Source organism: Cupressus sempervirens, chromosome 8, assembly GCF_028749045.1.
Source record: "Cupressus sempervirens isolate cs-2001-9-10 chromosome 8, ASM2874904v1, whole genome shotgun sequence".
In the NCBI taxonomy this organism is placed as follows: domain Eukaryota; kingdom Viridiplantae; phylum Streptophyta; class Pinopsida; order Cupressales; family Cupressaceae; genus Cupressus; species Cupressus sempervirens.
The window spans coordinates 227,497,414-227,641,592 of record NC_143125.1 but is presented as its reverse complement, the minus strand read 5'-3'; positions in this window follow the sequence as shown (position 1 = coordinate 227,641,592).

Sequence of the window (144,179 nt, the reverse complement as noted above, 5' to 3'; positions counted from 1 at the left end):
GTTTAAGCATCAATAAGAGTAGAATTGAAAGTAAGTATAAGTAGCAGAGAAGAGTAGAGTGGAAGTGAAGGAAACTTCATTGTCGAGGTTTTATTGAGTGATTTGAGGTTCATGACCTAGTCTACAAGGTTTGATAGTGATTGGTTTGGTTGACAGAACAAAAGAAAGAGGAAGATAACAATAAATTATGTGTTTGAGTAGTGAGCTCTTCTTGTAGTTAAAATTTTATGTTTGGGAAGTGGGCTCATCTTGTACATTGTGTACCACAACTCCTAATAGGGTTGGAATCTCCTAACAAGGATTAAAAGTCTCCTAATAGGGACTCAATTTACTAAATGTTGTAATAGACTCCTAACAGGGTCCACCATCTTGTGGGCATCATTCCCAATGGGGTTTGCCCTCTAATAAAGGGTAGTTTCCATAATGACCTAAAATCAAGAGTAGTGCATATTTAATCTTCTAGGATTGCCTTTCTTGAGGTAGAGTGTTGATGTAGTGGAAATTTTGAAAGTGGAATAAACATTAGAATTTTATTTTTGGAGGGACAATCATCTTACATTGAGTAAAAATGTGTTTTTTATGGATTGATTTGTGTGAGTTAGTGTTGGATTTTTGTAGAGTAGATAGTATTAATAATTTTCTATTCATTACTTAAGTTCATTTGAGTTCATTAGAGTAGGTTTTGAAATTATTTTGTAAATAGTTTGGTTCCTAGGGTAGAAGTAGACTGTTTTTGGTTTTATGGCTTCCTCATAGTTCTCCACCATGTAAATCATTGCAGATTAGAGGAATATGTGAGGTAAGACATTGGTGGTTTTTTTTGTGAAAGGAGGAGCTTTGGGAGGCAAGTTAACTATTTTTAACATCATTCCCTATTAGAGATCAGTGGGTTTGATTGGATGCATAACAGTGCAAAATTAATGTGTAAATATGGGGAAATAGAGAGGGAAAGAAGTCAAGTATGTTTTTTGAATCTTAATAGTCCTATAGACACCTAGGAGTTATATTAGGCATTGGCCAATACATTTATGTAAATTTCCTAGAAGAAATCAGTGATCAATGTAAATTTAGCCCTATTAGCCCTAATAACCCAAAATTTTACGAATCCACTATATGGATGACTTTGGAACCAAATACCAAAAAATATTCAACCTATCTAAAAATGGTATCTAAATATCAATTATTTTTTTTGGGTTATTTGGAATTTTGGAGAAAGAATTGGGAAAGCTCCATTGACTAGGGCTAATTGGCTAATTAGGCCTATTAGGCCTAATCCATTAGAAATCTTGAAGTCGATAGGAAAACACAAGATTTTATATTAAAATGGAGTTACTTGGAAGTCAAGTAAAGGTTATAGTGATGGATACACCCCTTGTAGCACTGGTGAATGTGATTTGGTGAAGTTTTCCTTGGAGACTTGCAAGGAAAAGTGAAGGTTTGAAGCATTCTTAATGGTATTTATCCCTCAAGGTGAATCACAAAGGAAATCACTCATAGAGTTGAGTTAGGGAAGTCTTAAGGAAAGTTTTCCAAGACATGTAAGGCCCTAGCAGTCAACTTAGGGTCTAGAGAAGACTAGGTCTAGTATAACCTACATAGTAATTGTGCATGCACACCTTGGTGAGATCCTATCAGTGTTGTTATGTGATGAACTTTGGGTTAGTCTTCTTGAATCACATTCCCTCCTACACATGTAGATATAATGGATTAAATAACAACATGAGGACACCTAACGTAAGAAGAAACATCAATAATAGAACATGAAATGAGAATATGAATATAACATTTGTAGAAAGCATTAATAAGACATTTGTGAGAGAAGGATCTTTAATAAACATGAAAGCATGGAAGGAAAAGTCAAAGGAGAACATAGAGAATAAGTGGAAGAAATGTATAGCACTAAACCTTTTGCTTCATCTTGAATTTAAAACTTTTAGCTTTAACATGGGAATTCTCACCAGTACATCACTAGACCCCTAAATGATCAAAGTAAGTTCTACAAGATTAGGTATAGCATTATCAGGTATCATGAAATCTAAATCTAAGGTTATGGAATCTAATTTATGGAGGTATGGAAGGGTCACTAAATATTTAGAGGACTCTATAAATATTATCAACTTTTTGGCAATTCAATTGCACACATTTAATGTAGACTTGATTTGGAAAGGATCTAAGGTTAAAAATCAAACACATTCGTCACCATTTGAGAAAAGAGATCATGAAAGGAGGTAGTATAGAAATTTGAAGGTGTATTAGAGAATTTGGAAGCAATTTGGTTGATTATTAAATTGTGTGTCAATTGGGTTATTTTAATATTATCAAAATGGTATAAATATTTGAATTTGAGTTATTTGAAGGATTAATTATCATGGAAAAATGACAAGTATGCAATGTGAATGAGAAATTTGGGTACCAATTCAAGAACCATCCATTTATCCCAATGGGAGATGACCCTATGGGTGGTTTTCTCACAAATCCCTAAAGGAGAATTTTACATATAAGATATTAGAGTCTCCATAACCTACAAGTTCAAATCAATTAGGGATAGTGATATATATATATATATATATATATATATATATATATATATATATATATATATATATGCAGGCCTAGAAAAGGCTTATCATAATGATAGGTCATTTAAACCATGATTTGAACATCTACAAAACCTAAACACTCTATAATTCATGAGCTATGATGACTTTGATGAATATGAGTGGATTAGGATAGTTTTGAGTAGAGTGCAAGATAAAATGTTGAAATTGGAAGACAAGTCAGTAATGATAACCAATGATCTAATTCATAATGTGATTGGCCTAAGAAACATTGGTACTATATCAGTAGCCACTATACTTGTTATGAAAGAGGTAGAGAAGATGATATGAAAAAATTGGGATAGAAGAGGAATAAGTCTATCTAACATTAGGAAAATAGATTTGATACTTATTAGTAAAATCCTTGGATACAAGATAAACTACAATTCTAGGCACAATTAATTTACAATATTATTCATTCACACAACTTATAACATGGTTATTGAGAAAGAAAAATTAAATGCCTACAAGATTCTAAGACAATGCCTACTTGGAAATATTAAAAGTATTAAGCATGATAAGTACCATTCTTTCCAATTGGATCACTAATTATGTGCATATTCTTCGACATTCTACATAGGTTCTTATATGCCACATTCAACATAGGTAGCATACAAGTGCATATGGAATTGATCACTGATTACTACAATATGTAAACGAAGTCTATGATCACTGTAGATATCTTTGTCATGATTGCCATGCTTGACCACTACTTTGGTTTTCCTACATATTAGGACTTTGTTGTTATAAGTTCCTTTTAGATGTTATGTTTTTATTTTTGTAGAATTTGTTTATATTATTGTCCTTTGGAACACGAGACCTATGCTGTACTTATTTTCTGTTTAGAACTATTTTATTAGCATTGAAGGTTACTTAGGATTTTATGATTTGAAAATTGACATATATATATAATTGCATGTTGATTGGGTATCTATTATGTTTATTATGTTTCTAACTCATTGTAAACTGCATTCTATGTTTGTATGTGTAGGAAAGAAAGTTATATATTGTATGTTTAACTTGACATTGCAAATACATTTGTATGTTAATATGTTGTGTGTATTTGCAACTTGTCATTATTTTCTTATGTGTGACTGAGAAGGGATTGAATTAATGCATTGGATTTGTTTTCAATATAGCTTATAGGCATTTGATGTTAAGGGTTTAGATTCTTCTAAATACATATAACCCTAAGATGGTTTTGATTACATGACTTATATTAACTTGTTATTATAAACTGCAGTTGGCCTTGTATTTATACTTGTTATTGAAAGGGTCTAAACACCCTAAGTTGAGATTGGCATAAACATTTCTATTTTTTAAATTTTTTTAAAGGTTTAATTACCTCTTATGTAATATGTAACCCTAAATGGGTTTCGAATGCTATGTAAAAGGTAATATATTCATTGTTTTTGAAAGCCAAACATGTCGGTGGCATTGAGACTACCATATGCACGGCATTGTGAAGTGTCACAATTGAATTAATGCAAGTTAATGAGGGTATTATTGCATTTTGGTTTTGGTTGGCCATTTCTTTTCGTAAGTTGGTTTCTTGTTGAGATCGGGCCAAAAACTTGGCTGCATTGCTCTGTTTTGTTAAACACCTGTGATGCTTTTTGCTAAGGAATCGACATCATGGAGGAATTTTTTGAAAGAATATTCATTCTTATGAGGCCGAGCATTGTTGATTTTCTCACTACCAATCATTCTCTTGCATTGCATTCGATTTCTTCTGTTGAATACTTTATCCTTTGTTTCAAGCAAGTTTTTTTGTTTTGGCATTTTGGAAGTGTGGATTTGAGTTGGGTTTTTGGCTCTAACGGTGAGTTGCTGAAGTGTTTCATGCTAAGCATTTACCCTCTACTAATTTGAAGTAGGGGCAATTTCTTACCCTATTCTATCTCTCTCTCTATTTATATTTGCATTTGTATTTTGATATGCATGTATCAGTTTTAAATGACGAATATTTGACACTCAAGCATGGATATATGGAAAGTTGGGCACTATGTATGGCACAGGCCTGCACATATCCATACTTGAATGTGAAGTATGGTGAAATAATTTGGGATTTGTTGTATGCATATATTTTGGGCTTTGCCCCAAACATGTGGTTCCCATCGAGTTGAACCCGGTCAGAAACACATGCTTGCAATAGTAAGCATGCATGTGATTGTATACAACATATGGGTATTCAACTTCCTTAGAGCTGAGCTCTAAGAGAACCCATATCTCAGTGTCCATGGGTTTGCGTGGCTCGACCACAAGACATGAGCTCGCAGTGGATTGCAAAATCATGACTGATCAAGGGCACAGTCACTCTGTTAAACATTTCACATGACCAAGGGTTAAGTCATTATATTGAATAGTGCATTTGAAAACTAAGGCTCGGTCATTATATTAAAAACACTTTGTTGAAACCCAAGGATTCAGTTAAGGTACTAAATTGTTGTTAAATGAAGATGTAGAAAACATAGTGAATAATATATGACAACTAATGGTAATGATATTATGTCAAATAGTTAAGAGGGAGCTTGAAACAAGTAGAAATATCATTGCGATAGCATAAATTACTTAATATGTATGGAAATTTGTAGAAAGGTATCAAGTTATATTAGCTGATGTTTTATTGAATTGTGCATGTGAACTGGTTTCATTCACAATTGTATAAGTATTACGTGATTGTTGAAAAATTAGATAGTTGATGATTACTTAATATCAATATGGACATTATGTTGAACAGTTTGTTTGCAACATTAAACATAGTTGAATTTCCTTTTTGTCAACATAGTTTATTATAATTATCGACAGATTGAAAGATACCAGTGGAATAGCCGATAACCTGTGTGAACGAGTATTATGATTTGATTACATTTTGGAGTTTCGTATGTTGTTGAGATTTTAGTTATCTTATGCTATTTTGGCATTTGGAAATAAGATAAATGAATATTTAGCATTATTGATCAAGTTTTATTTGTATGAAAACATTTATAATGATTGAGTAGTTGTTCAATTGAATGCTATAGGAAACTATTATATGGTACAGTATGTGATATTTTAAATAGTGAATTATAGTTAGCAAAGGTTGAAATGAATACCATTATATACTGGAATTGAATGGGATTGAGATATCAATCATATGGAAATCATATGTATGTGAATTGGAATTATTTTTCTAATGATGTTTTTCTATCCATTATTGAATTGGAAATTTGTTTTCAATGGAAAAGATGGACTAATGATATATGTTTGATAAGAATTTTATATTGAACAAGAATATCATATTTAATTTAATTCTATTAGCTTAGTCATTTTGAAAGATTAATTTAGTTTATTACGACAACGGGGTTCAATGGTATAGTATTAAAATTGGTAAATATCATTAAAGTCATATGTCAGTTTAACTATATTATTGGAAATATCATTAAAGTGATATGTCAATTTAATTATATTTATGTGATTTTAATATTATAGTTTTGCTCTTGTCGTTATAGTAACCTAAGTTACTTTCAAAATTGGTAGCAGAAGATAAGTTGTAAATAGATGAAGAATGTAGTATCATGCTATATACTAATTTTATATTTGTTGCGTGTACATTCTTTTGTAAATTTGTTTGATGTGTATCTTGAGAATAACTACGATGAACATATATCGGGGTGGCTAAATTTGGTTAATCCTATTCAGTTATTTAATTCAGTGAAAATTTTAAAATGAACTAGGTGGGTTAATTACATACTAAAAGATAATTGGCTTTATCTATGACTTAAACCTAAAGAGTTAAGTACAGAGAACAAGGAAAACCTCTATTCTGTCATTGACAAGTATAATAGAGAATTCTCTTATGTGTTGACTATGAGCATACCATACATGGATGCAGAATCTTAGTGCCATAACGATGACACCTCAGTATATATATGATTCATTTACTGGATATTCTTAGTGTAAGTTTAATTTTGTATTGTTAAGTAAATGTATACTTCTTGCATATTAATTTTAGAATTGCACTATGTTAAGTGGATCAGATATCTACATTATGAATATGTGTATGTTTATTCTAACATGTATGCAGATGGATTACGCTTTTCAACTCAGTGTGTATTGAGCCCTCTTTGTGTTGTGTTGAATTTTTTGTGTGTTTTCAGGTGCTTCAAGTTGATTAACAAGTAGCTAAGGATGACTTTTGAAGTTACTTCCAGAAACAAAATTTGTTACTTGTAGGATCCATAGGTTGGACATAGGCATTTGAGAATGATATCATACTTCATTATTGTACTAAAATTAATATGTATTAGTATCTTAATGGAAATGTATTTGGATGATATCTTCTTTTATTTTGAGGTTTTCAGATTGAGAGTGGCTCAATCGTTGTACTTGTACTTGTATTAAGTTGTATAAAAAAAATATTATTACATTCATTGTACTTGTTCTTTGTTTCAAAATTATTGCTTATGCTTAGTGTAGCATTACAATGATAAAAGTATTTTAGGTGGAAATGAAGCAAAGGCTAAGGATATTGGCATAAATTCCTTTGGTTTATTTCTAGTATTCATTGGGAGATGATTGAGCACTTATTTTTTGCATTAATAACTTGGTTTGTCATTGATGTCAACATATATACTTTCTGGATTGTTTAGGCAGAGTTACAAAGATATTTTTTTCAACAAGGTTTGTGGATGGAGAGTTAAATTCTATGGGGTTAGTAGTATGTTTTTGGATTTCTATAGATGATATGTTTATGTTAGTAGGAAGAGTTATGTTTTTCATTAGTTACAAAAGATTTTCCAAACGATTGGTTGTAGGCCAGTGTATAGGAAATTGTATGATGTTGTTCATGTTGTATCTTTTTGGTGAAGTAAATTTTTTTTAGAGGGCTTGGCTTTTGGTCAAGGAAATGTTCATGATGCTATGTTCTAGATATTATAATTTATTTATTTTTAGTTTGTGAAGACTATTGAAAGATAACATGTGAGTTATTCCTTAGAGGTCAATTGTGTTATGTATTTTGAATAAATTTATTATAGCATGTGGAACTTGATTATAATATCTTATTATTGACCTATATTATTCATTTTACATTGGGAAAGCCTTAAGTATGAATCAATTAGTTATTAGGACTTGGTATAAAGGAAATTTTTTCCCTTGGTTGTAAAGATTATCATATGAGGTCATACATTTATGTAATGCAATGCTATTGTATAAGAAGTTGGATGTGAATTTTTCTAAGGTTAGAACACACATTGAAGCTGGTGATATTGTTGAACTTCAAAGGAAATATATTGGCTAGCTAAGTTTTTGTTTTAGTTAGCTCATTTTCTTGGATAGGTTATCCTAAATTTTTAGGTAAAAATAGTTCTAAAGCAATTTGGACACTGGGTTCAATTGACTTCTTATCAGCTCCTAATAGGATTGAAATCTTATGAAAGAGATTCAAAGTCTCATCATAGGGACTCATATGTATTAATTCTATTTATTTAACTTCTAATTTGGTCACATCCTTTCACAAGAAATTTTTATATTAGTACATCATCTTGTGGACAACATTATTTTTGAGGTTTTTCCTTTGATCAAGAGTTTCCCTAGTTAACATATCTTGTAACACTTTGCATGGTTTTCATATTATGGTTGTTTTATCTTTTGGTTACATGTTTTCAATTTTTTGAAGTTGATAAAAAAAATTTGTAACTAATCCCCCCTATTTATATTGGTAGATATTACTTTCTAGAAATTGGTATCAGAGCATTAGGTCCTTGAATAGAAAGTTTAATAGCTTAAGGAAATCCTTGGCTAAATTTAGGAAATAAATTTCAATGTTTGATGGAGTAAATTATGATAATGAGAAGGATAGGATGAAGACTCACTTGGTATGCATGGGAGTAGATTACTAGTTGGCTAGGGAAAGCAGTATAGAGATTAGGAGAAAGATTTAGAGAATCACACATAAGAGGAGAAATATCTATTCATGTATAATAGGTAGGCTAGAGAAACATTTATATCAACTCTTCTTAAATAAAGTATGTTGGGGTAAAGGGTCTATACCTTGTACATGAAATTTTGATTAAGTTACAAAATTTATTTCAAGGTTAAAAATTTGCAAAGAAATATAGGCTATAGAATTTGAAGAATATATTGGATAATGGTAAGATGAACCTATTAGAGAATAGTTTGGTAGAATATCTAAAATTTTTGCAAGACTATAGATTTGTGAAGGAACTATGAGAGAAGATGAAGCAGTATGGAAGATATTAAAATCTTTGACCTCTAAGTATGCATAGAAAGTTGATATCATTGAAGAAATTATTTTGTGATAATGAAATTTACCAAAGAAATACTACTTGGGAAGTTGCAAATCTTTGAATAAAGGTTGAAATAAAATCAAGGAACAACTATGATGAAGATCTCTTTCGGTACATAAGTGGAGATTATGCTAGAGATTGGATAGTCAAACAAGAAGAAAATAAGGATATTGATTAAGGACTTGGATTGCTTATGAAAAGGGAACCTAAAGTTAAGGAAAAAAAATGTCTTATTGGAATTGAAAAGAATTTTTTCATGTTTCATCTAATTATTCTAAAAGAGAAAGGAAGAATAAACCAAGGAAACCTTATAACTTAGAGTTTACACATGATTTCTTCTATGTTTATGAGAATGATGAATTCAATTTTAAAGTGATAAGTTTATTAAAAAGTGATGATCAATATGGGTTTGTTTCTATTAAAGAAGAAAGTCATAAAAAAGAAGAGAAAGAAGAAAAGTAGTAGAAGAGAAAGCCTTAGTATCACATTAGAAAAAAAGAGTCTAACTGGATTATAGATAGTGGATGCTCTCTATTAGAATGATTTAGATAACTCAAGCGGGGGGGGGGGGGGGGGGGAATGAATCAGTCATCCTCAGGTTTAGATGTACCAATTTACACTTTTAATCACTTCAAATACTTTAGATCTAAATATTTAGTAGCTTTGTCTTTGTAGAAAATAATCACCAACATAAACTTGTAGAATGTAAAGCATTAATAGTAAATCATCTTAGACAACATCAACACATGTATGACACTAGGATTTAATGTGGAAACCTAATTTGGGAAAAAACTACCAGTAATATGTTACCAATTTTTACTATTTTGAAGTGAGCTTTGTTAGGAGCCAACCCTATTAAAGGATACAAGACATATTGTCAATGTGACCGTGTTAAAGAATTTAATCAAAATGTTAGGAGTGGAAGTATTAGAGGAATTAAGAAAATTCCATTAGAATGTCACCTTGATTAAAGGATTTTAGTACTAATACAATGGTTAGAAAGTAAAAATGGGTTGATCTAAAAAATACAACTCACTTTGCAAATACACATCAAAATTTGGTCTAATAGATGACTCATTGACTATGTTCCATTAACATCTCCATCACTAATTTTCTTGGAAATCCTTTAACAACTACCTCTCCACCTCAATACTTCACTATTTAGCCTTCTACCTCTCTAATTAACATAATCAACATCTTCTCCAACCTTCTTAAGGTCTTCACCAACTCTACTAAACTCATTAAGTTTAGCCTATGTACCTCCTTAAATAGGTAATTCTTATCATTTTCTTCTTAAACATCATTGTATATCTAAGGTTTAGGTCATATTCATCAAATCCTTCCATCATTTCCACTCCTCTTTTCCTTTCTTGAAAATTATCTAAACTTCGCCTTCAATTCATGCGTAAAAATGATAAAACATAATTTCCATTGAATTAAATTCTCTAAGTCATCCATCCTTATCTTCAACGTGCTTTCCATATCTCAAGAATTCAATTATATCAAGTAAAAATCAAGATTTCCTCATAATATACCAAATGATGTTCCTCGACCAACACTAAATTCTGACACTCGATCATCATTGAATTACTCAACCGATACTAATTATTTTCTCTAGCATATTTTTTGATACTTGGTCAATATTGATGCTTGATCAACACTATATTTCTCTTGGATTATAGTATCACTTGGTCAACTCTAGCATCACTCAAAATTAACTTCCAGTTCCTTAATCTTATGCTCTTTTTCTTAGTGAAGGCTATGTGTTTGGTCTTTCTTTAATCACTTCTTCCAGGCTTCAGTATGACTATCTTCTCCACTTAGGTTATGATTAAACAATCATATTATCTTTTCAAGGTCTATCTAATCAAGTACCCATTGTTGTTCCTCATAACTCAACCTTTCCTCTAGTTCCTTTTGTTATGCCTTTCTTAAATCCTCTTCATCAATCATCTTGATATGGCACTCTAATCAAATTGAAATTGTCTTACCAATAAGGTTTGACATCAATGACAACATAACAATTGTTCCAATCATAGTTTCCAACAATCTCCCTCTTTGGCATTAATGGAAACACCTTTAGCTACCATGCAATCCAAAATATGTAATTTTTTCAAGAATCTCCCTCTATGTTTAGTATTAGACTTTCATTAATATCTTTAGTTTCATTTTGATTCTTATCTCGATGTCCAAAAAATCCCTTTTAGTTTCATCTAATTCTCATCCATGGAGCTCTAACATGTATCACATCAATTCCCTCTATCATATCAAATCATGAAGTCAATCAAGTTCCTCTTGTATTGCAACACTATAGTCTCCCTCCTTTCAACATCTCCTTTTGTTTACATCTTAAATTTTCATGAATATCTCCATCTTCATATGGTAACTATATATTATCTCTCTCTTCAACAATAATGACAAAGAAACTTCATCTTTCTCATAAATATGCATGTCAGTACTTCATTATTTGTCATTTGTTCTTATGACTGATACAACATTCTATTCTTCTCACTTCATTACTTTGGGAAACTCCTAAAGTATGACTTTCTACATCAACCTATAAGATATTCTGATCAACTCATTTGATGCAAAGCTCCATCTAAGAATAGTAGCCTTAGATATGGGAATCACCCCTAATTTACCTCATAGATACTCATGTGCATCATTAGCTAAAGCCTTAGTGAAAATATCATCTATTTTCTCCTTGGTGTTTTGCATATTCCAATGTCACTTCTTTATCTTGAACTAACTCTCTCAAGTAATGATACTTGATATCAATATGCTTGATCTTTGTGTGCATTACAAGGTTCTTTGATATATTCATAGCACTTGTATTATCACAATAGATAATAATAGGATCAGTGATCTCTTCCTTGATTATTTTCAACAATTGCTTGATCCATAAAATATTAAAACAATTCACTTTTGTTGCCACATATTCATCTTCTACTCTTGATTGTGAAATGTAGTTATGCTTCTTGCTTGTCCATGAAACTAATCTCTTTCCTAAAAAGAAAGCCCCCCCACTTGTAGTTTTTTTGTCACCAACATTGCCTACCCAATTCACATATGTGTACATTTTTAGTTCAAACTTTTCATTCTTCTTGTAGTATAGGCCATAGTCCTATGTTCCTTTTAGACATCCTAGTATTTTTTTTAATATTATCATATGATTCTCCTTAAGATATGCAAAAAAATATTGCAATAATTCCAACTACTAGTGTAATATTAGATATATTGTTAACAACATATTGTAGTTTTCCAATCATTTATCTATACAATGTCTAGTTCACATCAATAGAATCATTATTCTTAGATAACCTATGTTTAGTAGCCATAGGTGTGCAAACTTGTCTTGGGTCCTGCATCCCAAAAGTTTATAGTATCTCCTTGATATATTTTGATTGTGTAATGTAGATACCTTGCTTCATCTGATATACTTGTAAACCAACAAAGAATTTGATTTCCCCAAACATACACATTCCAAATTCCTTTTGCATCTCATCTAAAAATTATTTGCATAATGAATTTTGTCCTCCAAATATGATATCATCAAAAAATATTTCAGCTAATAGTATCCCTTTACCACCTTCATTTTTCAAGTATAGATTATTGTTATTGTTAGTTCTTACGAAACCAATCTTTACCAAATAATAGTGAAGTCTTTCACACAATGCTCTACCATCTTGTTTCAGTCTATATAATGCTTTGTGTAGTTTATATACCATATTCCTTTTGCTAGGATCAAAAAATCTACTAGTTTTTCAATGTAAACCTCTTGTTCTAGTATTACATTTGGAAATATAGATTTGACATCTATTTGATATACCTTAAATCCTTTGTAAGTAGAATATGCCAATAATGTTCTAACTCCTTCCAATATTGCAACTGGGGAAATTTTTTTCACATAGTCAATACTTTTTCTTGTGCATATCTTTTGCATACCAATCTAGATTTATTCCTTATGAATTCACCTTTATCATTCAATTTGTTTCTAAATACCCACTTGGTTCTAATAACATTCTTATCCTTTGGTCGAGGTACCAGTGAACAAGTTTTGTTCTTCTCTATTTGTAAAATTTCTTCATTCATTGCTTGGATTCAATCTTCATTGTCTAAAGAATATTTTATTGATTTAGGCTCATACTCACAAAGTAAACATGTATCACTTCAAAGAATGTTCTTTGTCAAAACTCCAAACTCTTTATTTCAAATGATTTGTTTAGGTGCATGGTATATTCTCACATACTTTACTAGTGTAGGTTATTTTATTCTTTCCTCTTGTTCAAGTTCATCTTGAAAATCAATTTGAAATTTTTTTCTTTTTTTTCTTCTAGGTTTGGTATCTTGACATTGGCATCCTAGTGTTTTCCATCTTCTTCATGTATCTTGACATCATTCTACTGATGCTAAGCACCAACAATCTATTGTTCGAAAGCCTACTACTATAGCTTGACATTCATAGTTTGTTGTTGCTTAGTAGTCTTGCTCTCTAGCTTAGGTAAGGTTCAGGGAGAACTTCCATTGACATGTATGAATTTATTGTAGTCTTTAGGTTTTTTATTGCATTCAACTTCATTCCTTTCTCCATATTCATCAACTTTCACATTTGCACTTTCCACAACTTTGTTAACATTTGAATTCAAACACTTGTAAGTTTTTCTCTTAGTGGAATATCCTAAGAATATGCCTTCATCATTTTTAGCATCAAGTTTTCCATTTCTATTGTCCTTTGGTATATAATATTTTCTTCCAAAGACTTATAAATATTTTTCATTAGGTGCATACCCATATCATAACTCAAAGGGGAAAATGTTTGTACCTTTCTTGACTTGTACTTGGTTCAAAGTATAGACCATTGTACTTACAGCTTATCTTTAGTATTTTTGTAACATGTTCTTCTCTATCATCAATGTTCTAGCACAATCTATGATTGATCTATTTCTTCTTTTAGCTATTCCATTTTTTAGAGGGGTCCTAGGTGCTAAAATTTTCCTTTTGATTTCTCTATTATTGTATAATATGTTGAATTCATTAGAGATAAAACCTCCTCTTCTATTAGATCTCAAACACTTTAGACTTTTACCTATTTCCTTTCAAACTCTTATCAAATACCACTTAAATAATTGAAAAGTCTCAAATTTTTCTTTTAGAAACATAACCATCATTCTAGAATGGTCATCAACAAATAGAATGAAATATGTATCTCCATAGTACCTTTTCACTCTAATAGGTCCATAAAGATCAATATGAACTAGTTCCAAATAATCATTAGATGAATGTGTCTTTCTCTTGAAACTAGACTTTGTCATTTTTCCCAATTGGCATTGTTTACACATAGTATTATTAGGTTTCTTCAATCTTGGTAATCCTCTTACTCTTTCCATTTTACTAATGGTTACCAAATTATCAAAATTCACATGAGATAACCACTTATACCATAACCATATATCATTATATTGTGAAAACAAGCATGTCTCATTAGATTATGTTATAAATGCTTTAGAATAACTAAGAGGTTGGGGGGGTGGGTGAATCAGTTATTCAAGGTCCAACATGTCCTATTGAAACTTTTTACCAAGTGTAGTGAGCTCATCAAACTATTCATTCATCCAAGCTTTAACTTCGGTATTCAGCAAGTTACTATAAATCAACAAGCAAGCATAACAAATAAAAGATCAACACATAACATAGTGATTTATGTGGAAACCCAATTTGGGAAAAACCACTAGTAACATGCAACTCAATTCTCACTCTTCTAAAGTCACACCTTGTGAAAGGCCTTCTATGTTAAAGGCTTACAATGCACTATTATATGTGACCTGGTTAAAGGATTTAACCACCCTATTAGAAGTGGGCATGATAAGAGGACTTTAGAACATTCACTTGGAATGCCACCCTATTAAAGGATCTATAAATGGCTATTAAACTGACCTAAGTCCATATGATTTCCTTCTATCCTAATTAATACAATTACTAGAGATTAACAATTAGGGGTTTTGACTTGATTATAGCATACAACTCAACTTGTAGACCTCATATCACTATTCAACTCTTTTCCATTTGTTTGGCTTTTAGTCTCTACAACTCTTGACAGCTTGCCCTCCTTTCAAGCTTAGTCTCCTTGAGTCTCCATGCTTAATGTACTAGTGTAATCATCTCTCTTTGCCCACTTGTCAAGGCAGACTCTCTATGCTCTATTCTTCCTTCTCCTAGATGTCTTCTCCTTGACACCCTTCGAACCACTTCACAATTTGGCACTCTAGTAGCTCATGCTTCTTGGTCTTGGACTCCTTAAATAGAAGTCTTAGAGTTCCTTTCCTACTCGATTCTTCCCTCCTTTAATTTCAATTCATATGGATTAGGTAGGATTCATTATATCTAACTCATATTTTGTTTCTTCTAGTAACATCATGACGAATCCACTTGAACTCACTCAAAAATGTTTTACATAAAATTCTGTGCCACCAGCTCATTATCCTCATCCTCCAATTAATTCCCAAAATTCAAGGTAACAACTTTGTTGGCTTAGATTTGGTGAATCTTTGACTTTTAAAATAATGCAATAGCTCGACACTATTGAAATCTTGATGTTCAACACATACTGTGTTACTTGACATCAACTTTGTTTTACTGATGCTCGAAACCTAAAGTTTACTCAACATCAACTAAGATTTTTTGATACTCAACACCTATTACTTTTCTTGACACTTGAACTTCACTTGGCACCTAAAGTTCACTCAACACACACTAGAATTTTCATTTGCTCCCCTCCAATTAAAAATTTGCTTGGCTTCAACTAGCTTGCTCGGCACCCACTAAAGAACTTATTTTAAGCTTTGTAGTCAACCTTGTTACAATTCATTCCTCAAATGTTTCTAAGTGTGGCCAACCTTTGTATCTTTGAGTATGTTATCAATACATCATTTGATCATTTTCTTAACTAATCCTTGCACTTCATTACAAAATCATAACTCAACCTTTCCCTTAAGTGGTCTTGTTACGTCGTGTTGATCAAACCCTCTTCATCAATCAACTAAGTGATAGTACTTGGATCTTATAAGTAATTGTCATTCCTACAAATACTAGGTTTGACATCAATGATAGAATAATGATTTAAAAAATTCTTTTAACAAAAATCTCCCTCTTTGACAATAAACCTTCTTCATCAATGATATTTTCAATGAGATTTTCAATAGATAAATCTAGATAGAATAAGTTACCTCTTTTTATTCTCCACTTATAATCAATTCACCAGTAGCATCATATATCTTATCCTTTCTATCATGAAATTCAACTCTATACCTTGATAAGTTCAACTTTGAAACACTCAAAAAATCATAGTTAAATCCTTCTAATCAATAAACATTGTCACACCTTATCTTAGCATCCAATTATATTGATCCTTTACCTTTCACAAGACATGGTGCATCATTACCAAACTTAACACAACTACCTTTTTATTTTTCTATGTTTTTAAAATTAATTTTATTACCAATCATGTGATGTGAGAAGCCACTATTAATTATCCATCTATCACCTTTACTCACTATGAAATTAATATAGTTTTCTCATCTTCATTAGAATCTTCTTTCATAGCAACATAGAAAACTTCTTCATCATTACTATCAAAATCATTGCAAATTTCTTGTTCAGTAATATAACAAGATTTCTTACCTTTGTCTTTGTAGTACTTGTTTCTTCTATTGTCTTTGTCATCTCTTCTACCCTTGTACTTGTTTTCCCTTCTCTCATCCTTATCTTCTCCATCAAGACATCTTACAGAAATATGAACAAATTTGTTACATGAAAAACATTTTATAGGAAGTTTACCTTTGTATTTTCCTTTGCCTCTTGAAAGTCTTCTAGCCATAAATGCCTCAATATCAACAAGGTCATCATCAAAGATATCACTTTCATTTTTCACACACTTTTCTTTTCTTTTCTTGTTAGGAACCACTTGAGATTTGATAGTAGATTTAGCACCACTAGGAGTAAAATTATCAAAGTTTTATAATTCAAAAGAAGTAATCCTATCTGCCAATCCTTCCAAAGTCATATTATTACCAGGTTTATATCCTAGTTCTTGTATTGTAAAGACTCTAATGGCATAAATAGGAAGTAGGGTTCTCAATACCTTATTGATCACAATTTCATTATTAATGTTTCCATTTGATACTCTTATAGAATTTACCACTTCTTTGACTCATCCATAGTATTGAGAAATGGTTTCACCTTCTATCATTCTCATCTCATCAAATTTTCCTCTCAAACTTTCTAATTTTTCTATCAAAACATTTGTGTCTCTTCCATAGATATTCTACAATGTATCCCACATTTTTTTAGTAGTAGTACAACCCTTTATGTCATCAAAATTGGTGTTGCTTAAGTTTGATGCAATCTCCAACATATCATGATTGTGTTCTTTCTTTTCTTTTATATGTTGAGTTGTCAAAGATATTGGTACCTCTACATATGCATTTTCCACATAATACACTACCCCTTCTCTAATTCCTTGTAGATACAACATCATCAAACTCTACCATGCAGGGAAGTTATCCTTGTTCAACCTTGTCACATCCTTTTTGTACATCTTGATCATTTGTTTCAAGTACCTTCAAACTTTTCTTTACAAGCACCAATGCTCTTATACAAATTGTTAAAATAATTTATAATAATCAAGAGATGGTGTGAATTAGTTATCCTCATGTCTAGATGTACCAATTTAAACTTGTACTAATTTCAAATACTTCAAATCTAAAAATTTAGTAGCTCGATCTCTATAGAAAATAATTAGAAACATAAACTTGTAGTCCACTATCCTAAGAGTTACAAACTTGAAGAATGTTTAAAACATTAACAGTAAATAATCTCAGACAACATCCACACAAGTATGACACCAGAATTTAACGTGCAAATCCAATTTGGAAAAAACCACCGCTATCATGCTACCAACTTTCACTCTTTTGAAGTGAGCTTTGTTAGAAGCCAACCCTATAAATGGTTACAACACACTATTAAATGTGACCTTATTAAAGGATTTAATCACTCTATTGGGGGTGGCCTTGCTAGAGGGCTTAAAAAAATTCTATTAGAATGTCATCTTGATTAAAGAATATACATATGACTATTAGGTCAACCTTGATTAAAGGTTTTGAGTACTAATACAATGGTTAGAAAGTAATAGTAGGTATATTTAACAAATATTATAAGGAAACTCAAGTGCAGAAACAACTTCTTGCACTAATCTCTTAAGGTAAGTATTGTGCAAATTCCTATAAAATCCTTACAATTTTAGATTTGATATTATGTAAACAATAATATTGTAGTCAACCATAAATTCAAAAAATAGATAGAGAAAGAAAACACATAAACAAATAGATATGTCAGTCGAGAAAAACTTTTCAGTAAAACAACCCCACCCCTTGAAAACCTACACAATGTATTATCTTCAACACAAAGGTTAGAATACACTTGCAATGCAAGTTCTTTCAGGACACAAAAGACTAATCTAGTAGCAACCAACAATACACTTTTCACTCTCTCCTATTTGCAACCCTAAAAATGCTTATATCATGCACTTTCCAACTTAGGGCAACTTCCAAAGAATAATTGTATTAGGGTTTTACCATTATCCCAAAAGATAGAGACTTGAGTGTACAATATGTTGGAAATATTCAAGATTAACAGTTTACTGAGAGGGGAGGGGTGAATCAGTAAACATAAAATCTTAAATCAATTCATATTAACCAGTAAAATATTTAATCACCTAATTCTGCAGTATGTAGACATTCATAACACATAAGCACAGAGATTTTGGTGACCCAGAAACCTTCCAAAATAGAAAGTAAAACTGGGGTGGGGATGAAACCCACAAATCTTCTTTACTGCAGTAGGAAGTTAGCCGGTTAAGGCATACAATGATCACTTCTGGTGATCTGCCCTGTTAGGAGCATAAAGGATTGTTATATCCACCTTGCTAAAGGATTTGAAACATACTTCATAAGTATGCACTCTGTTAGGAGATTTAGTACAAAGACTGTTAAGTCTACCCTGTTAAAGGATTTATAAAAACTGATTCACCTGTTAGAATGAAACAGTGGATCTGAATACAACTGATTGCTGATAAGATCCGCTACGCTCTGATTGTCCTTGATATGACAGATAAAACATTTCTGCTCCAATGCTGACCTTGCTGAAAACCTTCAAAATTCAGCTTACATGCTTTCGCACACATTCTTCACATACTTCATATCTTTCACATACATCTAGAATGATACAATACATTACATATATATACCATCCAAGTTAAAATTACATGCAATGGTCGGCTGAATAAAAGTAGACAAAATTTAACTGAGTCGGCCAAATAGCAAAACAAACTCGGTAGAACAAACTTCTTTGTTTACCGACTGAGCTCAGTTAACACTGAGTCCTATGTTAACCGACCGAAATCGGTTAATGCTGAGTTCTTAGTTAACCGACTGAACTCGGTTAATACTAAGTTCTATGTTAACCGACTGAAGTCGGTTAACACAGAGTTCTTCTTTACTCGATTAATACTGTGAGAAAAGTGTTGTCACTAATGGAAAATAACTTTATGCCAACAATCTCCCCCTTTGGCATTAGTGACAAAAACAATTATGTATCAAAGTTTATGTACAGAAATTGACATACATTTCAAAAAGTTTCCAAAATTGTAGATCTTATTAGATGTATGTGTCCCCCATACAATATGCACAGTATTTACAGATCAATACATATATCTTTGCACGGATAGCTCTGAAGTTCTGAAGTTCTGTCTCCCCCTTTTTGACAATAATGCCAAATAACATATATTTACACTGAGATTTCAAAATGAGAGAGAAATTCTGAATGTACCTTGAGAATAAGAGCCAAAGTCTTATCCCAATTTTCTTGCAAAATTTTGCTGGAGGAGAGTGCAATTTGAATTTCTGCAGAAAGTTCAATCATATGATCTGCAACTGAGAAATTGTTGTCATGAATCAATGTTCTGGAATGAGCAATATGCTTTTGCATTGAAGTCATGACAGGAAGAATCATATTCTGGATATCTATGAGAGTATTCCTGATTCTTGCTTCCTCTCTCAGCAATTCTGCCTATTTCTCCGACAAAAATCTTATTTTATGATGATGGGATGAACTTGTACTGAGGTCAGATTGCAGCACTTGGGCACTGACCTTCATATCCTCATTGAATTTGTTTACAGCCTCTTCCAACTGAATCAAAATGTGTTGAGTAGAATCTACTTCAACACCTATAGCCTCTGTTATAATATTTTTAGCACTCTCAATGATGCTATATTCCAGATCTCTTTCATGCCGTAGCTGTTTCTGCCTAGCCTTCTGCTCTAATAGCTGACTGAGCATTCTCATTTCATCAACTGATGTTGTATCAAGATCTATTTTAGGAAGGATAATGTCCTTATCCAAATCAATTTCCTCATCCAGTGTCTTCCTGGAAAACATGTATCTTTTTTCTTTTCCAGCAAAGACTTCGTCTTGACCCTTGTGAACTGAGACGATAGTTGATGAGGCAGGGTTGGCTGATAAGACTGGAATAGGACTATGTAAAGGAAGACTAAGAGATGTGCAAATGGTATCAAAAATTGATGTTGTTGTACAAGATGGAGTGGAAGAGCTAATAGTTGCCAAAATTTGATTAAGAGAAGTCAAAATTGTAGTATCTGTAGGTACACTTATTATACATTCTGCAGTAGAGGTTGATGTGCATGATGAACTTACTGCAGAGACTGATGGAGACTCGGTTAATGAAGGTGGCTGCAGCTCGGTTAATGAAGTGATTGGCACTTGCATAGATGGTATACGGAGCTGAGAGGACTTACCAGTAGAAGCTATTTCCATAGTTGATGTAACTATTTTGGATGGAGAGTGTGGAAGAGATGCAATGACTTCAGCTGCAATTTGTACTGGATCTTCTTCCACCTTTGCTTGTTCTTTCTCCTCCATTTCTTTTTCAGCTTCTTCTTCCTCTAATTCTTTCTTAGCCTCTTCTTCCACTTCTAACATGATTGAATGAAGATCCTCTGGAATATCTTCAATATCATCATCATCTTCATCATCATCACTGTTGTCAATGTCCTTTATTTCAACAGTATCATCACTGGATTTGTGTAGATGATAGATGTTTTTCCACATGTTTGTTGCATCATTTACCACATGCTCAATGTCTTTGACAATTATCAAACAGGTGTGGAATCTAATCATCATATTGCCTTCGTGATCTTTCAGTGATGCTTTCACTTCAGCATTAGTGAAACTTGGCAGGAGATTCTTCAGTGTCTACTCATAGATGTCTTTTACAGTCTTGGTTGCAGCTTCCCATCTGATTTGCAACCTCTCCAATAGTTCTTTGGAGATCTGGGAGGCTATCTGGTCCAGTGAGTATTTCCATTTACCCATCTTGTTCAGTACCAGTTCCTCAATCTACATCTTTTCTTGTTCTGTTCTGGTTTCAAACTTCAATGCTTTGAAGTTTGTGAAGCTAGCACCTGCTTCTAATTGCTTCAATCTATCCTCAAATGTGAGTGGAGGCTTAACAAGTACAGGTTCTTTCTTTCCTTGTCTTGTTCTTCTGGAGAAGACTGCAGAGGCTTGCCTTTTAGGTTTGGTGATGATCACCTTGCCTTTCTTTTGTTGAGGCTCCTTTTCCTTGTTTGACTCAGTTTCCTCTTCTTCTTCTTCGTCTTCTCCTTTGCCTTCTGTTATCATAAGAGAGCCAACTTCCATCTTCAGTTGGGTTATCCTTCTCTTTCCTTTGCTAATGACCTGAGGGATTTTAATTTGGAGCTCAATTCTGGCCTTAGCTTGATCATATGTTCCAAAAATTGGTTGCCTTGGGTCTACTGGTTCATTCACCAGTGCTTCTATGATATCCTTGGCTTCGTCAATTTTTACCTCATAGGGAAGAGGTTTCACCCATGCTACTCGAGGCCTGGCTGCCTGAATGTATACCTTGTCGCAATCTACCATGAAGCATATGTCTTCCTTGTATTCTTCAACCAGTTTGGGTGGAATTTGGAACCTATGATTCATTTTTTCCTTAAATTCTTCAAAATAGTTATCCAAAATACTATCAAAATTTTCACCTAGTTCTGCAATGAACTCGTTTATCTGATAAAGAATTGGTATATCTTTTCTCCATACTACTGATCCCTTTGATGGAAAAGATTTCTGAATATAGAAGAATAAACAAATCAAAAGCGAACCGAATTTGCAGGGATTGTTCTTGGAGGTTCTAATGCTTTCCATATTCTTATTGAATTGGGATAAAAGTAATTCTGATAAATCAAATTCTAAATTATTCTTCACTATTTTGTATGCCAGATCCATAGCTTCACAAGGTACACTGTTTGGACGGCTTGAACTATAGATTTTGTGAGCAATGACGTGAATGCCAAATCTCAATTCGACGTCAGCTACAGTATTCAGCTTAAGTCCCCTACCATCCCATTCTGCTTGGGTCAGTTTCTGCAATTCCTCCCGACCTAGGGTTTTGGTAGACTTGGCTTTGCTCAACATGGGGAGTCCAGTAATTTTGTTAATCATTTTCTTTGTGATGAGCACTGGTTGCTCTAACCACAATTGGCCATTGTGAACTCGACTGAGTACATACCTAACCCATTTAACTTGAAATTTCCTTGGCAAGTGTGAAATGTGGGTTAACCCTTTTGTTTCAAGATGCTTATGTTCGAGTTTTAGGTTTCCATCTATGCTCATTTCACCTAGGGCATTATCAATTTCTAGGTTTCCAATTTCTTGAATAGAGCATTTAAAATGAGATCTTATATCATTGACAAGAAGTACCTTTGAAGGAATTTGAGATTGAGCACCATTAGGGTCCAGTGATTCTGCAATAGCTAGTGCTAATTTTAAGTTCGGCGCCTTCCATTCCTCTCCTCTAACCAGCATTTCTGAGCCTTTCTTAGTCTTAGAGCTTCCACTTCCGGATGCCATTGTTACTTGATAGGTGTAGAAAAATTCTGAATTGATTCTTTTGCTCTTTTGAAAAATTCGCTCGAAAATGTCTTAAGCTCACTCTGAAATTGCAGAAAATACCTTAGCTCTTTGTTCGCAGTAAAAATTTAGATCAAATTTTGCCCCTTTTGATAACAAATTTGCCATAAATGTTTTGGTACGATGGCAGAAGAAATAACAGGTTGTCATCCACTAGCTCAGTAGATATTATCAACTCGGCGATCGAAAGAAAATATTGAAGTACCGACCTTACTCGGTTGGGTCACGAACCGACCTTGCTCGGTTGACACAACATGGTCAATGAAACTTAGTTGTGACCGACCGAACTCGGCAAAGTCTCTTACCGACTCAACTCAGTAACTGCTACTCGGTTAATGAAGCTTTGTTACATCCAACCAAACTTGGTAAAGTATTGAACCGTCCTGGAGTCAGAGTGTAGCTACAATACTAATTTGATCCATCTTCTTCCTTTGGAGCTGCATAGGATAAATCTTGGAAGATGCAGTTCCAATGTTTCTTATATGAATACTAATTGGAAATGGTAGAGTCACCCCCCTCTTGAGTGACACTCCTATCTGACTTATCTTGTTCGGTAGATTTTGGAATCCATTGCTGCTTCATTTGCTTTCGAATGTTATCTGCTTTGATTTTCTTTTCATCTTCAATTCTTTTGATATTCATGCAATTTTTGGCTATATGACCAAGTTCTGTACATGTATAGCACCTTACAGTTGTGTCCTTTTTCCTTAGGTGATGTCTGGCACAATTCATGCCAGTATGTCCATACTCTCCACAATAGTGACATCTGCACCAGGTGTTGTAGTCCCATCCGAATATGGCTTTGACAAGTTGTTTAGCTGGATTGAATGATTTGGATTTGCACTGGAATGCCTTGTGACCATGCTTTTTGCATTTGTAACAATTGCCTTCAAATTTTGGTTTTTCTTTACACTCATTTGCCTTGTGACCATGCTGATTGCAGTTGAAGCACTTACCATTGAATTTTGCTTTCCCATTGCTCCAGCATTTGTTTGATGTATGACCTATCTTGCCACAATGATTACAAGTGGATTTTTTATTCCTTTGTTCACCTTGCTTGGAGGATTCACCAGCTTCCTTGTATCCAAGACCAGCTTTGCTTGTTTGTTTTTGAAGATTCTGCTCATTCAATTGATTTACGTCTACCTGAGATTTCATCATCCTTTCATTGACTTGCCTTTCAGAGATTAGGTCATTTTCCAAGCTTTCATTGATTTGTCTTTCTGATCTCAAGTCATTCTGTAGACTTTCATTGATTTTCTTTTCAATGTTCAAATCATTCCTTATTCTTTCATTTTGTGCTCTGAGAATCCTGATTTCTTCATTTGCATTGGTGAGTTGGTCTATGAGATCTTCATACTGATGAGTTTGATTGCAGATTTCATGACTTCTATCTTCCAGTTCTTCTTGTGCTTTTTTTCTTTGATCCAAAGCTTCACATAGCCTGATTGACTGTATTTCTTGTTCTCTCTTAAGCTTTCTTACCTCTTCTTGCAGAGATCCATTCTTTTCTAGAAGTTCTTTGATTGCTAGGTCAGCTTCTTCTAAATTGCTTGATGGTAATAGGTCTTCAATCTTCACTTCAACATACTGATGATCATTCATTTGTTTTGTAAGATCCTTTCTTCTTTTTAGGGATTGAGAAAGATGTTCCTTTGCTTCTTTAAGTTGAACCATGGCCATTTCAAGATCCAACTTTTCATTTTCTATAACTTTCTCCAATCTGAATATCTCCATTGACTTTGATCTTTGCTCAAGCTGTCAAGCTTTGTCCTGAGAACCAAGTTAGCTCTGATACCAATTGTTGGAAATATTCAAGATATAATAGTTTACTGAGAGGGGAGGGGTGAATCAGTAAACATAAAATCTTAAATCAATTCATATTAACCAGTAAAATATTTAATCACCTAATTCTGTAGTATGTAGACATTCATAACACATAAGCACAGAGATTTTGGTGACCCAGAAACCTTCCAAAATAGAAAGTAAAATTGGGGTGGGGATGAAACCCACAAATCTTCTTTACTGCAGTAGGAAGTTAGCCGGTTAAGGCATACAATGATCACTTCTGGTGATCTGCCCTGTTAGGAGCATAAAGGATTGTTATATCCACCTTGTTAAAGGATTTGAAACATACTTCATAAGTATGCACTCTGTTAGGAGATTTAGTACAAAGACTGTTAAGTCTACCCTGTTAAAGGATTTATAAAAATTGATTCACCTGTTAGAATGAAACAGTGGATCTGAATACAACTGATTGCTGATAAGATCCACTACGCTCTGATTGTCCTTGATATGATAGATAAAACATTTCTGCTCCAATGCTGACCTTGCTGAAAACCTTCAAAATTCAGCTTACATGCTTTCGCACACATTCTTCACATACTTCATATCTTTCACATACATCTAGAATGATACAATACATTACATATATATACCATCCAAGTTAAAATTACATGCAATGGTCGGCTGAATAAAAGTAGACAAAATTTAACTGAGTCGGCCAAATAGCAAAACAAACTCGGTAGAACAAACTTCTTTGTTTACCGACTGAGCTCGGTTAACACTGAGTCCTATGTTAACCGACCGAACTCGGTTAACACTGCATCCGTCTTTACTCAGTTAATATTGAGTTCTTAATTAACCGACCGAACTCGGTTAATGCTGAGTTCTTAGTTAACCGACTGAACTCGGTTAATACTAAGTTCTATGTTAACCGACTGAACTCGGTTAACACTGAGTTCTTCTTTACTCGGTTAATACTGTGAGAAAAGTGTTGTCACTAATGGCAAATAACTTTATGCCAACACAATACTCAATGATCAATTGCCATATATCTTCACATCTTCATCCATCATCAAATCTTCTAGAGATAGCTCTTACATATCATTGGGATCTTTCATAACCATTTCATCCATGATCTCCTTACACATAATTCAAGATGCTAACACATACATGTGAAGTTACACATCAACATGCCAACTAAACATGTACACTCACACTTAATTACATTGTTTGAAAAAAATACATTTACAAAACAAATAATAAGAATAGGAATTATCCGAGGATGAGACACTTTATTCCTAAAAAATACAACTCACTTTGCAAATACAATTCATTATTTGGTCCAACATCAACTCATTGACTCTCCTCCATTGACATCTCTATCACTAATTTTCTTGGCAATCCTTTAAGAAATCACTCTTCACCTCAATACTTCGTTGTTCATCCTTCTGCTTAAATTTGCCAATCAACAAAATCAATAACTACTCTAGCCTTGTTAAGGTCTTCACTAGCTCTACTAACTTCTTTAATTTTAGTACTTGTACCTCCTTAAATAGGTAATTCTTATCTTTTTATGCTTAATCATCATCATAGATATTATTATTTGGTTAGATTCATCAAATCTTTCCATCATTTCATCTCATCCTTTCCTTTTTAGAAAAATCTCCAAACTTCTCATTGAATTTATTTATAGAAATGCTCAAACATGGTTTCCCTTGAATCAAATGCTCCAGGTCATCTTTGCTTCTCTTCAACACACTTTCCATATCCCAATATTTTAATTGTGTCAACTGGAAATCAAGATTTCCTCATAATCTATCAAATGTTGTCCATTGACCAAAATTGGGTTTTGACACTCAGTCATCATTGAATTACTCAGTTAATGCTAACTATTTTTTCTAGCATACTTTTTACTCATTTGATATTTATGATGGGTCAAAAATATATTTATCTTGGCTTATACTATTGCTCAATCAACTATAGTATCACTCAGCATAAACTTCTAGTTCCTTAATCTTTTTCTTTTTTTTCTCAGTCATGCCTATGTATTTAGCCTGTCTTTGATCACTTCTTTTAGGATTTAGTACAAAAATCTTCACCACTTAGGTTATGATTAAATAATCATATTATTTTGTCAGGTTCTAGCTAATCAAGTGGCCATTGTGGTTCCTCATAACTAAACTTTCCTCTAGGTCTTTTTGTTATGTCCTCAAATCCTCTACATCAATCATCTTGATATGGAACTCTACTCAGATAAAAAATATCTTACCAATAAGGTTTGACATTAATAATTTTTAAATTTTTTTTTTCCAATTGTAGTTTCCAAGAGCTCTTATCATATGAAAAGATATATGCATAAGATTTTTGAGTTTAATAGTTATGATGGAGTAGTTATAATTGGAAATAATAGAACTTGTCACATTAAAGTAAAAGTATCTATTACACTGGATGGAAAAACTAACACTAAGGATGTTTATTTCATTAATGGTTTAAAACAAAATCTTTTGAGTGTTGGATAACTTGTGGATAAGGGATATTTATTACAATTCACAAAGAAGGATTTTTTAATCTTGTATAAGGACAATAAGATGATTGGTAAAGATACAAGTACAAGAGGGAACATTTTTTAATTGAATCCTACTGAGATGACATGTTTGGTTGTAAGAATGAATGAAAGTTGGTTGTGACATAAGATATTTTGTCACATTAACTTTGATAGCATTTTGAAGATAAGTACTATACATGGACTTAGAGATTTTCCTAAGATTGTGAAAGCTTTTAACATAGTTTTTAAAGAATGTATGATGGTAAATAAGAAAAAGAAGAGTCCATTTACAAACAATATGGAGATTGTGAAGATAAGTGCTATATATTGAAGTTGGATATTGTGCATAAATATTTGAGTGGTCCTAAATGGACATGAATATTCCATGGTGAAAGGTACTTCATACGTTTTATTGAAAATTTTAAAAGGATAATGTGGATAGAATTTATAGAGTAGAGAATGGATCAAGATTGAAGAATTAGTATTTGAGGTCTAATAAAGGAGGAGAATTAATTTCAAATGAGTTTAACATCTTTTGTGATGATAATGGAATCTAGAGACACTTTTTAACCACTAAGATACTACACTAAATGAGATAGGAGAAAGGAGGAATGAATGAGTTGGAGAGGAATATAGAGAAATGATGTTTGAGGATAATTTTTTACATATCCTTTAGAGAGTAGTAGTAAATATCATACTATATGCAATATATAGAGTACATATTAGGCAAGGTACTCGTAAGACACCCTATGAAATTTGGTTTGAATATAAACATACTATGAAATACTTTAGAATATTTGGAAGTATGTTTTATATTAAAAGGGATGGTGATGTTGGGTAATTTGAATCTAGAAGTGATGAAGGAATGTTCCTTGGATATTCATTTAAGAGTAAGGCATATAGATGTTTTAGCGAAAGATTGAAAACTATAGTTGAGAGAACTAGTGTGAAAGTTGATGAAAAGTTCATAATTCAAGAAAGAATACTTGACTATGACTCTAATGAAAATAATAATAAGAGGCCTAACAATCAAAATCTTTAGAATGGATTATTTTATGAAACTTGCACTAATTTGTAGATTAAAACAGAAAGAGATGAACCAAGGGAAGAACCTAAATCAAAACCTAGAATAGAGAGAGGAACACCTAGATACATTTCCAGAAACTACTCTATAAATTATATTATTGGAAGTGAAAAATAAGGAACTTAATGAAAAGAGACAAGGTAAGTGAAGAATTATGTTTGATAACTCAAACCTAAGATTGTAAATGGATTTTACAAAGATGAATTTTGGATAAATGTTATGAAAGAGGAACTTGAGTAGATTGGAAAGAATAAGATATGGGAATTGGTCCCTAGAATGGGTATTTAGAAATAAGATGAATGAGAAAGGAGAAGTGGTAAGAAACAAATTGAGGTTAGTATGAAAATGTTATTCACAAAAAGAAGGAATTGGTTTTGAGAAAACTGTTGCTAGTAGACTTCAAGTAATAAGAATGTTTTTGGCATATGCAACAAACAAAAATTTAAAGGTTAATTAGATGGATGTTAAGTGAGAACATTTAATGGAGATCTTCAAGAATAATTTTACATTAAATAACCTTATGAATTTTCCGTGATATAAGATAGGGATATGTATTGTAGATTGAAGAAAGCATTGTATGGATTGAAGTAAGCACCTAGAGCTTGGTATGTAAGATTGAATAATAATTTATAGAGCTTTGGATTTAAGAAATGTAATGAAAAAAATAAAATTTAGTTAAGGAAGAATGAAGATGGTATACTAATTATTGTTGTATTTTTTGATGACATTATTTTTGGAGTAAATGATGAAGCTAGTAAGAATTTTTCAAAAGAAATGAAGAATGAATTTGAGATGAGTATGATCAGTGAGATGAAATATTTATTTGTATTACAAATAAATCAAAATGTGCATGATATTTTTATATAAAAAATATTATGGGTTTTTGACAAAGTTTGGTTTGGAGAATTGTAAACCAGTTGGAACACCTATGGTTATAGGATGAAAATTATTAGGTAAGGATGGGTCTCCTAGTACAAAACAAACAAGATACAAATCTATGATAGGAGGATTGTAGTATTTGACTCATACAAACCAAACATATCTAATGTAGTTGGGATTATGGCAAGATTCCTAGTAGATCCTAAAGAGACAAATTTTATAGTAGTAATGAAGATATTCAAATATGTGAAGGGCATTTCTAATTATGTCTTATTGTATGACACATCACATGACTTTATCTTATGTGCACATATAGATGCAGATTGGAAAAGAAATATAGATGATAGGAAAAGTAAAAGTGGTGGAGCATTCTTCTTGAGAGGACAATTGGTTTCATGGAAAAGTAAGAAACAAGATTGCATATCAAAATCTATAGAAAAGCCAGATTACTATGGATGAATCAAATGTTACATGACATTGGTATTAAATTTTTAGAACCTATTATCATTCATTGTGATAAAACAAGCACAATTACTATGTCAAATATTGTATTATTACATTTAAATACTAAGCACATTGTAATAAAGTATCATTTCTTGACAGAGAAGGTAGAAGACAAATAAATCCGATTAGAGTATGTTGGTACAAAGGAATAGATAAAAGATATTTTTACAAAACCTTTGGCTAAGGACACCTTTGAGTACTCAAGAGATGTTCTTGGGGTTATTCCCAACCTTTTTCAGTGTAGTTGATGTAGGTTTTCATTAGTCTAGCATATTCATAGCTTATTCTTGCATCTAGATTGTATGTTGGTGATGCTTGCTTGGAGGAGTAGTCACTTTTGGATAGGAAAACGTAGATACATTGCTAGAAACTACTCTATAAATTAGATTATTGGAAGTTAAAAATAAGGAACTTAATGAAAAGAGACAAGGTTAGTGAATAATTATGTTTGATATCTCAAACTTAAGATTGTAAATGAATCTTGTAAAAATGAATTTTTGATAAATTTTATAAAAGAGGGACTTGAGAAGATTGTAAAGAACAAGATATGGGAATTGGTCCCTAGACCTAAAGATAAGAATATTATTGGAACAAAATGGGTATTTAGAAACAAGATGAATGAGCAAGAAGGGGTAAGAAAAAAATCGAGGTCAATATGAAAATGTTATTCACAAAAAGAAGGAATTGATTTTGAGAAAACTTTCACTACTAGACTTCAAGTAATAAGAATGTTTTTGGCATATGCAACAAATACAATTTGTAAGGTTAATCAGATGGATGTTAAGTGAGAACATTTAATGGAGATCTTCAAGAAGAAGTTTACATTAAATAAGCTTATGAATTTACTATGATATAAGATAGGGATATGTATTGCAAATTGAAGAAAGCATTGTATGGATTGTAGTAAGCACCTAGAGCTTGGTATGCAAGATTGAATAATAATTTATAGAGTTTGGGATTTAAGAAATGTAATGAAGACAATACAATTTAGTTAAAGAAGAATGAAGATGGTTTATTGATTATTGTTGTATATTTTGATGACATTATTTTTGGAGTAAATGATGAAGCTAGTAAGAATTTTTCTAAAGAAATGAAGAATGAATTTGAGATGAGTATGATTGGTGAGTAGAAATATATATTTGTATTAAAAATAAATCAAAATGCAAATGATATTTTTATATCAAAAACATTAAGGATTTTTGACAAAGTTTAGTTTGGAGAATCGTAAACTAGTTGAAACACCTATGGTTATAGGATGAAAATTATTAGGTAAGGATGGGTCTCCTATTACAAAACAAACAAGATACAAATCTACGATAGGAGGATTGATGTATTTGACTCATACAAACCAAAAATATCTAATTTAGTTGGGATTGTGGCAAGATTTCAAGAAGATCCTAAAGAGAAATTTTTTATAGTAGTAAAGAAGATATTCAAATATGTGAAGAGCATGTCTGATTATGTCTTATTGTATGACATATCACATGACTTTATATTATGTATAGATATAGATGTAGATTGGAAAAGAAATATAGATGATAGGAAAAGTACAAGTGGTGGAGCATTCTTCTTCAGAGGAAGATTGGTTCCATGGCAATGTAAGAAACAAGATTACATATCAAAATCTATAGAAAAAAAAAAATTACTATGGATGAATCAAATTTTACATGACATTGGTATTGAATTTTTAGAGCCTAATATCATTCATTGTGATAACACAAGTATAATTATTATGTCAAAGATTGTATTATTACATTTGAATACTAAGCACATTGTAATAAAGTATCATTAATTCTTGATAGAGAAGGTAGAAGACAAATAAATTTCATTGTTGTATGTTGGTACAAAGGAATAGATAGAAGATATTTTTACAAAACCTTTGGCTAAGGACGCCTTTGAGTACTGAAGAGGTATTCTTGGGGTTATGCCCAACCTTCTTCAGAGTAGTTGATGCAGGTTTGTATTAGTCTAGTATATTCATAGCTTATTCTTACATCTAGATTGTATGTTGGTGATGCTTCCTTGGAGGAGTAGTCACTTTTGGATAGAGTTATTGAAAACTCTTGATCATTGATTTATAGTGTCTTTTGACAATTGGTGAGCTTTTTCAAATTGTATTGGAGATGATTGGGTGAGCTTTTTCAAACTGTATTGGAGGTGATTGAACTTCAAGAATTGGCATAATGACACCTTTATCATTGATATCAATGGGGGAGAGTAATTCATGAAAAAAACCTTTATATTTGATTGATGTCAATGGGATGTAATACTTTATTCATATATGGGACAGTATCATTTTTCCAAATTGACGTTCAATATTTTTGGTTGAGTAAGTAGATGAGGAAGAAATATATTTCATATTTTTGGAACTTTAATGTTTTTAATCATAGGTTGCTATCAATGCCAAATGAGGAGATTATTGGTATGAATTCCTTAGAAGGATTTATAGTATGCTTTGGGAGATGATTGATGTATTGTACTCATGAAATAGTTTTTCATTGATGTCAACATATGAACTTTTTGGATAGTTTAGGCTGAGTTGTAGAGATGATTTTGTTCGACAAGGTTTGTAGATCTAAAGTTACATTCTATAGGGTTAGGAGTATGTTATTGGATGTTTATAGATGTTATGTCTATTTTCACATAAAGAGTTATAGATTTTTGTGAGTTACAAGATATTTTTGGAGGACTAGTTGTAGGCCACTGTACATGAAACCACATGATCTTGTTCATGTTGTATCTTTTTGGTGGAATAAAATTTTATTCAATGGGATTGTTTTTTGGTCAAGGATATGTTCATAATTCTATGTTCAAGATAATGGAATTTGGTTTTCATTTTGTGAATACTTGTGAAGGATAACATGTGGGTTATTCCTTGGAGGTCAATTGTGTTATGTATTTGATGTAACTTGAATTGTAGTATGTGGAACCTAATTGTAATATCTTATGGTGGTCCTATATTATTCAATGTACATTACGAAATCCTTGAGGCTTACTCAATTAGTTATTAGGACTTGGCATAAATTAAATATGTTTCCTTAACTATACAAAATATCATATGCAGTCATATGTTTATGTAATGTAATGTGATTGCATGTGAAGTTGGATGCAAGTTTCACTAAGGTCAGAGCAAAGATTGAGGCTAGTGATTTTGTGGAACTTAAAAGGTGTAAGGATTTTCCTTAGGAAAAAAAATCACCCAAAACCAAGGAACTCAAACACAAGCACAAAATAGACCAGAGTATAATTAGAATAATTGTATAGTATTCAATTCAATGTGCAAATACACTAGGAGTGCTTGTATATAAAGGCCTCTAAGATGCATCTAGAATGCCTAGGAATCAACATCATGATAAGTCATACAACCAAGCATATGTCCACTAGATATGGGTTATCCTTCATTTACCACATAAGTAAGTGTGATGATGGAAGGATAAGCCTACAAGGGTGTAAAACACAAATTTATGTTGTAGACAACATGTGCTAAAAAGGGAGTGTGAATAACTGTGTTGTTTACATGACAACTCAGTTAATGATGCAAACTCAAATGTTGTAGACACCATGTGTTGAATTACATTTGTGTACTTCTATGTTGTCAACATGACAACTCTTGAAAGTACACAAAATCCTAAGTGTCTCACAAAATAAATAATATAATAATGCATTAACCTAAGTAAACTTAAGTAGAGTGTAAATAGTAAATACTTATTTACACCAAAACCCACCCTAAGTGCAACTTATGTGAACACACTTAAGCTTAGAAATGCATGATGGGTCCCGGATAGTAGGCCATGTTAGGTACCCATGTACAAAAGTAATGCTCTACATACAATGATACAATGCAATCTCTTATAAAGGGAGAAAGAGGGAAAACCTCATGGGAAAAACCCTCCTCCAAAAACAGAGATAAGTATAATAAAGAATATGAGAGAGAAGAAGACCTCAAATGAGGAAAAGATCCCTCCCAAAAGAAAGAAGAAAGAAATCAAAGGACTCCCCTTTCTGCAACATCTCGCACCACGAAGAGATCTTGCAAATGATTATACTTGACCTCAGTGAAGGGTTTGGTGAAGATATCAGTGACCTGCTCTGCTATAAGACAATACTATAGTGCAATGATCTACTCATGTACCAGATCTCTAATGTAGTGCATATGCACCTTGATGTGCTTGGTCCACTAATGTTGAATTGGATGATTAGAGATCTCAATAGCACTCTAATTGTCACAATGAATAATTGTAGATTTAGGTAGATAGAATCCAAACTCCTTCAGGATGTGTTATAACCAAAGAGCCTCTATAGCTGCATTGATAGTGCCTTGATACTCAGCCTCTATGGAAGAAAGATCAACATTATTTTGCTTCTTACTCTACCAAAAAATAGGGATAGAACCAAGGTGAAAGATATATCCTAAAGTAGACTTGCAAGAATCAAGGTGCCCTGCATAGTTTGAGTTAGTGTATCCACCCAACTAAAGTCTTGTACCTACTACATAATGTATCCCATTTGTATTTGTACCCTTTATGTAGTGCAAGATGGGCTTGGTAGCCTTCCAATGAAGCTCATGTGGTTCTTGCATGAAGTGAGAAACCATGCCAACTATAAAAGCAATATCAGGGCATGTATGTGTCAAGTAGATGAGACTCCCAACTAACTATTTTTATAATGTAGCATCAACAAGTGGAGTGGTGCACTTGGCCTCTAGCTTACCACCTAATAGAAAGGGAGTAGCAATAGGCTTTCAGTCACTCATGTGAAATCTAGAAAGAAAGTCAAGAGCATACTTGGGTTGAGAAAGTGTGATCCCTATTGAAGACTATGTGATCTCAATGCCAAGGAAGTAATGTAGCAAACCCAAGTCTATCATAGAAAATATATCATGTAGAGAAGTCTTGACACTGGCAATGATGGATAAAGTGCTCCCTATAATGATCAAGTAATCTACATAAACCACTAATCTCAAGTGTGAGTCATCCCTTTGAAGAATGTAGACATTCAAATCAGAATGACACCTGGTGATTCCTACTAAGAGTAAGAAGGAATCCATCTTGGCATACCAAACCTTAGGAGCCTACTTAAGACCATAAATAGACTTCTTCAAACTACAAACCATAGTAGAATCCTATATGAACCCCTATGGCTACTCCATATAAATTTCCTCATGAAGATCACTATTCAAAAAAGCACTCTTTAGATCCATCTGGTGTACAACCCAACCATGAGTTGTAGCAATAGCTAGTGTTAGGTGAATGGAGTTCATCTTGGTGATTGGTGCAAAAGTCTCTATATAGTCAATACCTAAAACTTGTGAGAAATATTTGGCTATTAGTGTGGCCTTATGCTTATCCACACTTCCATCCATTGTAAATTTGGTTCAATAGATTCACTTACATCGAACTACCTTTCTTCCCTTAGGAAAGGGAACTAAGTCCCAAGTGTTATTTTTCATCAAATATTTATATTCTTCCTCCATAGCCTTGTCCCATTCTGGAATCCTCAATGCTTCCTTAAATGACTATGGATCTAAAGAAATGGCTATATATGCATGTGGAAATGACTTGTGTTGTGAGCTTGTCCTTCGAGTGTCTAAAGGATTTCAAACTATTGAACCTACTACATCAAGGGTTTAGTGTGCCCATTGAGGTTTTGTGGAAGAAGAAGGAATATCCTCAACTATTTGTTGACCCTACATAGGTGCCCTACAAGTCAAAATTGAAGGAATCTCATCTTTCGAGTCACTGTCATCACTATGATCACTGTCCATGAAGGAGGAAGAAGGAGGAGTTGAAGAAGCCAAACTTGGATAAGTTTCTTCAAAGTGAACACTCCTCTTGTAAAAGATTTCATGAGTCTCTAGATCCATTAGTTTGTATGCCTTGAGATGGTCAAGATATCCAAAAAATATGCATGGTGTGATTTTTGGTTCTAATGCATTTCACTTTTGTGTGGCTATCCTTGCCCATGCTGGACAACCAAAAAATTTGAAGCACTTGACACTTGGTTTTTTTCCACACCATGTCTCAAAAGGTGTTATTCCATCTAAGTCCTTATGTGGACTTCTACTATGGATGTAGTTGGAACAACACATGGCTTCTATCTAAAACACTTGATCTAGAGAGTTATGTTGAAGCATACAAGTGGTCATTTCCTTAAGGGTTCTATTCTTTCTTTTAACTAAATCATTTTGTTGTGGCGTGTATGCAATTGAATGTTGAAGATCAATACCCTTATGAGTGCAAAAGTCTATAAGCCTAGAGTTGACACATTCCTTGTTGTTATCTATTCATAGAATCTTGATGGCTTTCCATGATTTTTTCTCAACTCGAGCTTTCAATGTGAGAACATAGCAGGCCTTACCAAGTGATGTTACTAGAAATGGGCTAGTTACATCACTATGAACTAATTCAAGAACAAAAATTTCCCTCTAAGACTTCCCCTTGTCATATTTCTCTTCAGGGTGCTTTCCTGCTTCATAGCCTGGACATACACCCTCTAAATACTTGACTTGAGGTAGACCAATGATCATATCCTTGCTGCTAAGTTGTTGAAGGTAATGATAATTGAGATGTCCAAATCTCTCATGCCATAGTTTACTTTGTGTATTTGTATGAGTCAACAAGGCAAGGGAAGTGAACATAGGAACAAAATGTGAGAAAGAATAAAGTATTGTCTCATGACTAGCCTTTCCAACCGCCACCATAGAATCATCTTGGAGATTTTTCACCATAATTGTATTGGGGAGGAAGTCTACTTTGTTACAACATCCATAGTGAGTAATCTAATAGATGGAGAGAAGGTTGGTGCTAAGGTTATGAACATGTAGAACATCCTTGAAGATGCCATTTTGCAACTCAACATTGCCTTTCTCTTAAACTTCCACTTGAGTATCATTTCCCACATAGATATAAGGTAAATTTGATGGTTTCAAAGAGGAAAAATACTCCCTTGAAGTACCCATATGAAGTGTTGCTCCTGAATCAAGAACCCATTCCTCAACATTATTTGTACTTGCTACCAAAGCTTGTCCCTTACCCTTTGAAGTGGATGAAGATCCCTTATCCTTATATGTATTTGATACATAAATTTTGTGTTTCCTCATTATGTTGACCAATTCATCAATCTGCTTATCCTTCTACTCATGTTCATAATGACCAACAAGTTTTATTATCCTTTTTGTTGGAAATTTTCTCCTTTTGGTTATTTTTGGAAGAAGACTTTCCTTGTTGTGAAGAAGATTATTGACTAGAAGAAGATTGATGTGAGGAAAGTTTTTATTTTGAGGAGGATTGTTGTGTGCCATCTTGTGGCTTAGCCTTTCATTGCTTTTGATTCTTGTTGGAGTTTTTACCACTTGAATTACCATCATTAGCTACCAAGGCTTTTGTCATGGAAGATTTGAGAATTCCCATACTCACTAGATTTTCATGTTCTAAAATCAACATTTTTGAAAATTTCTTGAATGAAGGCTTAACATAGGCACTACCCATTGTGTAATTTGTGAGTATTATAACTAGAAACAAAATGAGCATATTTAGGTGGAAGATGAGTCATGATGTGTTTGATCATCTTTCCATCCTTGATGGGTTCACCACAATCCTTAAGTTGTGCCCTATACATGTCTACTTGGGTAAGATAGTCTTTGATGGTGTTAAAATTTCTAGGATCCAACTTGAGAAGTTTGTCCTCTATGGTGTAAGCCATGTCTTCATCTACTATCCCATACAATGCTTCAAGTTTAGCCCATGCCTCTATTGGATCGATAAGCTTCCTAATGTGAAATTTGATAGGATCAGAGATATTTTTCAACAAGGTTCCTAGGGCCATCTCTTGTTTGGATTCCCAATCTTCTTTTTGAGCTTCATCAACATTAGTAGGAGGTTTCTTTGTTGCACTAGTTACATAACACAATAAACCTTTTTCTACTAATGGTTCCTTAATATTTTCTTTCCAAGTAGTATAATTATGTGGAGTTAACTTTGAAAAAGAACCCATAATGCAAGAGCACAAGATTAAGGAGACACAATCCATAGTATGCATCCCCCTTTTCACTTAATCAAAAAATCCCCCCAAAATGAATGATTTTGGCACTATATATATAATGCATTTACAATAGGTCACTTGTCAAAATGGACAAAGTGGGCTTTTTATTTTTCTAATTACAACCTTTGTATAGAGTACAAATCTAGAATTTTACAATGTAGCTCAAAAATACAACAATTGTGAAGCAATATAATGCAAAATAGGACCTATTTTTGAAAGTGGTGTTTTTGTCCACACAAGCCTACAATCTGACAACAAATCTAAAAAGTAAATGAAAAATATGCACTTTCAAAAAAATGGAACCTAAAAAGGAGTCCAAATGAGCCCGTACGATGGGTTTGAAGTTACAAAATGTAGGATTAGGCAAGTATAGTCACCAAAAAATGCTTATTCTAACAAATTTATGCACAAAAAATAGAAAAGAGTTGCACCACTAAAATTTTTGGGAAATTCTACCAAAAATATAAAAAAATTACACCTAATTCAGAGTTCTAATGACCAAGTTATGGCCTCTCAAAGTTGGGTTGCCAAATCAAAATTGCATCTGAAAAGGGGTCTAGAGAGTAAAACATGAGCTTAAATTTGATGGTCAAATGACCATCATAATAATTCAAAATTTCCTGAGAATGAAGGTCATATGGCTATAAAATTCAAGATAGTAGTATGCTAACATTAGCAAAAATATAGGCCCTTATTGACATAGTGATGATGTCAACTATACGACTAATGAAATTTGTTGTACAAATTGGGACAATACTTGCAAACATGTCTAGTTGACTTGATAGTTAATGGAAATCTAGTTGGCACTAACATGTTCTTTTTGGCTGAGCTGGTAGGAGGGTGGTGTGGTTGTTGGACTATCACTAACTAGGTTGTTGTCTAATTTTAGGGTTTATCCACCAGGGTGGTAGTGATCTCTCATGGTGTTCATGTGGCTTGCCACGTGTGCTTTGTGTAGGAGGTATGATGGTGGTAGGAGGAGGGTTCTCATAAGGGACACATGTCAATGTGTTGCGTAGAGCTGTGCATTACATGTCAAGCTCAGTGGGCATCATGTGTAGGGCTTGTTAGATGCCATAAAATGAAGTAGTCACTGAGTGATAGATTAGAATGCCAAAAATTCTATTTGTGACCACTAATTTTCTATAGATTAATACCACATTGAGTGGGTGTAAGCCAAGTAGAGTAGTTAAAATATATGTTGTCGAATATCTCAAACGCCAATGAGTAGCCAATGTTTTGAGTGGTCCCAAAAAAATTATGTGTGGTCACCAAAAATAAAGTGGCTGACCACATTTGAATGCCAAAAAATGTTAAATATGCCTACTTGCAAATAATGGAGGATATTCTATGAAATATTCTACATAGGGTCAGGGTGTGACTACCTGGTGCCTATGCAAAGAAATTTTCTGTACACGCTAGACTGGGCTAAAATAATTTCAAAAAAATATTTTGAAAATGTAGAATTAAACAAATCTAAAAAATAAATTAGCAAATCAAATAAAAGACCATACCTAGCTTGCAAATCAGGCCTTCAAGTTTCGATTTGCAAAAAAGAATTGCCTCAAAATTGACTTTTGACGAAGGTAGGAAAATTTATAGTTATTTTCACTAAATTGTTGCTCTAGATGCAATGGCAAGGTCCACTTTGGCTCTAGATGCTCCCAATTGCTACAGATGCTCTAGATCTGAATTGGGTCCCTTCAAGAGATGAAGCAACAAGGTCTCCAATGGCTTTGTGATGAGAAGCTCCCTTAGCTCTGATACCATGTAAGAATTTTTCTTAGGGAAAAATTTACCCAAGACCAAAAAATTCAAACAGAAGCACAAAATAGACCAAAGTCTGATAAGAATAACTATATAGTATTCAATTGAATGTGCAAGTACAATAGGAGTGCCTAAATATAAAGTCCTCTGAGATGCATCTAGAATGCCTAGGAATCAGTATCATGATAAGTCATACAATTAGGCACATTTCCACTAGATATTGGTTATCCTTCATTTAGCATAGGAGTAAAGTGCGATGATGAGAGGATAAGCCTACAAGGGTGTAACACACAAATTTCTATTGTAGAAAAAATGTGCTAAAAAGGGAGTGCAAATGATTGTGTTGTCTACCTGACAACTCAATTAATGATGCAAACTCTAGTTTTCTAGACACAATGTGCTGAATTAGAGATGCATACATCTATGTTGTCAACATGACAACTCATGAAAGTACACAAACTCCTAAGTGTCTCACAAAATAAATAATATAATAATGCATTAACCTAAGTAAACTTAAGTAAAGTGTAAATAATAAATACTTATTTACACCAACAAAAGGAAGTATATTGGAAAGGTAAGTTGTTTCTATTATTTTATTTTCTTGGATAGGTTCACCTGAATTATTTATTGAAAATGATTCTGAAGCAATTTGGATAGTGGGTTTAGTCTTATTCTTATCAGCTCCTACAGGGGTGAAGTAGCTCCTAACAAGGTTGGAATCTTCTCAAAAATATTGAAAGCCTCCTTATAGGTAATCATATTTACCAATTGCATTTATTTGACTCTTAACAAGGCCGCATCCTTTTACAAGGTACTTTTATATTAGTACATCATCTTGTGGGCATCATTCCTACCAGGGTTTTCCCTTTGATCAAGGGTTCCCTTAGTTAACATATCTTATGTCACTTTACATGGTTATCATCTTGTAGTTATTTTATCATTTAGTCACATGTTTTAGATTTGTTAAATTTGATAAAATTTGGTTAAAGTATATAAACGATTCACCCCCCTTCCCACCTCCTAGTTATATTAGTGGAATTTACTTTTTAATAAAGGATACCAAAATCAATAGTTAAGAAGTATAATATAGCTATTTTCTTCATCTATGAAATAGATTATAGTTGTATGGAGATAGTGGAACCAAGAAAAGTCTTCATCCATCTAATGAAATATAAGGTTACAAAGGGAATGCTTGAAGGTTATGGAAAAGCTATATTAGAATAAAAAAGAGACCCTACATATCCAAGATGGGGAGTTTATAATTAAAAGTCAAGTAAAGTAAGGGAGAGTTGTATAGTGTAACAAGAAAATAAAAGTAGTCAAGATGATGGAAGAGATAGCCAAGGAACAAGACATGAACAAAGAATAGTGGAAAGAGGAAAATAAGAAAGCTAGTGAAATACATGAAAAAGAAAATATTGAAGCATATAGTAGTGAACAGGTGAAGGATCCTATCATAGAGGGAAATAGTACATAAGAAAAAACATAAAAATAAATTGGAGATGATGATAATATTTAGAATTCTAAGGTGCATGTTATTCTAGAGATCTATACACCAAGAAGATCTACAAGATCATCTTGCAGTTACTAAGGAGAATGAAGAAAAAACTAAAATCAAAAGATGAACAAGACAAGTAGTAAAATTTGAGGAAAATATTCAAAAAGAACATAAAAGAACTACTAGGTAGAAGGATAAGGCATATGTCCCAAGTTTCAAGAAACCTATGTTAATTTTTAAGAGGAAATGCACCAAGGATTACAAAGAAGAAAAGGGGGACAAGGAAAAAAGGGTCACAAAATAAGAAGTTGAAGAACAAATTGTAGAGAAACTAAGTATGGACCTAGAAACAGAGAGGAAGAAATGAAAGCTATATTTAAAGAAGGTCATATAAAGGATTGAGCATGCTAAGAATCTTGATGAAGAAAATCAATGTTATTAGAGATACAATGAGGATCAACAAAAATGAATCAAAAATTCCATTATTACTTAATCGTTGAAGTTTAAGAGGAATGTAGTAGAGATACAATGTAGTACTTATGATCATCTATTTTTAATGTTGGAAGAAAGGTGATTGAGAGTAATTGAAGAATGTAAAAAGATGAGAGAGGACATAATAGGAAACCTTTATACTCTAATAAGTTATGAAGCAATGCATTATGTACTTGAGAATTTCAAATCATTGCTAAGGACAAATATAAGGATAGTAAACAATTAATGGCACAACAATATGGGATAGTATAAGAAGAGACTAAAATAGCATTACATGAAGTGTTAAAAGATCCTAATGCATTGAAATCTAAGAAGAAATTAGTTGGAATTATTATTACTAAACCTATGTTTTTAGGGATAAATGATAGAGAAAATAAATAATTTATGAGAAAAATTAAGAAACCATATTCTCCATAAGTGGAGTACATTTGGATGCATCCCCTAGAGAAGAAGCACACAACATAGTAGAAGAATGTGGGGAATATTGGAAATATTCAAGGAAATTGGAGACATTATGATAAAAGTAGTTAGCATGACAAAGGACATAGTTTATGATGATAGTAACAAGTTTGAGGAAAACAAGATAGAGGAAGATGAAACTATTATCCAACAAGAAGATCAAAGTATTGAATCAGATATGAATGTACATAAAGAGAAGAACATTCAATTGGATAATGATGTAATCAAGGATACAATGTCATTTGTGGAAAATGATGAATGATCTTCATCTCCCACAGTAGTTGACTCTATTGAGAGAGTTATATAAGAATCTATTGAAAATAAGAGGAAAGTGAATGATGCACAAGAAATCATACAAATTCCAATAGTGGAACAAATGAAAAAATGAAAAAGGTAATAGTATTGCTACAACTTCTACACCGTCACCTACTACTCAAACATCGTTGGCAAGTAGGAATATAGAAGAGCATATTAATAAGTTAACCACAAAAGACCTTCATTAGAAGATCTTTATACGATTGCATTGTTTAAGGAACAAGAAAAATCTAAGAAGAAGTTAGTAAGGCATCAACGGATATAGTAGATGGAAATAGTCAAACTTCAGAAGAAAAAAAATTCAGCACCTTTAAAACTAGAAGGATCAGACTTACTAGAAAACTTGGAGAATATAATTGTAGGATTCTTTGATGATCACTTTACCACACTTGAATATTCATCAAGACTAAAGGATCAATGAGAATTTGAAGCAACAATATTTCATAAGGTATGTGACACTATAAGAAATGTTTTGCAATTCATTGGCAATTGTATTAAGGAAATTAGAGGATGCACATCAAAAGAAAAGAAGATGTGTAATGCATACACACGAGCACATTGGTTTATTAGAGATGTCATAGAATGTATAAGAAAGCATGAGGCTAAATTCACACAGATTGATGGAGAAGTGGAACGGTGTGATTTGAGTATCATTGAAGTGGATAAGAGAGTGAGAAAAATATTTGACACTCTAGATGTATTAGAGTGAGACATAGACATAATTTTAGCAAGATTAAATTTGTTTAGAAATAATTTAACTCCTAAGATTGATATGTAACAAAATCAATTGATACCTTATTAGATGCAAAGAAATGTTACGAAAATTTCATTCTAATGGACTTGAATGGAGAAAAAATTGCAACATATGGGATATCTATAGTGATTTTGATGTAAGAGCATTCTAGGTGTAACGACAATCTTGCATCACCCAAAAATATTTTTGTTTTATCATTTTTAATATGGGTTATTTCAGTACAAATATACTATTTTTTGAAACTTATTACTTTTAGTAAGTGGGTCATATGATCTCATAACACTCTAATTTCATAAGTGGAGATTCATTTTAGTCATATTAGCCTACCAATGGAGTTGCATCGTCATACCCTATGTATTGTAGAAGTTATTGAGTTTATTTGGTACAAAGACTTTGAGCACAATTTTGAAGGCCTTAGAGGCTCCAAAACAAGGTTCAACCTAGGATGGCTCATAATTGTGCATGTTAGTCATTGTAGCTTGGGAGCTAATGATTTTGAAAAGTACTTATAGTTGAAAATTGGAGCCTATATGTAAAAGTTATGGTGTCTGGAAGTTTGGGACCTAAAAATATAGTTGTGGCTGCATTATGTAATAAATAAGTAAATAATATTTAATTGAAGTGTTGTCGGCCTCAAGGGTCAAGATTGGCTCATGGCCTATATACCTGATGTGATATCTAGGTAATTTTGGGTGGTAGTTCATGGCTCTATGTTGAAGAATATTGTAAAGAAATCTCCCATGTAGATTTTCATGGTGTATTTTTGAAAAAAAATAATTCCACATTTGTGGGGATAATAGGAACCCTATATTCTATTCTTTCAAAAATTCCATTGTTCTTTATTTTGTGTGTATTTGTGGTATTAGGGGGAGGACCATTCATCAAGTAGTATTAGAGTAGGAGTTCATGAGGTATAGATAGATCACCAACTATGAGGTAGTTTTCACCACAATGTAGCTTGGGCTGAGTGTGTAGACATATCACTGATTGTGAGGAAATTTGTACTAGGGTTTTAGTAAAAGTGAAAAAATGCCTCCATGGAGGGAACATGGTGGAATAGATAAAGGTGTTACACTTGAGGGTTTTAGAGCCTTCCAAAGACAACTTAAAGCATTATAAGAAGAAGTATATAGAGGAATGAACCTTTTCTTAAGAGATGAAAATGAGGATGAAAGAAAAGAAGAAGGAAACATTGATCAATAAGGAGAAGATGATGTTGTAAACCTAGAAGAGGAAAAGCTTCTTAGGGCCATATTAAAGATTTAAAAAGACCTAAGTTTGAGGTACTACCATTTTTAGGAAATCTTAACCTATAGGAATTGATATATTGGATCAATAAATTATAAGAATACTTTGAGTATGAAGATATTGAGGATGCTAATAGGGTCAAGTTTGTGAAAAGATCTAGTGGCAAGAGATTCAAATGGAATGAAATAGAAAAGGGAATGATAAAATCTCAAGGTAGGATTAGATGATAATCAAATTGAAGTGAAAATTCATACCCATGAATTATGAGCTTGATCTATTGAAGAAAATGCTAAGGGTTGAAACAAGTAGGAAGATCTATTCAAGAACATATAGAAGAGTTCTACCAAGTTGTCATTAGAATAGGCCATACAAAAACTAACAAGGTGAAATTTTCTCATTATCTTAATGGATTGAGGCCAAGAATTTAGGAAGAAGTGAGTCTGGTTTGAATGAATAGTATTGAAGAGGTGTACTAGTTTTCCCTAAGAGTTGAGGAAATGTTGAGTAGGAAATTTGATAAAAAAAAATAGTGGTAGAGGTCAACATGGAAGATCTTAAAGACGGTCTTATGGAGACCATAATGAAGATACAAAGAAGAAGGATGAGGCCAATAGTAGCAATCAAAACTGGAGGGGAAACAATTCCAATCAATTCCATGATCAACATAATAGAGATCAAAGAGGAAGAGGAAGAGGGCAATGATCTAGAAGAGGAGATTTCCATGGAAACTATTTTCAATGTAGAGAAGAAGGGCATAGAAAATTTGAATTTCTCCAACACAAAGGAAGGAAAGATAAGAAAAATGAAGGCCTATCCAAGGTTGTGCACATCAATGAAGATGCATAATCATTGTATTCTAAAGATGCTAAAAGAGGAGAAGTCTTAGTTAACAAAAGAGTCCTACTAAGTGGTGAGAATGAACCTAATCAAAGGAGGAGCTTGATTCACACAAGGTGAAAGTGTGAAGATAAGTGTTGTGGTGTAATCATTGATGGTGGAAGCATTAACTATTTGGTGTCTAAAATTATGGTCACAAAGTTAAATCTCAAGATGAAAAAACACATGCATCCATACCATATTTCTTAGGTGCAAAATGACCACAAGGACATGGTCAATGAATAGTGCTTAGTGAAGTTCAAGATTGGAAGCTATTAAGATGAGGTAATATGTGATGTCATAATTGTGGACATATGTCATATTTTTTTGGGAAGATCATGGTAGTTTTGGAGGAATTTCGTACATGATGTATGTGTGAATACCTACATATTGACAAAGGATAGAGTGAAACATAAGATGAAGTCATTAAAGGATATAGATGAAAAGGTATGTAATGCTTCTAGGGTATGTTATATTAATGGAAAATAGTTCCTAGAGGGTATGAGGTATGATCATATGTGTTTTTCTATAATTCTAAAAGATGGTAAAGAAGAAGTAGATGTACCTACAGAAGTTGCATATTTGTTGGAAGAGTTTCCAAATATTGTATATGATAATTTTACTAATGGATTACCACTAGTAAGGAAGATCAATCATCAAATGGACTTGATTCCAAGAATCATCTTTCCATACAAGGTAGTGCACATAATAACACTAGTAGAAAGTGAAGAGTTGAATAGACAAGTGCATGATTTAATGAAGAAGGGGTGGATTTGAGAGTGTTTGAGTCAATGTGTTGTACCAAAAGTATTAGCCCATGAGAAGAATAGAGAGTGGAGGATGTTTAAAAATTCTTGAAATATCAACAAAATCACAATCAAGTACAAAGTTCTATTGCCATGGATGGATGATATTATGGATATTTGAGTGGAGTTGTCTATTTTACAAATATAGATCTAAAGAGTGGGTACCATCAGATTCAAATTAGAGAAGGAGATGAATGGAATACTACCTTAAAAAAAGAGGAATGATTGTCTACATGGTTGGTCATGTCTTTTAGGCTACTCAATGCACTAAGAACTTTCATGCATCTCATGAATGAGGCACTTATGGAATTTAATGGTAAGTTATTCATTTATTACCTACATAATATTTTGATATTTAGTAAGACATTGATAGAGCATATAATGCATATTCATAAGGTGTTTGATAAGTTTAGGGAAGAAAAGTTGTTGATTAATTTGAAGAATTGTAGTTTTGTGAAGAAGTTGGTGTCCCTGGGATTTGTAGTTCTAGTAGAAGGTCTAAAAATAGAACCTAAGAAAGTGAAGGCTATCCTTGAATACCCCACTCCAAGGAGTGCAATAGAGGTAATATCTTTTCATATTTTGGTTAGCTTTGTAATATTTGAATAGTCAAGAAATATTGAACTAGAGGCATTTGAAATGGGTTGAGTTTTTGCAAAGTTATATTTTTTTTTTGAAAAACAAGAGTGGGAAGTCAAATAGAGTTGTATATGCTCATAGTAGAAGACAAACTTTATTTATGGAGGTGAAAATCAATGTGGTTGGGTTCAATGAACTCAAGAATTTGTATCCAAAGGATCCTAATTTTGGTGAAGCTTGGAAAGCTTGTACAGAACATGTTACACTTGATAGGATGAAGTGGTTGGATTTTATAATCATGGATGTTATGGTGTTCAAAGGAAGTCAACTGCACATTCCAAGAAGTTCTATGAGAGATAATCTCATCAAGGAGGATGTCAACTACACATTCCAAGAAGTTCTATGAAGTTCTATGAGAGAGAATCTCATCAAGGAGGATGATAATGCGGGATTGGCTAGAAATTTTGGTAGAGATAAAACCATTGCTTTGTTTGTTGAGAGTCATTACTAGCCATAATTGTAGAAAGATGTTAAAAAGTTTTTATAGAGTTGTAGAGTATGTCATATGAAAAAAGGAGTGAAGCAAAATATAAGGTTGTATTAGTCATTACCTGTACCATAGTATCTGTGGGAGGATGTCAATGTGTATTTTATTCTCGGTTTACCAAGGACTCAACAATGGCATGATTCAATTTTTTTGGTGGTTGATAGATTTTCAAATATGGAATATTTCATTCCTTGCAAGAAGACTGGTGATGTTGTTCATGTGACAAAGTTGTTTTTCAAAGAAGTGGTAAGACTACATGGTTTTCCAAAGAGCATAGTTTGTGATTGAGATAACAAGTTTGTTGGGATATTTATGGCATACACTATGGAAGAAATTAAAGATAGATTTGAAGTTTAGTTCATCACACCATTCAAAGACTCATGGAAAAATAGAAGTTTTGAATTAGAGTTTGGGGAATTTGCTAAGATGTTTAGTTGGATATAAACCAAAAGGATGGGATCTATTTTTACCACTAATTGAATTTTCATATAATAATTTTATCAACATGAGTATTTATAAATCATCATTCCAAATTATATATGGGAGCCATCCTAGAAATATTCTAAATTGAGGAATTTGGATAAAGGAGAGATAAGTAGTGCTAAAGTGAAGAATTTTGCAAAACATTTTAAGAACATCCATGAGGAGGTAAGGAAGCATGTCACAAGGATAGATATATAGTACAAGGCTAAGGAATATGAGAAAAGGAGGTATAAGGAATTTTAGGTTGGGGATGAAGTCATGGTTCATTTGAAGAAGGAGAGATTTTTGGTTTGTTCATATAACAAGCTAAAAATAAAAAGTTATGACCATACAAAATATTGAAAAAACATGATTCTAGAAATACTTATGAAGTAGAGTTGCCTAGTGAAATAAATATTTCACCAAAATTCAACATTTTTGATTTGAAAAAATATTATGGAGGTATTCAAGATGAGGTTACTAAAGTCTAGTGGACTATTCAAGTAACTACTCCAGTTATAAAAGAGATTAAGGAGATAATGGATACTTGAGTAGGTAGAAGTATAAGGAACATGAAATATAAAGAATATCTGGTCAAGTAGAAACTAGGACCTATTGAGGATTCATCATAGTTTATAAGGGAGGAGGTTGAACCCCTTAGTTTTCCTTTAAACACTTGAGATGTGATAGGGTTACTTCTCAAATTATCTCAGTTGTCTGATGCGAAGCATCTTAGGTGTAAGGGAAATCTTGCATCACCCAAAAATATTTTTGATTTTCCATATTTGATAAGATTTATTTTAACATAGAGTTACTATCTATGGAAACTTACTTTTTTTATTAATTGGTTCACACAATTTTGAAATGTTCTGATTTCATAGGTATTGTTTTATCATAGTCATATCATTCTGCCGTTGGAGTTGCATCGTCATACCATATGTATTACTGATGTTATTGAGGCTTTTGGGTACACAACCTTTGAGCTCAATTTTGAAGGCCTTAGAGGCTCTAGAATGAGGTCAAACCTAGGCTTATTGGTGCTTGCACATGTTAGATGTTAAGTATTGTAGTTTAGTAGCTAATGATTCTAAAATGTATGTATAGTTAAAAATCAGAGCTCTTATGCAAAAGTTATGGCCTTTGAAAGTTGGGGTACCTAAAAATATAGTTCTAGACAACCCTATGTAATAAATAAGTAAATAATATTTAGTTGGGGTTTTGTCAGCCTCAAGAGTTGGATTAGTATCTAGAACCTTCCTAGGTGGTTAAAAATTGCATATATAAGGAAGGTTCATTCTGATGTCTAGGTAGTTTTGGGTGGTAGTTCATGACTCTATGTTGAAGAATATTGTAAATAAATTACCCATGTGGCTTTTCATATTGTATATTTAAAAATATATAATTCCATATTTGTAAAGAGATAATAAGAAGCACATTTTCTGTTCTTGCAAAAAATTGGCATTCTTTATTTCTATGTGTATTTGTAATATTAAGGAGAATGCCTGAATGCTTACCCAGAAACCCTCCAAATGAGAAGGTAAAACTAGGGTGCAAATGACACCAAAAGTTCTTCACTATACAACAATAAAGTATCACTTGTTATGGTTACAAAATGTTGACCATGAAATATGATCTGCCTTGTGAAAGGCTTGCCCTATTAAAGGCTTACAAGAGACTATTAAGTCCCACCCTATTAAAGGATTTTAAAACCCTATTAGAAGTGTGCCTAATTAAAGGACTTTAGAACATTCACTTGGAATGTCACCCTGTTAAAGGATTTTGCAATGACTATTAATTCAACCTTAGTCCAAAGAATTTCACTCTGCTAATATAGTTGTTAGAAAGTAGCAGTAGAATGTTTGATCTGATGATTTACAACTTTAACTTGTTTGTTTTAGATTATCATTCTATCCTTCTTAATCCTTTCTGATTTGAATTGTCAATGTTGTGTCTTCGATCCTTGTTTTATAAACTAATTCTACAATTCTTTGACTCTACTAGGTCACCTTGAATGATCACTAATCAATTCACCCCTTTTCTTCCTTCTTCTTTTCACTCACATTCCTCTATTGATTATGCAGCTTCATCTTCCTTATAACAAATTTTTGCAGTTAGGTATGAATCTATGGTTAAGATTCATCCATTTTGCCACTTAATCTTTCCAATTTTCTAATTGGTTACATGTAATTACATAGAGAACCCAAATAGATTTGTCTTTATCTTTAGAGCTTCAAGATCTATCCATAATTCAGAAAAGAATGCTTTACATAGTTGTTTGTGCCATTACAAACAACTAGATCTAATCTCTATTACTCGATACTTGATAATACTAATACTCGACACATAATGTAGTTTTGTTTCTGTCTCAACACCTAAATTGCTTGGCATCAACTACTTATTCAACACTTGAATCACTTGGCATGGTCTATCTTCTAAATACTTGAGTGACTCAGCACATGAGTGACTTGGCACTCATTGCAACTTGACATCTATACATATTACACTTGGCATGAATTTAGTAAATATCTTAAGTGTGTTGACACTCAATTGTCAAAGCTAATATGAGATCAATAGAGGCATGTAAGTAATATATATATATATATATATATATATATATATATATATATATATATATATATATATATATATATATATATATATATATATATATATATATATATATATATATATATATATATATATATATATATATATATATAGACACATAGATGATCCACACATTTTGATTGATCAAATTTTGTAGAGTTTTGAAATTTTGAAGAACAAGTTTTATACTTAGCCAATTTTTCACAATGTTGCCATTAATGTCAAAGGGGGAGACTATTAGCAAGTTGGATGAGGTAAGTTGATAGATTTTTTTATTAATATAAACATTATGTTAATTTAAGGTTGTTGAAGGTATATATTAAGTTTGACATATGATCATGAATTTAATGTACATATAGACAGTGTGTTTAAGAGAGCTTCATTAAAAGTAGGTATATGGATACAATTTTGAACTTCTATGATATTATGGATAGTCAAGATGATTTATCTAAGGTTTCTTACATTACTTTTATGATTGTAATGAGTTTTGAAAGGAAATGCTACTAACTATTTAACATCGCAAAAACAAAGCATATGACACAAAATGATTATTTTGGTCAAGGAATTGATTTGAATTACTTTTATATTATGTTACCATGTTAAGATGGAACAATGAAGAAATATCATTTTTCATGACACAAGTATTCAGAATGAGCTTACTAATGACTAAATTTGATACATTTTGATTTTTTTAGGTATGCATTTTTTGACGTCAGTTGAATAAAGATTTATTATCAGAAAAACCTCTATATTAGATTTTCATGAAAAATAGTAAACAAGTGGATAATTTTTTTGAAAAATAACCAAAATCTCTATATTCAAGTCCTCTTTCTATTAGGAAAAGAATTTTTTTGAAATTGGACAAATATAAAATAAGTTATAGGCATAAAAATAACATATGTCAAAATTAAAGATAATAAAATTATGCATGTCATAAAAGGTACAAATATTTAAAAATCAAGTTTTTGACAACATACCAATTTTCATGGAAGAAAAAATAATTGAATGAAATTAATTCATAAATACATACAGAAATACATACATGTAGGTATATATACATACACATACATACATATATATACACATACATACATATACCTACATGCATGTATGCATGTATGTATATATATAATCTACAGATAAAATCCTAAAATACTCTAATTTACTCCATCTTCAAATTTGTAACTGTTAAATGACAATTTGCAACTAAAAGTGATTTTTTTTTAAAAATTCACAATTCAGTGACAATTTATGCAAAAATATGTAACCCATAGTATGTGTGTGTGTGTGTGTTTGTGTGTGTGTGTATAAATTCACATGAATGTACATGATCAATATTCTTTTAGAAATTAAGAAAACTTATGAGACACAAAAATGTGTACATAGCAACTCTGATCAATTCTAAAATATGGTCATAATTGATAGAAATCAATATAGTATTTTCAAAGTTTTCATTCTCATCTTCACCATTTATATTAGTAACATCTAGTGGCACCAAAGTCCATTCACCCACATATCAACATTGCTAATTAATGCAATTACCATAGTTTCCAAAAATGCAATCATAACAAAAGCATGAGTAATCTCTACTGCATAATGACCACACATTACTATGTGTACTCATAATTTAATCAAAGATCATTTCTTGTCTACCCTCATGCATTCATGCATTGATCTTCTATTGACACCTTCAAGACACATATAAAAAAGATTTAGTTAAACATATATAATACTATAAGATATTCAAATTAATTTACTCTGGACATTTACAAATTTGATTCAATTTGTTTTGAAGTTTAACATGTGCTAGATCTATACTTGGTACCTCCTAAAAAACTTTGAATGAAATGACTTGATCTACTTGTGATGATATGATATTTTAGCATCCTCATCATATCAATATCTTCATCTCTCAAAGAAAATTTAGTAAGATTACCACATGTCTCACAAGTTCCTGTTATGCAATCTATTTCAGCTATTGCACAATCATCTAATTTGTCACATAAGATTGATGATCAAAATTGAATTGGTAATTTAAGAATGAGTTTTGAGGACCATTACTTTCTTCTATCATCTTTCAGAACCCTTGATATTAGAGATCAAATTCAACATGATATTGAAACAAAAAAGTTTCAAAAAAATTGTTTATCTTTACAAAATAGGGCTTTAATCTTTCAAACATTGATTGTCCTATTGGGTGGGTATTTGGTAGTCAAATGTTTTGGGTAAAAATCCAATTGTAAAATAGGATGACCAGCCACAACATGTGAGACAAAGTCTCTCCTACCTTAAAGGGAAGGCTCCCCCTTCTCACCGTTCCTTGGATTAACTCAAGGTAAGTAAGAAGTCGAGAGATTTTATAAAATGGGTGTTACCAATATCCTTTATTCTTATCTTTCAAGAAACAATCCACTTACTCATGGAGCAAGTAATGGGAAGGGTGAATCTCTACCTAAACTTCTATCAAGAGCTAGAAACAATGATATTGATAAACCTTCACTAACTCAAAGGCTAGATGAAATTGTTCTAGTTTGGCTCTGAGTCTGGTTGTACTTCTATGTGGAAAAGATTTACAATTATGATAAAAAGACCCCTAAAAGTAAGAATAGCTTAACTATTTTGGGAATTAAAAAAGAAGTGTAAGCTACAGACAAGGCTTCTAGCTATATATTTCCACAATTGCTCCTAGTCAAAGCTTTGGATCCAATTTCTTCTTAACTCATATTCAATTCACAAAATTGTAAGGTTTCTCCTCACACGTACTTATTAAATATGAATTGCCCTATAAAATCTGCTATAGGGGAATTGAACGAATATAAAGTTATGTTTCATGTTGTGAATATCTTAATGGAATTGAGAGTAGTTGATACATCCATGTGTAATACTCAGTGTTTTGAGAACTGCAACATTATCTAAACTATTTAAACATTGAAAGTTCACTCACGATGATATGGGACATTTTCACCTGATGATAAGGGTGTTGATTTCGGTATTTTGATGATTGAGTGTTATCCTTCAGATAGTTTAGTATTCTTTAATTGGTGTTGTTATGATGATTAGGTGCATGCATGCCTAACGATGATTGTACTAGTACTTAATATGAATTTATGAACAAGTTATGTTATATTGATTATGTGTTGTTGGTGATTAAATGTGAGTAGAAATGAATTAAACAATAAATTATATGAAAGATTCATGTTTTGATTTAAGTAACCACTCAGATAAGTTTTGAATATATGTATGTGATTTCTTGAGCTACTGATGTGTGCAATGAGTGTGCAGGATATTTATTAATCAAAGAATCTAATGGAGAAATGAAACTGAACCCTATGTACCAATTGTGGAAACCAGGGTTAAATTTGATGAAAGATGCAAACCCTGTTGTTCGTATTTTATGTATGTCATGTTTTGAATGAATGTATCATTCTGTGATCAATAAATGTTAATGTTTCATAATAGTGTTTTTATATAGTGTCACTTGACACTTGTGATTTTTATATGCATTCCATCATGACAGTTGGTGGTAACCATGTAACCTAAAGGTCTAAGTCAGACTAGGTTAGCAACCTTTTTTGCTAATCAGTGAGTAATTGGGATTAATTACCCCTAATTAGGAGTGAGTAGTCTATATTTTGAAGGTTGTTAGTAAGTCCCAAGATATTCCTAGCTTTGATAAGTCTCTAATTAATCCCAAAGGCCTAAAATCATTAAATCTAAGTACCTAAGGGGTATGGGTAAGGGTTGGGGACATTTCCCACCTCCTTAGCCCCTTTGGTTGACTTTTATGGTCACTCAAAAAGTCCATTTTTGCTTTAGTGCGAAAATTGATTTCTTCCTTCTTGAGTTGGTAACCTTGACTCCACCTTGGGGTTACCTAAAGCCTAGTCGAGTTAGGATCATATTTAGATGCATTTTGGAGAAGTTTTTGGGTTGTTACCCAATCTCTAGTTTAATAGGAAGTATTTTTCTGGAAGATTGAAAAAAAGGAAGGATAAGCTCTTCTCAACTTGTCATTTTACCATAACTTTTTGTGATGGTAGCGTCCTTCACTATTTTGATCATGTTCTTCATATTGTTCATACTTTGATTCATGCACAAGGCATTGTGTTGTTCTTGTATTGCTTGCATTTTTGATGAGGTTGTTTGGGGAGGGATCTTAACTTGTTCTTGGATGTCATTCTTATGCTTTTCTTTGAAATTTTGAGGGGATTTCATGGGGATTGTTTTCGTATTACTCACCCTTGGATAGGGAAGAAGTGGCCAAGCATAGGGGAAGGGCCTTAGTTGGACCTCAATAGTGTAGAGTCTCCTCTCATGGTGAGAAGAGGGAAAGAGGGTAGGGTGTATGGGCCCCTGCTTGTCATCACATACCTTGTATGAAAATTTGGATTCTTGAAGAAGGGAAAGAATGAAAACTCTTGTTATATTGGCCTCAAAAGGGCATTTTTAGAAGAACGAAAGTTCTTGAATTTTAAGCCCCGAAAGGGCTATGTTATGTTATGGTGATTGATGTCTCCTATTAAGAATATCCACCTCCCCCCTATTTTGTTTCAATGTTGAACCTATTGTGCAAAACCAAGTGGGGAATGCATGCTTGAATTGTTCATCATATATGGTGTTTTACCTTTGGGTCAATTCTTGTCTTTCCTATGGTTCCCTTGGTGCATTGAAGATATTGGAAAGGACCTCTTGTAAAAGACCTAGAAGAGAATTCAATTGAATTGTAACATTATGTAAAAATGTATTTAAATTTTGATGTATTTGGCAAATATGTCAGGTTTTCTTACTAGTTCTTTCCTGATGGAGCCTTGAATGAGGTTGATTAATAGAAGAGAAAATATTAGTAACACTCTTGTTTGCAAATCTTATGTTATTTCAATCATGCATACATGAAATGAAGAACAGGAAAAATGACGATGTCTCAATTTTGCAATTCTCAAGTCCAAGTTGCTAAGGAAGAAATTATGTTGGGTCAAAATTTTCTATTTGATTCATGAATTTTGGGAGATAAAACAAATAAATTTTGCATTGTTGATGAACTAAATTATCAAACTCCCTTGTTAAACTAAGTACTTAGTAAAATAGAACTTGGTAATGACATACACACCTCTTGCTAAATATAGTTCCAAACAAAAATATTCACAAACTATCAAAAAAAAAAAGAAGATAAAATTTTCAAACATCCATCTACAGGATGCTGGAGTTTGTATGAGAGAAGGTATTAATCCTTTGATTGAAAACAGAGAATATCCCCTATTTATACTCTTGTATTTCAAACAAAGAAAAAGGGATAATAATAAAAGAAAGGAAATATATATATATATATATATATATATATATATATATATATATATATATATATATATATATATATATATATATATATATATATATATATATATATATATATATATATATATATAATTAATTTTATATCCTAAGCACACAAATATCCTCATAAGTTTATCCCATAGTTTCACCCACTAATCTTTATGCAATAACTTATGCACTTATCACCCCACTCAATCATTCCCTTGGCATCAGATTTGGTCAGAGGATCAGACATGAATTAGTAACCAAAATTCTATGAAAAGGATGGTGGACATGACCCTTGTACCCTCCTAGATCTGTGTAGGCTCACGTAGACCAAGTGTTTGGCAAGGAAGCCAATTTGTTGTTGTTGGGGGGGGGGGGGGGGCATTTAAGCGAAGGTTAGTACATGAGTGTTTAACACTCCTTCTACACCCTTCTTAGCACCTAACTTTTTATGGCTCTGTCCACACGTGTGTGAGGGGACTAGACCTGCCAAGGTAGGGCTTGGGCAGCATGTGAACCTTGGGGAGCACCCAAGGGAGTATGGGTTAGCATGTGGCCAAGTAGGAGTAGTGGGGTTGGTAGGTAGTTAGGGTAGGTTAGGTTGGAGTTGTTTTAGCTAGTTTTTTTTTTTTGTGTATAAAGTTTTTGTTTAAATTTAGTTAAGTTTTATATTTAGTAGTTTTATTATTATATTGTTTTTTTTTTCTTAGTTTGTTTTAATATTAAAATTTAACTCAATTTTAAGTTGGGTTGTAGTATGGAAAACTTTCTAGTTAGTATTGTTAAGCTAGAATTTAGTGTTAATAAAGTAGTAGTTAGTTAGTAGTAGTATAACTAGTATTATTTTAGTTTTAGATATATTCTTTTAAAACTAGTTCTTTTGAATGTTAGATCTTAAAATTAAGTGTTAGTTAAAAGTTAATTGTTATAACTTAGCTTTAGTTATAGGATGTTTAAGTTAGTTTCAATTTCAAGTAATTGATATGTTAGTACTTAGTTTAGGATATTAATTAGATTTAATTTCAAATGTCTTAATTTAAAATTTAGTACAATTTAGATAATGTTAAAATAATAGTAAGATGTATTAATCAAGTTATTATTTAACTTTACAGTAATGATGGAATTATTATGTCAATTGGAATCAAGTCGTGTTATTGGAGGTTAGAGGTTTTGTTTATGTTTGATTTAATAAAGTATAGTTAATTTTATGATAGGTGTTATTTTAGATAGTTAGTTCTATGATCATGATATTTTTGAATAATTAAAGTTATATTTATTTTTAAATGTTTTTAGAAGAATTCAATTATATTGGATTTTAATATTTTGATTTGTTAACATTATAGTGGATGATAATAAATGCCTTAAACCTTTTGAGTGGGCCTCCCATTCTGACATTGAGTTTGTTAAGGAAGGGTATAATGTTAATTTAATATTTAGTAAAGTTTTATGTTATAGAAGGGCTAGTATCCTTATTGGTTAATATGTGTATAAGATAAGCTAGTTAGTATATTTAATCTGTCTTAAAAATAATTGAGAATTATTATAAGCGATTATATGGTTCTTAAATCAAAAGTTTGCATTATTGTATCTTAAAATGTTTTAGATTAGTAAAGATTGTAAAATTAAGATAAATCATTAGATTAAATTTTAAGTGTTGAGTTTACATCTAGATAGTTGTTTAGTATTGTGGGTTTAAGATAACGGGATGTATTTAGTTTAATTATAATAGATTACTTTAAATTTAAAGTAATAATCAAACAAATGTTGAAATTAATTAATAATGGATGCTCAGGTTTAGCGATCTTTTCTTCTCTTTGACTATAAACTTAAATGAAAATGGTAGGACATTGTTGGGAGATCTGTGAGGCCTCGCCCCAACCCATCGTAGCATAGTGACACATTATTATTATTTTGATACTCATGACTCAAGATGTTGGGACATTATCTAATGTTTTGAACATATTATATTATTTCATGTTGTGTGATGTTTACTTTTAGATATTTGATGTTCATCAATTAATGTTTTATGAATATGTATGTTGATGAAATAAGTAAAATGCAAGATTAACATTTTGATTATGAAATTTTAATGATTAAGGATATGAGTAGGACAAAAAAATCCCTGATTGATTGATAGATGTATGTTTTAATTTATGTGAATCCCTAATACATATATACATATGTACATGTGATTTTATGGGACTACTGATGTGTGCAATGAGTGTGCAGGATATTTTAGCCAAGAAACCTGAGTGTGGGACTAAATCATATTGTGAGATGTATGAATGTATCTTTCCATGATCAGTAAATGTTAATGTTTGTAACTGTGTTCTGATAGTGTCACTTGACACTCGTGAATTGCATATGCATTCCAGCATGCTAGTTAGGGTTATCTATATAACCTTTGGAACTAAGTCAAATTAAGTTAGTGTCATTTTTGCTAATTTGTTTCTTAATTGAGTTTAGTCACTCCTAATCTAAATTAGTGCATAATCTACATTTTGGAGTTGTTAGATGGTCCTAATTATTCCTAGTTTTTGTTTGGTTCCTAATCAATTCCTAAGGCCTTAAAACATGAAATCTTTATACCCAAGTGGTATGGGTATGGGTTGGGGGAATTTTCCACCCCCTAAGCCCCTTTTGTTGACTTTTTAGGTCACTCAAAAAGTCTATTTTTGCCTTTGTGCAAAAATTGAAAGTGGTTACCATGAGTTTCATAACCTCAACTCCACTTAGTGGTTAACCTTAGGATTGGTTGAGCTAGAAACTTTTGGATTTTTTAGGTGAGTGGAGGAAGTTATTGCCCTTTTTGGTGGTTGATTTTGGATCTTATTTAGAGGCCCTTCTTGGAGTAGTTTTGGTTGTTACCCAATCTCTACTTTTACAGAGGAGTCTTGGAAGATTGAAGGCAAGGAAGGAAAAGCTCTTCTCAAATTGATCATTTACCATAACCACTTTGTGAAGGTAGTAGTTCTTCATCTCCCTTGTTCAAATTGTTCATGCTTGTTTCATGCTTATGCTATTGGGATTGTTTATTTGTATGCTTGTATGTATTGTTGAATATGTTGGGAAGGATTGAAACCATGTTTCTTGGATGCTTTTCTTTCATGTTTTGTTGAATTTTCAAAGTTTTCTTGTATGGGTGTTTTGGCATTACTCACCCTTGGATAGGGCAGAAGTGGCCAATTTCGAGAAACATTTTGATTTTAGTTGGACTCCAACAGTGTAGAGTCTCTTCTTAGGATGAGAAGAGGGACAGAGGGTAGGGTGTTATGGGCCCCTACCTATCAACACAAACCTTGTATGAGTTTTGGCATGTTAAAATGGAAGAACAAAAGTTCTTGAATTATAGCATTGATTGGGCATCTATTTTGGTGTTGTGTTTGACATCTCCTATTGGAAAAATCTACCTTTCCCTAGTTTTGATTCATTGTGAATCCTGTTGTGAAAACCTAGTATGAATATGAATGTTTGATTTTGTCTCTTTGTTATGCTTGTTTGTCACTTGGTCAGATTCTATTCCCTCCATGATTTTAGTAATGTATTGCAAAAAATGATATGGATCCCTTGATAAGGGACATGAAAGAAATTTATTTGATTGTTGAAATTTTGGGATTGAAATCCTATGAAAATTGTATTTAATGTCTTTGTTGTAATGGAAATGATGTCGAGTTTTCTTCCTAGTTCTTTTCTGGGTGAGCCTTTGAATCAGGTTTGCCAATAAAATAGTGGTTGAGTCTTATTGCTTCTCATGAGATTTAATTGTAATTTTTGGTTATATGGATGCACATCAAAAATAAGATGAAATGATGATGATTGAATTAGGCAAAATTTCAAATTTTCTTATATGTTGAAAGCAAAAATTATGTTATGAATGAAGGTTCAGTTTTCGTGATTATTGGAAATAAAACAATTTTGCATTGTTAACAATACTGTTAAACTTTATGTTAAACCCATCAAAAAAAATAATACCTCTTTTGTCAAAAAAAAAAATATTTGCTTGAAAATCTATACTTAGCATAAATTAAGACTTCAAAAAAAAAATTTTCCCAAAGAATAAATACTCTCTGGTTTTTGTATGGGAAATAAATTTATTCTCCCTTTGGTAACAGAGAATCTTTTAAGATTCCTATATATATTAAATATCATAAAATAATTAATACCATTCAAAAAATAAAATAAAAAATCAAATCATTATATAAAATACTTATAGCATAGTATCCTAAATATCCTAAGTCTACCTATAAAACTTTATGTCTTTAATGCTACTCCCATTTCCCCTTTTGGGTGCAGCTCTTTGTATGGGGCTTGAAAAGACTTAAAAAAAAAAAAACAAAGTCAAAATTATGATCATGAGGGGTGATGTCACCTTGTCCCCTCATCCCATCCTTGTGCAGTGGTTAAAGTTTCATGGCATATGCGCTGAAGTATTCTCCTTGTTTTGGTTGGAGATTTCATTAAATGAACCTACTCCCCCCTCTGCCCTTTGGTCGCCACCTTTCCTCTTCAATGTGTAGATTCCTTGTGGGGCTTGCTTGTACCAAACTTGCTAGTTCAGCGCTTGGGCAGTGCTCCAATTTTGGGAAATGTGTTGCAAGTTGGGTGTGATGTGGTGTAGGGGTGGGGTAGGTTAGGTTAAGTGGTTGTTTAATTAAGTTTTTTTTAAAAAAAAATTTCTTTTTGTTTGTGGTTAGTTTGTATTAAGTTTAGTTAGTAATGTTAATAAGATTAGATTAGTTAAAGTTTTTAATTTAATTGAGTTTAAGATTAGTTAGATTTAATTTAGATTAGTTAATTTGTTATATAAAAAGTTTTTGTAGGATTAATTACAAGTTTGGAATTGCTTAGAACTTATGATAATAATAAAAAAATGATGGTTTAGTTTATATTTTTTATCAAGTTTTTAAATTTGATTAAGGCTAATGTATAATGAGTAAATTGTTTTATAGTTAAATTTTTTTTGATGGATGATTAAGAGTTATTGGGTATGTATAATTATGTTTTTATTATTTTATTGTTAGTAAATATTAGGATCTTTAGATCTTAGTAGAATTAATATTAAAGTAATAGATTATGTTATCGGGTTAATTTATATTGTTATCCAAAACTATTTCAAGCATCGTTGTAACCTAAATGAAATAACACAACCAAAAGTTGATACAAACCTAATAACAAATATTTAACCATTGAAATGGATTCCTTCTCATAATGATAAAATTAAGATGAACATAGTAAATCTGTTGTTGCAATTCAACTCTTAAACCTTAGTGAACTTTATTGTTATTAAATTTATTTAAAAAAAATTGTGTGGTTTTCTCCTGAGATTTGGGTATGATAAGATCACATATCTATTTCCCTTTATGTATATACTTTATCATGTGCAATTAAGCATATCAAACTTAGTAGTGTGATTAACTTTTTAAAAAAATTATGTGTTTTTGCCCCGTAGTTTTTGGGCATGACAAAAATATAATTACCAAGAACACAAGATAACTTGAATCAAAGATAACTTAGATGAATTATAGACAACTTATAACTCATACAAGTAAAAATCTCACTGAATCAAAGTTAAGTCTCAAATGCTCCTTTGTATTGACTTTTCTCTCAAAATAATGCTACATAAACAAAGTTATCCTAGCAGAATTTCTCTAGAGCTCTCTTGCATAAAGATAAAGATGATTTTTGCAATGATGGGGTACTCCTCTATATAGGCATAGGAGTTGAGAAAAAGGTGGAAGAAAAAGTCAGAGCAACTCAACCAACTTTGACCTAGTCTAACTAGAAGAGAAATTATAGGTTTACATGCAATTACACATGCAACTCGCATTACATCTTTTTATATACATGTATATTGCATTACATGTTATTACATATTTTCATGTAATGCATCCTCTTAGACATACAAATAGAAATAAAAACAAAAAAAATAATCTTAAAGATTGATTCTCAGTGCATTGAATGTGATGATGATATCACACACTATGGGAAGATCAGTAATTTATACAAGACAAAATTCTTCATTGTGTGTGAACAAAAGTCTTTAGAATCTACATTAGCATTGATCCTAATTGTATATTTTGAGCTTACCCTTTCAATGAAAATGATATTACCATGATCATCAATAATCTAGCATCCCATTTGTTCCAAATTACAAGTAACACCTATTTCAACTGCTTGGCAATCTCCAAGGGCTACCTACAACTTTGTAATCAACTTCCTCAAGGTCTCCTCTTTGTAGCCAATAAGTCCTTGAAATCTGAAAGAATATTTCATGTGATGGAAGAATTTCACATGAAACCAAAGAATCAAGATCAAAATTTAACCATTTCATCCCAATCATTCAAGATTTCTTTCAAATAATTTGCCTCTCAATTCAAAGAAGAGATCAAGTTTCACTCTATTTCCTTTATCTCTTTGACAAACCTATGAACTAAAAATGTCTCTGTAATGGCTAGAACTCCTTTCAAGATGATTTCCCCTATCCAAGACTTGGTAGCTTCAATCAACTTTCTCTCCTTAGATGTTTGAGACATAATAACAACTCCCTGAGAAGATTGTTGCCAAATCAACTCATTCAGGCAAGAAACCTCATGTTTCAGTTAATTTTTCTTCTCCCATAGCTCATGATTTCTCTTTGATATATTATCCAATGCATCTTGAGTATCTTTTAAAAAACTCAAAATTGATTGTTTCCCAATTTTAACCTTAGTAAACTCATAATTAGAATGAATAAATTCTTCACAGGTTTGTCCACCAAGGGCTCAACAACTTCAACAAATTTGATTCTATTTGAATCAACCAAAATCCTTGAAATAGAATTATCTTTCAAAAATTTGGATCTGGTCTTCTTGACAAGGAGATTATCTAGTGGTACAACCACTTTTTTATATTTATTGTTATTCTACTCAACCATGCATACAAGTTGAAACTTTCAACCATGGAAGTAGGTATAGTGGAGACCATTACCATTGATCCAAACTATGTTTTTATTGTGAATAAGAAATATTTAGTCTAAATAGTTGAAGGAATAGGAGCATGTTGAGATGATTGATGAGACTCAAAATTACATTCTCATTTTCAGTACCATTCCATACGTTTGAGTCCATTTGATCCCTATAAGCACTTTTATTTCTTATTTACTTGGCTATTATTTTGAGACCTATAAGGTTTTTTATGTTTCTAAATCCTTTTATTCAGCATATCTATTCATCCCATGATGATAAATTATCATACTGAGTCACCCTAAAAAGCCTCATTTTGAGAAATGTTCATATTTGCATTTTTGGCTAAGTGTCAAAGAGTGACAGAGGGCCTAGTTTGTATTTGAATATCTTATACTCGGTAATGTTTCATGAATTGCTACTTTTGGAGTGTTTAGTATACATATCTAGGAACCTATGTTTCAATTTTCATGATATTTTGATATGTTTTGACTAGGTTTTGAATTCCTCGAAGTAGGTTGCTTATCTTTGTCATGCTAATGCAAAATGTCATGAATTCTAGAAGGCCCTATTTGACCAGTTGTACCTTTGACATAGTTGACCATACTAAGAAATTTCCTTTTGAATTATATTCTAGAGGTCACACACTTTCTATGTTTCAGATTTAATCCTATGACAAATCTGTTTGATTAGATTTCAAATGAGATTACAAGTGCAGTTTATAACTATTTACTGGTGTCAAGAAGTTTAGATTGATTGGTACCCCTATTCAAGATGTCATACCTTTGAATTTGTAATAGATGAGATAAATTATTTTATACCATTATTTTCCACTCCAAAAATACTTCAAGCATGCCACTTTTTGAGTCTTGACCAATCCATCTGCATACTTTCCTAGGTCCATTCCATTTGCAAAAACCACAGTTTTGTTGATGTTCACTATTCTACAATTCTTAATACCTAACTTTTAATGCTCACCAAATGTATCCTATTATTTTTCATGAGGCCAAATCATAGATTTATATTCTCCTCATGAAAAAGAACTAGTTCTCTAGTTTTCAAGCCCCCAAGTATTTGTTTGCCCTATTTTTGAAGCCATAATCAAATGTACTTTTTAGTTTTCTAACATGTTTATTTGCAAACAATTTTAACTGAAGAAATTTTATGATCAATATCTTTTGACCTCGAAGTCATCATGAGACAAAATGTGATACATTGCAGGAATGTACAACAAATTATCAATGTGCCAGCTTTTAGAGCCATGTTATCTGTTTATGTTATTTCTTAAAGCTAGCTTGTAGGCCTTCCTGTTAGTGAATCACAATTTGTAGATAAGTGGTAAAATGAGTTTTAAATGATGATTCAGTTCTTGAAATTGATTTTATGTTAGCATGCTAATGAGCCTATAAAATGTCATATCTATATCCATTTTTTATAACACTTTACCCCATGGTTTTAATATATATCCAAGCCATTTCCATACATTAACTTGGTTTATGAAGCATTAACTATGATTAATGATTTATTGATTAACAATTGCATGTGTAGCTAGTTGATGCTAGATTATGATGATTTATTGTGATAAATGGTTAACATTGAATAATAATATTCTTGAGGTGGTTAACATATTGTATGTGAGTTATTTGGGTCATTCATGCAGCTAGAACAAAGGAAAAGAAAGTTGACACTTGTCAATATTCAGCAAGTGCAGGAAATGAGAAAAAGTTAAAAGCCAGTTTCAGAAAAATAAGCATATCTTGCTCAATTCTTAATGAAATTAAGATTAGCTTATAGTTTTGGAAAGCTAAGACAAAGGATCATAAACCCTTTTGAGAATTTGAGTTGGTTCGAAGTAATTAATGAAAAACATGAATCAGAAGTTGGTTGAGGAAAAAGTGGCACATTTTCAAGCAGCATAAAACCACTTTCAGAAAAACAACCATAACTTCCACATTACTTAATGAAATTCAGATTTCAAAAATGATATAGAAAGATGAAAAGGAGGAGCATAACATGGTCAAGGAGTTTGAACTAATTTGCAATAATGAAAGAGAACCATGCATTTGAAGTGGACTGCTGAAAATGTGGAACTGAAATTCAGCACTTTGTCATTACTTTTGTAATAAGATTCTTCCTTATTTAAAAGGATGATGGAGAAACTTGTTAAGTGGTGAGAGGGTTGTTATATTTAGAGAGGTAGAGAGGTAGAGGTAGAGATGTAAACAATTTAGATAATATACAGTTCCTGCAGCAACTATTGTGCAATTTCATGCAGCCATTACTATGTATTTAGTTTGTTTCCAGCATTGTTATTTTGCAATGATAGAATGACTTAGAGATTTTTATGGTGAATATACTTTGTAGACTTGTTTCAAGTATACATCCTCAGGTTGAAAATTTAAATGAACCTTCTCTATTAGAAAGATAATTGCTCATTTTGGATGTCCAATCTGTGAGTTGTGTTTGTAAACCAAGTTATTGATCTAATTGGAAAGCCAACACATGCTCTATTTTAGCTTGAGGTGAGTTACATTCATGCAAAAATTTGGGGAAAGGGTAAGCATCTATGATTCTTTTGATAAGTTCTTGAAGATCCAAATCAGGAAAGATGAACTTATTCCTACTCTCAATATCAAATTTGCAAGAACCTTGAATGAGATTCCTAATAATTGTAGATCGAATGATCAATTGTGTTTAATAGTTTATCTTGATGCATTTGATAAAAAATGAGTTATCAATTGAGAGATAAAGAGCCCATGACTTTGCATCAAGCATTCATGATAGTGATAGAGATTTAAAATAATGAAAGGTATGGACTAACTAGGAGTCATTTCTCTAAGGGTGTTTTCTTGCATGATGCAGTAAAAAATAAAGACTAGTGCCATGTAGAGTATTCAAATACAAATCAATGCATATAATCTTGTTAAAATTTTAGAATAAAAAACATGTGAAGTTGAGGTTGAACTCTCTTTTTTTCAAAGGGTAGATGATCCTATTCTTGCTAAATAGAGTGCACATTTTTGTAGTACTTCAGCAATAGCTATTAAGGTTGATTCACTTGATAAGTTATATGTGCAAGATTTAATTTCAGTTGCTGCTTCTCCTATTAATTATTTTCTTTGTGTTGAGAATGTAACTAATCATGAGGTTGCAAGTCATTCATCTTATTTTTATGTGGTTGAAGAGGCTAAAAGTTATGTTTCAAGTGATGTGAACAATGTTGTTGGTCTGGTGTGTTATGAAGAAGTGTCATATGAAGAAGATGATAAGAGTGGTTACTTGAATCACTGTGAGGACAATGATATTACATGCTCATCTTCATATGAGTTTAACAAAAATTGGGAAGAAGAGAGAAATGAGGAAAGTGAGTTTCCTTATTCGAGTAAAGGTATGGCTTTTTCAAGGTACACAATACTCATTTTAATACCCACTAGATATACATAAAGATACACAATTTCAAGGTGTGTTTCATCACTCTCCTCAAGTTGAGTATGAACCTTTCACATTCAAAATTGATAGTATGCTTAATTCATTTGATGAAGAGAGGTGTCAGTTTGATCTTAATGTATTTGAGCATGATGACCCCTATTTTCGTAGTGGGCATTATGTTAAGGATGTTCTTGGTATGCATTATGAAAGTCAGGAAAGTTATTTTATTTTGCAACTGAGCTAATTAAAATTCTATTTTGTTTCATGAAACTAATGGAAAATTTTGTTCTATCTTACCTAAGAAAGATGTAAATGAAAATCAGGTGTTTGACAGAGTTAAGAAGCTTTGACAAGTTTTGATGGCCATGTATTGTATAGTTAGAGTAGATTTCTCACTTTCAATAAGCTATTCGGAGAAAGATTTTGTTGGAGTGGTCTTCTTCCTCTAGATATCTGAATCCTTATCATGCTCACAAGTGACATGCATCCCCAGACAGAGCCACTAATGGGACTCAAAATTGCATTCCTATTTTAAATACTATTCCAAACTTTTGATCCATTTGAGCCCTATAAGCACTTTTCTAGCTTATGTACTTGGCTATCATTTTGAGCCCTCTAAGGTGTTTTATGTTTCTAACACATTTAATTTAGAATATCTATGCATCCCATGATGATAAATTATCATTTTGAGTTGCCTTGCGAAGTCTCGTTTTGAGAAATGTTCATATCTACATTTTTTGCCTAAGTGTAAAACAATGGCATAGGGCCTAGTTTGCATTTGAATATCTTGTACCCTGTAATTTTTTATGACTCACCACTTTGGGAGTTTTTATATGCATATATAAGAACCTATGTTTCAATTTTCATGACATTTTAATATGTTTTGCTAGGTTTTGAATCCCTCAAAGTTGGTTGCTTATCTCTACGATGCTGAGGAAAAATGCCCTAAATTTTGAAAAGCCCTATTTGACTGATTATAAATTTGACCCAGTTGACCATACTAATAAATTTATTGTTTCATTTTATTCTAGAGGTCATACACTTTCTATGTTTCATATTTGAGTATATGATAAATCCATTTGATCAGTTTTCAAACGAGATTCCAATTGCAATTTATAACTGCTTACTAGTGTCAACAAGTATAGATTGATTGGTACCCCCGTTTGGGACATCATATCTCTGAATTTGTAATAGATGAGATCAATTAGTTTGTACAAAAATTTTCCACACCAAAAATACTTCAAGTTTTCCATTTTTTGAGTCTTGACCAATCCATCTCCATACTTTCTTAGGTCCATTCCATTTGCGAAAACCACAGTTTTGTTGATTTTCTCTATTCTACAATTCTAAGTGCCTAACTTTGAATGCTTGCCAAATGCACGCTATTATTTTTCATGAGCCCAAATCATAGATCTATATTTTCCTCATCGAAATGAAATAGTTATCCTATTTTCAAGCCCCCAAGTATTCATTTGTCCCATTTTTGAAGCCATAATCAAATGCACTTTCCAATTTTCTAACATGTTTATTTGTAGATAGTTTTAACTGAGCAATTTTGATGATCAATATCTTTTGACCTTGAAGTAGTCATGAGACAAAATGTGATAGGTTGCAAGAATGTAGAAAAAAGTATCAATTTGCTAGCTTTCAGAGCCATGTTATCTGTTTATGTCAGTTTTTAAAACCGACCTATAGGACTTCCTGTTAGCAAATCATAGTTTGTAGATAAGTGATAAAATGAGTTTTAAATTATTATTCAATGCTTGAAATTGATTTTAGTCCACATCATATGTTCATTCGATCAATTTGGGATGTTAATTATTCGAAGAAAAAAAAAAATTAGTCAAACCCACTTATGGGCCCGATTGACCTCTACAAACCTTCATGAAATCATGAAGTCAAATATGATTTAAGAAAGGGGAGAGATCTTCATAATAATAATCATTTGGATTATTAATAATAATAATTTCAGTCACCCAAGATAGTGCCAAAGAGGTCATTTTTGTATCACAGAGGGATGTAAGAGGGACTCTCCTTGGACTGACTTGAAATGGTCACTATTGATTGTTAGTGATTAATATTAAAATTAGTTTTGAAAGTAAGTGAAAAATTCTTAAAGTCAAAATGTGGTGATCAATTCCATATTGTCTTGATTTCAAATGGAAATGAGTTTGGGAGACTCAAGGTTGTGTAAAATGAAAAATTAAGATGAAGCATGAGTGATTACTGGTGGGTTTTATGTGCAATACTAAGTGCTATATCTAATAGTTTTGTTTTGGAAAAGTTCATTTTCAATCCCTAATAAAGTCATACAATTTTATTGTGGCCAAATTGTGACCACATGCATTGAATTCCAATCCCTTGAAGCTAGATCCATGCCCTATACCTACAACAACAAAGAAAAAGGATTGCTTGTAGACCATGGAAAGAATCCAGACCTTCCATGGTATTGAGAAAGAGCAAATGGTGGAAAAAAATAGCGCAATCACACTAGAGCTCCATGTTACAGGTAATAAAAATGATGAGGATCCATAGAAAAGAGCTCCACAATGTTAAAAGGCTAGTGAAGCAAGCATTCATAGTATATAGAAGTAGAGCTTCATGGAAACAAAGGTAAGAAGAACTCCACGATAGAAGAAAGCACAATCCATGAAAACACACATGGTGAGGGTGTGAACATGGAAAAGTGTTAATGCAAGAGCCCAAAGACCACTACAAATCCAATGAAGATGTCAAAGTAGGTCACAATAAGAAGAACTTCATAGTGGAAGCAGTTCATAGTAGTTTGAGCACCCACATCCACTACAAGAGAGGGAAGATATTCCCACATAGGGAAGAGTAACCCATGGCACAAGAACAACTCTGCATAGATTGGAAAGGAGCAGAGGAGGCCAGATCACATAGTAATGACCAAACAATAGTAGTAGTCCATGACATGGTGTTGCAGGGTCACCGTCAATAGCAAGAAGATTTCACATTTTATTTATCCCACGTTAGGCAAGTAGTGAACAATATTTAAGTTTATAAGAGTGAGTACATATTTAAAAAAATTTTCAAAGACATCTACTTGAGAGATAAACGAAGCCGTGTGTGTAGGGGCCCTCCATGGTTAGTGGAAGTCGAAAAGGTCAACAAATTTTGAAAGTTAACATGTACTGAGAAAGATATGCCGCATGGCATGTGGAAGTGTCACTTCATAAGATTATAGAAATAAAGTTGAGGAGCTCTGATACTATGAATCTTAGGAGATTGTGAGGCAATAAAAATAGAGCTATGATGTTACAATTGATCATTTGTTCAGGAGATGTAAATTTGAGGGTCACGATATTACGATATTGGAGATTGGCATAGGATCAAAGATGAATAAATTTATGGTTGAGATATTACAATTTGTTGTAGCATCACAACATCATAAGGTTAGGAAGATTTAAATTTAAAATTCAAAAGTTACATAGGAGATGTGGGGCCTACCCAAGCAGATGACCAATATGAAATTGGCAAGTGGCACATGTAGATTGCAAAGGATAATCATGAAATATTAAAATTAAAATGTTCCCAAATGTTTGTTAATTTTGAAGTTGAAAGATTAAAAATAATTTGATGATTTTATATAGTTTCAACTATATATTATATTTAAATTTTTCAATTTTATTGTTTAGTTCATGGCCTAGGGCCTAGTTTTTCAAATGCACCTTAGATGCATTTTCTACCCAAAATATGTAGTGTAATATACTGATAGAGCTGAGAGAAGATGTAGTCTTCATTTCTAAAGTTATATTTTGCACAGGTATTTACTAGAAGAAGCTACATAAGGAGTTTTTTTTTCGAGACATCCTTAGTTTAAAATGTAGATTTGTTGTTTTAGTTGAAATAAGATCAAATTTGATCAGATTTGGATGGGATGAAATGCACTAACGACCATAAAGAAAGTATTGAACATGTTTAAAAGGTAGTTCTTGGGATAAGGTTTTTCCAACAAAGAGTAGTTAAAGATATTTTCACAGCCAAAGGGAGGACATGACAAATCAAGATCTAATTAGAAATTTATACACATCCTATCAAATATCTAACATTCCTTCTAAATGAGTTTTGTTGATTACTTTAATAAGATCTTTTTGAACATTCTAGAGGCACCATTAATCAGTTTTGATTACCAACAGATAAAGGAATATTAGTTTCAACAACATCAAGATGAAGATAGTTTCAATAGGACACATGGAAATATCAAATTCATATCTAGAAACTTCTTTTCTTTATATTCTCTCCTTCTCTTTATTGAAAAGGTTCTAATTCTGAGGTTTTCTCACTATTGTGAGACTAGAGGTGTTCCAATTTTTATTGTGATACAATTTTCCTTGTATTCCATCTATTATCAACAAAAGCATTGTAGTTTATTGAAGCATTATATATACAGTCATTCTTTGTGAAATTTTTTGAGTTTTGGCATACAGATGATGTATTGATTTCAAGTATTTCAACACAGAGTTTTCATTGATAGTTTCATTCTGAAGTTTATCTCCTTTTCTATGGATCTATAGTTTTATGTGATATATGCCCAAAATGCATATTGTCTAGTTGCATCTTGTTTTGAAGTTTGTATTCCACTATGTTTCTTGCTATTGGGTCAAGGACCTAAGTAATTTTCTTGATATTGCATTGACAAAACTACAGGGACATATGAGGATTTGATAAGTACGAACTTAATTTGAAGATTGATGTCCTAGATAGATGGATCAAATGTTTGGATATATGAGTATATTTCAATTATCCATGTGTGTGTTTTTGACTTATTGAATGCCCAATGGATAAGGGACTAGTCAATTTAGAGCTTACGTGTTTTTTTGTTGCATATTTGGGTTATGCTGATTCAATCATCAATCGAATATCAATTTAGCATTTTATATAATGATGAACTAGAAGTGTTGGTTGTTACTTATTTGCATCTACTTTCCCTTTGGTTATAGATAGCTATTGTACTGTGGAAGTTTATAAGCAAACCATAGAAGAACATTGACCATTTCTACTATAGGGGATAGTTTTTAAGAAAAGAGTATCAAATTAGCAAGATCAATCCCTAAAGTTTTCCCACCTTGGCCCTGTAGAGCCTAAAGTGAAGTGAGTCCTGATGACTCTATTAATGTTGGCCCAAAACTAAGATTTAGCTAATCCTTAGGCTTGTCCCTATCTTATGCTTCCTGATATTAGGTTTAAACCCACCTGATCTGTTCCTTACTAGTAAGAACTCCAACAAGGACTCCATCATGAAAAGCTCAAAACCCATCAAAGTTGTATCAAGTTGGGAAACTTTACCACTTGTAAGAGTTCCTCAAACACATTTGCTAAATGCTTATATTATTCATTTGTGGGGATGAGAGGAGCAACAGAAGAAATAGGAAGAGTAATTGTATTGACTTTTGAGACTGCAATAGAATGAGTGAAAATAATGGAGAATGTATCCACATTATCATCTAATTCATCCAGGAAAGGTACTTCATGTATGGACAGTACATAGTTTGTGTAGGCCTTAGGGGAGATATGATCATGAATTCCCCTTCTTCATTTCTATCTTCTTTATCTGATTCTATCTCTAGTTCCTCTTCTAATTCTTCCTCTGATTCTTGAACTAGTTCAGAGATATAATATGACTTAGATCCTTTTCCACCCTTCAATTTGAATTTGAGGGAACCTTTTGCATCAAAAGATGAGGCACAATCTTTCCCTATAATTTCCAACTATGACTTCCTTCTAGGGGAGCCAAAGCTTCCACAATCCAAGCTCATCTTAGGATTAACTCTTTTAAGGCCTTTATTTTCAGCCATTTCTTGGTCTTTATGAAAATGGATTGAAATCTATCCATGGTAGATGTACCTTCTTTATGTTTCCATTAAATAGGAAAAGGGCACTTCTTATCAAAACCAGCTTGATGAAACTCTGGATCAAGGATGTTGTCATCATTTTGAACTTAAAAATCTAAATGGATCTCCAACATGTTGAGATTGATTATTTACTACAAGGTTAATTTGTAATAGTCCATCTTCATTATGTCAAACTCTATCCTCATATCAATCCAAATGTCCTTGATGTAATGAACATGCATGAAAGCTCTTTTCATTTGAGAATTCATTTCTCGGTTATCAAAGTTGAATCTAGCCTTGAACTTCTTCAAGGTGATCAACTACAAATTTGCTTCCATGTTCTTTTCTTTGGGCACATAATTGATTGAATTATTTCTAATCACCAAGGGTTTTGGTAAAGTAATACCAAAACCAAGATTATGCATAACATGTTGATCACTCTACACATCCATGAGCTATCTAGCTAACTTCATCAAGATGATTCTATCTGTAGTACACTTAGGTAAGATATATGGTTTTCCTTAAATTACCCAACTCTCAAGAATGTAAAAGCTGGAAACTAAATGAAAATACAACTATATTGATTCAGCTTTTCCCATGCTACATCAGATACCCTTTTGAAAGATAATTGTTTATCAAATAAGCATTGGAAATGCCCAAGGAAAGCATTTTGGACCCTTCTATAATGAAATTTACTATTTTCTAGAGTGATCTAGTCATGGAAATCCCAAATAAGAATTTAAAGCTGATATCCTTTAGTTGAGAGACTAGAGAAATATCCCATGGTAACAATAATGTAGATGAGGTAAGAGTTCATGTAAATGGTACTAAGGATGCTATATTAAGCAATTGCTGACAAAGTGTAGTGCTAATCAACTCTCCCCAAAAGATGTGTACTATATTTTCCATGATTTGAAGGATGAATTTGTACATCTATAACTCAAAATTAGTAGAATATTTAAGACTACAAACTCTACTGAGAAGGATGATGAAGTCTTTATATTCTTGTTTGAAATTAGGCCAATGGATGGTCTTTGGTCATCTTGAGAAGTTGTTCCTTTTATTGTCTAACAAGTATTGGGTGACATATTTTGATAATCACCTTTCCTCTCATTCCAGCATGCCAATGATGATTCCTTGGCTAGATCTATGCACTCTACTTCATGTGGTACCTTGAAGATCTTGTCAATGACCTTTGGATCAAGGCTAATAACAACCTTGTCTTCCATGTCCTTGATAGCCTTTGATTTTGGGGTAAAATGCCTTGCACATCCAAGAACAAAATCAAGTTCCATGGCCACCATAGGAAATGTAGACACCAAGTGAATGCGACTTATTTTAATGTGTTTCATCTTGTGACCAACATGTTTCAACTCTCCATAGAAAATCAGCCACATCCATATGACCAATCATTGTGTCCATTATATTATCAAGAATAGATGCAACTAATGATGGAGTTGCATGAGCCAACTCTTTATTGTATTGATATTTCATCTTGCCTTTGGATTTTGATGATGATGGCATCTCTTATGCTTGTGCTACAACACAAAAACCATAAAACATAAATACATTATTAGATTAAATTGCCACACAAGTTGATTCATGATCAACAACAAAGATTTGAAAATGGATTGGAGACTTTGTAGATCTGTTGAAATGATTTCAAAAAGAAATCATATGCATATGCAATGAATGAAGATGAAATGCAAATGGAACGTATAATGTGAACTAAAGTGTTATGAAGGTGGAAAATGGAAGATGGAGTGAAATAAAATGAAATGAAAATGTGCGAAGGTGGAACACACGAGAATGCATGTGAATGGAGATAGCTGATTTTCAAATGTGACTTATGGTCTTCAAGATGTTATTGCATGAAAAATGATTACATGTAAGTGCAACATGTAATGATGAATGGAAAGTGAGATGTGATGCGAATGTGGATGAAGGATAGCTTTTACATGTAAGTGTGAATGACAAATGAGATGAAAAGCATGGAAAGATGCAGAAACATGTATTTTCTCATGAAGGCATGAATGCATATGGAGAGATGGAAATAGAAAATGGAAAGGGGGACAATGAACTTTATAGTCATCTTTGGTGAAAAAAAGAAGTCAAAGTACATGAAAGATGAAAATGACATCTTTTTGACTTTTCAAAAAGTAACTTTAAATCAAATTTGGGGTTTTGAGATGCTATTAAATGTAAGGCTTTTCATGTAATTGTGTTGTGCGAGTGGATGTGAATATTGAGATGAGTGAAAATAGAAGTGGAAAATGGGATTACATGCATATTTGGATAGTAAATGAGATGGAAAACATATAATAGCATTTTTTAGATGAGATGTGAAGCATTGTGACATGAAATGTGATGATGTTTTCACATGAAGTGAAGGAAAAACAAAATTTCGGGAAAGAATTTGTAACTTCTCCAAAGTGGAGAAAACTAGAAAGAAAGAAAAAAACACAAAAACTCAAAAGAAAATCATACCTTTGGAAAGTGACTCAAACATGTCAAGATGCAAAGCACTTCAACACACAAATTTGAATTTGGAGTTTGGAAAAAACCAAAAACATGAAAATGAACAATTTCATAATTTTTAAAGGAAAAATACACTTTCCATGGTATTGATTTCAACAAGTGGCAATAATCAAGCAATAATGTGCATAAAATCAACAAGATAAGCACAAATTAAATAGAAAGAATGAATAAGTCCACTTACATGTAGATTAAGTGCCAAAAATGGTGGAAAAAGATACTCCAATGTTGAAAATTTCTTCAAAAACAGTTGGACTCATTCAAAATTTGCAAATTCAAATGGGAGGAGGTAGAAAACCAAGCGTTTTAGGTGGAAGATGCCAAAACATGCCCTATCCTTGCTCCAAAATTGAACATTTTTGGATTGCATGTGCTATGAGACATTTTTGATAAAAAAACATTTTTCTCCAAAGCATGAGATCAACATGTCTTGGTCATTAAAAACCAAAACATGTACCAAGTTGTAATGTAAACTCCAAAAAATGCTAAATTGATTCCTCCTTAAGCAAAAACATGGCCCAAAAAATGGATTTATTTGGAGTTTTCACTAGAAACATGTCCTAGGATAGAGCTTACAAAAACATATTTTAGCAAGATGAATCAATTTTTTATGTTAGAAAATACATTGCCAAGAAAAAATGACCCTAGTGGAGAAGATCTAATGTGAAACCATCAAGTAAATCTCTCACAGTCTCCAAAATTAGGTTCTTGGAGGCTCATAACATGTATTCTTCCAAAATTGGACTTTTTAAGAGGCATGACATATTTTAAAATATGAAAAAGGTGTAAATAAGACCTTTTAATATGTAATTGATATTTTAAAAACTCTCCATAAGGAAAATCATAGACATGACATATTTTAAAATATGCATTTGGTCAAAATCACACCTTTTGTTCCATATTTTAAGTGAAAGCTCATGTTTTTGATGCAATGACACATTTCAAGTGAAAACTCACATTTTTGGTGTAATGACACCAAAAAGGTCCACGTTTGATGACCTTATGCTTTTAAGTTGAACTTTATACATACTGACATGTAAAATGACCACTTTTGATGGATTTACATGTAATAGAATATAAAATATCCACTTTGGTAACTTAAATTTATTTAATAAACATATATCAATTTAATTTCATTAAAATGTTACTTGAATGGGACATAGACCATATTTATATATCATATTAAAAATATAACACATAAATATCATTTAAAAGTAACATTTAAATGAGTATAATGTAACCTAACATGGGAGCAGGAGTGCAAGTTCAAAATTCAAATCTGGAGATAGGCAAGAATTCACAGGGAGGTGGACCTCGATCACTAGGCATGTAGGAGGGGATCCAAGCAGGCAACAGGGAGGAGTCAGGAGATGGGGACCCACGTGAGGACATACCAGGGAATCTCCCAAAGTGTTGGGCCTCACTCTTTGGAGTCAAGCCATCAAGTAAATCCTCTTTCCCTCCAGTTAAGGTTGTGTTAGGTCTGGAAAAGGGATCTTGCATGATCGCTATTCTAGATGAGATTGTTGATCATAGCATTGTCTCCATGTCCTCAACACTCGTTGGAAAGTTTATCAGCCCAAGACCAAACATTGATGTGGTTTAGGCCTACACTCTGAAAAAATGGAGCTTGAAAGGTCAGGTCAGTGTCACAGTGATGGCTAAGGGTTTTCTCTCTTTTGAGTTCACCTGTCAAGAGGACATGGCTGACATCATGTGTGAAAGTCCCTAGAGCTTTGGTAGGGCCACCCTCATGCTTCAAAGATGGTCATCCCAATTGGACTTAAATGAATCTTTCCTCCAGCAAGCTCTGGTATGGGTCAGACTCCCAAAGCTACCTTTGGAGTTTTGGAATGAGGAAGTCTTCAAGGGAGTGGCCAGCTCCTTCGGAGAGCTTCTCTCCATTGACCCAATCACTGCTTCGAAGAGTAGGCTAACTTATGCGAGGATCTATGTTAGAGTGAGGGAAGGGGAGGATATTCCCAAAGTGGTTTGTTTTCAGTCCAAACTTGGCACCCATATCAAGCAGCTGGACTTTGAAAGTGTTCCTTTTGGGTGTTTTCACTATCTAAAAACCGGTCACATGTCATTTCAATGCCCAAAATCTAAGATGACTAGAAAGAAGAATTCCCCTTCTTCTTCTCAACTGAGGATGAAGAAAGTTTGGAAAAAGAAGACCTCTGCACAAGGCCAGAAGGACCTATCTTCAAAGTCCCAGTATGCAGTAGAATACCCAAAGAGGATAAACCTAGAACTTCAGGGAAAGACAAGTAAAGAAGGAGAACTACTCAAGTCTGGACCCAGTTCCTCTCTACTTTTAACTGAACCCCAGCTGTTAGGGGATGATTAGGTCAAGGAAAGGACCTTCAAGCCTAGAGAAGAGGAAGTTAAGGATGTCTTGCAGAAAGGTCTTCAGGAGGCTGGTTTGGACCATCTCCCCACTAAGGAACAGACGGTTCTGGGCTCAATGAAAGAAATCAAGGAAAGAGAAAATAAGGAAATTATCGTCTTCCAGGACCCAGAGGAAAAGTTGGTCTCCACCAAAGATGTAGCGACCAAAATAGGAAATAAGGAGGACTTAGTGAAAGATCAGGACCAAAGGTTTGATCTTCACAGCACCCCAAGGAATGCTAATAAGGCTTCTAGATCCTTGAAGTTTGAAAAGAAGGGAGAGATACTTAGGAAGAACCAAATCAAAGATCTATCCAAGGCTTCTTTGGTGGTGACCAGGAGTAGTTGCAAACCAGATGTGGGCTCTACAACCAAAGCAAGCAGGAAATCAGAAAGGGAGTCCAGAGAAGAGGAGACTAGAAGGTGTTTGGAGAATAGGTGCCAAAGCACCCTAAAGGACTTTTCCAAGAGTAAAAAATGAAGATCATCTCATGGAATATTAGGGGCCTAAATGGCGCCCATAAATAGGAAATCATCAAGAATTTGATTAGAGACCAGAGAACAAATATTTTGATGATCCAAGAAACTAAAATGAAAAAGGATTCTTCAAGAAACATAGAGTTCAGTAACATGATGAGCAGTGAGGCTTCGGACTCTGAGGGCCTACTAACTTTATACAAATCAAATATTTTTAGGGTGGAATCAGTTTCCAATGCAGGTAATTTTTTGTTTTGTAAAGTGTTCAATATTCATTCCAATGAATTTTGGTTCTTGCTCAACATTTATGCCCCCAATAACAAGAGAGAAAGAAAATCCTACTAGTCTAGAACTGAAGGGCTGGCTCAGAATAGTAACCTAAAATAAGGAATCATTATGGGAGATTTCAATACCCCTCTTCTAAACAAGGAAAAGAAGGGTGGTCTGCCTCAGGACTGGGATAGCAAGCATGATCTTTCTAATTTCATCAATGATTTGGCTTTTCTGGATCTGGACCTTATGGGTGGTGACTTTACTTGGTCCAATAAATGCTTAGGCAAGGAGTGTATTTAGGTTAGATTGGATAGAGCCCTCATTTCTCCTAATTGGTTGTAGTCCTCTTCTTGCAAATTAGCTCTTTTGCATAGAATTGGGTTTGACCACTCCCCCATCTCCCTCTCGATTGTCCCTTTTGACCCTTGTAGACCTCCTCCCTTCCATTTTGAGAAAATGTGGACCTGCCACCCTAACCTTCTTGAGAGAATTAAGGGCTAGTGGAGTATAGATATGGAAGGCACTGCTATGTTTAGGGAAGCTAGAAAACTCATAATGTTAAAAGGATGATAAAAGCTTGGAATAAGTTAGATTTTGGTCATTTATTCTCTATGAAAGAGGATCTTTCTTCTAATCTCGCTTCCATCCAAGACTCCATTCAGGAAAATGGGTATGATGCCTTGAGAAGAGATGAAGAACTATCCATCCTGTCTGATTTACATGACATCATTAGTAAGGAGGAAAATTTCTAGAGGCAAAGATCTAGAATCAATTGGCTCAAGGAAGGAGACTAGAACACAAAGTTCTTCCATTTATCCACTCTTAAACATAGAGCTAACAACAGGATTTTTGGCCTGAAGAAAGATCAGGGTGTGTTGACTAAGGAAGATGATATTTCACTTGAAGCTATCTCTTTCTTCTCCTCCCTTCTTTCTTGGTATCCTTTTCTCTCTAAGGTGGACCAGGAAGACATTGTCTCTTGTATCCCTTAGATCCTCCAACCACACCATAATAATCTGATCTGGGCCATTCCTTCTAATTCTGAAGTGAGAGAAGCTCTTTTTTTTCTTCTAGCGGATAAATCACCTGGACCTGATGGTTTTCCTACCTTCTTTTTCCAAATGTACTGGCCTGTCATTATGAAGGATGTTGTTAAAGCAGTTCAAGAGTTCTTTGGAGCCAGAAGCATTCTGAAGGAAATAAACTCCACATTCTTAGTTCTTATTCCCAAAGTGCCAAGGGATGACACTCTAGATAAGTTCAAACCCATCATCTTATGCAACTCATTTTATAAGATCATCTCAAAGGTGCTCACTTTGAGGTTACTTAAGCTTCTCCCTCAGATTATCTTTCAACAACAATCAGGCTTTGTCCCAGGCAGACAGATTTTAGATTCGATTATCATGGTGCATGAAGTGATTCACTCTATGGAAGCTCGTAAGAGAGAAGGGATGTTACTTAAACTTGACATGTCTAAAAATTATGATCAGGTGGATTGGTCCTTTTTGGAGTTGGTGTTGAAGGCTTTTGGCTTTGATGTTAAATCATGCAAGCTAATTTCCCAGCTGGTCACCACCCCCTCACTAGCTGTCTCAGTGAATGGATCCCCCTTTGATTTCTTCAAACCAACTAGAGGCCTTCGTTAGGGGGATCCTCTATCACTGATTCTCTTTATCATCTTGGTGGAATGTATTGGTAGACTCATGGAGAAGAAAAATAAAGAAGGATCAAAGGCTTTAAACCTTCTTCCAAATGCACCCCCTTCACACATCAGCAATTTGTTGATGATACCATTATGGGAGGAGAAGTTTTAGTCAGGGAGGCCAAGGCTTTGAAAGACACTTTGAACACTTATTCTAGAGGGTCGGGGTAGCTCATCAATTGGGACAAAAGCTCTATTTTCTTTATCAACACTCTGGAGGGAAGACAACAAAGAATCTCTAGAATCTTGGGATGTCAGGTGGGGAAGCTTCCTTCTACCTACCTGGGTCTCCTCTTGGGCACATCCCCCTTTGATTCCTTCTAGAATGGCATCTTGGATAGGTTCAGTAAGAAGCTAGCTGGCTGGAAAGGAGCTTCTCTTAGGCAAGCTGGAAAATGTCAACTAGTTAAATCCATCCTTCAAAACCTGCCAATTTATGCCCTGAGCCTTTTTACCATACTCAAAAAATATGCCGAAAGGATGGAGAAAATCCAAAGGGATTTTATATGGATGGTAACTGAAAGGATTAAAAGGTACCCCCTTGTTGCTTGGGACAAAGTTTGTCTCCTGTTGTCTGACTTACAGTCACCCATTTTTTTGGCATTTTTGGAGTCACATGGTCATGCCAAGTCAGTCTGGTCAGTCTGGTGTCTAGGTCTAATTCTTCCCTAGGATAAGGATTCTTTGTCGGATTCCCCTTTCCTTGCCTTCATGATTAGCCAAGTGGGTTGCTATCAGAGTTTCATTATTTTGGATAGGTTGTAGATCCTAACCCGGCAGAGACTTGTGTTTCAATGGATGTTTCTTTTCAGGCAATGGTATTCAAATGTTACAAGGAATTAGAAAAAAGTTCTTATTTGGTAATACAATGATAAAAGCTGATGTAGAACATTCAAAGAAGTTTAGTCTCATATATCAATGTATAAAAGATGGATTTCTTGCATGGATAATCATTGAAGGTTTGATATCTCAAAGTCTTCAATAAGGAAATGAAGGTATTCTTGAAAGTTTTCAAAATGCATTGGATTTAAAATACAGTGCAAAGTTTTTGTAGAAGGTTTGATCATTGAATCATTTCGATACTTATGGATTCCTGGTGGAAAATTCCTTCCAATAGCTACAAATTGAGAAATTTGGAAATGTAATAGGAGGATGAAACAGAACATTAAATTCATGATTTAGGAATGACTAAAGACAACTGATGGATGAGAGAAAAAAATTCTTTTTAACTGGGAAGGAGAACACAAGTACTCTAATATGTTGGGCACTACTATTGTTAGCACTTAATCCCTATTGCCAAGACAAAGCTCGACAAGAAGCCAAAGATTTTTGTGGAACCCAAGATCCCACTACAGAGTTTGTAAAAGATCTCAAAATTATTGGAATGATATTGAAGGAGATGCTTCATCTGTATTGTCCAGCACTAGGAATAATTAAGCAGACATTCACAGACTTGAAGGTAGGAGAAGATGGCTTGGTGATTCTTAAGGGTGTTAATGTGATTGTTGACATATTGGCAATCCACAGGCATCCAAAAATTATGGGGTGACGAGTATGATTGTTTTTTCGAGTTTTCATTCTCTGTCATCCAAATATGTTATTTGTTGAGTCAATGGATATAATGATGACTTTGTCCTTTGAAAATGAAGTCACAATTTGCTACTATTTTTACATTTAATCAGCACTGTTCACCATTGTTAAAAAGTGAAATTGAGTGGCATGATTTGTAGACTCTAATTTGGCATAAAAGGATGGAATAAAAATGATTCAGAACAAAGAATTTGATTAGGGGATTGTTGTCATGATCATGGAGATAGAGAAATTATTTAATATAGTGAAAAGATTATAAAGATTTCTAGTTTATCAGTGTTTTAAATTTGAATGATAAATATTTTGAGATGGATTGCAGATGAATATATTGATCAAATAACAAGAGTCTAATGTGTAAATTAGATTGGAAAGCTTCATCGATCTACTGTGAGAAGCTAGTCAAGTGTTAAGCAGAAAAGGTAAATAGATTATTCTAATCAGGTGTTGATTGGCATGTGTTATATTAGATTCTTTCATCAGCTTATAATATTTTAAAAAAAGGGAATGTTGGAAATGTTCGATGGATGGAGATTTGTGGTTGTTCATATAATATCTTCAATATTATATCAAGTTGTCTCGATAGTATGGACTCAATTATATCGATCTGATAAAGTCTGATGAAGGGAAAACATCTAAATTAGTTCCTCCTTGTTGTAATTTCATACCGAGTTTGGTTGGTTCGATTGGCACTCAAGCTATATGTGTGTATGTTTCAGTTGAGTCTATTAATTGAAGTATGTTGTACTTATGCCATGATGTTTCCATTGTTAATATGGAAGGCGTTCAAGTTTTGGGAACTGCTTCCTTCATGTATTGTTTATATCTCCCTCACTACCAAGTTAGCGTGATGTGGCACAAGTTTGATGTATGTCTTGGAATTCATCGTGAATTGTCTTCTACCATTCATGGCTTTCTATATGGTTGTCCATTCATATCTTTGAAGTATGTTGTTAGTCTATGAATTCAATCACTAAAAATGCAAGATGAGTCATTAGTGCTTATAAACACCGACCCTTTATATTCTATGGAAGAATCTTCAGCTTCAACATTTATTTGATGTATAAAGAAACAAAACATTGTATCTCGCCAGGGGGTAAGAAATAAGGTGTATGGGTGGACCATAGAGACTATGGTTTTGGCTCATTCTCAGTGTTTACATGATCTCTTTGATTATAGTCGAAAAAATTGTTGGCATGAAGAGAGGTTGCAGAGACAATCATACTTTGTGCCAAGTCTTTACTGTCCATGGGGTCTTCTTTTGTTGCATACAGTCAGAGAGCTGGAGTAGAGGAGAGGGCATGTTATTTTAGGTTTTTCATTTCATTACATATAGGGGTTAGAAAATTTTTGGTGTGAGATGCTTTTCATTGTAGAGATGATTGAGAGTACTCAATATCAATTATTTTTTGTTTCGTAGAATTGTTGAAATTAGTGTTTTCCTCAGATGCTTGAAATTGGAACAAGGAATAAACAGATTTTTACTTCTCTTGTTCATAATACAGTGAGTGAATGTAATAAGCATTGTTATTATTCATTCAAAGAGGAAACTTTAGTATAATTAATTAATAGCAATAGTTTAGCTTCAAGTTTTCATAGTTAGATATTTGAAGGTTTTGTGAATTCATAAGATAATGAATACGCAAAAATAATTAGATGCTTAGAACTCAAACTCACCTGAGTTAGGTCTTGTCTAAGTCTAACTTGGTTATACCTCTGTTGTTCTCGGGTCAAGAACATACCCCAAATTAGATAGGAGGAACAAACAAAATTCTTTGAATATCATTCATATAGGGAGTTGTACCTACCAATTCAGAGAAAAGCCAGTAACCATAAAATGGCTTTTCAACTGTTGTGAATAGATATTGTTCATAATCTGGGCATTAAGAGTCATAATTTCATGAAAGATAAAAGAAAAAATCTGTTTACCAACAAATTTTTTGGTGACTCCGCTGGGGAGGTGGAAAAGAAGATCAGTGTTTAGATTTTACTTCCTCAGTATTATTGTTATCTCTGCAAGAAATTGGCAACTCCGTTTTTATTCTCATATTTTCTAGTTGAAGAGTCCAGTGATTTCATTCTCAGAAACTTTATTATCTTGCAAGAGATTGGCAAATCCATTGTAAAAAGGACCATGCCTATTAAATTGGTGAAAGGAAGGAGACCAAATCCTTCCCTTATAGAACTTCATGACACTAATGATTCTGTATTGCACGACATGTTTGAAGCTTGGAGAGGAAGCATCAGTAATGGAGTAAAGATGAACTTGAGTATCAAAGAAGATCATGCAACTGTGTTGTTATGGAGAAGTATATGTGCAAGATATCACCTATTGAAAGAGGTGGAAGAGAAAACAAAGTTGCTACAGAAGTTAAAAAAAGAACCAAATGCGAATGATGGTAAGATGTCAAAAGCCCTTCCAGATTGCATCTCTTTAAATTTTTTAGTTTTGAGTGAACAAGAAGTCAAACCAGAGGTTCCTAATAAAAAAATGGTAAATGAAGAGCCCATATCAACCAATAGTTTGACTTTTGGAAAACAAAAGATGCCCAGGTTCTTAGAAGAACAACTTTTAGTAGACGAGGGCATCCCCTATAGTGATAAAGAATTGGCTTCCAGAAAGAAAGCTCAGATGCAACTAAAGTATCAAAGAAGCCTAAAGAAAATGATCAGTATAAAGACCATTTCCAGCTTGAACCATCACAAGAAGAAGAAAAGTTTGTTATACTTCCTTGTTACTCAACAATATTTCCTTTGGAATCATTAATTGCACCATTAGATTCTTCATTTGAGGTTGAAAAAAATATTTTCTTTCCTAAGGATGAATATAATGAGAAGAGTTTGGAAAATGCTCTGCCTATGTCTGAACTTAAATATCAAGAACACACAATCAATAGTTTAGATGCAATTATAGAGGATTTCAGTTTCTCTCAAGAATCAACAGGTATGAATCTAAAATCACTTCCTAAATTGAAAGGAAAAGAATTAGTTTTGATTTCAGATGATGAAATTATTAAAGCCAGAGAAACTACAATGATTGTTAAAATGAATGAGGAATCAATGATTGAAGATAATACTGCTCATAGGCACAATGAGCAATCATCTCACTTAGTTGAATCACTTAAGGCTGCAGAGAATTTTTTCAAAGAAGATATAATTAGTGAGCAAAACGAAGAGTCCATGACAATCAATGGTTTGAGTTCTAAACATCAAGAGAAACCTTGTTTTCTAGAAGCACAACTTTCAAAAAATTAAGATAGCCTTCTCAATGATGAAGAATTGGTAAGAAAAGTTGACAAAAAATTTTCTTTCATGCCTTCATTTACCTCTGATTTTAAAAGTTTCAGATTTGAAGAAAATAAAGATAGACTTTTGCATGAAGTTTCTATTGAAAATAATCTGATAGTTAATGCATCTTCAGAACATGAAAAGTTGAATTTCATTAAAAATTTTGACAAAAATGATTTTCAAGTTGCAAAGGTTTGTAATGATACTATATTAGAATCTATGTGTCTTGAAGAAAAAGTGGAAACATGTTTTGTCAAATCTGAAAATATGATTGAAGAAATGATCCGCAAAATTGAAAGAGAACTAAATGAGGATTATATTTTAAATTGTTGTCTTCCAGAGAACTATCCTAAAAAAAACATGTTGGCTGCATTATGCTTTAGTGGTCATCATATTGAATCTAAAGACGTAGCAATAATAGATGATGAAAAGGAAGGAATTGCAAAAGATAATGAGGTATTGCAGCATTTTGAAGAAGATAGTGAATTTGATTATAATCCTCCCAGTCTAGAATACTCTTCCATAATTAATCCAGATATTGAAGTTTTGAATTCAGATGAACATCTTGCTATAGAAAATAAAGAAGATATCTCAGCTTGGATGGACCTTGTAACAAATAAGGAATCCTTCAATTTCAACCCCATTTTGAAATTTGAAGTTGTTAATGATAAAGCCTATGATTGGTATGATGCTATTTCACTTCTAGAAGATTTTCAATTTTCTAATTATGTTCATTCTAATTTGAAAGATGATATCTTTGCTGAGAGTGGTAATGGAGTAAATGGATGTGAGTGTTTTCAAGCATTGCATTTGGAATTGCTTGAATATCCTGCCAGTCTAGATTTGAATATTGATATCTTTGACAAGGTTGAGGGTAATAAATGTAAGTATGATTCAGTGTTGTTTTTAGAGTCTAGTGAGTTTTCTTATTCACAAAATAGGATGGAGCATGTGAAAGATAGTATGCAGATAAATGCAGAGCAATCAAAAGTCTATGATGAGGCATGGCTATTTGGCAAAGTTCTATGGGTTACTATGTTACAAATAGCTTTTGGACTCAAATTTAGTAGTCAAGGATTGGCCAGAAGATATCAATGTTGTTGCAAGTTGGTGAAGCATTCTCCTTTGTGCCAAAAAGGTTCATATTTCTCTCTTCCTGTAAATGGTCATATATGAATCTTTCCTTGCTTTTGGTCCTGTTGGTGAGGTCTCCTCACCTTTTGTAAATAAGTTTTCCTTCCAATTTTGGTGTGTCTAGTGTAGCTTTTTCTTTCTTTGTTGTTGTGGTTGTTTTCTCTCATTTTTTTTCAGTCTGCCCTACTCCCCTCCACCCTCCCTATATGTACTTCCTCATTGATCTTCGGTCTAGACTCCGTAACCCAATGCTTAAGGCACTTGCTTAACCAGAGATGTTGGATTCTCTATGCACTTTGTAGTACATATTCCCCAGTCAGAGCCAGTTGTTGTCTGACTTATAGTCACCCATTTTTTTGGCATTTTTGGAGTCATATGGTCATGTCAAGTTAGTTTGGTTAGTCTTGTGTCTAGGTCTATGTCTTCCCTAGGATAGGGAGTCTTTTTCGGATTCCCCTTTCCTTGCCTTCATGATTAGCTAGGTGGGTTGCTATCAGAGTTTCATTATTTTGGGTAGTTTGTAGATCCTAACCCGACAGAGACTTGTGTTCCAATGGATGTTTCTTTTCAAGAAATGGTATTCAAATGTTACAAGGAATCAAAAAAAAGTTCTTATTTGGTAATACAATGATAAAAATTAATGTAGAACATTCAAAGAAGTTTAGTCTCATATATCAATGTATAAAAGTTGGATTTCTTGCATGGATAATCATTGAAGGTTTGATATCTCAAAGTCTTCAATAAGGAAATGAAGGTATTCTTGAAAGTTTTCAAAATGCATTGGATTCAAAATATAGTGCAGAGTTTTTGTGGAAGGTTTGATCATTGAATCATTTCGATACTTATGGATTCCTGGTGGCAAATTCCTTCCAACAACTACAAATTGAGAAATTTGGAAATGTAATAGGAGGATGAAACAAAACATTAAATTCATGATTCAGGAATGACTAAAGACAATTGATGGATGAGAGAAAAACATTCTTTTTAACAAGGAAGGAGAACACAAGTACTCTAATATGTTGGGCACTACTATTGTTAGCACTCAATCCTAATTAAGCAGATATTCACAGACTTGAAGGCAAGAGAAGATGGCTTGGTGATTCTTAAGGGTGTCAATGTAATTGTTGACATATTGGCAGTCCATAGGGATCCAAAACTATGGGGTGCTGAGTATGATTGTTTTTTCGAGTTTGCATCCTTTGTCATGCAAATATGTTATTTGCTAAGTCAATGGATATAATGATTGACTTTGTACTTTGAAAATGAAGTCACGAGTTGCTACTATTTTTACATTTAATTGGCACTATTCACCATTGTTAAAAAGTGAAATCGGGTGGCATGATTTGTAAACTCTAATTTAGTATAAAAGGATGGAGTAAAAATGATTCAAAATAGAGAATTTGATTAGGGGATTACTGTCATGATCATGGAGACAGAGAAATTATTTAATATAGTGAAAAGATTATAAAGATTTCTAGTTTATCGATGTTTTAAATGTGAATGATAAATATTTTGAGATGGATTGCAGATGAATATATTGATCAAATAACAAGAGTCTAATGTCTAAATCAGATTGGAAAGCTTCATTGATCTACTATGAGAAGCTAGTCAAGTGTTAAGTAGAAAAGGTAAACAGATTATTCTAATCGAGTGTTGATTGGCATCTGTTATATCAAATTCTTTCATCAGCTTATAATATTTTAAAAAAAGGGAATGTTGGCAATGTTCGATGGATGGAGATTTGTGGCTGTTCATATAATATCTTCAATATTATATCAAGCTATCTCGATAGTATGGACTCAATTATATTGATCTGATAAAGTCTGATGAAGGGACAACATCCGAATTAGTTCCTCCTTGTTGTAATTTCATACCGAGTTTGGTTGGTTCAATTGACACTCAAGTTATATGTGTGTATGCTTCAGTTGAGTCTATTAATTGAAGTATGTTGTACTTATTCCATGATGTTTCCATTGTTAATATGGAAGGCATTCAACTATTGGGAATTGCTTCCTTCATGTATTGTTTATATCTCCCTCACTGCCAAGTTAGCATGATGTGGCACAAGTTTGATGTATGTCTTGGAATTTGTCGTGAATTGTCTTCTGTCATTCATGGCTTTCTATATGGATATCCATTCATATCTTTGAAGTATGATGTTAGTCTATAAATTCAATCACTGAAAATGCAAGATGAGTCATTAGTGCTTATAACCGCTGACCCTTTATATTCTATGGAAGACTCTTCACCTTCAACATTGCTTTGATGTATAAAGAAATAGAACATTGTATCTCACTAGGGGGTAAGAAATAAGGTGTATGGGTGGACTGTAGAGACTATGGTGTTGGCTCATTCTCAGAGTTTCCATGATCTCTGTGATTATAGTTGGGAAAATTGTTGGCATGAAGAGAGGTTGCAGAGACAATCATACTTGGTGCCAAGTCTTTACTGTCTGTGGGGTCTTCTTTTGCTGCATACAATCAAAGAGCTGGAGTAGAGGAGAGGGCATGTTATTTTATTTTTTTCATTTCATTACATATAGGGGTCAGCAAATTTTTGGTGTGAGATGCTTTTCATTGTAGAGACAATTGAGAGTACTCAATATCAATTATTTTCTATTCTGTAGAATTGTTGAAATTAGTGTTTTCCTCAGATGTTTGGAATTGGAATGAGGAATAAATAGAGTTTTACTTCTCTTGTTCATAATACAGTGAGTGAATGTAATAATTATTTTTATTATTCATTCAAAGAGGAAACTTTAGTATAATTAATTAATAGCAGTAGTTTAGCTTCAAGTTTTCGTAGTTAGATATCTAAAGGTTTTGTAAATTCATAAGATTGTGAATACACAAAAATAATTAGATGCTTAGAACTCAAAATCGCCTGAGTTAGGTCTTGTCTAAGTCTAACTTGGTTATACCTCTACTGTTCTCGGGTCAAGAACATACCCCAAATTAGATAGGAGGAACAAACAGAATTCTTTGAATATCATTCATATAGGGAGCTATACCTACCAATTCAAAGAAAAGTCGGTAACCATAAAATGGCTTTTCAACTGTTGTGAATAGATATTGTTCATAATCTGGGCATTAAGAGTCATAATTTCATGAAAGATAAAAGAACAAATCTATTTACCAACATCTCCCTAAAAAGAATGGTGGTCTGGGAATTAGGAAACTCACTCATATGAACAAGGCCCTCCTAGAAAAGCAAATCTGGTGCATCTTTAGTAGCACGGGGGAATGGAGAGACACTATGGTGACCAAGTATATAAAAAGGCCCTCCTTTCAATTCACTCTGTTCAGTGAGGATATCCCCAAAGGCTCAATTGTTTGGAACGACTTTTTAAAAGCCAGGAATTTGGCTAACTCTAAGGTCTCCTGGAAGCTGGGAAATGGGGAGAACATTCTTTTCTAGATGGATTGCTGGCTTCCTCAAGGCCCCCTCATTAATAACCCTAGCTATGGTGTTTGGGCTAATGATTGCACCAACCTTTTTGGGCATAAAGTCAACAACTACAGGACTGAAGAGGGATGGAAGGACCCCTCTATTATCTTAGAGGACCTTAAACCAATTATGATCATGCTTAATTCCTTATCCCTCAATACCAACAAGGATGAACTAGTTTGGAGGGACAATGCCAATGGGTTCTATTCAATTACCTCTGAGTACTCTGCTTTATGGAGCATAGAAGAGTCCCCCCCTTGGTTGAGGGCCTGGCTCCCAGGCCTAATGCCAAAAGTCAACATGTTTTTTTGGTTGGCACTTTAGGACAAAAATATCACCCAAGAAAATATCATTAAAAGAGGTCATACCATGCCCAGCAGATGTGTTCTATGCAAAGTTAAGTCAGAGACTGGAAATCACTTGTTTGTTCATTGCTCTTACTCCAGGATAGTCTGGGACTTCCTCACCCAGGATCTTGACCACAGCTGGTGCTTTCCTTCCAACCTCCTAGAATTTTTCTACCAATGGCATGGTATGTTCAATGGGTCTACCTTGAAGGAAATCAGCTCCTGGCTCCTGCCCCATTTTTGTTGGAGCATATGGAAGGAGAGAAACAATCAGATTTTTAGAGATAGGGAGGAGCCAACTTTGGTTGTTGGAAGGAAGATCTTCAACAACATAACGAAAAATTTTTCCATGAGGAAGGGGGGAGCTTTTGAGATAGGAGGCAAGAATAAGGAGAAGGTAAAAGACAAAATGAGAAAAAGATAAGAAGCCAAGTGGCTCCTCCCCCCTGAAGTCTAGCACAAAGCCAACTTTGACAGAGCCTCCAAGGGCAACCCTAGATCCTCGGGTAGTGGAGGTGTGGTTAAAAATGAAAATGGAGATAGTATTGCGGCTTTCACTCTCATGTTGGGGTTCCAAACAAATCATTTTGTGCAAGCCAATGCCACGTGTAAGGTTGTTAAACTGGCTTTTGAAAATTGGGGCCACCAATTTATAGCTGGAAGGGGACTCAAATAACATTATTAAGTGCATCAATGGCAATTCATTTCCATCTTGGATGATTGCAAATCTTATCAATGAGACTAGAGAGACCCTTTCCAAATTCAAAAAATTCCATATCACGCATACTTTTCGGGAAGCAAACCCAGTTGCCAATAGGTTGGAAAATATAGGGGTCAACACAGACCAAAAATTGACTTGGCTTCCCAAAACTTCTTTTCCAATGGACGTTAAGTGTCAGATCAACTTGGATAAAATCCAAGGAATTATGGAGGATATCAAGTTTTAATTATGAATATGAAAGGGTTAAGATATATGGGTACTTTTCATAATAGAAGAGTGGGAATTCATAAATGTAGATATCCTTCATTAATTATTTGCCATGCTTTGTGGGCTATTTATTGCATTCATTTCAGGGGCAACAACAAAGTTATTTTTCTCTACTCTTTGATTAATCTCGATGGTCCATTCTAGTCTCACAGTGAAGAGCTTATGAGTAAAGCGGGTGTGTAGTGTGCGGAGATGGTGGGCGAGAGATGCAGAAAGGAGCCAGTGGGGGACTTTGAGAAATGGAGAAGTAGGCCGAAAGTTTGGGAAAAGTTGGATGAGGGTGGGGTAACCAAGTATCTCATGAAGCTACACAATTTTGATTAGGAGGTGACACACAATATGGTGGGGTCATGGAAAGATGGTAGGGTTAAGGTGAATGGCATCAATTTCTGGATTACGAAGGAGGTGATTGCGGCTATCACCAAGATCCCTATCGAGGGTTTCCAATTCTTCAGGGATAAGAATCTCTTAGCCAATGCGGTTAAGGATTTTGTGGAGAGTGATAAGGAATTGAAGGCATTGAAAAAAATTGACACCTACTATGTCCCTAACTCTATGAAGAAGCGGTGGAGGTATGTTTTGAAAGCTGTTATTGAGTATATCACTCTAGACCCAAGGTTTGATAGAGCCCAAACCCACCACTTTTTTATTTTAAATCATTTCTGGAAGAAAGCTAGAATTTCTTTCCCTTTTTATTTGTTAACCTCTATGAGTAATGCGCTGGACAGTTTCAAAAAGAAGCCCATTGCTAACCTGGCTCTGCATGAGGGACTGCTGCTACTTATCCATGAGCACTTCAAAGCTTAGAATATTAGCAATGCCCCCCCTCAGACAAAGATAGTGGAGTCTAGAAGTTCCAGTTACTCCTCTGACTCGGATGATATTCAGAGCCTCAGTTCCGAGAAAGGCAAGATTTTCTCTTCAAGGAAAGCAGTGACTTATCATGTCAAAAAATCCCCCACCCATTACCCCAAGAAGAAAAAGCCCTAGGGATCTAGGGCAGAAGTAGGCTGAGAAGGCTGAGGAGGGAAGTAGCAAAGGAGAGGAGGATCCAGAGTCTAAGGAGGTAGTGAAGGAGATGTAAGAGGAAACAAAGGAGGACACTGGAAGGAAGAAGCGCAAGAGGGAGAGTCTGGAGGATGTGCACTCTCAATATGAGAAGGCGTCTGTGCTACCCCTTTCTCCTATCCATCTCCACCCTGAGGAGCAGAAAGAGGATAAAGATGGGTATGTAGAAGGGGAAGTGTAGACCAATAAAAAGAGGAAAGCGTGGATCAACTTCAATGTCAAAATAGCCAAAATAGGAATCTTTAGGGAGGCCATGAATCCCCAAATCCTCATGGATAATCAAGAAAAGCAGCAACTGGAAGAATTAATTGATCTGGCAATTGTGGCTATATCAGACAGAGCTAGGGAGACAAGGATGAACCTTTTAAATAATGCTTGCAATAGCATGATTGATAATTTCATATCAATCAAATGGATTTTCCATGAGCTTGAGGAGGTTAAAGACCAGGTGAAACACATTGAGGCAACAAGGAAAGGAATGGATGCCAACAGGAAGATGAATGCGCTTGATAGGCTCCCTCTAGTAGAATAAAGGATACACAATCTGGAGAACTACAATCACAACCTTATGAACCAGATGTTTTCCTTATTAAGTTCCATCAATAATAAAATCATCTCTCTCATGAGCTAGATCAAAGACAGAGAAATGCACGATGATGAGGATGGAAATGATAGGGACGAGACCAAAATGGAGGATGACCCTAAAAAGGACAATTCCATTCCTGCTTAGGACCAGGTGAATCAAAGGGCACAATAGATGGAAGTAGAGGAGAATCAATAGGCATTTGAGGTTGCTCAGGTGATGCATGACCTAGAGTAAAAGAACAAGGAATAACTCTTGCATGTTCTTTTGTTTATCGTTGTCTTTTGGCTTTTTGTTCTGGCATTTGGTCGTGGCTTTGTTTGCTTCCTTTTCTTGGTCTTTTCTCAGTACTCTTTCCTTTGGCTGGGCTTAATGCTTATTATTAGCCTTTGAACTTTTAATTTTTTGGCTGGGCTGTCACGCTTATTATCAGCCTTCTTATGTACAAACCTATATAATTTATACAGTCACTTTAAGTGAAGAATCAAAAAGTAACTCAACTTAAAATTATAACATAAAGTGCAATATAGTTACTTTAAGTGAAAATTTAAATGATAAAGTAACTTAAAATCATAATATAAAGTGAATTCAAGTTATATTTTCCAAAAAGTGAATGTCAAATTAAAAATATAACATTAAATTTTTAATTCATGTTGTTGCATCGAAAAGGTTCACTTTTGAGGCACTCTATTGCATCAAAAAGGTTCACTTTTGAGACACTAAGATGACCATAACTCTTGACTGACAGCTCCGATTACACTCTAGGTTAGACCAAAACAAAGGAGAAATCGAAAGCCATGACATGAGCAAAATTAGAGGACTAAAAACTAACAAATGCAAACTCAAAAGAAAATAAAAGGATGATGACGACCTCAAAAATCAAGCAAAGGCTCGATAGAAAGCAAAATGAAAAAGACTTGATGAAAGCCTTTAGTAAAAAAAATTGATATATGAATTGAACTCAATTGATCGATCATCATTAAGAAATTAAATATCAAATTCAACTTAGAGAGATGCAAAACTAGTTTGAAAAAGTTTCATACTATTAACTTCATTTTGCGATGACAAAATTTAGGACAACATGTCCAATCTTTAGATGTTAGGATTTAAATTATAGAATGAGAGATATAATTCATGTTGTGTGAGATCCAACCAATATTTTGCATGATGCAAATATTCCTTAGCCCCAATCCTCCACTTGATAATATCTCTTCTATTTGGTGAAGGATAAGTATTAGCCACAACATACACATGTGATCCACTATAACACAAACTAGGAACTTATGTGCTATTGAAAATAATAATACAATTTCAATGATAATTTCATTTATTTATCAATTTGAATTAGAAAATATCATTATACAATCTTATTGTCCAACATTGTTTGTTTAAGATGCACGCATGAATTTAATTTATAACATATATAAGACCATGAATATAATGGACATGACTATCCTCCCTACAAATTGTAGAGTTGACCAATTTTCAAAAAATTTAAAACACCATGGATTTTTCCAAAAATTTCAGCGTTGATCTTCATGATCTGCATAACTTGTAGTTGAAAACAACAAAAAAATTGGAAAAAAAATCACTTCATTTTCATGAATTTGGAAAATAAAAAAGTTTGATTTTTTTTTTCTTTAGTGCATTTTGTCTAGATATTAGTCTATGCTAGTATAATATAGTTGATAATACACAAAGATCTCCTTAGGATTATATATGATGGCAAGAGGCATTAGTGAATCCACTAGTTTACTCGTACCAAAACCTTAGTTGCATCCTATATGCAAATAATAAATATCACAATTGACTTATTTATGAAGTGTTATCATAAGAAAAAGGAAATTGAGCATGCTTAGGAAATGATTGATGAGGACATAAGAAATAATAAATGTTATTGACAAATATTTGTTTGAGATTATAATTTTTTTGTCATAGTTCTTCATCTATGTGGATATGGATTAGGCTCATTATTTTCATATTTAATACAAATGTCTCCTCCCAAACCTTTTAAGTGCTATATTGATAGATGACATGTGGACATAGTGACATTCACTAAAATAACAAAGCTTCATGACATAGTTATCTATGTAACATGTACAACAAAATTATAGAGATTATGTCAATCTAATTTGACATAAAGCAAAAAAAAAAAACATTATATTGTATTTTTGATTCCCCTTTTAGTTTAAGATCACATTAAAGAAAAATCAACACATGATATTAAAAGACATGATAACAAGTTTAATATATTGCCTTTCAAAATCTGAAAAAATTTTAGATATGGATTTTTTGTAAATACTTTTCTATTAATATAAAGAACTTTGCAAATATTTAGAATTTTCCAACACAATAATTCAATTATCCACCATACAATTATTAAAATATAAATAAGACTTTATCTTATTTAACTTGTGATCAAATGAAACATATGAATAACAACACTTGTTAAAAAAAATTGATAACCTATAACACATTACTCAATGGGATCAATTGATATATTTGTGACAAAAGTTTAAAAACATTCTTTACAATTTTACTCTATGACTTAGATCTTTAACAACTTTAGCATTATTACATTTCTAAGTTATAATATATTAATGATTTTTTCATAGGCTCTTCCTAAGGTTTACCTCATAACCTTAATCTAGCTTTATAAATTTGTTTGACAAGCATCTCCTACCCCATTCTAAGGTGGTCAAGTGTAATGTTAATATATATTGGTATGGTTAATGAATCACAGCTATAATGATGTTAACCTTTTAAGGGTGAATTTGAAACTTTTATCAAATCAATTAGGAATGTTTGACTATCTGAATGTATCTCAAGGCTCTGAAGTTAAGCCTAAAAAATTAATGAAACTAATAAAAAATAATTTGTGCTAAGAAATTAGTGATTTAGATAATATAATTTTTTTAATGTTGTAATCTAAGTACTAATATATTATTTTGCATGGGTTTTGCAATGTTTTGTCAATGTAGCTTCATAACACATTGAATGCTCTATGTGCTCTTCAGGATATTTTGTTCTCTTGCACTTCTACTTTGCAATATTATGAACTCAATTGTTCCTATTTATGACCTTTCTTCTTCAATTTAAACATATTATTTTTACACTCCATAAATTAAAAAACAAAGCACACATAAGGAAGGTGGACATAACCATCAACATCCTTGTCTACATAGTCAATTCTTCTAATGAAAGAGCTACATACTTTCTCTCAATATTCATGCCTCCATTCATCAATCTTTTTATATTTGAAAATCTATATGTTATTTAAATTTATTTATGTCAACTTTAATATATTTACTCAAATTAAAGAATGTATATATATATTTTTGTTTTACCTTTCGAATTACATCCTAAATCAAGAAATATTTTTGAGGTCAATGACCCTTAAAGTTTATTAGTTTGTGATCTTTGAGTTTTCTTACGTCCAGCTCTCTATCTGAGCTTCCTTTCTATTGTTTCCATTTGTCATACCACATTTACTGGAGGAGTTTTTTAGGCTAGTTTATAATGGCCTCAGCTAGTGGTGATCCAGTTGTTGATACTAGTGTTCATGTTGCTACTTTGGAAAGCCATTGCATCTCCATTGAACAAACATCCTCACAAATTCATCCCGAAGATTTTTCATGAGTAGTCCTAATATTATCCTTCTTTTGCAAGAATTTGATGCTACTTGTGATTGGTTAGAACAACATAACTTAATAGGGTATTTTGTGGGTAGGACTCCTTCTGAAACTATGCTCTGAGAATGGGTTAACAAGAGCTAGACTCTTCATGGAGTCCACCTTGATGCTATGCAAAACCTTACCAAAGGCTTTTTTTATTTTTCTTTGTCAATCCATCATAGGTAGATGTAGTTTTTAGCAATGGTCCTTGGTCTGTACTTCCCTGCTTTTTTTTTCAAAGATGGTTGAGAGATTGCACTGTCTCTGATGATAAAAAGCTTAGGGTTCCTATGTGGGTAGAGTTCCCAAGTTTACCCTTTCTATGTTGGCCTTTTATTGAGTCCATTTCCAATACTCTTGGCAAAGTTATCACAAAGGAACATGCAAAATTTTCCAGTGCTTGCCCTCAAAAATGTATTTTCATTGAGGTTTATCTTTCCAACAATCTTAAGGATTTTGTGGAAATATAGATTAGGGCTCAAACCTTCTCTCGAAAGGTGCTTTATTTGAACCTACCTAATACTTGCTATAAGTGCCAGTCAGTAGAGCACAAGATTAAGGATTGCCCTTTGGTCGTACCTAGGTTTAAACCCCCATCCAAAGAGGTTCCTGCCAAACCAATAGAAGGAAAAAAAGAAGAATGGACTACTATTGGGTGCAAGGGCAAGGCTTCCTTGGCTCCTAAATAGTCATATGTGACTATCATTTTGGTTCCTCCTATCTTAACAGGAGCATAAACCCCAGCCAATTTAGGGACATAAATAGTTTTTTCAGAACCAAACCCTAGTGTTTCACAAGTTTTAAACCTTGGTGTTTCACAGATGATAAAGGTGGCCACTAGGGCTAACACCTTGGTTGTGATTCATAACCCTCTTGTTTCTTCTTCCATAGCAGCTCAGAATGTGTTATGTTCTCATAGTGCTCCCAAATGTGTTGAGAAACTAGAGGAGAAATGGTGAGCCATTAGCCAAGAGGATTTTCCCTCTGGCTTTAACCTAGTTTCTTCTTTCTTATAGAATACCTACTCCTCTTTCAAGGACAAGGAAGATGTGGAAGAATTTTCATGAATTTTTTATCTTGACTTGGAAATTTAGATTTTCTCTATATGCAAGAAGTTAAGATCTTTGGTTTCATGCTTTCATTTGCATCTCACATCATTTGGCCAGATGGCATTATATTTTTCTCTCAACATGATGTTGGCAGAGGTGGTGCAGTTACTCTCTTGTCACCTCATCTTTATTTTGCTATTATTTTGCATGGTTTTGACCTCATGCACAGAATCATTTGGCTTTTACTTTTCATTTAGAATCATTCTTTTGGAGTCGTTAATGTTTATGCTCCAATCATGTCGTGGAAAGATCTCAATTGTGGGGTTAGTTAGCTGACAACTTGCCTCCATCTACTTGGCTTATGTGTGGTCACTTCAATATGGTTGAGGTGGCCTTTGATAAAGATGGAATTTTGCCTTTTTGCTAGATAGCTGGGGAAAGGGAAGCCTGATAATACATATGTAATAAATTTGGCCTTTTTTATCCAAATACTAACCACCACCAACATATTGGGGATTGGCAGACTTGGTCCAACTTTCACGTTGGCTTTGACCACATTTTAAAACATCTTAATCATGCCATGACTACTGCACAATATTTACCTATCATTCCCTTGCTAGATGTGATGTTATTTGACCACTATCCCATTTATTTTACCATTTCATGGAAAATAGTTGTCCAGAGAGTTGTCAAGTTTCAATTCTTCCTCAACACATTTTTGTTGATGCATGCTTCCACTACTGCTCATATCCTATGTGTCTAGAATCTGGAGCCACATCCACATTCTTTGATAGGGTGGATCTAGTGGTGGAATGATGTCATTACCAGAACCACTCATTTTCTATGCATCTATAGATGGTAGTTGGTGGTTTTCAGAAGGTAGTCTTATGAATCCACTATTTTTGTGCTCAAAAAAGCTTCTAAGGCTCTCACCCTTAATCCTTTTGATGTTGATTTGCAAATTCAACTTGCTAGACTTTGCCATGACAAATAGGTTGCAGATAATTATGCTACTCATAGAGCCCAAGTCAAAGCTCACCTCCATTGGTTGGAGGTTGGTGATAAAGCTTTGAAGGAGTTCTTTCAAGCTCTTTGAGCTTGGCATTCCAATTTTGGGATTCAAAATCAAACAAGGCACTTTTATTCTCTCCAGTCTCCCTAACATCCTACAAGCATTTGTTCATCACTATGACAACATTTTTGCTTTGTAGGGAAATTTGGTTGCTCAGGAGAAAGCTCTTTGAATGTTTATTTTTGTTACTCCAAACCACCTAGTTGTTGAGGAACGTTCTTTTTGTGAGCAACTTCTTACCCTCTGAGACCTTAAAGAGGCAATTTTCTCCATGGCAGAAGACAAGTCCCCCAGGTGTGATGGGTTTCCTTGTGAATTTCACAAACACCTCTAGAAGTATGTTGGCCTTGATCTAGACAAAGTTTATCTTGAAGCCTATCATTCTAGAAGCCTAGGAGCTATTATCAACAAAGGAAACATTATATTCATACCTAAAGATAGAGATCCTAAGGCTATTTGTAATTGGTGGCCCATTACCCTTCTAAATGTGTCATATAAGATTATTACTAAAGCAATTTCTCTTAAAATTTGCTACCTCCTACCTTTAATTGTGTGGCCTAAGAAAACTGGCTTTATCAAGTTTAGATATATTCTTAACATCATCGTTGCTTTTTGGGAAGGTATGGAATGGGCTCGCAAGTCCAAGTAGCTAGTTATTTTTTTGAAAATTGATTTTGCAAAAGCCTGTGACTGGATTGAATGACCTTTCGTTTTGGCTATGCTCTAGGATCTTGGTTTTGGTCCTAATTTTCTTCAATCCATGGAGATGTTGTTTGGAAATGCTAATTTTGTATTACCATCAATAACTCCCAATATGATGCCTTTGGGCTCTCTTTTTTTCATCAGGCAAGGTTACCCTCTAGCTCTAATGCATAATGTTCTTGGTAATAGAGGGTTTGTCTATGCTAGCCCATTTCGTGTCTTTAGGATTGGTTCATGACATTTCTTTACTAGAATCTACTTCCCAGTTGGTCAATGGTCATTTTGTTGATGATTTCTTTCTCACTCTTTTGGAGTATGAAGAAAACATCACTAATGCCTTAAATTTCCTTGACACTTTTTGTTAAACCTTTTTCTCTATTATTCAATGGCATAAAACCCTCTATTATTGCTAGTCTTTTTTGCCAATGCCACTCTGGCATAACTAGTTTGAATGGAAATGGGTCACTCGTGGGGAGATCTTCCACTTTTTTGACATTCCTTTTGCTTTTCAAGCATCACCAGTGGATCTGTGGAATGATGTGCTTGCCAAGATTACTAAGAAGTTGGATTATTAGCTTGCAAAACTGCTTTCTCTTGTGGGCAAATTCTATATTTTCTCTAAAGTTCTTGTAGCAACACATGTCTATTATTCCTCTTTTGAGGCTTCTTCAAAAGCCTCCTATTAGAAATTAGAGTGATTGCTCTATGATTTTATTTGGGCTTCTAGTTCTCATCATCATGGCTTTCACAGAGTTGCTTGTGATTTTTGTTGTCTCCCAAAAGAATCTAGAGGAATTGGCCTTCTCTACACATAGAAGAAAGGTCTTGATCTATTTTCCAAATGGATCATTCATACCATCTAGATATGACGATTGGAAGATTTTGGTTTGGCATTGCATTTCTTCTGGGTTTCCCATCAACAACCCTACATGGAAGGGGATTGGCTTTCACACCCTTCTCATTATGTGATAACCCATGCATATGGAAAGCTTGGGAAGCTATCAAGCCTTGACTTCACTAGTCTAGTGATGAGTTCTATGATGGGCTCTCTTTGAACTAGCAAAATATTTGGTGGTCTCCCTTGTTTTCCATCTAGGGAATTCTCCTTGCTAAGACTCAAGGTGTTGATGCTCTCCATTTTTTCAAATGAGGCATCAAGACTCCTAAAGATCTTTTCTCTAAGGTTTTCATGAGTCTCTAATCTTAGGAAGATATGCAAGTCTAGTACCATCTTGCCCGTTCAGATCAACAGACTTTTGACATTGCTTTCTGCAATTCCAAGGCACTTAATAAATAAAGTGGGTATTTAGTTTGCTAGACCTTGGTGGATTGATTGGAAGTGATCTCTTGCCACTCCTTTAACTAGTTACAAACCAAGTCTGGGTTATAGACGACTTTCTCCCAATTTTCCAATGGTGGATATGCTCAATCAGAAATGGCATCTGCAATCTTCTCTTTCTCAATAGAGAAAATGCATTGACACTATTTGGAGTGCTATTACAGAAGCCAAGATTGCCCATTTTTCTTGATGCCTAGTTTTTCAAGGCCTTCCTCTTGGGCCTCAGCTCAAGCATATTAGAGTTCTAGATCCTAGATGCCCATTCTATGGTCAACCAGAGTCTTTCTTGCATTTTTCTAGTTTTGTAGATGTACTCAATATTATTGGCACTGGATTCATAATTTTTTTAAGTCATTTTGGCATGAACCCTTTTCTTGGCACATGGTTATTTTGGGTGATTCCCCCAAGATCCCTAAAAAATTCACCCAGATTTGGCATACCTTTAAGATGGAGATTTTGTTTTCTTTGTGGAAAGATATAAATGTTGTTCTTCTCATTCACAATTTTCTTGAAATTAATATTGCTATGTACACTAAGGCATGCATTTGTAATAATGTAATGAAGCAGATTTAAGTGTAAGAAAACAAGGTGGCCTTGGAGGTGGCCCACCTTCAAGAGCTTCTTAATCACTTGGGCAATACCTTTCATACTATTTCCATGGTACCTCTAGATGCCTCGATTGATACCTTGATGCTTAGAGGCTGTCGTTAGAGGTGCAACTCTTCAGGACACCACTCGCACACTCTGTGTTCACAAGCTTCCTGCCACTGCTCTCCCAGTAGTAGAAATGGTGGATGGAGGCACCACTTAGTTTTCCCACCCTATGGTGGCACTAGTTGGTCCCTAGCTCCTCCTCCTGGTGCTTGGTGAATGGTTTTTGGGAAATGGCCTTTTCACCTAGAACTGGCTATTCCATCTCTACAGCTTGATACAAAGGATGTTGACCAGGCTACTAATGTTTCATATGCTATTACTAATAGCTAGACTATTCCAAGCCCACCTCCCAATCCCAAGGATGATTGGGAATTTCATGATCGAGATGAACCACTCCCCTTGGCTAGCACTCCTTTAGCTGCTTGAGGTTTGCTTTTATAAGTTTTTTTAATGAATAATTGTTGATACCAACTTTGGTTGTGTGAACTTTCATGGGGTGATCTTGTATCTCCCATCCCTTTTCTGTGAATTGAAATCTTAGTATATTTTTTATTAATAGAAAAGGGCTATTCATCAAAAAAAAGGTTTTTTAGTTTTAAATGGTTCCAAAATTTTGAATTTAGTAGAATACTCTCCCAATTTTTTTCTCTACAATATCTTATTTAACTTTTTTCCCCAATGATTCCCTAGAATTTATTATAAAACCTCCTAATTTTTTCCTCTTTAGTAACTCTTGGTAATTCCTGAAAGACCACATTTCAATTCTTTTTATTTTTGAGGTAGCACTCATAAATGGTCACTTTTCATTTTTGAATTCCCTCATAGAAATATTTACCCATTGAGAACACCATCTATTATATTTCAATGCAATTATGATTGTGAATGACCATGCACTTTTTACAACTTCTATTCAAATTTTGAATGGGCATTGGACATCAAATTTACTCAAGCACAATCATAAAATGAATAGTTGTTTCATCATGATAAAAAAATTCAAAATCTATCATAGGGATTAGTTTGTACCAAGTGTTTCCACATTGTAATGTGATTTGGTAAGTTTCCAATTCCCTTGTCTATTTTTTTTGGGTAAATTGCTTCTTTTTCAATTCCTATAGCTTTTCATTTGATACTTGATGAAAATCTAATGAATTCAATTGAGCTGTATTTATATTTTGAATGCTTAGCATTTGTCTCAATGTGGGTTGGCTTGAAATGGGTGATGGGTTTTTTAGTTGAGGACATATATGATTCTTATGCTCTACTTCCAACTATTAATTGATTGGTAATATGTTAATTTTCTTGTTTTGAGTTGTATGAATGTTCCTTTTAGACACAAGATATTTGTACTATTGGGCTCAATTTGGTATCAAGTATTTATGCATTATAACATGATTTAGTAATGTCCTGATTACCTCATCCATTGTTTTTGTTGCTTTTTTATTTGTAAGTTTTGTTGGTCAAATAAATAGTATTGACAAATGAGTGTCAACACACTTAACCATTTTCACTATGTATGTCGAGTACACAATAGATGCCAAGCCAAAATTTTAATAGGTGCCGAGTCATAGTTAGTGCCGAGCATATTACAATATAGTATGTGCTAAGTGATCCAGGAATTATTCATGTGTCGAGTAACAAAATCATTCAGATGCCAAGTGATATAGGTTACAATAGGTGCCAAGCAAACTAGGAAACGTAGTTGATGTCAAGCAATCTAGAAATAGTATGTGTTGAGCATCAATAATACTTCATGTGTCGAGCAACGCAGGATCAACATAAGAGTTTGTACTTGCACAAACAAAGATGTAAACCTTTTTTGGAGCCAACTTAGAGAAATTTTGAAGGAGAAAAAGGATAAGGAAGAGTCATTTGTATTCCCTATGAAATATACATGCAACCAATGAGAAAAATGCAAAATATGAATGAGAATTTGATATTTAGTTTGTATCATAGATCCATACTTAGCCCTAAGTCTTTACATTCTTTATAAGGAAGATGAATGCACCATTGTATTAAAAGAAAAAAATAAGAAAAAGGGGAGATTATAGTGAAACTTTAGTGTGAATAGGAAAAGACTTAGTGGAAGGGATAGAATTTATCTAGGTGATTAGAATAGAATAGAAGACATATTCAGAAGATCAAATCAAGTAAGGATCAGAAGAGAAAGAGTAGATCAAGTGCCTGAATCTAGTAATTCAAGATTGCATTAAATCAAGTCAAATTTTCTAATACTCTCTCAAAATTTTACTAGAAGTTGAAATCCTATAGTGATAGGTTACCTTAATAGCTAGGTAGGAGAGTCTTTGGAGAAGGACAAGAAAATCCTATGTATTAGGTAGGTTTAACAGTCTTCATGTAAATCCTTTAATAGGGTGACACTTCATGTAAAGTGTTTGTAAATCCCTTCAATATGTAACATTTAACAAAATTGTAGCCTTTAACAGGGCAGGCCTTTAACAAGGCAAACCATTAGAAGTGGTTGAATTCATTGCTACAGTAATTTTTGTGGGTGTCATCCCTACCCCAGTTTTACCTTCTTATTCCTAGAGGGTTTCTAGGTGACCAAAATCTCTTGTGTTATGTGTTGATGCATGCTATCATATTATGCTTATTTACTTTGATACATGTTAATTTTAGTTATATGTTATTAAGGGTTTGAAAGGATAACAATTGGTACTTTTGATTCACCCCCCCCTTCTCAGAAGTACTCTTCCCATTTGAATATTCCAACAATTGGTATTAGAGCTCTAGTTCTCATAAAGAGAAGCCTAATAGCTTGGATGAAAATAGGTTAGAAGATGGAAATCTTCAAACTTTGGAAGGTCATTGACAATTAGGTGATTGATGTGCAACTAGCTCTACACAAAATAGAGGAAGCCTAGGAGGAACTAAGGAAATATTTGAAAAGAAGAAAGGAGATAGCCATAGCTAGAAATGACATACATTACAAAGAGACTGACACCACACATGTATTTTCCAATGAAGACTCTAAGGAATTTGATGTAGCAATAGTATAATTAATGGAGAAAAACATAGCACAAGCTGAAGAAATTAGATTACTCAAGCTTGAACAAGAAACACAAGCTATATTGCTTTGTGAAGTAACTGAACAAAAGAAAAGAGTTATTGAAGACAAGGCCATAATAGAATATGACAAGAGAAATCTCACCAATAGACTAGAAGAGAAGACAATTGAATTTGAAAAGATTTCAAACATGTAGTTAGACACCTTGAGCCAAATGATGAATGCTCATCATGAGCTAAATATGAAGGATATTGAGATCTCCACCTTGAAGATATAGAATGAGAAATTGTAGAATGAATTGAAGAGAGAAAAGGAAATAACAAAAAATTACAATAAACCCAATGAGGCCATCAAGTATTTTGATAAATTTCTGAAATCACCAAGGGCAAGTAATGACACTACAAGACTTGGATATATTAGTACTGAACAAGGAGAATCATCCAAAACTACTGAACAAAGAAGCAACAAAGGTAAGAACATTAAACCTACTTGTCATTTCTATGGTAAAAAGGGACATACCTCTAATGTATGTAGAAGAAAGAATATTCATTAGCATGATCAGCCTAAAAATGAAAACTTATATCATAAAAGAAAAAAACAAGGACATTTAGCACAAGACTGCAAAACCAAGACCATGAGGACACCAAGATTCGAGGGCCACTGCTACAACTACAAAAAACATGGACATAGAGCATTTGAATTTAGATCAAAGCCTATGTGGACACTTAATCAACCTTCAAGAGGAATTAATCATGTACATCACTACAATTGGGATTACAACACTAGGTATAGTTGTCACTATTACCAAGAGTATGGACACACTCCTAAAAATTGCATAAAGACACATTTTAAGGGAAATTACGATAGATGGTTAAATCAAACTACTTATTTTAGTTGCTTGAAGACTAGTCATATTAGCAAGAACTATCCAACAAAGGCCAAGGCACCCATGACTATAGTTAATAAGGGCAAAGAAAAAGTTAATGTGGAACACATTAGGGAAGATATGAAGAAGAAATGGCAGAAGAAAGGTGAATGCAACACATCAAATGGAGAGATCACTTCACCCAAGAGGTCAAGTGATCACACCTCATCAAATTAAGCACTAGAAAGGCACATGGGGCTGATACATATAGAGATATATCATACATCAGCCCAAAAGAACATAAGAACACTACAAAGAAGAAATCTACATAAGTTAAGATGCTAGGATAAAAATTAGAAGATGATGTCGAGCTACCTTTGGTTGCCGAGTAAAACTCCAACACATGTTAAGTTGAAAAGTCTACAAGATGCTGAGTAAAGAGATGATAATAGCTACTAAGTGAGTGAAATATAGTTGATGTTGAGCTAGAAAATCCTTTGGAAGATAAGTGTTTAGCTGTAAAGCATGAATGCAATAAATGCTAGGTTTAAAGCCTAATAAAAGTGAAAATCATTCATTTTTCATTCATTTGAACAAAAAGAAAAGATGATCAGAGTGATTAAGTAATTTCCCAGATCAAAAGGTGATTTACAACAATTCAACAGCTACCCAACTTCATTTCATTGATCTATTAGGTATTTCATTCAAGTGCCAAGTTACATAGTTTGAAAAATTTGTAAACAGTAAATCCTAGTTCAGTTAAAGATGGCATTTGGTTCTAAATCTATAAAAGAAAAGGAAGAGTTGGAAATTCAACTAGTTAGCAATGAAGTTAGACAACCAAAGTTTAGACCCATCCCTGAAGTTGCTCACAAAAATGATCCCATTAGTGCCCTATCTATAATTCTTGATAAAGTAGTTATGGTTTAGGATGTATGCAAATGCTACAATTGTAAGATGGGAGCTATAGGAGATTTGGAGATTTTCAATGCATTTGATAAGCTCTATGAAAATAGGAAACTTAAGGATGAATTCTCCATAGTCAAAAAGATGGGACTAAGCAAAACCCTAGTTTTTCCTATTGTTTTTAAAACATAATGGATACACATTGTGCTAATCAGAATCCATGATGGAGCTTTTTGGCTAGAAACTGGGCCAGTAAAGTTCACAAAGAAAACTATACATAGGGTCATTAGTAGCCCAACCCTAGATCGACCCAAAACCCTAAGAAGTGATAAGAGGGAGGAAATTGAGAAAAACACTGGTGCCAAGTGGAACAACAGGGGTATGACAATTGACACCATCAAAGACCCCCTACTAGATTTTGCTGTCAGGATCATATCTCACAAATTTTATCAATCTAGTAGGTTAAATAGTGTACCCTACATAGTTGTAGATGTTGCCTACAAGCTAGTGAAAAAGGATCACACTTATGATCTTGCAGATTTGATGATGCAACAAATCAATGAGAACTTGGGAGCCATAAGGAAATCCAAAGGGGCTCAATGAAAATTTGGTGTAGTATTAATTTTCATGTTGTTATATATTATGAAAGAATTCCCCTCAATAGGAAAAGTGAGATGGGATTTAGATAAGACTATTGTTGAACAAATAAATGGATTCATTGAGTAGATGGGTGAGAATTTTGATGCTTAAATGACTAATTATTTTGAAGATTTCAAACAATCCATGAAATAAAGAATGAGAATTCCAGTCTCATTAGTGGAGCAACATGAAAAAGACATTTTCTTTCTAGTGGATATTTATTATACCAACATTTGAGCAGTCATCTGTAGAGTCAGATGGCTTAGACCATTGGGCTATGAACTTGATGTGGATCAGGCTTCAACAACTATTATAGCATTTCTTGTAGATGAAATTGATAAAACTATGAAGCACTTTGGAACATATGGCATTGTCAAATCAAGAGTTGTTACAAACCTCAAGACAACAACAACAATCAAGAAAAAGGATAAGCTTGTAAAGAAGATTAAAAGGAAATTGGGTGTTGAAGAGATAGCTACTGTAGAAGTAGAAGAAATAAGTGATGATAAAGAAGAAGATGACAATGAGGATGAGCTAGAGCAAGGGCCACTTCAATTAACTCAAGGACTAGGTGAAGATGAGGATGCAAGTGATAACGAAGGTAAAGCCAAGGAATCATCCACTCAAACCAAGGTCACCAATAGAAAGGCAAAAGCACCACCTACTCCTGAGTCCAAGACAAAGAAAGTGGCAAAGACTGCACCGAAAAAGCCTAATAATAGAGATACTACAAGGGCTACTACATAAAAGGAAAAGGAAGAGGTAGCTAAGAGGAAGGAACTCACTAAGAAGATTGAAGAAGAGCCAAAGAAAAGAAGAAATTTTGTGGCTTAACCTGATTCATATGAAGAAAGGATGGAATCAGAAGACCACAGCTAGTTTAAAGTGGTAAGTCATCCACCAAAGTCTTCTATTGATAAACTATGTGCTAAGATTAGCAATGTAGACTTAAATGATTTTAAGAATGTAAATTTTAATAAGCTCACAAAAGATGAGCAAAATAAAATAGAGATATCTATGTATAATATGATGGCAGAATATAAACATACACCTCTTGAACTGGATAGTTCATTATCAAAGGAATTATATAAGATTGTAGAGGAGAAATGGTGTTTTTGTCTACAAACTGAGAAAGAAATAAGGGAGTCTACCTTAGCAAGGATGTTGCCTGATTTGACTAAAAGTCAAATAAAAAATGTAGTCAAAAGGCACAATAGTAGATTTACTCCCAAATATAGGGCATTAGTATTCTACAAAATAAAATTGAAGAGGTTGTGGGAAAAACCACAAAAGTATAGAAAATTATTTACAAGAAAATTGATGATGTATTTGATGAAGAATATGACAAAAGCAAGTGCCAAAGAAAAGGAAATAAAAGAAGCAAGAAGAAAGAAGGTAGAAGAGAAAAAAGTGGAGGAAGAAAAGAAGGATAAAGAAGAAAAGAAGGAGGAAATTAGTAAAGAAGAAGAAAAGGGGGTAGGTGATCAATAAGAATAGAGTGTACAGGACACACAACTGCCACCTCATAGCCCTCCTTGTTCTACCATCACACCTGCAGAGACAATCAAGATAGAGGTTGTCATTGACACTTATAGTCAAAACATCAATCCATTACTTGTAGAGGATCTAGAAAAGATCCTTGACCAATAAAAACAAGTAGTTAGGCTATGTTCAAGCCCAATATTGGTCAGTGTTGATGAACTCCAGAAGGCAATAGAAAAATTAAAGGAATTCAAGGTTCAAACACAAGAACCACCTATGATCACAAAATCTATTGGACTTCTACTTCTTCCACCACCATCTCCACCAAAAGTAGTCATAGTTGCACTTTAGGAGTCGAGTTCAGTAGCAGGGAATGATAAAGTCAAATTAGTATAGTCATCAAGTACACCCCTAACCAAAATGATAGAAAAAGAGAAACAAACTGAAGAGAAAGAGGAGACAAAAGATAAGGAGGAATTTGCAATACAAACTTTGGTTGAACTACCCAAAATAGGTACTCCTACAAAAACTCTTCAACAGTTGAGCACTGGAACATTAGAATTGCAAATTAGAACACCAAGCTCGAGCTCCAGTAGGGTAGCCAGGGCAATTCATTATGGAATTCCTAAGCTTGATGAAGAAATAAAGATACCCTATTATGAATCTAGTACTCTCACTAAGGAGAAGATGAATGAAATTCAGAGTGCATTGGATAGAAGAAGGATACAAGAGGCACTTAGAAAGGACTACAAATATAGGAAAGCATTAAATGAAATCAAGGACATATTCATGGATGCCTTCAGCCTACAGTCTTCAAATGAATCGAGACCAATAATAGAGGAACTATTAGATATAGTTGATTAGGTAACAAATGAGGACCATGAGACCAATGCCAAACTAATGGAATGGTTAGAGAAGAAATTCCAAGGTAAGGTCAATGAGAAGATAAAAATATTATCGTTTTGGGATAAGTTGACCTAGCTACAAAAATAGAGAGAGTCAAAATTGTACTAGGGAATATATTCTCCCTTTACAATAAACTGTGTGACTTTTCAAACTTCACACATGAGACTAGCCAGAAAATAAAGAGCTTGGAGAGAAATATAAAGATTTCTAGTACGTAACTCCTAACCAATCTAGCTCAAAGTGAGAAGCATTTTTCTCAAACACTTCACACTCAAAGAGAATTAGTTGTATTATCAGCAAAGGAGGTTAATATAAAAGCTAAATTAATGCAAATTCAATCCTCCATCACCCCTCACTTGGAGATACTTCACAAGGAGAAAATGTATGCAAAGATAGTCCTGAAGAAAGATCCCAATCTTTCTACACATGAAGGACTTGTAGACCTAGTAGTAGAGCTTGCAAGCCAATGCAAGTCATTGGATACTATATTAAACAATTGGGATACAACTCTGAAGATACTCCTCAAGGTTAATAGCTCATTTTTGGCTAAACATGGAATTACTCCATAGAACCCTTTGACACCAATGTCAAAAGGTGAAGATAATATATATTATAGAGGGAGACATGGGTGATTACCAAAATTTTGACAAATTTTGATCATTCATTCATTTTGAAAATAAAGTGGAATGATTGTATATACCAAAAAAAGAAGAAGGGGGAGACAAAGAATAAAGAAGTAAAATTTTGGTATTCATATGGAATACAGGGACATCACATAGATGAAATACAACATCCAGGCTCAGAATGCAAAAATAGGTCAAAGGAAAGAAAGGATCAGGCATATTGGCACATAATTTCAAATTCAAAGGCACAATCAACTGAGGGGGAGTCATAAATATTGCTACTCATAATTTTTTTGAAATTTTGCATCCAAGTTGAGTGAGTAAAGAGTGTACTCAATAAGGTTAAGATCATCAATGCTTATTTGAGTGTTTTTGACACTCATGTCAAAGGGGGAGATTGTTGGTCAAATAAATAGTATTGACAAATGAGTGTCAACACACTTAACCATTTTCACTATGTATGCCAAGTACATAATAGATGTCAAGCTAGAATTTGAATAGGTGCCAAGTCATAGTTAGTGCCATGCAGATTATAGTATAGTATGTGCCGAGTGATCTAGGAATTATTCATGTGCTAAGTAATAGAATCATTCAGATGCCGAGTGATACAAGTTACAATAGGTGCTGAGCAAACCAGGAAACATAGTTGATGCCGAGCAATCTAGAAATAGTATGTGTCAAGCATCAATAATACTTCATGTGCTGAGAAATGCAGGATCAACATAAGAGTTTTTACTTGCACAAACTAAGATGTAAACCATTTTTGGAGCCGACTTAGAGAAATTTCAAAGGAGTAAAAGGATAAGGATGAATCATTTGTATTCCCTATGAAATTTGCATGCAACCAATGAGAAAAATGCAAAATATGAGCGAGAATTTGAGATTCAATTTGGATTGTAGATCCATACCTAGCCCTAAGTCTTTACATTATTTATAAGGAGGATGAATGCACCATTATATTAAAATAAGAAAAAATAGAAAAAGGGGAGATTATAGTGAAACTTCAGTGTGAATAGGAAAAGACCTAGTGGAAGGGATAACATTTATCCAGTTGATTAGAATAGAACAGAAGACATATTCAAAAGATTGGATCAAGCAAGGATTAGAAGAGAAAGAGTAGATCAAGTGCCTGAATCTAGCAATTCAAGATTGCATTAAATCAGGTCAAATGTTCTAATACTCTCTCACAATTGTATTAGAAGTCAAAATCCTATGGTGATAGGTTAGCTTAACAGCTAGGTAATAGAGCCTTTAGAGAAGGACAAGAAAATCCTATGTATTAGGTAGGTTTAATAGCCTTCATGTAAATCCTTTAACAGGGTGACACTTCATGTAAAGTGTTTGTAAATCCTTTCAACAGGTCACATTTAATAGTGTGTTGTAGCCTTTAACAGGGCAAACCATTAGAAGTGGTTGAATTCATTGCTACAGTAATTTTTGTGGGTGCCATCCCCACCCCAGTTTTACCTTCTTATTCTTGGAGGATTTTTGGGTCATCAAAATCTCTTGTGTTATGTGTTGATGCATGCTCTTATCTTATGCTTATTTACTTTGATACATGTTAATTTCAGTTATATGTTATTAAGGGTTTGAAAGGATAATAATTGGTACTTCTGATTCACCCCCCTCTCAGAAGTACTCTTCCCATTTGAATTTTCCAACAAGTTTTAACAACTCCTTTTTTCATATCTGATGCAAATTTGATCAATTAAATCAAGATATATTTATATTTTGAATGCTTAGTATTTGTTTCAATGTGGGTTTGGTCAAAATGGATGATGGGTTTTTTAGTGCCTTTTATGCCCTACTTATAGTTCTAAATATTGACTTGGAATATGATAGTTTATCTTATTTTGGGCTATTTGGAGATGTTTTCTTTTTACTCAATTGGGTTGCTTTTTAGACTTAGGTTTATTTTTATTTGTTGTATATGTTTCCAAATCTTATACTTTGCATTAGAATCTAATTAATTGTAGTCTTTGCATAAAATCAATTCAAATGATGTAACTATTTCTAGGAAGTGAGTCTGCACCTAGAATTGGATGTTGTGGTATTCCAAATTTCAACACTTTACCCTGATTCATTGATCCCTAAAAATGGGTCTAGATGGTTATCGAAGTGTTGGAAGAGAAAATGAATAAACACTATTGTGTCAAGGAATTTTCATTAAGATACATGGCATGCTTAGTGTGATACCTAATTTTGGGATTATCCTATTTTTAGCTTTTTTAGATACTTAATTTTCTTCTCTTTAACATGTTTTTTAGGATATCCAGTGCCAACACTTGAAAATATATTTTAGTTTTTTAATTAACTCATCTATCTAGTTATTGAGATGATACTATCTATAGCATGAGTGCCAACTCTGAAGAAAGTAGAGAGCATTTGTTGGAGGGAGTTTAAAAGGTTCCTTAGCAATGCATTGATAATACACAAGTTATTGCAATAATCCTCCTTAAATTTATTATCGTTTCGATTTAAGGAGCATCCTAGGGAATAAAGACATCAAATTTTCATATTCCATAATATATCTGAGCCTCATTTGATCCATAATTATTTGAATTAAACAAATTGAAGGGATTAATTTAAGTTTTCTAGGCTTTAACTATGTAAGAATTTCACTTTTGGTCACACTTTGTATTCCAACATCAAAATGTGGAGAGCAAGAGGAGAGAACATAAAAATTGTAAATTTTAGACTATAATTGACTAAATCAATTTTTGCATCATCTTGCTCCTCTCCTCCATTAAATCAGTTATGTTTCACAATTTACTATTTCTTCATTCTCTCCTCTTGTTGTTTACATTTGATGTTGGATTATGTATTTTATATAAATTTATTATAGCATGTGGAACTTGATTGTAATATCTTATGATTGTCCTATATGATTCAATGTACATTGGGAAAGATTCAAGGGTGAATCAATTAATTATTAGGACTTGGTATAAAGGAATTCTTTTCCCTTGGTTGTAAAGAGTATCATATGTGGTCATACTTTATGTATTGTAATGCTATTGTATGTGAAGTTGGATGTGATTTTTTCTAACGTCAAAACACACATTAGGGATGGTGTTATTATTGAACTTCAAAGTAAATATATCGTTAAGCTAAGTTGTTGTTTTTGTTATCTCATTTTCTTGGATAGGTTATCATGAATTTTTAAGTAAAAATAGTTGTGAAGCAATTTGGACACTAGGTTTAATTGACTTCTTATCATCTCCTAATAAGGTTGGAATCTTATGAAAGAGATTCAAAGTCTCCTCATAGGGGCTTTTGTATACTAATTCTATTTATTTAACTTATAATTTAGTCACAACCTTTCACAAGAAACTTTTATATTAGTACATCATCTTGTGGGCATCATTGTTGTCAAGGTTCTCCCGCCGATTAGGAGTTTCCCTAGTTAACATATGTTTTTTCACTTTGCATAGTTATCATCTTACGGTTGTTGTATCATTTGGTTACATGTTTTTAATTTTTTGAAGTTGAGAAAAATCACTTAATTCATATAACCAATTCTTGCCCCCCCCAATTATATTGATGGACTTTACTTTCTAAAAATTAGTATCAGAGCATTAGATCCTTGAAGAGAAATTTTGATAGCTTAAGGAAATCCTTGGCTACATTTAGGAAATAAATTTTTATGTTTGATGGAGTAAATTATGATAACAAGAAGGATGGGATGACAACTCACTATGCATGGGAGTAGATTACTAGTTGGCAAGGGAAAGAAATATAGAGATTAGGAGAAAGGTTTAGAGAATTGCACATAAGAGGAGAAATATCTATTCGTGTATAATAGGTAGGCTAGAGACACATTTCTATCAATTCTTCCTAAATCAAAGTATGGTAATGTAAAGGGTTATACCTTGTACATGAAATTTGGATTAAGTTTCAAAAGTTATTTCAAGGTTAAATATTTGCAAAAAAAATAGGCTACAGAATTAGAAGAATATATTAAATAACACGATAAGATGAGGGAAGATGAACCTATTAGAGAATAGTTTGGTAGAATATCTGAAATTGTTGCAAGAATATAGATTTGTGAAGGAATTATGATAGAAGATGAAGCAATATGGAAAATATTGAAATCTTTGACCTCTAAGTATGCACACAAAGTTGATATCATTGAAGAAATTGTTTTGTGACAATGAATTTTACTAGAGAAACACTAATTGGGAAGTTGAAAAACTTTGTATAGAAATTGAGATAAAATCAAGGAACAACTAGGACAAAGACTTCTTTTAGTACATAAGTAGAGATTATACTAGAGATTGGATAGTCAAACAAGAAGAAAATAAGAATATTGATTAAGGACTTGGATTGCTTATGAAAAGGGAACCTAAAGGTAAGAAAAAAAATCTTGTTGGACTTGCCAAGACTTTGGTCATGTTTCATCTAGTTATTCTAAAAGAGAAAGGAAGACAAAACCTAAGAACCCTTATAACTCAAAGTTTACACATCATTGCTTCTATGTTGATGAGAATGATGAATTCAATTTTAAAGTGATAATTTTATTAGAAAGTGATGATCAAGATGGGTTTTTCTCTATTAAAGAATAAAGTCTTGAAAAAAAGAAGAGAAAGAAGAAAAGTAGTAGAAGAGAAAGCCTTAGTATCACAGTTAGAAAACAAAAAGTCTAGTTGGATTATAGATAGTGGATTCTCTCTGTTAGAATGATTTAAACAACTGAGAGGGGGGGTGAATTAGTCATCCTCTAGTTTGGATGTACCAATTTAAATGTTTAATCACTTTGAATACTTTAGATCTAAATATCTAGTAGCTCAGTTTCTATAGAAAATAATCACCAACATAAACTTGTAGTCTATTCCCAATAGTTATAAACTTTCAAAATGTAAAACATTAATAGTAAATTATCTCAAACAACATTGACACAAGTATGATGCTAGGATTTATTGTGGAAACCCAATTTGAAAAAAAAACACCAGTAACATGCTACCAATTTTTACTATTTTGAAGTGAGCTCTATTAGGAGTCAACCCTATTAAAGGATACGAAGCATACTATTAAATGTGACCTTGTTAAAGGATTTAATCACCATAGTAGAAGTGGTCTTGTTAGAGGACTTAGGAACATTCAATTATAATGTCACCTTGATTAAAGGATTTACATATGATTGTTAGGACAAACTCTTGATTAAAGGATTTTAATACTGATATAATGGTTAGAAAGTAACAATGGGTTGATTTGAAAAATAGAACTCACTTTACAAATACACATCACAATTTGTTCTAATAGCTGACTCATTGACTAGCCTCCATTAACATCTCCATCATTTATTTTCTTGGAAATCCTTTAACCACTACTTCTCCACCTCAACATTTCACTATCTAGCCTTCTACTTAAGTTCTCCAATCAACAGAATCAACATCTTCTCCAACCTTCTTAAGGTCTTTACCAACTCTGCTAATCTCATTAAGTTTAGCCTATGTAGCTCCTTAAATAGGTAATTCTTATCTTTTTCTTCTTAAACATCACCATATATCTTAAGGTTAGGTCACATTCATCAAATGCTTCCATCATTTCCTCTCCTATTTTCCTTTCTTTAAAATTCTCCAAACTTCTCCTTGAATTCATGCATAGAAATGGTCAAACACAATTTTCCTTGAATTAAATACTCCAAGTCATCCATCCTTATCTTCAACATGCTTTCCATATCCCAAGAATTCAATTGTATTAGTTAAAAATCAAGATTTCCTCATAATCTACCAAACAATGGTCCTTGATCAACACTAGATTCTGACAATTGGTCATCATTGAATTACTTGATCGATACTAACTATATACTTTTTGATACTTGGTTGATACTAACTATTTTTGTACAACATACTTTTTGATACATGGCTGATACTAATGCTTCATCAATACTATATTTCTCTTGGCTTGTACTATCACTTGGTCAACACTAGCATCACTTGACATTAACTTCTAGTTCCTTAATGTTATTATCTTTTTCTTAGTGAAGCCTATGTGTTTGGTCTTTCTTTGATTATTTCTTCTATGCTTCAGTATGACTATCTTCTCCACTAAGGTTATGATTAAACAATCATATTATCTTGTCAAGGTTTATCTAATCAAATACCCATTGTGGCTCCTCATAACTCAACCTTTCCTTTAGGTCCTTTTGTTATGTCCTTCTTTAATCATCTTGATATGGCACTCTAATCATACTAAAATTGTCTTACCAATAAGGTTTGACATCCATGACAATATAAAAATTGTTCCAATCATAGTTTCCAAAAATCTCCCTCTTTGTCATTAATGTAAACCTCTAGCTACCATGTAATCCAAAACATGTAATTTCTTCTAGCATATCCCTTTGAGTTTAGTATTAGACTTTCATTCATATCTTTAGTTTCATTTTGATTCTTATCTCGATGTCAATAAATTTCCCTTTTTATTTTCATATTATTCTCATCTATGTAGCTTTGATATGTATCACATCAATTCCCTCTATCATATCCAATCATCAAGTCCGTTTGTAGTGCCTCTCTCATTTGACTTTTGTAAGTCATCCTGATGGATGCAACCTTGCTGATCTTTTTTTATGATGGGATCATGATTGTGACCCTGAGTGGTTTGCACCATTGAGGTGCTTGGATTTATGTTTCTTTATCAGTTGCATTGATTATGCTTTTGACTGATCTTTGATATTATGATGTGATTTTTGGTTCACTGAGGTTTGTGCTAGTGGTTACCAGGATCGATGTGGTATCATGAGGTTGTTCCATGATTACCCTGAGATGTGTGCAAAGATTGCACTATGTTCTTTTACCATGCTACATTGGACTAGGTTCTTGTAGCAGTGGTTAGTCATGTTTATGATTGTGTTTTCTTATGTGGTTTAAATGCCCTTTTAATGCAGAGTAATCAATCATTATTAAATGCTTAAGTAATTAGAATGGATTGTTCTTGTTGGATTATTTGGTTATGTGCTACGAACATTTGCCTTGTTTTATTTTGATCTAAGAGATATCTGTTCTTATGTGATGTTTTACATTTGAGATGACCTAAGGGTCAAATGTTACTCTTTGATTCTAGTATCATAGATATTAGACTACTATGTTGTTCAGTTAATCATATTGCATGATGATGCCATTTTGAGATGACAGTGTGTTTTATGATGATATCTGGTTATCTGGTATTTGGACATACCTCTGATTTTGTTATGTGATGGATTTAATGCTATGGTTATTTACTTCATTCCTACGTTGTTATGCTTTATGTGAATGTGAGAGATGTAAATAGATTATTTTAATATAATTAATTAAATGGCTAAATTAGGTGATTTAATGCATTTATTGCTTCAACTATGTTATTATATGCAATTGCACTTGATCGTTTTGTTTAGTGTGCAGGATTTATATCCCTGGTAGTGGCACATGGAGTTCGTGATTCAGCCTTTCATATTTTACCAATGTCGTCCTTATATGGTCGACGCATCTTTAATTAAATGTTTAATTTAAACCTTTCGGTGATTATTAAATTTGAACTCATTTGCATTATGTGATTAGACCAGTAAGCATATTTGTGCATTTAGAGGTTTGCATTGTCGCAAAATTTATTAAGGAGATTTATGTTTTTTTGGGTTTTTGGAATTTTTAATTGATTTATTTTAATTTCTGGCAGCTTTGCCATAGATGAATTCTTATTTATAGGAACAACCTGTTTTCATTTGGGTCGATTCGGGGTTTAACTAAATTGGCTGGTTAAATGCCCTAATCAATTATTCACCCAAAAAGTGAATAAGTATCCAAAAGGAAGTTAATTCCTCAGTTCTCACTTTTGAATTGGAAAGTTGGAGAGTAAAACCCAAAATCCTCTTCATGAGGATTTACTGTTTTGTTCATTGTGGGAGCTATGGGCATGGGATCATCATGAGGTTGAGCTCGTTGGATCCAAGTTGGAGAAACCTTCGATTGTCACAATTTTCAGCTACTTCTGTGAGATATTTATTTTATGGTTCAGATTCCCGTTTTGCCCTTTTGGTTGTGAGGTAGGGCTTTCCTATTTTATTGTTTCTGCTCCATTTCTACTTTTGTTTCTGGTAGCCGTTTGTTTGGAGGCTGAGAACTAGTGTTCCCCTTCGTTTCTGTATGTTAGTTCTACTCGGTTGGGCAGGTATGAACATTTCCCTATTTTTTGAGATGAGGGTTTGGAATTTTACGTCGTTATGCTAGCCATTTTTGCATATGGTGTCCGATTCCATTTATTTTTGGATTTTTGGGGTTTTTGAACCCAAAGGCCAAATAGGTTTTAATTTTGAAGTTTTCCAAATTTTGGGGTTTTTACCTCATTTTGCGTGCCGCCCTATTTTCTCAAGTTTTCTTAGCACAATGTGGGTTGTGGACCTTGGTGATCTATTGGATATCATTCAAACCACTTTTGTACTTTTATGTTTCATTGGGATGCATGTTGCATCCATACTCCCGACGTCATGTTTGGTTGAGTGATTTTATACCTGTTATGGTTTCTATTGGACCTTTGCTTTGTTTCATGGACATTGGGATTCGCGTAGAATCCATAATCTCAAATTGAGGCCCAGTTGAGTAAGTTCATGACTTTTGGTCTTGTTGCATCATTGGGATTCATGTAGAATCCATACTCTCAGATTGAGGCCGGTTGAGTGATTTTATGATGCATGGTTTTATTGGCTTTGGGATTCGTGTAGAATCCATCCTCTTGAGTTGCTTTTGGTTGGGTGTTTTTATGCATTGTGTTCTCATTTTGTCCTTGTGTTACGATCTTTGTGATGGTGGTGCCCCACACACAAGTACGTGTGCATACGTTTGTCGAAGGACTTGTGGGTCTCGACCTTCCATGTCTTTTCTGGAAGTTTTGATCATTAGGGTTGGGATGGGAGTATGCATGCCCATGGGCACTTGTTGTGAGATGAGCATGGGTAGGGTAGGGTAGCATCTGGAGGGGGCTTCTATCTCGCAGCTTGACGTTTATGGCACCGGAGGTTGACGGAGGATATGAAGTTTTAAGTAAGTGATAACTAAATTTAAATGTGTGAGTGTTAATAAAATTTAAGATAATGAAAAGATCCTCATTCGTGTGATGGTTCCAAGGGATTCCCTTGAGAGTGTTGCCACACGTGATCTGAGCTTGGGCTTTTGGATGCCAAGTGACTCTCCATGATGTCAGCCCCTACTTAGTAGCCTTTTGAGTGTTTGACCAAGACTTGTACTCCTTGCATTGTGTTAGGTCCTTGGTTGCAGCCATCATACTGTCTGGCGTGAGTGTTAGCCATGATGTTGTGTTTTATGTGTGATTGTGGTTGGATCATTATCTCCATCAGCATGGGGGGTGTGGACCTATGGGTGCCACGTGGTTGGGAGGCATAGCTACCTTCACCACTGCTAGGGACTGGTGTACAGAGACGGTCTCTTATCCTAGTGTGACCGTTGCTAGATGTTTTCACTTGGTACTTTGGGTTCCGGAGTATGCTTTCTTGTGATTTATGCTTTCATTGGAATGCTTGGATATCATGTTTAGACGATGTTAGTTTATTTGACGCATTCCCTTATCATGATGGTAAGCATATGATTAGATGATGTTATATGATTTAGTAGTATATCTATTGCTTACTGTTGTCTAGCATGTGATAGGTGATGTTATCTACTATAGGATTATCTTATGCTTTACTACTAGCATGTTAGATTTCCTTATGTTTTTATTGTTGCATGTTTTAGTAGTGACATCCCTATTATGACAGTACTAATGATCTGGTCGGTGGCTTGGGATGTTACGCGCAGGGGATGGCTAGGACCCACGATGGTCTTATGATGCTATTGACGGTTGGGAGGAACTGCGCACTTATTTGGTTGTTTAGTTCTGAAATGTATTTTGTTCATTGCGATGTTTATTTCAGTATGTGCTTTGCTTTTATGTTTTAGATGGTTAGATGTTCCTCTTTCCTTCCTGTTAGTGCTCTCAAGTGTTCATTCCTTGATTTACGTGGATCCGATACTCCTTGGTGTGGAGGTTTCCCTATTTGTTTAGCTTTTTGTTTGCATTTTGTGTCGCACTGATTTGTTTCCTCATGCAAGATTGTATTTTCCTCGTGTGAGACTGTTTCTTCCTTGCGCAAAAGAATACACTTCCCGCATGAGAATGTAAATCTTCGCGCAATGCGTAGGAATCCTCGCGCGAGAATGTGAATCCTCGTGCAAAGCTTAGTAGTCCTTGCACGAAGTGTGCACATTCTCGCGCAAAGTGGTGAGAGATCTCATGTGAAACTCAAGACCAATTTTCTTTCTCATGCGAGAAATAGGGGCTATCTAGGCTTGTCGGATGAAGGTTTGAAAGTTGGTTTTGAACACCCTTTTGGTTTTTGCACCTTCCCGGTTCAAAATAGATTTCCTAGGGGTTTAAAATATATCGTTTAAGTATAAGTTCACGTACATTTAATTTCTTATACTTAAGTATAAGTTGACATATATTTAATTTCTTATACTTAAGATATATTTTAATATATGCGACAAATCATTTGAGATAGGTTTCAGACCTCTCGGAGATAAGTTATGGATTCTAGGAAATTTCAGGGCTTCTGAAATCTAGACTTAGCCAATTTTCAGGGCTTCAGGATTTCAGGCTTGGCCAAATTTTAGGATTCTGTATTTTACCCTAGCTTGGTGTTTTGTTGATGAGTGGTCATTTCTTGTGCCCTCATCTTGTTGTGGTGGTTGTTGGCTTTTGTTTGGGTGTGTAAGTTGGGTAGTGGCGTTCAGAGATTTGTTGGTTGCCGAGTTTGTGTTGAAGTCTTCTGTTGTGATCTTTGTGATCCTTGTATGATGTTGTCTTGTGCATTCATACTTGTAAAAAAAAAAAAACTTGGCTTGATTTGAATCCTTGTTCCCAAGGATCTCTGGGCAAGGCATTACATCTGGTATCTGAGCCCATGTTCAAACATTGGGACCTCTGTGTTTATGTTGCCCTTTGTAGTTGTTGCTGCATTGGTTGAGTGTGAGTGTCTTGGTGAGAACTCGTGATCTTTGTTCCTTTGGTATCTACTTGTGATGGACTTGCTTTTCCAGTAGATGCAACTAGAGTAGTGTGTGGAGAAGGAAGAGAGTCTTCCTGGCTTTGTAGGTGGGATCGATGTGCCTTGGTTGGTTGGTTGCTTGTGTGACCCTTTTTGGATGGAACCATTGATTGGTGTCCATGTGTTGGCTTGTGTGCCTCTTTTTGTTTCTCCTTGTGGAGTAGGTGCATTGTTTCCTTGTTTTCTCCTGATTGTAAGTTGATGAATGAATCTTATTGTGATTCTTTATTTTGTTGTTATAATGATGAAATGGTTCCTTTCATTGAAAATGAGTGTTTATTGTGAATCATTGCAAAGAGTAGGTTTGCATTATATCCTTGGGTTAATGACTTAAGTCCCCAATCTAATTACTTCTTAAGCATATGAAAATTTGCATTAATTGATGAATATCTAAATGTTGCATTGCATGGAAATTATTGTTGTCTGCTTATGCATGAGGTTACTAATGGTATACTGCTTGATGTGTGTGAGTGTGTTCTCTAACAATGCTAGGATGATGTATTCCTTAGCATTGTTTGGTGATTCATCCCTCTTGTGTGACTGTACTCAGTCATCACCTATAATGTGATTTGTTTGATGCATTATTTTATTTGGCTAGAGGTACCTTCCTCATGTTGTTGGGCTAGCATTGGTTTTTTGTATTCTCCTCTCTTGGGATAGTCATCCAATTTTATCTATCGCTCTCTTTGTGACAATTGTCACATTTGACTTATTGTTGAAGTGAGCTCTTTTTGGTATTTACTGTTGGAATTGATAATTCCCCCATTTGGGCTCTTTGATTTTGTTTCATGATGACTATTCTAGATATGTTTCACTGTTGCCCAGTTGTGTGTTGTGATTCTACCATGTTCATCTTGAACCTCTGGTAGTACGTACAAGGGATAATATCATGGAGAACATGCTAGTGTTTCTTTGATAGATTTAAAGTTGTTATTGTAATTGGATGGCTTAACTGGTGATTAAACTTAATGTTATTTTTGAAAGAAATTAAAAGGTATGTACTTGTTTTATGGTGAATCTTGGACCCTTGCTTGAAAATCTTTCAATTCATTATGCATTAGTGCTTATGTTATGTTTAATTAATGAAATTATGAAAGAGGAGTAATGATGGTTTTAGTGTGTGAATTACGTTTCATTCCATGCCTTATGTTGTTTTGGGCATGTGTGCTCTTGTGTGGATTTGAACGTTTTGTCCATTGCTTGTCTTGGGTACCAAGACTGTTGTTTTTGTCTTTGTTGTTTTGTCGTGAGTGGTGACTCAGATCTTGGGTCTTAGGACCCTCGAAGCTCCATCTTTTTGTAGTCCTTTTTGATATCTTTTCGACACTTTTCAAATGGATTCAATCCGAGTCTAGCTGTGAGGCTATGGCTTCTAGAGTTATTGATCGATGTTCTGAGTACATTTTCAAGTAGAGGCCAATTCAATCAGGACATATCATATTTATGGCCATTGGAGAAGTTTAACTCCTCATGTTATTCATAACGGAAGAGTTATCTTGTCTTCATAATCTACTAGGTACTTGTTGGAGTGTGTGCTTGGATTTTTGTGCTTCCTATTGCACTAACCCACCCTTGTGAGGTGTAGTGTCGTTTGTGAGTGTTCCTTGTTGTGGATGATGTTGCCTTATAATTTGGGAGTGACTCAGTTCTTTGATGAGTCTACATTCTCCTTTCTAGATGTGGACCTTGGCACATCTCCATATTCTTTCTCTCTTGAGAGAGTAGGCTAGTGTGGTTATGCCACTAGCTCAGTTAGTGTTCTCTTGTGAGTATGTTGATGGTTGGGGGAATTGTGAGTTCCCTAATGCATCTTGGGCTGATTTTGTGCAGAGGTTGAGAGCGACTCCCTCTCAGTCCTATACTCTGTAGTATCCTTCTCCCTAAGTTTATATCTTCATGTGGATTGTCTCAGTCAAGTTTATCTTTAACTGTTGACCTGAGGCTAGAGATTGAGTTTAGCAATAGTTTGGGTGTAGTTTTCCTAACATGGTGCTAGAGGGACATGGTATCGTTGGAAACATGTTACCATCCCTTGAGTTGGTACGCAAACATTACATGATTGTGTCCACTGATGAAAGTCTTTGAACCTCGCAGAAAGGTGATATCTTGTCTGGTTGGGTTGTGTTACCTTAGTTCCCAGTGTTAGATGAGCTTTTGTACCTTGGAGAGGTGTTGTGCTCCTACACTTGGTGGTGAGTAGTCCTTTGGAGTGTGTCCTTTTGTTGGTAAACTTTCATCCTCTTTGTTCTAAGGGTGAGTTTACGTGGATTCCAGAATGATCATGTGTGACATGATAGTAATCTTTGGAGTTTGGGATGGATTTTCCCCATTATTCCAACTCTTGTTGGAAGTGTGTCTTTTTTTGACCTTGTTTGTGGTCTTGTAGTTGGTGCATGTTGTTTTTGGGCACCTATTGACGAGGTAGAGTGGCTTGTTCCTTACCTTGTATTGTTGACTCTATGGCTAGATGGGTTCTTCCTAGCGCATACAAGGTTCCTTGTTGGAGGACCTTGTGTCTGTGTGACACCCATTCTCTTGCGGTTAACCTATTTGGGGATTAACGTGATGGGTTGAGAATGTGGGAGTGATTTGGTTTGACTTGTGGAGATTTTCTTGAGTCATTCCTTTTGCTCACTTTTGATTTTGGTTCTTGTGTGTTTTGGTTTCTATTCTTGGATTGCAGGCTTGCAAGAGTAAGCCTAGTCTTTGGGGGGGGGATGATGTAGTGCCTCTCTCATTTGACTTTTGTAAGTCATCTTGATGGATGCAACCTTGCTGATCTTTTGTTGTGATGGGATCATGATTGTGACCCTGAGTGGTCTACACCATTGAGGTGCTTGGATTTATGTTTCTTTATCAGTTGCGTTGATTATGCTTTTGACTGATCTTTGAGATTATGATGTGATTTTTGGTTCACTGAGGTTTGTGCCAGTGGTTACTAGGATCGATGTGGTATCATGAGGTTGTTCCGTGATTACCCTGAGATGTGTGCAAAGATTGCACTATGTTCTTTTACCATGCTACACTGGACTAGGTTCCTGTAGTAGTGGTTAGTCATGTTTATGACTGTGTTTGCTTATGTGTTTTAAATGCCCTTTTAATGCAGAGTATTCAATCATTATTAAATGCTTAAGTAAATAGAATGGATTGTTCTTGTTGGATTATTTGGTTATGTGCTGCAAACATTTGCCTTGTTTTATTTTGATCTGAGAGATATCTGTTCTTATGTGATGTTTTACATTTGAGATGACCTGAGGGTCAAATATTACTCTTTGATTCCAGTATCATAGATATTAGACTACTATGCTGTTCAGTTAATCATATTGCATGATGATGCCATTTTGAGATGACAGTGTGTTTTATGATGATATCTGGTTATCTGTTATTTGGACATACCTCTGATTTTGTTATGTGATGGATTTAATGCTATGGTTATTTACTTCATTCCTACGTTGTTATGCTTTATGCGAACGTAAGTGATATAAATAGATTATTTTAATATAATTAATTAAATGGCTAAATTAGGTGATTTAATGCATTTATTGCTTTGGCTATGTTATTATATGCAATTTCACTTGATTGTGTTGTTTAGTGTGCAGGATTTATATCCCTAGCAGTGGCACATGGAGTTAGTGATTCAGCCTTTCATATTTTACCAATGTCATCCTTATATGGTTGACGTATCTTTAATTAAATATTTAATTTAAACTTTTCAGTGATTATTAAATCCAAACTCATTTGCATTATGTGATTAGACTAGTGACCATGTCTATGCATTTAGAGGTTCGCATTGTCACGAAAGTTATTAAGGAGATTTATGTGTTTTTGGGTTTTTGAGCTTTTTAATTGATTTATTTTAATTTCTGGTAGCTTTTCCATAGATGAATTCCTATTTATAGGAATAGCCTATTTTTGTTTGGGTCGATTCGGGGTTTAACTAGATTGGCCAGTTAAATGCCCTAATCGATTATTCACCCAAAAAGTGAATAAGTATCCAAAAGGAATTTAATTCCTCACTTCTCACTTTTGAATTGGAAAGTTGGAGAGTAAAACCCAAAATCCTCTTCATGAGGATTTACTATTTTTTTCGTTGTGGGAGCTACGGGCGTGGGATCGTCGCGAGGTTGAGCTCATTGGATCCAGTTCGGGGAAACCTTGGATTGCCGCAATTTTCAGCTACTTCTGTGAGATATTTATTTTATGGTTCAAATTCTCGTTTTGCCCTTTTGGCTGTGAGGTAGGGCTTTCTTGTTTTATTGTTTCTACTCCGTTTCTGCTTCTGTTTCTGGTAGCCATTTGTTTGGATGCTGAGAATTAGTATTCTCCTCCGTTTCTGTATGTTAGTTCTACACGGTTAGGTGGGTATTAGCATTTCCCTATTTTTTAGGATGAGGGTTTGGAATTTTATGCCGTTATGTTGGCCATTTTTGCATACGGTGTCCGATTCCATTCATTTTTGGATTTTTGGAGTTTTTGAACCCAAAGGCCAAATGGGTTTTAATTTTGAAGTTTTCCAATTTTTGGGATTTTTATCTTGTTTTGCATGCTGCCCTATTTTCTTGGGTTTTCTTGGCACAATGTGGGTCGTGGACCTTGATGATCCATTGGATATCAGTCAGACCACTTTTGTACTTTTATGTTGCATTGGGATGCGTGTTGCATCCGTACTCTCGACATTGTGTTTGGTTGAGTGATTTTATACTTGTTATGGTTTCTTTTGGACCTTTGCTTTGTTTCATGGACATTGGGATTCGTGTAGAATCCATATTCTCAGATAGAGGCCGGTTGAGTGATTTTATGATGTATGGTTTTATTAGCTTTGGGATTCATGTAGAATCCGTCCTCTTGAGTTGCTTTCAGTTGGGTGTTTATTGTGTATTGTGTTCTCATCCTATACTTGTGTTATGATCTTCGTGATGGTGGTGCGCCACACACGAGTACATGTGCATACGTTTGTTGGAGGACTTGCGAGTCTCGACCTTCCATGTCTTTTCTGGAAGTTTTGATCATTGGGGTTGGGATGGGAGTATGCATGCCCATGGGCACTTGTTGTGGGATGAGCATGGGTAGGGTAGGGTAGCATTTGGAGGGGGCTTCTATCTCACAGCTTGACATTTATGGTGCTGAAGGTTGACAGAGAATATGAAGTTTTAAGTAAGTGATAACTAAATTTAAATGTGTGAGTGTTAATAAAATTTAAGATAATGAAAAGATCCTCATTCGTGTGATGGTTCCAAGGGAGTCCCTTGAGAGTGTTGCCACATGTGATCTGAGCTTGGGCTTTTGGATGCCAAGCGACTCTCCATGATGTCAGCCCCTACTTAGTAGCCTTTTGAGTGTTTGACCAAGACTTGTACTCCTTGCATTGTGTTAGGTCCTTGGTTGCAGCCATCATACTGTCTGGCATGAGTGTTAGCCATGGATGTTGTGTTTTATGTGTGATTGTGGTTGGATCATTATCTCCATCAGCACGGTGGGTGTGGACCTATGGGTGCCACATGGTTGGGAGGCATAGCTACCTTCACCACTACTAGGGACTGGTGTACAGAGATGGTGTCTTATCATAGTGTGACCGTTGCTGGATGTTTTCACTTGGTACTTTGGGTTTCGGAGTATGCTTTCTTGTGATTTATGCTTTCATTAGAATGCTTGGATATCATGTTTAGATGATGTTAGTTTATTTGATGCATTCCCTTACCATGATGGTTAGCATATGATTAGATGATGTTATATGATTTAGTTGTATATCTGTTGCTTACTATTGTCTAGCATGTGACAAGTGATGTTATCTACTGTAGGATTATCTTATGCTTTACTACTAGCCTGTTAGATTTCCTTATGCTTTTATTGTTGCATGTTTTAGTAGTGACATCCCTATTACGATAGTACTGATGATCTAGTTGGTGGCTTGGGATGTTACGCATAGGGGATGGCTAGGACCTATGATGGTCTTATGATGCTATTGACGGTTAGGAGGAACTGCGCACTTATTTGGTTGTTTAGTTCTATAATGTATTTTGTTCATTGCGATGTTTATTTCAGTATGTGCTTTGCTTTTATGTTTTAGATGGTTAGATGTTCCCCTTTCCTTGCTATTAGTGCTCTCGAGTGTTCATTCCTCGATTTACGTGGATTCGATACTCCCCGGTGTGGAGGTTTCCTTGTTTTTTTAGCTTTTTGTTTGCATTTTTTGTCACGCTGATTTTTTTCCTCACGCGAGATTGTATTTTCCTCACGCGAGACTGTTTCTTCCTCTCACAAAATAATACACTTCCCGCGCGAGAATGTAAATCTTTGCACGGCAAGTAGGAATTCTCACGCGAGAATGTGAATCCTCGTGTGAATCTCAATAGTCCTTGTGTGAAGTGTGCAAATTCTCATGCGAAGCAGTGAAAGATCTCGCACAAAAATCGAGACCAATTTTCTTTCTCACGCGAGAAACAGGGGCTATCTAGGCTTGTCGGATGAAGGTTCGAAAGTTGGTTTTGAACACCCTTTTGGTTTTTGCACCTTCTTGGTTCAAAACAGATTTCCTAGGGGTTTAAAATATATCGTTTAAGTATAAGTTGACTCAACTTATACTTAAGATATATTTTAATATATGCGAAAAATCGTTTGAGATAGGTTTCAGACCTCTCGAAGATAAGTTATGGATTCTAGGAAATTTTAGGGCTTCCAAAATCCAGACTTAGCCAATTTTCAGGGCTTCAGGATTTCAGGCTTGGCCAAATTTTAGGATTCTACATTTTACCCCAGCTTGGTGTTTTGTTGATGAGTGGTCATTTCTTGTGCCCTCATCTTGTTGTGGTGGTTGTTGGCTTTTGTTTGGGTGTGTCAATTGGGTAGTGGCATTCAGAGATTTTTTGGTTGTCGGGTTTGTGTTGAAGTCTTTTGTTGTGATCTTTGTGATCCCTATATGATGTTGTCTTGTGCATTCATACTTGTAAAAAAGAAAAATCTTGGCTTGATTTGAATCCTTGTTCCCAAGGATCTCCGGGCGGGGCATTACACCGTTAGCTTCCTTTGGTATTGCAACACCATATTCTCCTCTTTTCAACATCTCTTTTTATCTACATCTTAACTTTTCATGAATATCTTCATCTTCATATGGTAATTGTATATTATCTCCCTCTTTTACAATCTCCTTAGGCAAAGCCTTGTTGAAAATATCATCTATTTTCTCCTTGGTGTTTACATATTCCAATCTCACTTCTTTGTCTTGAACTAACTCTCTCAAGTAATGATACTTGATATCAAGATGGTTGATCTTTGTGTGCATTACATGGTTCTTTGATATATTTATAGCACTTGTTTTATCACAATAGATAATAATAGGATCAATGATCTCTTCCTTTATTATTTTCAACAATTTATTGATCCACACAATGTTAGAAAAATTCACTATTGTGGCCACATATTCATCTTCTACTCTTGATTGTGAAATGTGGCTATGCTTCTTGCTTGTCCATGATTCTCATTCTTCTTGTGGTATAGGCTATAGTACTATGTTCCTTTTAGATATCCTAGTTTATGTTTACTGCCATCATATGATTATCCTTAGTAATTTGTAGAAAATATTGCAATAATTCCAACTGCTAGTGCAATAGCAAATCTATTGTGAACCATTTATAGTTTTCTAATCATTGATCTATAGAATGTCTAGTTCACATCAGTAGAATCATTATTCTTAGATAGCTTATGGTCAATAGCCATAGGTTTGCTAACTTGTCTTGAATCTTCCATCCCAAAATTTTATAGTATCTCCTTGATGTATTTTGATCATGTAATATAGATACCTTTCTTCATCTAATATACTTGTAAACCAGCAAAGAATTTGATTTCCCCAAACATAGACATTCCAAATTCCTTCTGCATCAAATCTACAAATGATTTGCATAATACATTTTGTCCTCCAAATATGATATTATCAACAAATATTTCAGCTAATAGTTTCGCTTTACCACCTTCATTTTTCAAGTATAGATTATTGTTATCGCTAGTTCTTGCAAAACCAATCTTTACCAAATAATTGTGTAGTCTTTCACACCATGCTCAAGGAGCTTGTTTCAATCTATATAGTTCTTTATGTAGTTTACATATCATATTCCTTTTCTTTGGATCAAAAAACCTACTAGTTTTTCAATGAAAACCTCTTCTTCTAGTATTTCATTTATAAATATAGATTTGGCATCCATTTGATATACTTTAAATCCTTTTCAAGAAGAATATTCAAGTAGTGGTTCTAACTCCTACCAATCTTGCAATTGGGGAAATTTTTTTCCCATATTCAATACCTTTTTCTTGTGCATATCCTTTGCATACCAATTTATCTTTATTCCTTTTGAATTCACCTTTCTCATTTAGTTTGTTTCTAAATACCCACTTGATTCCTATAAAATTCTTATTCTTTGGTCTAGATACTAGCGACTAGATTTTATTTTTCTCTATTTGTTTAATTTCTTCATTCATTGCTTGGATTCAATCTTCATTGTCCAAAGCATATTTTATTGATTTAGGCTCATTTTCACAAAGTAAACATGTATCACTTCTAAGCATTTTCTTGGTCAAAACTCCAAACTCCTTGCTTCCAATGATTTATTCAAGTGCATGGTGTATTCTCACATACTTTACTAGTGTAGGTTATTTTCTTCTTTCTTCTTGTTCAAGTTCATATTTTAAATCAATTTAAAGTTCATTTTTTTATTTCTACTTCTAGTTTTGGTTTCTTGACATTGGCTTCCTAGTGTTTGGAATATTCTTCATGTATCTCGCCACCAAAAATCTATTGCTAGGTAGCCTATTGCTATAGCTTGGCATTTGTAGTTTGTTGTTGCTTAGTTGTCTTGTTGTCTAGATTAGGTAAGGTTCAGGGAGGACTTTCATTGACACATGAATTTATTGTAGTCTTCAGGTTTTTTCTAGCATTCAACTTCATTCCTTTCTCCATATTCATCAACTTTCACATTTGCACTTTCAATAGCTTTGTTAGTGTTAGAATTTAAAAACTTGTAATTTTTTCTCTTAGTGGAATATCCTAGTAATATGCCTTCATCACTTTTAGCATCAAATTTTCCACTTCTATTTTCCTTTGGCATATAAAATTTTCTTCTAAAGACATATAAATATTTCATATTAGGTGCATCCCAAACCAAAACTCAAAGGCTATAATGTTTGTATCTTTCTTGATTTGTACTTTGTTCCAAGTATAGACCATTGTACTTACATCTTATCTCCAATATTTCTATGATATATTCTTCTCCATCATCAGTGTTCTAGCACAATCTATGATTGATTTGTGTCTTCTTTTAGCTATTCCATTTTGTAGAGGGGTCCTAGGTGCTAACATCTGCCTTTTGATTCCTCTATCATTGTATAATATGTTGAATTAATTAGACATAAAATATCCTCCTCTATCAGATCTCAAGCACTTTAGAATTTTCCTATTTCCTTTCTAACTCTTATCAAATACCACTTAAATAATTGAAAAGTGTCAGATTTTTCTTCTAGAAACATCACAACCATCATTCTAGACTAGTCATCAACAAATAGAATTAAATATGTATCTCTATAGTAGCTTTTCACTGTAATAGGTACATAAAGGTCATTATGAACCAATTCCAAAATATCATTAGATGAATATGTCTTTCTCTTGAAACTAAACTTTGTCATTTTTCCTAATTGGAATTGTTTACACATAGTATTATCAAGATTCTGCGATCTCGGTAATCCTCTTACTCTTCCATCTTACTAATGCTTACCAAATTATCAAAGTTCACATGAGACAACCACTTATGCCATAACCATATATCATCATATTATGAAAACAAGCATGTCTCATTAGATAAATCTACATAGAATAAGTTACCTCTTATTTTTTCTCTACTTCCAATCAGTTTACTAGTAGCATAATATATCTTGGCCTTTCTATGATGAAATTCAATTCTATACCTTAATTTTTTCAACTATGAAACACTCAGAAAATTATAGTTAAGTACTTAAAATCAATAAACATTGTCACACCTTATCTTAGCATTCAATTGTATTGATCCCTTACCTTTCACAAGACATGGTGCATCATTACCAAACTTAGCACAACTACCTTTTTATTGTTCCATGGTTTAAAAATTACTTTTATCACCAATCATGTGATGTGATAAGCCACTATTAATTATCCATCTATCACCTTTACTCACTATAAAATTAGTGTAGTTTTCTCATCTTCATTAGAATCTTCTTTCATAGCAACATAGACAACTTCTTCATCATTATTATCAAACTCATTGCAAATTTCTTGTTTAGTAATATAACAAGATTTCTTGCCTTTGTCTTTCTGGTCCTTGTTTCTTCTATTGTCTTTGTAATCTCTTCTACTATTGCACTTTTTTTCCCTTGTCTCATCCTTATCTTCTCTATAAGGACATGTTACATCAATATGAACAACTTTGTTACATGAAAAATATATTATAGGAAGTTTACCTTTGTATTTTTCTTTGCCTCTTGGAATTTTTCTAGCCATAAATGCCTCAATATCATCAAGGTCATCATCAAAGATATAACTATCATTATTCACACACTTTCCTTTTCCTTTCTTGTTAGGAACTAATTAAGATTTGAAATTAGATTCAACAACATTGGGAGAAAAATTATCAAAGTTTGACAATTCAAAAGTAGTAATCCTATCAACCAATCCTTAAAATTTCATATTGTTACCAAGTGCATATCCTAGTTCTTGTATTGTAGAGACTCTAATAGCATAAATAGGAAATAGGGTCCTCAATAGCTTTTTGATCACAGTTTCATCATTAACATTTCTATTTGATACTCTTATAGCATTTACCACTTCTTTGACTCATCCAAAGTATTCAGTGATGCTTTCACTTTCTGTCATTCTCATCTCATCAATTTTGTCTCTTAAAATTTTTGATTTTTCTCTCAAAACATTTGTGTCTCTTCAATAGATAGTCTATAATGTATTCCACATTTTTTTAGTAGTAGTACAACCCTTTATGTCATCAAAATTGGTGTAGCTTAGTGCTAATGCAATCTCCAACATAGCATGATTATGTTCTTTCTTCTCTTTTATATGTTGAGTTGTCAGAGGTATTGGTACCTCTACATATGCATTTTCCACATAATACATTGCCCCTTCTCAAATTCCTTTTAGATATAACTTCATCAAACTCTACCATGCAGGGAAGTTCTCCTTGTTCAACCTTGGCACGTGCTTTTTGTACATCTTGATCTTTAGCTTCAAGTACCTCCAAACTTTTCTCTACAAGCACAAATGCTGATACCAATTATTAAAATAATTTATAATAACTAGGAGATGGAGTGAATTAGTTATCCTTGGGTCTAGATGTTCCAATTTAAACTTGTAATAATTTCAAATACTTTGTATCTAAACATTTAGTAGCTAGATCTCTATAGAAAATAATTAGAAACATAAACTTGCAATCCACTATCCTAATAGTTACAAACTTGTAGAATTTAAAATATTAACAATGAATCATCTCAGACATCATCTAGAGAAGTATGACACTAAAATTAAATGTGGAAACCCAATTTGGGAAACACAACTAGTAACATGCTACCAATTTCCACTCTTCCAAAGTGAGATTTGTTAGAAACCAACCCTATTAAAGGTTACAACACACTATTAAATGTGACCTTGTTAAAGGATTTAATCACCTTGTTAGGAGTGGCCTTGCTAGAGGGCTTAAGAAAATTCTATTAGAATGTCACCTTGATTAAATAATTTACACATAACTATTTTGATTAAGTAAAAATGGGTTTTAAAGGACCCAAAACCTTTACATCAATAGAAGTCTAGAGATAAGCATGAGAAAACAACAACAAAGAAAAGTATCCAAAAACAACATGAGACATACCTCTAACAAAAATAATCAAGAGGTCACACAAGACAGAGCTGGAAAAAATAGAAAAAGTACAGCAAAGGAACAACAAGCGACCGACTAAGAAGTTTTTATCAAGTCAATAGCCTGATCCACCAAAGTTTGCATGTTTTCAGTAGTAGCCTTCACCTCATCATTCTTACTGATTTCCTCATTCTTCTTAGAGTGAGCATGGGTACGTTTACTAGGTCCCTAAGTATCTACCCCTAGAGGGGAATCTTGGCCCTTATCAAGCTCATTCCTCTTCAAGAGAATACTCACATTATCCACCATTTTTTTGACCGATTTATCCATATTACCCAACCTAGTTTCCAGTTTGGTCATCTTCCCCTAAATGCTACTAATATCCTTATCCATGACCCTTTGTTTTGCTTCAATCAATGGAATCTTATGCATGAGATTTTTCACTTCTTTAGCATTCCCTATAACCTCCTAGAGCTTTTCAATATGTTGGTCTAATGTTCGCTCCCCTCTAGAAGTTCTTCTCATTTGTTCCATTTCCTTACCTAGCAACTACATCTGATGCTTGAGGATACCAATCTCCTTCAAAATAGAAACTGGGTTGCCAAATAAACCCTTAGAAGACACTCGCCCACCTTTGGCTTTATCACCCAAATTTGACATATGTCCCCATTCTTTGTCATCCTCATTGTTTGATTCCCCATTCTTCTTTCTATTATACCTAGCCTCATGTCACCTTAAAGATTTTCTTTTCCTCTCCAACCATTGAGCTAGAGGCTCATCATTAGAAGGTGGAGAGACCTACTCATCTTGATAGCCTTTACCCTTTCATTTTCCCCCACTCCTCTTATTGTAATGGTCTCTGGAAATTTCCTCCACAAAGTCACTTTCCTAGTCTTGGTCAAAATCATCATCATGAACACTCTTTTTCTTCTTTTTTGAGCTACCACTAGAGCCCTTTTTTGTGCTTCAGGTTCATCTTGAGTCTTAGAATTGTAGTCCTTTTCCTAAATACTCCCTTATGTATCCTTATTAGCCCCTTTCAAAGTTCTGGGTTTCAAAACTTTTTTGGATTTTAACAAATCCATAATCAAAGCCATGAGACCCACATGGAAAACATGCTCTCCATTTGGGTCATTTTTGGATGGCTTGGGTAGAAATACTAAGAGACTATAGAAGATAAAAAGGGAGATTGATCTTAACATCATGTTAGAATTGATTAGCCAATATAAAGTGATATCCATATAGTTTTGTGAATCTCCCATCCAGAGTCAAGTATTCCATAATCATAAAGAGCACAAAATTCCAAGGAAGAGAAATAGAGGTCGGGTTATAATAAGAGTTACCTATTTTAGCCAGATGATTTCTCTCCTATTTAGTCTCCAAAATTAATCAATATCCTTATCCAAGAGCTTCCATTACCTATAAGAATTTATCCCATCCATATCTAGCCCTATAGCCTCCACGATGACCTCTTCAATCACATCCATACGGTAGTTCCTGACCATCACAAAGTTGTCCTTCCATGATTTGACAAACTAGTGTGTAATTGTAGGGTTTTTTCCTCTGATCCTTTCAATGTAACTAGTGAAATTGCCATGCCTAAGAATGTCCCACACCTCTGGCTTGTTCTTCCACTTCATGTAGCTAGGCAGCTCCACCCTTTTCCTCTTTCCCCCCATAATCTCTGTGCTGAATTCAATGGTTTCTTTCTCTAAAAACCCTAGAACTCTTTGCAAACACCACTACCAAAAAGAGAGAAGGAAGAAACAACCCAGAATCTATGTGAAATGCCCACCTTTCTAAAAATTATAACCCACCTCACTCCAAAGCAGTTAATCTCATAATCACTGACAACATCATAATTAAAGAATTTTTTTTGAGATCTCCATTTATCATGCTTAACATGATCACGAACATCTAGAGGTAAGGTATCATATGACTCCCAAATGATATTATGATAATTTATATATGCCACATTCGAAGCCCAATCAGCTAAACCATTGGCTTCTCTATAGTTATGAGATATAATGCAGTTTTGGAATGAATTAATAATGTTAATAGCCTTGGAAATAGTATTACTAATAGTCCACGAAGGTGGGTTAATTTTATTTAAGCAATTAATGATGTTGAGGGAGTCACCTTCAATCCATTTATTATTCAAATTCATACCTTTGGCATAAATAAGACCATGAAGAGCAGTAGAAGCTTCTACGACATGATTAGTTTGACTCCCTAATGGTATAGCCATGATACCAACAAAGTCACCATTAGAATCTATAATAACAACTCCACATCCTGTAGTGCCTGGGTTCCATTTCAAGGCCCCATCAAAGTTAATCTTAAACTAATTCACTAGAGGACAATCCCATCTAGCATTATCCCTTGGGTTAGGATCCTTTATATTCATACTCAAACTCCTTATATTCCAATTATTAAGCACCCCATCTTCCCACTCATTACAAGGTTGCTGTCCAGAACCACAAATTTTAATGTTTTTAATCAAAAGGACCTTGACTTCATGGAAAACCTAAGCAAGATTGGATTCCACCCCTCTAAAGATCTTATCATTGCACTCCTTCTAAATGCCCCAACACAAGTAAGGAAAGATAAAGTCCCATAATTTAATAATCAAAACATTCTTGGATGGAAACTTCTAACTAGAAAAGAATAGCTAGATGGTAGCCAAGGAAACCCAGTCCACATTTATTAAACTCCAAATTTTATCCCAAACCTTCTTTGTAAAGGGACAATGTAGCATAGTACGATTCGCTGATTCCCCATCATTCTTGCAAAGAACACATCGATTAACAATGATGAAGCCTCTCTGCTTTAGATTGTCAAGAGTTAATATTTTATTTTGCAAAAGAATCCAAAAGAATATATTAACTTTGGGAGTCAAAAATTTCATCCATGCCATAGCCCAGGAAGGTTCATCATGGTCATCAAAAGAGTTAGCAAAGGCTGAAGCAATAGAGTACTTACCTCTAGGATTAGTTTTCCAGATTAGAACATCCTCTTCATGGTTAAGAAAGAAAGAATTCAAGCACTTAGCAAGCTCAGCCAAATTTTGATCCACCCTAAGAAGATTCACCCACAAATAATCCTTCCAATAATCACTCACAAAAGTACCAAACTAATTCTTTCACTGCTCCATATACCCATTCCACCTTGGATCATCACAAAGAGGGTAATCCAAGATCCAAATGTCTTCCCAAAAAAGAACTTTCCTTCCATTTCCCACCTTCCATTTAACCCATCTCCTTAAAATATGTTTAACTTTTTGAGGATTCTTCCAGATCAGAGAACCCCCTTGATCAATATCAAAAGAAAGGAAGTGTTGAAAATCAAAGTGGTCCCTATTTTATTTATCAGCCCAAACATTCCTCCATTCCCTCTCTTCCTTTTGCCATCTCCAAAGCAATTTAGCTAGTAAGAGTTCATTCATAGTTGAAATCCTTCACAAATCAAGCCCTCCCTTCCCCCTAGGAATACACACATTCTCCCAAGCAATAAGAGGAAGTCTTTTTTGAGTCTATGTACTAGTCTACAAGAAAGTCTTCTGAATTTTCTCAATAGCAAGGGAAAACTTTGTCAAAATTTTGAACACACTGAAGGCATAAAGTGGGACACTTTGAAGGATAGACTTCAAAACAATAACCTACCCAGCATGACTAAGGAGAGAGCCCTTCCAACTAGCAAGTTTTAAGTGTATTTTATCAATCAGCGAGTTCCAAAAGCTGTTAGGAGGAGTTAAGCCCAAAGGTAAACCCAAATAGGTTCCTAGAAAGGAGCCACTCTCACAACCAATAATCCCTTTAATCTTTATTTGTCTGGCCTCACTAACATTGATAAAGTAAATCATGCTTTTACTCCAGTTTATGGTTTGACTAGTGGTCATACCATAATCATTCAATGCCTTCTTAATGTTCCAAGCATTCCTCATCGAAGCCTCCCCCATGACAATAGAATCATCAACAAATTGTTGATGCAAACACACAAGAGCAAAGGAAGAAGGGTTGAGGCCCACAAAGTCCCCTTTCACCACCACATTTTCCACAAATCTCCCCAAGCATTTGGCCAAAATAACAAAAAGAATAGGAGAGATTGGGTCCCCCTATCTAAGGCCCCTAGAAGCCTTAAAGAAGGAAGTAGGGGAACCATTAACAAGAACTAAGAAAGAAGCTAAGGAAACTAACATGAAGATAAGATCCTTGAATCTTTTATTAAGGCCAAACACTTCCAAGCCCCTAAGAAGGAAATTCCAGTCAACTCTTCCATAGGCTTTAGAGAGATCAAGCTTAAGAAGAAACCCTTCCTTCTTAGACACTGCAAGAGAATGTATATTTTCATGAATGGATATGATGAAATCCAAAGTTTTTCTACCTGAAACAAACCCATTTTGCTGCCTTGAGATGATAGCCAGAAGAAGGAAAAGAATTCTAAGAGTAAGAACTTTAGATATGATCTTATAAAAAGAATTACACAAATTGATAGGCTTAAATTGATCCAATTTATTAGCACCCAGCTTCTTAGGAATAAGGGAAATAAATGTCCCATTTAATTCTCTTAGGATGTTTTTGGTGCCAAAAAATTCCTTCACACCATTACAAACATTAATCCCAATGATATACTAATATTTATGAAAGAACAAAAGAGGAAACCCATCCAAACCAGGGGTTTTGTCACCCTTGAAAGAGAAAATAGCCTTAGAAATCTCATTTGAAGAAGGAATGAAGGTAAGGGATAAATTTTTGGCCTCTAAGATGCAAGAAGGAATGTTCTCCAAGAACATTTTCTTCTTATCTAAATTCAAATCAGGGTCACATTGTAGCAATCTACCAAAGAACTCCATAGACTCCCTTTTGATAATCTCTTCATTATCAGTCAAACCTTCATCTGTATTGAGTTTGGAAATTATGTTAGCCATCTTATGGTTTAAGGTGGTCAAATGAAAGAACTTGGTGTTCTTATCTCCTTCCTTCAAAAAGACCTTTTGGGAATGTTGTCTCCAAAACATCTCCTCCTTGGTAATAAGATCATGAAGTTCAACCAGTTTACTACTTTCCTCTTCCGTAAAGACCACCTCATAACCATCAGCTTGAATCCTATCTTGAATGTCTTTAAGCTCCTCCACAACCTTTTTTTTTTTCTCAAAAATGTTGCCAAAGGTATTTTTATTCCATATCTTAATTTTCTTCTTGACATTTTTCAATTTGGCAGTCACTCTAAATATAGCTATACCTCAACTTTGATGTCCCACTACTCCTTAATAAGCTTTCCAAATTAGGATGAAGAGTCCACATTTTTTCAAATTTGAAAGGAAAATTCTTATGAAAATAAATTTTGTTAGCAGCAAAGAAAGTAGGGTAGTGATCAGAACCCACACAAACTTGAGCATTGAGTGCACATTTGTAATTCAGAAACCAATCATTAATAATAAGAGCATGATCCAACCTGACTTGAATAGGATCCTTAGTAGCTCTTCTATTCATCCATGTGTACTCAATCCCATGTAAATCAAGGTCATGGAGAAGATGAAGATCAATAAAGTTCATAAGATCTAATCTATTATCCAAATTGGTCTGATTACCACCCCATTTTTCAGAATCCTTTAAAGGGGTATTGAAGTCCCCTATAACCAACCAATTATCCTCAACAAAAATCTTTCTCTGATTAGAAATTTTTTCCCACAATTCCTTCCTTCCCCATTTTGAATTGTGTGCATAAACATTAGTAAGGACCCAACTAAAATTGTCTTTTGAATTAAAAAAATGAACATTCATCATATTTCTACTTTGATAAATGAGCTCCCCCTGAATCCATTTGTTAATCCAAAAAAATGTCATACCACCTAAAGCTTCTTCAAAATCACTACCAATAATCTTTCCTCCCTTAAAAATAGAAAGGCATTCCACCTTATCCTTGAGCATCTTGGTTTCTTAAATAACAAAAATGTCTAGCCTATTATCCTTAATCATATTTTTTAAAATTTCATGTTTATGAGGGTTATTAAGCCCTCAAATATTCCAAGAAATTATCTTCGTAATTTAAGAAAATGTTTTGATTCTAGGATGGTTCTCCGACTACCATCAGTAATCCTCCTATTAGCCTCAATCATTCTTTTGTATTGATTGGAAGGTCTTCCAACTAAAGATGGAGAAGACCCAACATAACCATTCTTGAAAGTAGCTCCACCATTCTTATATGAAGAACCATGTTTACCCTTACAAGGTTTTGAATCCCTATTTTTGGAGTCAACTTTGGATCCTTTCTTATTATTTTTCACTAGAGTAGAGTCCTCCTCATTTTTATTACCTCCTTTCTTATTATTTTTCACTGGAGTAGAGTCCTCTTTTTTATTACCTTTCTACCTACCTTTAGACAGTTTCCCAACTGTAGTCCAATTGGCCTCAGAACTATCCTCTTCCCATGCTACTTCCTCAACATGATAAATAGTAAGAAGGTCCTCAACTTCACAACTAACAAAGTTACCATCCTTCATCATAGGATCTAAGGCTTTTTGTACCGAGGGCAAAGGATGACCTATCTCCTTTTGAGATTCGTCTTCAATAGAAACCCTACCCTTCGTAGAAATGTTCACCATATCTTCCTAATTCCTCTACAATTTGTCACTGTTAGGAATCTCTGATAGGATCTAGGTAGAGGTGATCACACCAAACTCCTTCTCCAAAGGTGAGACTACACCAACATTTTGAGGGGAAGCATTAATCTTAGGAGGTTCACTAGAAACCTCCATAGGAACACTACTCACCACATCAAGATTAGAACACTTAGATTGGTCCTTTGGGACATCTGCCCCCACACCCTTAGAGAGATCTTTCTTCACCCACACTTTCTTAATCCTTTTAGCCTTTCCTTTTAGAGAAGGACATTTCTTAGCCCGATGACCAACTTTCTTGCAATGGAAGCATCTGAAAGGGATAGATTCATACTCAATCCTTTAGTTCCAAGTACCAAGTTTAGGTTTCAAAGAGATAGACTTGGGAAGATCCACACCACAGGAAACCCCAACACAAAATCTAGTATAGTTTAGTCTCCTCCTAGAAATAGTCACAGGATCTAAAGAGAGGAGTTCCCCAAAAGTATTAGCAATTCCCTTGAAAACATCTTCCACCTAGAACTCAAAAGGGAGGCCATGTATTTTCACCCAGATAGGGGCTGGAATAGCAAAATCATCCAGAGAGTAAATGTTGGGGCTCCATTTTTGTAACAACAAGGTATGTCTCCCCATAACCCAAGGATTGCTACAAAGGATATCTTGCTTATCCTCCCAAAAGAAAAACAAAAGGAAAGACAACCTTTAGCCATCGCTGGGATGTCAACTTGGCCCTTCAAACACCATTTTTTTCAAACAAAAGCTTGAACATCTTCAATATTAGGTCTAGGTCCAATGAAACACCCAACCAAATTAGTGTTCATACAGGAAATATTTCTATCAATAATTTGATTAGGGATTTTGATTGAGAACTTACCTTTATCCTTCATAGAGATATCTTTAACCATCAAGAAAGTAGACTTTCCAATAGGTCATACCTCAAATAAACTGGACCATTTTTAAATCTACTTGGGCCCCACTCCTGAGTCCTTCAAAAACCTACCATCATCAACATCCCTAGATTTGACAAGGGAATCCCTAGAATGCTCACTAGGTACAGAGGAATTCAAATTTTGATTCCTACCTAAACTCTCCCCACTCCCACTCACCATCATTTACATATGAATATTAGGTCAAGCTTGATTAAAGAATTTCACTACTGATATAATGGTTAGAAAGTAATAGTAGATAGATCTGACAAATACATCTCACTTTGCAGATACAAATCATAATATGGTCCAACATCAAACTCATTGACTAGCCTCCATTGACATCTCCATCACTGATTTTCTTGGAAATCCTTTAAGAAATCACTCTTCACCTCAACACTTCATTTTTTAGCCTTCTACTTAAGTTCACCAACCATTAAATTCAATAGCTACTCCAACCTTGTCAAGGTCTTCAACATCTCTACTAACTTCATTAAGTTTAGCACTTGTACCTCCTTAAATAGGTAATTCTTATCTTTTTATTCTTAAACATCATCGTATATCTTAGTATTAGGTCCAATTCATAAAATCCTTACATCATTTCATCTCATCTTTTCATTTCTAGAAAATTTTCCAAACTTCTCCTTGAATTCATTTATAAAAATGCTCAAACATGGTTTCCCTTGAATCAAATTTTCCAAGTCATCCATCCTTATCTTCAACACACTTTCAATATCCCAATAATTTAATTATGTCAACTGAAAATCAAGATTTCCTCATTATCTGTCAAATGTTGTTCCTTGACCAATACTGGGTTTTGACACTCATTCAGCACTAAATTACTCAGTTGATACTAACTATATTTTCTAGCATACTTGATACTCATTCAATATTAATATTTGGTCAAGACTATATTTATCTTGGCCTATACTATCACTTAGTCAACTCTAGTATCACTCAACATAAACTTCTAGTTCCTTAATCTTTTTCTTTTTTTCTTGGTGAAGCCTATGTATTTGGTATTTCTTTGATCACTTCTTTTAGGTTTAGTACAACCATCTTCTCCACTTAGATTATGATTAAATAATCATATTATTTTGTTAATGTCTAGCTAATCAAGTGCCCATTGTGGTTCCTCATAACTCAACTTTTCCTCTAAGTCCTTGTGTTATGTCCTCCTCAAATCCTCTTCATAAATCATCTTGATATGGCACTCTACTCAAATAGAAAATGTCTTACCAATAAAGTTTGACATCAATTCAAATATAACAATTTTTCCAATTGTAGTTTCCAAGATCTCTTATCATATGTCAAGAGATGTGAATAAGCTTTTTGAGTTTAATAGTTATGATGGAGTAGTTAGAGTTAGAAATAATGGAACTTGTTAGATTAAAGAAAAAGTATCTATTAAACTAGATGAGAAAACTAACACTAAGGATGTTTATTTTGTTGATGGTTTGAAACATAATATTTTGAGTGTTGGATAACTTGTGAATAAGGGATATCTATTACAATTCATAAAGAATGCTTGTTTAATCTAGGATAAGGATGATAAGATGATTGGTAGAGGTACATGGACAAGAGGGAACATTTTTCAATTGAATCATACTGAGATGACATGTTTGGTTGTAAGAATGAATGGCAGTTGGTTGTGACTTAAGATATTTTGTCACATTAACTTTGATAACATTTTGAAGATAAGTACTACACATGGAGTTAGAGATTTTCCTAAGATTATAAAACCTTTTAACATGGTTTTTAAGGAGTATATGATGGAAAAGAAGAAGAAGAAGAAGAATCCATTTACAAACAAGATGGAGATTGTGAAGATATGTGTTATACATTGAAGTTGGATAATGTGCATAAATATTTGAGTGGTCCTACATGAACAAGAAAATTCCATGGTGAAATGTACTTCATACTTTTTATTGACAATTTTAAAAGGATGACATAGGTAGCATTTATAGATTAGAGAATGAATCAAGATTGAAGAAAAAGTATTTGAGGTTTTATAAAGAAGAAGAATTCATTTCAAATGAGTTTAACATCTTTTGTGAGGATAATTGAATCAATAGACAACATTCATCCCCTAAGACACTACACTAGAATGAGATAGGAGAAAGGAGGAATAGATGAGTTGGAAAGGTAGTTAGAGAAATGATGTTTGAGAATAATGTTTTACATATCCTTTAGAGAGCACCAATGAATACCATAGTATATATAATACATAGATTATATATTAGGAAAGGTACTAGTAAGATACCATATGAAATTTGATTTGGACATACACCTACTATGAAATACATTTGAATCTTTGGAAGTATGTGTTTTATTAAAAGAGATGATTATGTTGGGTCATTTGACTCTAGAAGTGATCAAGGAATGCTCCTTGGATATTCATTGAAGAGTGGGGTATATAGATGTTTTAGCAAGAGATTGAAAACTATAGTTGAGAGAACTAGTGTGAAAGTTGATGAAAAGTTCATAATTCAAGAAAGAATACTTGATTATGGCTCTAATGAAAATACTAATAAGAGGCCTAACAATCATGATGTTGAGAAAGGGTTATTTTATGAGACTTATGGGCTTGGTTTTTCACCTTTTAAAATTTTAATTCTAGAAAAATCCCTAATTCGATGTCATTTTTCCAATATTTGGTTTTGCCTCAAAATTCCCTAAATTAGGTTTACATGGTATGCATTTTAAAGAAATGTGAAGGAAATTTCTAAAAATCCTTTGAAAACCCTTTTTATATTTTCTTGGGTACCCCTTTAAATTTTGATGAGTTACTTTACCTTACCTTAAGTCTCAATGTGTAATATAACCTAAGCTTTTGTTTTAAATATTACATGGGTTATGTTTTATGTGCAAAAGATAGTCAAGTCACAATGGCCATTGATCTTCCTTAAGATCAAGGGTTGTCACTTTGTCACCAATTAAAGTTTCTTGTTATTTATTCTTGGTGACATAGTGACATGAAGACATGGATTTTTCTTTGTCACCAAGGAAATTTGCATGGTATTTATCGTTGGTGACATAGCAACAATACGACACGTGTCTGGAATGTCCCTCTTAGTTGTAATATGTTTGTTTTATTCTCATCTTCAGATTCAAAGTTAATCCACAGATGTTGATATGTCATTGTCTTGAGTTGTAAGGTCTTTACCCTCGGTGATATAGCAATAGGGTGACACATAGCATGGTGGTCAACTTTCAAAAGAGTTTCTACAATTTCATCCTTGATCGTCTGATGTGCAATAGATCAAAGGTTGTCCTTATGTCGCTAAGGGAAATTACTTGAACTTTATCTATTGCAACATAGTGATAGCTTGACACATGTTTGGTTATATATATGAGTAAGATGCAAGATGTTGAGGTGTTAAAGAGAATATATGTCAAGTTTCAATTGCGTTGACTGCCAGGTTGGAAGTTTGAAGCTGAGTCAAATTGTGTTTTATTTCCTAATTATCAGACAATTAGGAATCAATGGCCTATTTTCAAATTTTAAAGGGAATTTCACTCTATTTTTTCTCTATAGCTATTTATGGGAATTAAAAGCTTCTCATGCAAACTAATACAAGGAATGTATCGAAGAAGGTCAAGAATTTTATTCTTCAAATAGATTTTTTGAATTCCTAGAGCTTGGCATCTGTCAAAAACCTATTATTTTTCCTATTGAGCCATGAATTTCTCTATATCAACAATCCATTGCAATATTCAAAGAAGAATAAAAAAAGGCCAAGTAAGTATCTCCCTTTGTATATAATTAAAGAATTCTAGTTTTTCCTCATTATCATTCATTATTCCTCTAAAGAAGTCTTTTTTTGTTAAGGTTGATTATGCTAGTAGAAATATTTATGATGATTTCTTCGAATAATTAAATGAATCTACTAATGATTCTGCCCAAATAAAGATGATAGTTCTCGTAAACCCTAGATAGCAAGTTGCAGATGGTTTAAATGACAAAGGAAATTGGACTCGGGATGCGGTGACATCCAAAACTAGATTACAGTTATTTAAAAAATGGATTTAGAGAGAAAATTGTTCACCACCTGCCCCCCCCCTCCCCATGGAAATATTTGGAATTTTGACCTGCAGTTCTCAAATTTTTCATGGATTCAAACCTCCTCACTACTGTATGCCAAAATTTTGATCCAATGGCTAAGATGGTTAGAGGGATAAATGAAGAATTTTAGGTGAAGATTACTACTAAAGAAATACAAGAAGTTTTTAGGATGGACCCTATTTTAGAGTATCATGAGGTCATCAATTTTCAAGGTTTAGAAAAGGAATATTTATCTCACAAGGATCAAATTAGGAAAGGGGCATTAAGAGGGAATCTAGCCATAATTGGGAATTTAACATTTTTCACATCCTCAATCAAGGAACCTTTTAAGAAATAATTTTTCAATTGCAAAGCTCTAAACATATTCATGACTTTGTGTAAGATTTTTGTTAAGGATGAGTAGGAGTTTAGCCCATAGCATTCATGTATATGATGATACAAATGCCATCCTATGGTGTTGATATTGTTCTTGATTTTGTTTTATTAATAGCTGAAGAAATTCATATTAGTCTGATAAGGATAAGTGAGTTACATATTTTGAGAAAGAAATGGTGTCAACAAGAGAGCATGATGGAGAGTCTCTACCAGTCCAATTATGGAGTTCAAAGATGACTTCAGATGCAAAGGACACTAGTTTTGTAAGATTTGATAGGTATTTTGCACCTAGAATGAGAAATCTATTATTGAAAGAAAATCCTAGGATACCTAAAGAACTATTAGATTTTATTAGGCCTATGGATAACCCTAGTAATCTAAATGATTTTGATAATTGGGTAGACATTCTACCATATCAAATGTCAATAGTCTTCAGGGTTTATGGATTTCAAGGAACTCCACATGTGCTCCCTTAAGAAGAACCTCTTAAGATAGGGCTAGCTGAGATGTTATGGTAGATAGGTGGTTTGGAGGAGGTAGAATTAACTAGCAAATCAGGGGGTTCCACTTTTCCATCCACTACCGTGGCTCACCAATTTATAATTACAAAGAATGTTTGGTTATTCTTGTACAATATGAAGATAAAATAAGAAATACAATTATGTATCTGGTGGATAAGATTGATTGGCCTATATTTTATGAAAATTTGTCAAAAATAATGAATATATGGAGTGAGCTGAAGAGAAATGAGGCCACT